General features: G+C 39.9%; 3 protein-coding genes across 3 annotated transcripts; all 3 read left to right on the top strand.

Moving 5' to 3' along the window:
* Window positions 1-7285: 7285 nt before the first annotated feature.
* LOC144291142 (putative adhesion G protein-coupled receptor E4P) lies at window positions 7286-49830 on the top strand. Its single transcript, XM_077860861.1, has 13 exons — window positions 7286-7316; window positions 16430-16497; window positions 19690-19864; window positions 23419-23532; window positions 25547-25740; window positions 29372-29530; window positions 32251-32445; window positions 40151-40383; window positions 42265-42331; window positions 43130-43221; window positions 44807-44987; window positions 47163-47258; window positions 49774-49830. The coding sequence occupies exons 1-13, from the start codon at window positions 7286-7288 to the stop codon at window positions 49828-49830; spliced, it is 1662 nt and encodes a 553-aa protein (XP_077716987.1).
* Window positions 49831-61513: 11683 nt separating this feature from the next.
* LOC144291141 (adhesion G protein-coupled receptor E3-like) lies at window positions 61514-78127 on the top strand. Its single transcript, XM_077860860.1, has 6 exons — window positions 61514-61525; window positions 66631-66805; window positions 70392-70505; window positions 72489-72682; window positions 74788-74946; window positions 77921-78127. The coding sequence occupies exons 1-6, from the start codon at window positions 61514-61516 to the stop codon at window positions 78125-78127; spliced, it is 861 nt and encodes a 286-aa protein (XP_077716986.1).
* Window positions 78128-80347: 2220 nt separating this feature from the next.
* Window positions 80348-88960, top strand: LOC144291140 (putative adhesion G protein-coupled receptor E4P). The gene is made up of 6 exons (XM_077860859.1): window positions 80348-80353; window positions 80633-80868; window positions 82788-82854; window positions 84535-84626; window positions 85965-86145; window positions 88895-88960. The coding sequence occupies exons 1-6, from the start codon at window positions 80348-80350 to the stop codon at window positions 88958-88960; spliced, it is 648 nt and encodes a 215-aa protein (XP_077716985.1).
* Window positions 88961-115902: the final 26942 nt, after the last annotated feature.

Below are 115902 nucleotides of genomic sequence, written 5' to 3'. Positions count from 1 at the left end.
GTTAGGATTCTCTCATGTTCTGTCTCCCTCTCTGATATTTCCCACTCATTTCTTTTTCAAAGTAATTGGATTCTAGGAGTGATTTCCAACACTAGAATTAATAAATGCATGACTAACTTTGTTACCAGATGGTGTTTTAAAAAGAACCATTCTCTTACACCATACAGAAAGATAAACTCAAAATGGATGAAAGATCAAAATGTGAGACAAGATTCCATCAAAATCCTAGAGGAGAACACAGGCAACACCCTTTTTGAACTTGGCCACAGCAACCTCTTGCAAGATACATCCACGAAGGCAAAAGAAACAAAAGCAAAAATGAACTATTGGGACTTCATCAAGATAAGAAGCTTTTGCACAGCAAAGGATACAGTCAACAAAACTAAAAGACAACCTACAGAATGGGAGAAGATATTTGCAAATAACCTATCAGATAAAGGAGTAGTATCCAAGATCTATAAAGAACTTATTAAACTCAACAGCAAAGCAACAAACAATCCAATCATGAAATGGGCAACAGACATGAAGAGAAATCTCACAGAGGAAGACATAGACATGGCCAGCAAGCATGAGAAAATGCTCCGCATCACTTGCCATCAGGGAAATACAATTCAAAACCACAATGAGATCCCACCTCACATCAGTGAGAATGGGGAAAATTAACAAGGCAGGAAACCACAAATGTTGGAGAGGATGTGGAGAAAGGGGAACCCTCCTGCACTGTTGGTGGGAATGTGAACTGGTGCAGCCACTCTGGAAAACTGTGTGGAGGTTCCTCAAACAGTTAAAAATAGATCTGCCCTACGACCCAGAAATTGCACTGCGGGGGATTTACCCCAAAGATACAAATGCAATGAAATGCCGGGACACCTGCACCCCAATGTTTATAGCAGCAATGTCCACAATAGCCAAACTGTGGAAGGAGCCTCGGTGTCCATTGAAAGATGAATGGATAAAGAAGATGTGGTTTATGTATACAATGGAATATTCCTCAGCCATTAGAAATGACAAATATCCACCATTTTCTTCGATGTGGATGGAACTGGAGGGTATTATGCTGAGTGAAATAAGTCAATTGGAGAAGGACAAACATTATATGGTCTCATTCATTTGGGGGATATAAAAAATAGTGACAGGGAATAAAAGGGAAAGGAGAAAAAATGAGTGGGAAATATCAGAAAGGGAGACAGAACATGAGAAATCTCTGTGAGAAACCAACTAGGGGTGGTGGAAGGGGAGGTGGGCAGGGGGTGGGGGTGACTGGGTGATGCGCAATGAGGGGGGCACTTGATGGGATGAGCACTGGGTGTTATTCTATATGTTGGCAAATTGAACACCAATAAAAATAATTTTATAAAAAAATAAAATAAAAACAATAAAATAAAAACAATTTTACTTGATAACAGCAGGAAGCATAGAAATAGCATCTGAGAGTCACCATGATTCATTTGAAGAGATTTCATGTGCAGTTTTTAGGTGGTGGCCCAAAGACTGTCCTTTTCTGCTTAATCCATTCAAGTGTCTCCTCCACATGGCAGTGATACAACCAGAGTGTATGATTTACTCCACTTGCTGGCCTTAAAATTTTGTGATTCCTCTTGAACAGTAAAAGTTTTGGGAGGTTCACATGGTTTCCAAAGGCATGCCTGTGGTGCTCTTTTTATGTCATGCAACATCAAATTCACACAGATTAAACTTACATGAAATGCAACCTTCCAGGGCAGTTGACAAATTCTTGTGCTTAAGCTCCACAAATATTGCTGCTGTTTTCAAGTCCAAGACAGTTGCAAGAAGAGGATAAATCAGCCAAATGTTCTAGGTGCTGTGGGTTTGGACTCTCTAGTCAATATTTTTCCTCCCTCCCAACATGAAGTCCATTTTCTTCCTCCTTTCTGCCTCTCTCAACCTTTTGCTTTCTTTAAGAACTAGCCTCTACCTCCTTCAAGAACCTTTTCTTCTTCTAGCCCTCAGAAATCCATTTCCCTTGCCATCCATATGATTTGACTTACCCTATATTTTGTGTGCTGTTGCACACATGATGTATGTGTTTCCTTGCCCAGATTATAAGCTTCTGGAAGGCAAGAATGATAAATATTATAATGATAAATTAACAAGGTGATAAGTGAAATGTTCCTTGCCTCCACTTAGCGCATTACTTCTCAAGCTCTTCACTGTTGACATTTTGGGCTAGAAAATAACTGGTTGTGGGCAGGCTATGCTGTTCATTGTAGGATATTGAGCAGCATCACTGGCCTCTACCAATGAGATGCCAGTAACTGCCTTTATCCCAAACAACCATCACAACCATAAAAAAATGCCTCCAGGCATTGCCATCTGGGTATAAAAACGATCCCATTGAGAATTACTGGTCTAGACATTAGTTTATAGTGAACAGGTAATTCCTGAAGAAATCATTTGTGGTCAACCAGCTGTTTCAGGAAATGAATAATGGACCAGAGACCTGAATGTGTTTGCTAGACATCTAATCTTTACTCGGAGGTGGCGGTTTTATGGGGAACTTCTCTTGTGTTGTCTGCCCAGCTTTTCTTTTCTGGGAACTTCCCAGCCCCTGTGGCAGAGCCATTGACCCAAACCCACTTCTGCTTCTATGCAACATGCACTTTTGCTTAGAAGGGACCATGTTTGGGTTAGTGTTCCAGAGGAGAGAAAATAAAACAAAAGGTGTCTAACCTGGAGCTCTTAAGATTTTCTTTTATTGCATCACAGAATACTTTGAGATTCTGATTTTGAAAAAGTGACTTCTCCCTGCAAAAACACATATAGGCATCACATCAATCAGGGATGCTTTTAGTTGCAAGTAATAGAAACTTAACTGACCTATCTTTCTGCTCCAAATGTGGCCTGATAATCAGTAGCATAGTGTCATCCAAATCACTTAGAAATTTGGTACAAATGCAGAATCTTTGGCTCTATCCCAGATCTAGTGAATTGGGCTTTTCATTGTAACAAGGTCTCCATGAAAGTCTATGCAAGTTAAAGTTTGAGAAACTTGAGTCTATAGCTCTGCATCATCAGCACTGCCTGCCAGCTTGTTACAAATGCAAACCTCAGCTGTCACCTGGGAATTGCCATCAGACTCAGAACCTCTGCAGTGGAGAACCTAGAAATTCATGGCTTAACAAACTCTACATGAGGTTGAGAAACACCATCCTACTCAAAGCAAGGTCCTGGAACTAGCAACAAAGCACTGACTGACTTGTTAGAGATTCAGCATTGCAGCCTTCACTCTAGGCGTACTGAAGCAACCCTGCATCGTAAGAAGACTCTCAATAGATATAGATGTTCAAATGACATGGAATCCAAGTTGAGATCTGGTGAAGCAATTGATGAGATCATCAAAGGTACAATCTCCATCCCTTTCCATCTCATCAAAAATGAGAATGTTCTTTACAGACAGCTGAGAATCTTCTGGTATCTTATCTATAGTAAAGGAGTGAAGAGGGAGCTACTGCAGTGGACACTTTACTGGTCCCTCCATATCTGCTCTCATGTATGTCATCAATATGACATCCAGGGGTGGGCCCTGATTACCCCACCATCCAGTTTTCCCAGAACTAAAGAGTTTCCCTGGATGTGGAAATGATGGTACTAAAACTGGACAGCCCATGGCAAACTGAGATGGTGGGTCAACTTAACTCACTTCAATATGGAGGTCAGATTATGTTCTTCCTCTTTTCAAAATCTTAGTTCCCATAACCACAATCCAGAGTCCTCCTGGCGCATCTCCACAAATCAGAGATAAGGGTACTTTCACCCTTACTTCTGGGGGTTCACCTCCTACTCTTTTCCTTCTAGCTTCCTTCTACTTCTCTCTCCAGCTGAACAGCTCTTCTGACTCCTCCTCAAACAAAACAGACCCACTTCTGTGTCAGGAGTGGCAGGGATCTTGTTGTTCCCTCCCAGAGTGCTCTTTACCCCTAATGTCTCATGACTCCCAATCACTGTAAGTCTCTCTCCACACATCACTTTACAGTGAAGCTGTTCCCAATCTCTATCACCTTTCCCTGCCTTAGCATACTCCATAGTACTCAGCATTGTTGCACAGACATTTACTTATTATTTGGTTTACTTCTTGTGTTACTCACTGGAGTTTCCATGCAGCGAGGGCAGGGGGTTTGGTCTGTTTTATTCACCTCCCTATTCTCAGTGCTTAGAATAATATCCAGCATATAGTAAGTGCTCAATAAATACTCCTGGTTTATGATGAACTTGCTGATTGGCCCTTCATGTTCCCGGTTTAGGTCTTATGCTCTCACTATATCTGTCTTGGTCATCATTTCTCACCCCCACATCTCATTATATTTATGCTATATTTATGAGTATGCACAGATATATACTCAATAGAAAAGACAGAACACTTGCCTACACCTACAACTAGAAATCAGAATTGCTAGTGTGTCAGCTTCCTTTCATGATCCTTTTGCCTTTGGCATAGAAGGGGCTCCCCACATGCCACATAATATTGTCTCTACTGGTCATTGCCAGTTGCAGCAGTATGGCCACCCAGAAGGGGTCCATTCATTGACTTTTCCTCTAACCACTCAGATTTTCTGTCCTAAGCATTTTAACTAAGAGACTAGAATGGACCTGGCAGATGTTCAAGAAAAATACTACTCTAACGGCTAGGAAAAAAGTCATTCAAGGAAACTTGCTTGAGAACAGTAATGCAGGATTTATTCAATAGAGGGATCATCTCAATGGGTGTAAGGACCAGTCCAATAGGGTCTTGAAGACTGGGAGGAAATTGGACTCAGTTCTGATACCAGCAGTGACAACTGGAGATTTACATCCAACAAGAAGGGTGGGAGTCAGGGGGTGTAAAATCAACAAGAGGAAACATCAGGGCCAGGGGATTTCTTACTGAAAGCAGCTAGTATGGTAAGATATGGAAGGTGGAGAGATACCAGGAATGGGGGATTTTGCTAAACTGATTTAGCAAGATTTTTTATCAAACTGGATTCTACAAGGACAGAGACGAAAGCCCAAGGTTGTTGACCTAGTCCAGCCAAGTCCAAGAAGAGAATCTTTGTCAAAGGTCCCATTGGAATGGCCATGAAGATCCTGTTCACCAAGTGGAGAAAGTCATTCTACAGAGTGAAGAGGACAGACTGAACCACATTGTAGGAAAAAGGAACAATAATTATGTGATTCTATAGCACAGAAGCTAATGGCTAGAGCTGAGAACCCACGTGTGGAGTCCCAGGTCCACCAGGCTTGGGCAAGTGGCTCAAACCTTCCCAACCTACCACTCCTACTACAATATATGGAATCTCTAGGTTCTTGCTGCTCCTCTTGGAATAGCACAGTGTTCCACCAATATTAGTGTGAACTTCAAATTTACTACCTAGGAGATAGACAAGATGTTTATCTCTACCTCAAAGTATGACATTGACTTCATTTAGCTTATTGAGAGAATCACTCATTCTCCAACAAGAAGTAGAGGCTGGCAGCAGGGTGTCTGTAATGGAGATATGGGCTGGCAAGCAGATGAGATCAGACAGGGGGAAGTTCCAAGAAGTGAGTGGCTAGAGTCCAAGGAACTGAGAATTAGGACAGTTAGTATTTCTATGTCTGCTTGCAACAGACGGGGCAGGGCAAGGGAGAGGATAAGAACACCTGTTTCAAAGTAATTTCTGCATGGCATAAATACCATGAAAAGTGGGAAGAAAAGCAACTTCACCTCACAAATCAAATCCTACAAGTCTGAGATGTGGAACTGAAATGTTCCTATATTACTACTTGATACCTCATTCTTTCATTTACCTACACGGAGGGGCACACGCTTATTAATATTCAATATCTAGTTCTGTGGGTTTGATTCAACTTACTTTTTCTCCTCTCCAGCAGGCTTTCCTGATCAACAAATAAAATTGTATATATTGACGGCGTACAACGTGATGTCTGGATAGACACAGACACTGTGCAATAACCACACTCAAGCTGATTAACACATCCATCCCCTCCCACAGTTACCATCTCTTAGCTTTGATGAGAATACTGAAGCTGCACTGTCAGCATGTTTCAGATATAGAAGCTCATGTTGTTAGCTCTAGTCCCCACACTGTAAAGCAGACCCCCCCCAAATTCATTCATCTTACACAACTGAAACCTTACATCCTTTGACCAGTATCTCCCCAATTCTCCCTGCCCCCAGGTCCTGGCAGTCATCATCCTAGCCTCTGCTGCTATGTACTCAGCTTTCTTAGATTCCACCTAGAACTGAGATCATGCCATGTGTGTCCTTCTGTGTTTGGCTTATTTCACTTAGTATTGCATCATCCAGATTGATCCCATGTTGTTGCCAATGACAACGTTTCCTTCTTCTTTAAGGCTGAATAAAATATGTGGGTATATATTTCTGGCACAATTCTTTACCCATTCAGGCTTTGATAGACAGGTTGTTTCCATATCTTGGCTATTGTCAAGATACAATGGAATATTACTCAGCCATTAGAAATGACAAATACCCACCATTTGCTTCGATGTGGATGGAACTGGAGGGTATTATGCTGAGTGAATAAGTCAATTGGAGAAGGACAAACATTATATGGTCTCATTCATTTGGGGAATATAAAAAATAGTGAAAGGGAATAAAGGGGAATGGAGAAAAAATGAGTGGGAAATATCAGAGAGGGAGACAGAACATGAGAGACTCCTAACTCTGGGAAATGAACAAGGGGTGGTGAGAAGGGAGGTGGGCGGGGGGCAGGGGTGACTGGGTGACAGGCACTGAGGGAGGCATTTGATGGGATGAGCACTGGGTGTTATGCTATATGTTGGCAAATTGAACTCCAATATAAATAAATAAATAAATAAATAAATAAATAAATTCCACATATGAGTGAAAATATAAAATAAAATAATAAAATAAAATAAAGAAAAAAAGAGAGTGCTGCAACGCACATGGGAGTGCAGATGTGTTTTTAAATGTTGCCAAGCATGCAGGGTTCGCAGGGTGGTTGCTGGCTTGGCTGATTAGTGCCCCAAAGTCAGGGATGTCCTCCTTCCTTGGTCCTTATTTCTGTGTCCAACAAGTGACTAAGTGACCAGAGAATTCTGCGGTAAGCATGATGTGGATGCAAATGGCATCTAGAGGTTTGTATTCATGATGTTGCCTTTAATTTGATTTGCCTCTACTTAACTGTAGAAATAACACCAACAGATTGTGGTCCTCTTGAAACCTCCAAGACTTCTTGAGAAATAGGAAATAAGACTCTACAGTTCCCTCTCTATTATCAGTTATCAGTTAGAAGGTAGAGGGGCTATGGCGAAGAGGACAAACTTTCTTCTGTGTGGTGAGTGTTAAATATCTTATTTTCTTTGGTTCTAGAACATTTAAACTGTTCAGTTGAGCTGGTGGAGGGCTGGCCTGAGGACATCTCCTGAGATGGGGCATGTCTGGATTTCTAAGTGTGTCTTAAAATTGATATGGCCAATATTTCAATGATTTTATTTGCCACTTATTTTCAGATACAATGTCTAATGTCCTTGAGAGTAAAAGCAACATTGAAAGTAGTGCTTCTCAACTTGGGGCAGTTTAGTGCCCCCACAGGGGACCCTCGATAATATTTGCAGAGAGTTCCGGTGGTCTTGCCTCAGGGTGAGGGTGTGCTTGGCATTTAGTGGGTGGTGGCCAGGGGTGCCACCCAACACTCTCCAGTGCACAGGCCAGCCCCTGTATGAGGAAGTATCAAGGCCAAAAAGTCAATAGTGCTAAGGCTGAATAATCCTACCTTAAAGGAAGCCATGAAAATTTAGGGAAAAAAATGTAATGGCACGAGCTAAAACAACAAAAATGTACACCAAATTGGAAAACAAATCAAAACCAAAAAACCTCATGGAGAGATTCATCAGCAGAAAACTCAAAGTCTCCATCCACCAATGGTTTTAACCATTGGTGTAGTTGATTTTTTTTTCTTAAGTTCCAGTGTAGAGTATCTTCCTTCTCTGGACTTGTCAGCATGTATATATACCCATCTGAAGTTGACAGAGGACTTGGTATTTGGGGAGATCTTGGCTCCAGTCCACGAGGCTCCTCAGTGCGTCCTGAGTCATGTAAGCTGAGTCTGAAGAGAAGTGAACTCTTCATGTCTTGTTGTATCTCTTCCAAATGGACAGTGAGGGGATCTTACCATGCAAGTTCTCTCCTCTCCCTGTGGCACAAAATAGGACACTTTCTGGTCTCTGGGACTGTTGGTGTAGTAAATGTAGTGTTAGTAAAAGGTGCAAGATCTCAGAAACTAAGGTTGTGAAGGAGCACTTAAGGAATAAGGTGAGTGGCAATGTAGCCTAGTGAGAGGTTGGGCTTTGCTGCTTCCCTGTTGTGTTCTCTTGGGCAAATTCTTGAACCACCATGCACCCTCAGGCTCCTGTGCTATAAAATGGGGGTGAGAAGAGGCTCTGTTCCTTGAGAATGTCAGGGGGAATCCATGAGATGGTCATACCTGGAAGGTGCTCATCAGTGCTTACTCAATACTAGGTATCACTATTGGTAATAGTGGTTCCCTGTCCACCTTCTCTGCTATAGCTGTTGGCATCAAAACCACTAGTTTTAAACTTAATGTTTAAAAATGTTATTGGTGGGAATAGCACTGGTTGTTATGCTATATGTTTGCAAATTGTACTCCAATAAAAAAATTAAAAAATAAAAATAAAAATGTTATTGGGACATAATTGGTACATGACATTATGTAAGTTTGAGATGTACACCATGTTGATTTGGTACATTTATATATGGCAGAATGATGGCCACCTTCACTTTAGCTGGCATCTCACGGTTTCACATAAGTACCATTTCTTGTGTGTCATGGGAATGGATGAGATCTAGTCTGTTGGAAGCCTTGAGGTTTCTTCTACCATGCTGTGTCTATCATCACTATGCTGTGCACTTGACCTCCAGGACTTACTTGTTTACTAGCTGCAAGTTAGAGCCTTCAAACATCTCCCCAGGCCCACCCCTGTCCCCCCCAGCAACTGGTAGCCACCATTCTACTGTCTGTTTTTTTGAGGTCAGCTTCAGAATTATCATGGAATGGGATGGGTATGAAACAGGATTCAATTCTGAGAATTCCAGTCTCAGATTCAAGAGAGGACACTTTGCTTCTTCAGCTTCCATTGAGCCTCAGCCTCACTGAGAGTCCACATGTTCCACCTTCCCCTCTGCTCACCTGTTTTCTCTTCTCCTCTTTCCCCTTTCCCCTTCCCCCTTTCCCCTTTCCCCTTCTCTAAGCCAGAGTTACAGGGCAAGGTGAGCAGGGAGAAAAGCATTAGGCAGTGGTCAATCTGTTCCAGTTCCTTTTGGGGAAGGCACTCTAGTTCTGCAGGAACCTGAGAGCTACCATGGTCCAGCTACCATGAGTAGCTCAGTGAGGCCTCAGCCTCACTGAGAGTCCACATGTTCCACCTTCCCCTCTGCTCACCTGTTTTCTCTTCTCCTCTTTCCCCTTCCCCCTTTCCCCTTTCCCCTTCTCTAAGCCAGAGTTACAGGGCAAGGTGAGCAGGGAGAAAAGCATTAGGCAGTGGTCAATCTGTTCCAGTTCCTTTTGGGGAAGGCACTCTAGTTCTGCAGGAACCTGAGAGCTACCATGGTCCAGCTACCCCTTAGGAGCATGGATTGACCCCTACCTGCTGGGCTGTGGAGTTGATACTGATTCACAATCCTCCTTTTTGGGAGGTTCCCAGGTATGATCTGAAACGGACCCCATTATTCCAGGGCAGGGAGATACCGAAGGAGGAGACAGGTACTCTAGGTTGGGGGATGGCAGTTTTAATAAGCAAAGGGAGCTTGCATACACGGTTTGTCTTGGGCAATAGCAATATAAATGGATCCCCACACCATGTACCAAATCTTGTAAGTTTATATATAGAGAGGTGGGCCTTAACTGGGTTCAGTCATGCATACACCGCATCACTATCTCAAGGCAACGTCCTTGGAACAGCCTCTGGGAGCAAGAATGGCAATGGAACCTTCTTTGTAACAACAGGGTTGAGAAGCCCCCGAGTGCCTGGGTCCAGTTCATGGTCAATTGGCAGTCAAGTCTTTTCAATGACTTCTCAGAAGTTGGACTGACTTGGAAAGAGGAACACCGTCTGGGTCCTAATGGTTTCATCAGAACAACCAGGATGACTCATACAAGAAGATGGGGTTTTAACTGTTAGGGCAACCAACCTCTTTGCTCTGTCTTCAAAATAATCAAGGGTCACCGTGTTTAAAAATCATGAGTGTCACCAAAAAAGGCAGGATTCCTGTATCGATGGGGCTGGTGGTGGTGATGGTGGTGGTGGTGATGCTTCTGATATTTTTCTCAAATGGTATTTTTGAACACTTTCATGGCTTCTGTTCCCCAGTATCATTTTGTATTCTCTGAAAATACACAATAGTACTTCCTAAGTCACTAGGTAAGTACCCATGTTTACTCTAGGAAAAGTTAGAAAATGCAGATGAGCAAATTGAAAACTACCTAGAAATGAGCACTCTTCACACCCAGGTCTATGTCTCCTCATACGTTCTCTCCAGCATGTATGAGTACACATTTCTTTTGTGTTCTTCTTTTCAAATTGGCCTCCAGCTACACCAGCATAAACCTGATGTAAGTGCTTAGCAGCTTTGGAAGAAGAGTTCATTTGAGTAAGTTTCTAGCATTTGTTAGTTTTATAAAATTGGATAGAAACTTAATGAAATGATTCTGAACGTTGTTAGGATCAGGGAACTGAATCTCTTTAAATGGTCAAACTATTACTCCTGGTATGAGAGCTGTCTGTGTTAAGGATAATTTACTCCTATTTAACATGCTGCCATCTTTGTAGTCAAGACACTAAGTTCTATGTTGTAAATCAAGATCTGTTTTTGGGAGAAACAGGCAGGTGGCCGAGTCATGTACAGAAGCTCCCTGAAGGACTCAAGGAAGATTCCTGAAATGTTAATACCTTCCTTTTATTTTTCTCAGGGCTTCCCTGCTTGATCATCTTTGTGACAAAACACAGTTCATCGGACAGAGGTATGTTGGCACTTGAAACCAAAGGCAATCCTCTTTTTAAGTCACTGCCCAGTATATTTGGATATACTGTGGACTGGATGCAACAGGCCACAGTTCATCAGGATGTGGGTTTGCCCCCATGGCCTCAACAGACAATTGCAAAGCCTGGCATCATTTCTAAGAGCTCTGCAACTCTTAGTGAATTAGGACGAGCTACACTGATTGCCATTTTTGTAGGTCCAGAGTGGCCAAATACTGACAATTTTGTGCAGTTCCTCAACTATTTATTCTACAACTTTTGCACTGTGTTCAAATGGATGACTATGCCCAGTTTCATACAAAGGTGGAATGAGAAAGCAGGCTTCTGTTTTGCCTGACACTTTCAAAAGATCCACCATGCCCTTCAATACAACCCCACTTTTTTCATGGTATCTTTCCTTTGCTTCCAGTAGACTCCAGAAGCATCCTTAATCTCTTCCTGTCTTTCCCACGGTCCCCCAAGTCCAGTCGTCTTCCTCCTTAAATATCCTTTAAGCAGGGTCCCCATTCTTTTCAAGTGGGCCAGTGCTGTCCAATCGAAACAGAATGCAAACCCAATACATACACTTGATTCTTTTTAGCAGCCCCGGTTAAAAAGATCTTACCACTCACTAGTTGGGCTGGGCATACTCTTTCCAGACTGGAGGGATTGAAAACTATCATGTCTTCATTTGCTGCTGCCACCTGCAAATGCAGAGTGTCCCAGATGCCAGTCACTGGCAGCCAAGCTTGCCTCCATCTCCACAACCTTTCCTTTCACCTTACAACGATGAATATTAAAGATTCCAAAGTGCCTCTTATTTCTTGTGACAAAATCAACTGCTTCTCAAGATGCCTGGAGGTAGAAATGATCATCCCTTCAGATCATAGTTTCTGGAGCCAGACTGCCTGGGTGTGAATCCTGGCCTGATCACTTACTACCTGTGGGACAGTAGACAAACCAATCTCTTTGCGCTTCATTTCCTAATCTATATAATGGAGATAATCATAGTACCCATCTCATGGAGTTGTTCTAAAGTCAGTAGTATGATATGGAAAGGGCTGAAATAGTCCTGATACAAAGCAAGTGTCCTATAAGGGTTGGAGAAGATTTCTCCCATCCTTTCTAGGTGAACCACCCAACTACCCAAATGAGGTCTTGCTTCTCTTGGTCCAGACACACAATAAAAAAAAAACCTTATGTTGGCCCATTTCTTCCCTCTTTCCCACCTTACCCTTCTTCCTTCTTTCATGGGAACTTTTCATATTACATAGTTTCAAACTTACGGAAAATGGAAAAATATTTTCAGATCTTCCTTCCCTCTGCTTATTCACCAAATGCTTTATCATATAAGTATTATATATAATGAACATTATATATATAAACATATTTATACATTCATTTGTGTATATAATACATACACATGGGACATACACACATTTTTATACTCTATGTATGATATATAATATAGTAATTTCATACATGCCTTGTGTATATGTATATATAGGATACACAAACATAATTTTTTTCTAAACTACTTGAGAAGAAGCTGCAGGCATCGTACTCCTGCACTCCTTAATACTTCAGTATGCATTCTTTTTGAAGAATATTTTATTTAAATTCAATTTACCAACATATATTACAACACCCAGTGCTCATCCCATCAAGTGCCCTCCTTAGTGCCTGTCACCCAGTCACCCCATCCCCCCACCTTCCTCCCTTCAGTATGCATTCTAAGAACAAGGACATATTCTCAAATAATCGCAGACCAGTGAACAAAATCAATGCAACTGACCCATTTGTCACGGGGCCTTTACTTAGCCTAATCTGTGGTCACATTGTTCCACTCAGTCTAAAGGAGGACAAGGAGGATTGGAGAGATTTCAGAAATCAACTGAGGTCCCAGCTTAATAAGTTCTACAGCATTAAGAGTACTTCATTTCCCCACAGTGTAAAGGTTAGTGGGAAGGGACAAGCAATTATAATGTATTAAGACTACAATGTCATCACTTTAGTTTGAGCTGCAAACACTTATAGGTAGGAGCCAAAACAGGAAGAATGTGGATTTTGGACAGGATAATGTCTCCTAATAAAACATGGCATGATGGTTTTCTTTAGTCAACTTTTTATTTGGACATTTTAAATCTATAGAAACATTGCAACAATAGTAAAAATGATCACCTTACACTCTTCACCTGGATTCATCGATTGCTAACATACTGCCACATTTCCTTCAGGTTTCCTAGCTACCTATCTATACCCACAAATATCTATTAGCAAAAATAATTATAGGTAGCTTTCAGTGAAAATCAATAAAAGGAAACCTCACTAACATGGGGTCTGGAGGTTTAACAGGGGGAGCTCTCCTGTCCTACCACTTGTGGTCAATTGCAATTGCAACAGGAAGAAATGGACCTTGCAAGCCAATACTACTTCATTCCATCAGCAGGAGGAAGAAAGTCTCCTCAGCCCTGCTTCCCTCCTCCCACCCCAACAGACTAGCCAATGAGAGATAGTCACAGTCAGTGAGATACAGCCACAGCTCAGCCAATGAGGGACAGTCACAGCTCAGCCAACGAGAAGCCACTATACTTCAGACTCCCAGTTTACTCCAATGGACTTTTTGTGTAGAACAGTCCTGCGCAGCTTGCTCTAGAGAAGAGACATCTCCTCCCTTCATGTTCCTTGGATAGCCAGCATGCCTCTGGTTTTTGCATCAGCCACGCGTCCCAGGTTACAATTTTCTTCCATCCCAAATAAATCGGTTTTTCCAGTAAAGTAACTGGCAGGGTGTTTTTTTAAGGTTAATATATCTACAATATCGATATATCTTCTACTTAGTTATTCTTTTAATATTTTAATTATTTATTCATGAGAGACACACAGAGAGAGGCAGAGACATAGGAAGAAGGAAAAGCAGGCTCCTTGCAAGGAGTCAATGTGGGTCTTGATCCTGGACCCCAGGATCACAACCAGAGCCAAAGGCAGATGCTCAACCGCTGAGCCACCCAGGTGTCCCCCTTCTACTTAGTTACATATAACACTGAGATTATACAATGGTTTTAAATAACTATTCATATACATATCTATATATATTTATTTTTTCTGAATCCATTGGAAAATAAATTACAGATATCATGCCCCTAAATCTTTTAGCAAAGGTCTAGTAAGAACAAGGGTATGCTCTTACATTGCACAAGGCCAATTTAGGAAATTTGTGTTGATACATTCTATTATTTAAGTCCATAGTCAAATTTTTTCAATTGTTCCAGTAATACTTTTTTTTTTTCAAATTTAGAATTTATTCTGTAACCACTTAGGCATGGTATTTACTTACTATGTTTCTTACATCTCCTTTAGTCTAGAATAGTTACTTTCAGCCATTCTTTTTCATTCAGACATAGATATTTTTGAGTCGAGGCAGTTATATCAGACCCAGTACCTCTGAGATTTCCCCATTATTAGGTCTGCTTAGGCATGTGGGGCAGGAAAAGGATGAATGTGATGTTACATCTTTCCTTGTATACCAAATTGGAGGTAGCAGATGGCAGAAAAGGTTAGTTGTTTGTCCAATATCAATAACAGAAAATCCATTGACTTAACCAGCTTATTAACTGACTCCAAGAAACTTAAGGTACATCTAGGAAGAGTCATAGAAGTTATAGTCTTAGAAGTCATAGAAGTCATAAAAGTTTAAAAAAAAAAACACTACTGAGTAATGTCAATTGCTGACATTTTAAGACACAGGACTTCAAGTGGGCTTAGATTTATTAAATATTGAATAAAATAACAGAACCCAAACAGCTGCCTTCTTCTTCCCTCTCTCTGTCTCTCTCTTCCTCTTTCCAGATGCATGTATGAGCAACCCCTGCCATGATTCTGCTGCCTGTGTGTTCAAGAAACGAAAATACTACTGTTCTTGCACAGAAGGATATATCTCAACCACAGGGGAAAAAACCTTCACAGACTGGAACGTCAAATGTATAGGTGATCCTGGGCTTGTAGAAAAGTGGTATTACTGCAAGAGTGTCCAAATCTTGGAAGAGAAGGTAGTCATAGGCTTCTCGGAGGGGAAGAACTTTAGTGTCCTGCCTGAAGGTTATGTCCATTATCTCTGTAGCAACATTCATATGAGAGATGGCTAAGAATTGAGGTCTGGGAGAAATTGACTTGTGTTACATCTCAACTCTAATTAAGTAGCTGTGCAACTTAGAGAAATTGCTTCAATCCTTAGTCTCAAGTATGTAACCTATAAAATAGGAGTAATCATCATACCTTCCTCAGATGAGGGAACCCAGGTCAGAGGAATGTGTGTTTGTTCAAAGGAGTCAATCCCAAAATTAATGAAATACACAGTTTAAAAAATAAGTTCTCCTTTGCATCCAGTGTTATGCTGGACACTTTACATATTTAAACCATATACCAACCCCTCATGACATGAATGTCTCTTTTAAGTTGAAAGTCAGCAGAATTCTACTGTAAGCGGTTATCTAGTAAATATTTCAGGCTTTGCAGGCCATATGGTCTCTTATGTAACTGTTCAACTCTGTCTTTCTAATGTCAAAGCAGCCATAGGCATGAATGGATGTGGCTGTGTGACAATAAAACTTTATTTACAAAAACAGGCAGTGGGCTAGCCCAGGGCCACAGTTTACAACCTTGGCTTAAGTATCGAGAATACTTGCTATCCCCCAAATTCCCTAATATTTACAGTAGGAAATAGTCATACTTATTTGAAAAGGAAAATGATTTATTTTGTTAGATGTGAGTTTATGTATAACTTCACATATTTTCTAGTGGAATGTTTTCTAAAAGAAATCTGACAGAAGCCACTTATGTGAGCCACACAAGTAATTTAAAATTTTTTATTAGCTTCATTCAAAAAGTAGAAGCAGGAAATTAATTTTAATAATATACTTTAATTCAACATATGCAAAGTATTATTCAAGTTGTAATCAATATTAATGAGACCATTTATATGCTTTTGTTCATATTGGTTTTGGTCTCCAGAAAGCATTTTATGATTACAGTACATTTCAGTTCAGACTAGTCATGCCTCAGGTGGCTGGTAGTACCTGTTTTGAACAATGGACTACTTTGACCTGACTCTCACTTGTTGTGACATCCTAAAAAACTTCAGGTCTTTCCATTTGGGAATCCACAATGAGATGGAAGTCAAATTTTTAATTTACAATAATTTTATCTCAAAAATTTATACATATCTCTTCCTTATTTTCTAATATATATTATTATCAGTTTGATTCTTGTTTCTTTATAATAGCTATTCCCCCTCCCCTTTCTGGATCCTGCTAAGGCTATGGAGACAAACCTGTCCTAATTAAAGTAGACATGGTACCTTCTTTCCTCTGATGAACCTATGATGTTAACCCAACTTATCTCTTTTCTGTCCTAGAAATCAAACAGGAGACCTGCTCTAACTTCTACAATAGTGATCCAACTTTCAAACACTGTCAGAATCAGGTAAGGTTTGCCACTTCATGGGTTTGCACTCTACTTGCACAAGGTGTACAGTGGGGATCATCTTCAGGATACAGTTGAGTGACATAGGGTGGGATACCTCACCATAGTGTGCAAGTGTATTTGGTATATATTCCCGTGTAACAAGGGACCTCAAAACTAAGTGGTTTAAACAATATTTATTATCTCCAAATTACTATGGGTTAGGAAACCAGAGAAGACTTTGTTGGATGTGTTGATGCAAGGTCTCTAGCAAGGCTGTCATCAAGGTGTGAGGATGTAGAATAAGCAGAAAACTCATCCATGTTGGCAGGAAAGAAAAGCCATGGAGCTGTTTTGGTGAGCATTCTGGCAGCATCTCAAACAGTTAAAAATATAATTACCATATTATGCAGCATTCCATTGCTAGGTATAGCAGAAAATTAAAAATACAGGTCAACACAAAAACTTGTATACCAGTGTTCACAGTAGCATTAACAAGAGCCAGAAATTGGAAATGACTGACTTGCTCATTAAAACCTAAGTGGACAAAAGAAACGTGTCCCATCCATATGATGGACTGCTGCTGAGCCATAAAAAGGATTGAAGCACTGACACATGCTACAACATGGATGGACCTTGAAAACATGATGCTCAGTGAAAGAAGCCAGACACATAAGGCCATAGAGAGTGTGATTTTATTTACATGAACTGTCCAGATAGGCAAATCCAGAGACACAGAATGTAGACTAATGGTTTCCAGAGACTGGGGAGTAGGTGGATGAAGGGATTGAGGGTGACTGCTCAGGATTGCAGATTTTAGAGGAAGGTGTGGAAATTGCTCTAAAATTGATTGTGAAAAAAACAAAGTAAAATAAAATTGATTGTGGTGATGGTTGTACAAATTTGTGAATACACTAAAAGCCACTGAATTATACATTCTAAATGGGTGAATTATAGTTCCATGAAATTGTTCAAGAAAAAAAGACGTTGGCTGGATTGGTCAGTGTGCATAGTTGATCCTCCAATATAATTATTCAAAGACTTTGAGTGCCTAAGAAAAATGTAAAAACAAAAAAACAAAAAAAAAAAAAACCAAAAACAAAAAAAGAAAAATGTAAAAACCATATGTTCTGAACTCTTTTGTGTTTAATGAGGGATCCTGAAGCCCAAAGAGATTTCAGTGACTTTTCCAAGGTCACACAGTGAGTTGGTGCCAAAGCTGTGTTTTGCTGACCAGTTAAAGTATGTATTTGGGGGTTATCTGTAAAAACTATTAGACAGCCATCCCAAGCTCATTAAAAGGAAAAATAACAAATACTCCTTTTCTTCTTCTCTCTTAGTTAAATTTGAGTGGTTCTCAGGACAACAGCAGACAAATCTGCACCAGTTTCTCAAAGCTGTCCCATGGCTGTGGAAAGGGAAACACTGCTCTATCCCTGAAGGTCTGAGTGCCTTTCCTTTGGCTCTAGGTGCTGGCGGATGCTTTCTCCACCACCACCCCTCTTTCAAGTAGACTTTGTTTTTTAGAGCACTTTTAGGTTCATAGCAAAGTTGACCAGAAATACAGACTTCCCATATATCCCCGTCTCCCGACCCCCACCCCCGCACAGGCACAGCCTCCCTGGCTATCTTGCACCAGATGGTACTTTTGTGAACCTGCAATGTCATGTCAATGTCACCCAAAGGCCAGAGTGACATTAAGGCATCAGTCTTTTTTTTTTTTTTTACAGATTTTATTTATTTATTCATAAGAGACACATAGAGAGAGAGACAGAGACATAGGCAGAGGAAGAAGCAGGCTCCCTGCAAGAAGCCAAATGTGGGACTCGATCCTGGACCCCGGGATCATGCCCTGAGCCGAAGTCTCATACTCAACCGCTGAGCACCCAGGCTTCCCAGGCATCCCAGACATCACTCTTGATGTTGTCCATTCTGTGCATTTTGCCAAAAGTATAATGACATGTATCCACCATTATAGTATCAAAAAGAATAGTTTCACTGCCCCAAAACTGCTCTAAAACACTCATCTCTGAATTTTAAAAAATCTCTTTTACTAACAATTTTATATATCCAGGGAGTGCATCATGATATTTTGACCTACATAATGAAATGATAACTACAGATAGCTAATTAACATACCCATTTCATCACATTTACCTGTGTGTGTGTGTGCGCACGCATGTCTGTGTGTGTGTGTGTGTGTGTGGTAAGAGCACCTGAAATTTCTTGGCAAATGTACAGTATATTATATAGTGTTCTTAACTAGAGTCATCATGCTGTACATGATGTGTCAAGACTTATTCATCCTACATAACCACAACTTTTTAATCTTTGACCAATATAGACAGATTCTTAAGCAAATCAAAACCAAAAACTACTATGATAAGCAAAAGTATTGAAAGACATGCTGAGGAACTGAGTGTACTGAGACTTCTCATCTTAGGATATGAAGTGTGTGAAGATTCTCAGAATTGGGCTCAACTAGGGTTTGCCAACTCAGGGGAATCCCATTTCACAGAGGTCCTTTAGAGTCTGTGCATACTGGGGTATGAAATGTTCCCAGTAAGGCTTTGAGCGCCCTCAAACCTCTGTCAATGAGAGGAAATACTCCTCTTTTATGCTTCATGTCAAACTGAATTTTCAGTTATTACATGGCAAAATATTGGGGAAAGGCAAGGAAAATCAAAATCTTCTCCCAACTCCCAACCCAGAAAAATACACCACAAAAGTCTAAGAGAAGTAAAACAGTTTTATTATAGAATAAGTTTATATATACATATTTTTTGAAGTTTGATTTGCCAACATATAGTATAACACCCAGTGCTCATCCTGTCAGGTGCCCCTTCAGTGCCCATCACCCAATCACCTCATTCCCCACTCACCTCCCCTTCCACTACCCCTTGTTCGTTTTGTAGAGTTCGGAGTCTTTCATGTTTTGTCACCTTCCCCAATTTTTCCCACTCATTTTCCCTCCTTTCCCCTATAATACCTTTCACTATTTTTTATATTCCTCATGTGAATGAAACCATATAATTTGGAATAAATATTAAACTAACATGCTTTTGCTTTTACAGTCCCAGATCCTGGGCCTGGGGCTATTGGTAGATTTACTTGACCAAAACACAAGCTTGTTTGATTTGTTTGAATTGTTTGATTAAAAGACTTTGACCTCTCAAAGCCTCCTGTTCATCTAACAAGCCTTATTTCTAACAGGAAATCGGGGATTCCTACCTTAATTTCACAAACCTCACTTCCCAATTAACCGCTGGAAAACCCAAAGAGAAAGCAGTGCTAGTGACATTATACCTGCAGAATATGGAGAAGGCTGTCCTTGCAGCTGCAGTCAGAAATACAAAAGAAAGACAGAATGTGGAAGGGCCTTTTATGGGTAAGGAATCACAACTCTGGTAAGCACAGCTCCTCTTCCATGTTGTCAGTCTCGGTTCTAGGGTGTTTGTGTACCATCTCACACAATCCTCCTAGCAATGCTGGAGTGTAGGTGTGATTATCTCTATTTTATAATAAGGATGGTGAGGCCCAGAAAAGTGAATGAATTTCTGGCCTCCTCAATGGTGGAAGAGCCAGGAATTAGACTTTACACTAGGTCTGGGTACATATTTTTCTTTCAACCAGTACACAATCAATGTGCACTGCCTGGTACAATTTTAGATTTCATGAATTTATTTTCCTCTACATTGACCTACTGTCAACAGTTTGGAGGTAGACAATTTCATTAGGTACTACAAAGAGAAAGAAAATGAATAGTATGTGGCTTTAATTTTGGATTTGAGATATCTATTTCTTATGAATATTCCACAAAATACAGCTCAGCAAGAAGAAAGTACACACCATCTATAATCCTGGAGATTCAGAGAAAGGTATTCTAGCTTAGAGTACTAGTTAACGATTGTTGCAAAGCAAGAGATCACAAGCAGCACATCTGTAATTCATAGTTTCCATGGGTCCAGGAGTCAGGACATGGCTTAGCTGAGGCCTCTGATTTAAAGCATCTCCCAAGACTGAATGAAAAGATTTGCTGGGGCTGAAGTCTCACCTGAAAGCTTGAACAAGGGAGAATTTGTTTCTAAGCTCCCATGGTTGTTGGCAGGATTCCTTGCCTTGTGGGGTGTTTGAGTGAGGGCCTTGATTTCTTGCTGGATGGAGTTTGGAGGCCTCCCTCTGTGCCTTGCCATTCTGTAGGGAAGCTTGTTTGATCAAAGTCCTCAAGACAGTGTCTGTTAGCAAGATGGGAGTTACTATCTTACGTAATATAATCATGACCATGACACCTCACCATCACCTTTGTCATATTCTATTGCTTATAGAAGCAAGTTGTAGGGCCAACCCATAGTTAAAAGGAAGAACTTACCCCAAGGCATGATTACCCCAAGACCAGGATGAGGGTCATGGAGTACCATCTTAGTCTCTCTACCATGCTCAGTGAATTGATTCTTGGCATTGGACACTCATTAGAATGAATGGGACATTTAAAAAATACTTATAGAAGGGCCACTTGGGGATGAGGCCTGCACATCAGTGATTTTAAATGTCCCCAAGTGATTCTAATGGACTCTGGGTGAGAAGTATTCTGTACTGGTTAAGAGCCAGACCTTGTCAACAGACCTGAGTTTCAAAGAACAATTTGTCTCTTGGCATAAGTTAGCCTTGGGTTAGTATCCTTATCTCATTGAGTCTCTGTTTCCAGATCTACAAACTTTATGTATAGAAATTATATATAATATATACATATGAATTACATGGAATACATATTATAAGTTATATCTACTTTTTTATATGTGTGTACATAGTATACATATGTAATATATATCATATATACATATATATACATATAATCCCCATTTATTTATATATACATGTACATTTTATAAAATACATAAGTTATATATACTCCTATATGTGTGTATATAGTATACATATATAATACATGTTATACATACTAGTATATATACATATAACCCACACATATATACAAATAAAGATATCCTAACTTCCTCTTTTTAAAAAAATAAATTCAAAAAAATGAATTCAGAAATATTCCATTCATATGATCTTTGTGTGTGTGTGTGTGTGTGTGTGTGTGTGTGTGTAAAATATGATTTTCCTATTTTAAAGATACCATGTTGCCAAGAATGTGATTTTAATTCTGGATGTTAATGACAGGACGGTTTATTTTTGATACAGAAGTCTGCAGATGCTAGTATTTCCATTCTACACAGGTATATATTTTAAGTCCTTTGTGGTCCCTGCTGGTTCCAGGTTCAGACACCAGAGAGCATAGAGGAACTTCTGTTACCTGCACCTGGGTGTGGAGATTCTATCCTCTATCAGGGCTTGACCTGACATTAATCAACATGTACATAAAGGAGGCATTAATACACTCTTTCCCTTTTCTCACTAAAAAATACCTAACTCTGGGATACGAACAAGGTGTAGTAGAAGGAGAGGTGGGCAGGGGATGGGGTGACTGGGTGATGGGCATTGAGGGGGACACTTGACGGGATGAGCACTGGGTATTATACTATATGTTGGGAAATTGAACTCCAATAAAAGAATATACAAAAAATGTGATGAAACATAAAACAATTTTAAAAAGAAAGTAAAAAATAAATACCAAGGTAGCTAAACCAGAGTGCATATTATCTGCAATCCACGAAGCTAAGGGACCCTGTCTGTCTCAATCACAGTTATGCCTTGGCTCATCATACATGGCCAAAGAATGCACACTAGTGATTTCCTTTAATATTTGGTAACTCCTTAAGGCTATCAGTGTTATTATCCCAATCTTGTAGATGAGGAAATTGAAGCTAGGAAAGATTAAGCCACTGACCCAAGGTCACTCATAGCACATCATACATAGTAAGGTGGTGGCTCCAAGGTGAATCCCAAACATCACAGTTCTTGTCAACATCACTTTCAATGTGTTGCCTCCCTTGTTGATTTGGAGATGTTCTTTCTGCTCTGCCTTCCCTCCTAGCCTGTAAATCAGTGCTGGGTTAAAAAGCAAAGGCAACACTTGACATCCACTTGGAGGGCTATTACCAAAAATAACAAGCATTGGTGAGGATGTGGAGAAATGGGAGCCCTTATGCACTGCTGCTGGGAATGTAAAATGGTGCAACTATGTGGAATTTGTTCCTCAAAAAGAATATACAAAAAAAACTAAACATAGAATTATTTCATGACTCAGCAATTCCTCTTCTGGATCTGTACTCCAAAGAGTTGAAGGCAGGAACTCAAAGAGATATTCATACATCCATGTTCACAGCAGCATTGTTCATAGCAGCCAACAGGTGGAAGCAATTCAAGTAAACATTCACAGATGACTAGATAAGTAAAATGTAATGTATCCAGACAATGCAATACTATTCAGCCTTAAAGGAAGGATATTCTGACACTCGCTATAGCACAGAGGACCCTTGAGAACATTGTGCTCAGGGAAATAAGCAGACGCAAAGAACAAACATTCCATATCCCACTGATAGGAGATCCCTAAAAGAGTCCCATCCATGGAGACAGGAAGTAGATAGTGGGAGGCAGGTGTGCATGAGGGGGTTTAATGGGAACAGAGTTCCAGTTTAGGAAGATAAGAAAGTTATGGAGAGGGATGGTGAAGATGTGACTGTGCTTAACACCACTGAACTGTATGCTTAACTGGGGTTAAAATGGTAAATTTCATGTTATGTGTATTTATCACAATAAAGACAAAGAAAAGAGTAAATGTACCCGGTTAATTCCTAGTTCACTTTTTGAATTTTATTAAATGCCCACAGGATTTGGCCATTTCTTTCCCACACTAATCAAGAGTAAGCAGTCCCTAGAGTGTATGGGCTTTTCTTTTTGGTGTCCATTGCAGATGATTATCATATTGTAGCAGGTGGATAAGGAAATGTTGCTGTTAACCAATCATTCTCTGTTTTTTAGACATTGAAACACGAAGGGTTGAGAAATGCAGCCTGATGAAGACATTCAGGCTGAAGGCAGGAAACCAGACCATGGACATTCTCTGCACCACCATTCAGAAGGAAAGCTTGGGAGGTATAGTATATTGAGGTCCTAGAACTTAGACATCAGCCCAAGAATATTCCCAATGGAATTCCATGTTGCTCCTATAAAACAGTTCCCAGAGGCCCTTTATCATACATGAGGAAGTTCTGTGGATGATGTTTCTAAAGCCTAGGTCTGGGAAATTTACACTGGGCTCTTACAGCCAGAAAAAAAAGAAAGATGAAAAGAATCCAATTTCCTATACACAATTGTGTTTACATTGGATGTGTTGGAGTGGGACTGAAGTTGAGATTTCTTAATGACTTCCCATGTGTGCTCCTTGCTTAAGTCACCTCCACCCTCTAGGGTGCTCTAGGCTGGTTTCCTTAAATGGATGTCTTTCCCCTGCACATGAACAGTGAATGGTTCCCCATTTCCTAGAGAAGATACCTAGGAATAAACCTAACCAAAGAGGTAAATGATCTATACCCTCAAAACTAAAGAACACTTCTGAAAGTAATTGAGGAAAACACAAAGAGATGGAAAAATATTCCATGCTCATGGATTGGAAGAATTAATATTGTGAAAATGTCAATGCTACGCAGGGAAATTTACACATTTAATGCAGTCCCTATCAAAATACCATGGACTTTCTTCAGAGAGTTGGAACAAATCATCTTAAAATTTGTGTGGAATCAGAAAAGACCCTGAATAGCCAGGAGAATATTAAAAAAGAAAGCCATAACTGGGAGTATCACAATGCCAGATTTCAGGTTGTACTACAAAGCTGTGGTCATCAAGACAGTGTGGTACTGGCACAAAAACAGACACATAGATCAATGGAACAGAATAGAGAATAGAGATTCTATTCTTAAGAATAGAAGTGGACCCTCAACTTTATGGTCAACTAATATTCGACAAAGCAGGAAAGACTATTCACTGTCTTTTTAACTTCTGAATACTTCTGTTTATTTTTATCCATTTCTTTTTAAATTTAAGTTTTAATATTTTTAATTTTTTACTTGAGATATAATAGACATAAAACATTATATTAGTTTCAAGTATATGACATATATGATTCCTTTTTTGTCTAACTCATTTTTAAAACTGTGTACAGTCTATTATTAATCATTTTTAAGATTTTTCTTTTACTACTTTCCATATGTCTTTTCCCTCCTGCAAAATTACCTCCTACCCATCTTTTTCTCCCTCCTTCACTTCCTTGCTCTCTCCTTCATCTCTTCCCTTCCTCTCTCCTTTCTATCTTTCCTTCATTTTTCTCCTATCATCCTTCTTTCCCATCTTTCATTTTCCTTCCTTCCCTCCATCCACTGAGTCATCCACTCACTGTCCACATATCACCCAGCTTTCCTTCTTTCCGTTCTTCCATCCATCCATTCACACATCCATCTATCCATCCACCCTTCCATCTGTCCATCCACTATTCCATCCTTCCTTCCCTCCGTCCATTTATCCGTTCTTCACTAAATCCATCCATTCTTCCTTTCCTGTACCCACACATTCACCCATCTCTAACCTGCCTGCCTTCTTGCCTTCCTTCCTCTATCCCTTTAGCCTTCCATCAGATTCATTGATCTGCTTTGCAATTTTTGAGGAATAAAATAATGACTTCACCTTCCAAGCTTGAACTGAAAGTTCTTTATTATCTTTAATCTTTTCCTTAACTGTAAAATACCAAAGAAAATTTTCCCTATCAAGAGTGGTAGCATCTGACTCTAAAAAAAATAAATAAAAAATAAATAAAAAATAAAAAATAAAGTGGTAGCAAGGATGAAATTATTATTTAAATTTTAAAATACATTTAAAATTAAAAGAGTATTACTTAATGTGAATGACTCACCACATTGTCCCATAGTAAAGGCTCAATAGATGGTAATTGAAATTATTTTTTTCAGTGGTCTGACATCCTATCTAAAAATTAAAGCTACCATAGACAATTTGTTAAATCTTTGATGTTGCCTTCAAATGAGCATCACTGAACCTAGGTGGGGTTTCTTCTTTTTTTGTTTGTTTTTTTTTGGGGGGGGGGTTCTTCTTTATCCAGGTGCTGTCGCATTTATATCTTACGCTTCCATTGGTTTCATCATCAATGAGAGCTTTGTGTCTGAGGAAAACCTAATGACGAAGGAAAAGTTGCATAATTTCTACCTGAACTCCAAGGTAGTGAGTGGTACAATGGGATCCAGAAAGAACACCTCGCTCTCCACGTCCATTAATTTCACATTTCAGCATGAAAAGGTGCGTGAGAACCAGGTGACTCCATTACATCTACAGGGATTTTGTAACTAACTGGGAATGTTTCCATGCTGATGAATTTACAGGTTGGAAGTTTATAAAAAATGAGATAGATTCTCACTCATCTGGGGGACATGGTGTTAGAAAGTCTAAAATGAACCCAGAGTGAGAAAACTGGGCTACCCCTGAGCTCTACTGAGTAGATAACCTCAGAATCAACCCCTCAACTGTCCCCCAAGCCTCTGGACAGCTCCAACTTGTCAGACTGGTCCACATAAAACCAGTCAGATTTTAAGAAGGCACCAATCCAGACCAGCATATAAGATGAGTGATAGTCATTTGGGGTTTTTGAAGTGCTCTCAAGTGCTGTAACACGGTGTCAGACCAGGCAATTTCAATAGGAAAGTTTTCTGGGTTTTAGAACTTGCCAAAATTAAAAATGATTCTGTCTTCTTCAAGGGGGTTGTTTGCTGTGTAAGTAATTTCCTCAGAACTAGGCAACTTAAAGTGATATGCAAGTATTACTCACTTGCTTTCTGTGGGTCAGGAATGTGGGAGGGGCTTAGCTGGGTGGCTCTGGCTCAAGGATTCTTCTAAGTTTGTCATCAAGATGTTGGCTGGGTTGTGTCACCTGAAGGGTTCACTGAGGCTAAAGGGTTTGTTTTCAGGATGCTTCCCCCATCTGGCTGTTGGCAGGAAGCTTCTGTTTCTTGCTATGTGGGGTTCTCTGAGAGCTGCTTCAGTGTTCTCACAGCATGGCAGCTGGCTTCCATGAGTGCTCCAAGAGAGACTGCACCTAAGGGAGTGGAATTAGGCTTGACATTTTGAAGGGAGTGCCAAAGAATTGTCAGGATACAAAATCAATGCCCAGAAGTCAGTGACATTTCTATACACTAACAATGAGACTGAAGAAAGAGAAATTAAGGAGTCAATCCCATTTAGAATTGGTGGACATTTTTTAAACCACTACAGGAAGAGATGGAGCTGAGCGGTCTGGGTTCACGTCCCATCTCCTTTCCCATTCACTACTTAGGGAAGTTACTCCATCTTCTGTGATGAGCTTAGCCCAGAAGCTGAGGTTCTGTTACTTCTAGTAGCAATGTGCCTTGTTGGTTCATGGGAGAGATGAGTCCATGTGTATAAAGTCCTTAAAATAGTGCCTGGCATCAGCAAATGGTGCTGGGAAAACTGGATATGTGTGTGCTGAAGAGTAAAGTTAGACCCTTAAACCATATACAACATGAACACTAGATGGAACAGACATAAATGTAAGACATAAAACTATAAATCTTTTATAAGGCAACATAGTGGGAAAGTTTCATTACCTTGACATAGAAAGGGTTTCCTAGATATGACACCAAAAAACAGCCAACAAAAGTAGAAATAGACAAATGGATTACATCAAACTAAAAACTATGCATCAAAGGACACAGTCAATGGAGTGAAAAAGTAACCCATGGAATGGAAGAAAATACCTGATAATGAATTAGTACCCAGAATACATAAAGAAGGTCTACAATTCAACAACAGCAACAAAATAACTTGATTTTTTAAAAAGAGCAAAGGATCTGAATAGACATTTCTGAAAAGATGATATACAGATGGCCAAGCAGCACATGAAAAGATGCTGGACATCACTAATCATTAGGCATATGTAAATCAAAACCACAATGACATATCACCTCACATCCATTAGTATGGCTATTTTAAAAACCAATTAAATAGAGTGAGGATATAGAGGAATTGGAACCACTATGCACTGTTGATAGGAATATAAAATGGTGCAACCACTATGGAAAGTAGTATGGTGATTCCTCAAAAACTTGAACCTTGTATTACCATATGAAATAATATGGAATACTATTTAACTTTAAAAAGAAATGAGGACTGTTACTATGTAAGTGATGAATCACCAAATTCTAAACCTGAAACCAGTGTTACCATATATATTAAATAACTAGAAGTTAAATAAAAACTTGAAAAAATTGGGATCCCTGGGTGGCGCAGCGGTTTGGCGCCTGCCTTTGGCCCAGGGTGCGATCCTGGAGACCCGGGATCGAATCCCACATCAGGCTCCTGGTGCATGGAGCCTGCTTCTCCCTCTGCCTGTGTCTCTGTCTCTCTCTCTCTCTCTCTCTCTCTGTGACTATCATAAATAAAAAAAAAAGAGTCTCTTAAAAAAAAAAACTTGAAAAATGAACAAATACAATTTTGATATGTACTACAACATGGATAAACCTCCATGGTTCAGTATGCTGAACAGGACAGTATGCTGAAGTGAAATACACCAAACAAAAAAAGACAAACGCTGTAATCTTCCTTTTCGTATGAGGTCCTCAGAGTTGTCGAGTTCATAGAAACAGTTAATAGGTGTTTGCCTAAAGCTGTAGGGAGAGTATGAGGAGTTACTTTTAATGGGTATAGAGTTTCAGTTTTACAAAATGACAAAGTTCTGGAGATGAGTTACACAAGAATATGAATATACTTAACACTACAGTGCTGTCCACTCAAAAATGGTTAGGATGGTAAATTTTATGTTATGCAATTTTTACCTTAAAAAAAACTTTCTTAAAAAATTTGACACCATCATATAAACATTCCCAAGCATTAGATACCATTACTATCTAGGCTCAACCTTTGTTGATTTTTTTTTTTAAATGTAACTCTGTGGGAATTTCAGGACACTAGGTGGTGAGCACTTATAATATTTTTTTCTGCCATTTCTTTCCTGTCAAAGATGTTGCCAAGCAATATTCAGAAACCACTTCCCCCTTACCCAGCTCTTGGCTGAACATAGGAGATTAGATAGATAGATAGATAGATAGATAGATAGATAATAGATTACCCTTGGACCTGGATTAAGGAAATACAAAGACTTTTGTCTCCATTATGTAATCAAACTTTGGGCATGATTGAGTAACTATGTGAAAACATCCTGGCCCCATTTATAGCTCCCACTGGGGCCCATTATACTTAAGTTATTCATTGTAGCAGCTTCAATGGGCAAGTCCTCTTATGCATCAAATGAAAGAACAGTGAGAAACACTTTTGTGCACGTACCATATTTTGAGTTTTGTGTGTTACTTAACAAGTCTGTGTCTCTATCCTCCAACATGTGCACCTGGGAGAGTAACAGTATCTACACCATAAACTGCTGTGGAGGTTGAGTGATTCCATGCTGGATCTATAGATTGGTACCTGCATACATAGATAGGTGTCAGTGTTGTCTGTGTCAGTGATGAGGACAATTGCAATGGAGATAAGGACTATTTGTTGGGAATTCAACAGATGGATTCTCCTCTCCAGGAAATCATGTTGCCCTGACCTCAAAAATGATCTCCTTTTCTTACTTACCTTACAAATGACAGTGGCAGTCAGGTAGGATGGTTAAGATTTATGGCTCTGAAGGCAGAAATCCAGAATTGGAATTCCATCTCCTTGTTTATCACCACAAGACAACTATCAGTTTCCTCCTATGGAAAAGGAGTATATGAATACCTGCCTCACAAACGGTTTTGTAAGCAGCCAATGAGATAGTAGATATGAAATGCCTAGTATGTTTTGGAGTACGAACAACAATCAGTAAATTTTAGTTATTCCATGACCGGACTAAGGCAATGTGGTTATTCTCCAGATAAAGAGAGAAAATGAGCAGCCCCTCTGTGTCTACTGGCAAGGGTCCTCATGGTCTAATGAAGGCTGTCAAGTCATTTCCTCAGATGAAAATCAAACTGTTTGCAGCTGCAGCCACCTCTCCAGCTTTGCCATTCTCATGGCATCCACCAAATTAAAGGTAATCTCTACTTCTGTAAATAAACTGACCTTTCGGGGATCCCTGGGTGGCGCAGCGGTTTGGCGCCTGCCTTTGGCCCAGGGCGCGATCCTGGAGACCTGGGATCGAATCCCACGTCGGGCTTCCGGTGCATGGAGCCTGCTTCTCCCTCTGCCTATGTCTCTGCCCCTCTCTCTTTCTCTCTCTGTGACTATCATAAATAAATAAAAAATTTAAAAAAAAATTTAAACTGACCTTTCATTGAAGTGGAACATTATCAAGTTCCATAAAAAAGAGGATTGATTGAATGAATGCATTCTGATATTGAATGGAGAGAGATTTTAAAGCAACCCCTCTACTCGTGAAAGGCTGTCAATATTTTCAGTGGAAAACACTAGAATGTTGACCTGGAAGTGCAAGCTATTAAGTGCTTCTCACAGTTTCCTGTTCCTAAGAATCACAACAGATGCTTATTTTAAAATTCATTTTCTTGATTCCATCCCTGAGAGATTTGGATTCTGGAAACCTAGAATGGGGGTCAGGGATGTGCATTTTACAAGAGGATTAGTTCCTTAGACAAATATTTGGTGAGCATCTAGGACTGCCAGGCAGAGTCAAAGTGTGTAGAAGACAGCCCCTGTCTTTGTGAACAGGGACATAGTAAGAAATGGATGTCATAATAAGTGAATTGTGTTGTATGTTGGAAATTTCTCTCTCTGATATGCAAAAATGATAACAGGGACTACTACTCTGTGCTCTCTCAACACCCAGGGAAAGAATGTCAAACATCCCCTTTACATTGATCATACATTGAACTGATAATTTTGGAACCTAGTAGGTTAAAGAAAATATACTAGTAAATTATGTTCATGTTTCTTTTTTACATTTTTTTAAAGATTTTATTTATTTATTCATGAGAGACTGAGAGAGAGAGAGAGAGGCAGAGACATAGGCAGAGGGAGAAGCAGGCTCTATGCAGGGAGCCTGACATGGGACTCAATCCCAGTTCTCCAGGATCACGCCCTGGGCTAAAGGCAGCGCTAAACTGCTGAGCTTCCCCGGCTGCCCTCTTTTTTACATTTTTTTTAAATTTTTATTTATTTATGATAGTCACACAGAGAGAGAGAGAGAGAGAGAGAGAGGCAGAGACACAGGCAGAGGGAGAAGCAGGCTCCATGCACCGGGAGCCCAACGTGGGATTCCATCCCAGGTCTCCAGGATCGCGCCCTGGGCCAAAGGCAGGCGCCAAACCGCTGCGCCACCCAGAGATCCCTTTTTTACATTTTTAATGAGGCTACTAGAATATGTAAAATTACCTCATAGGGTGTATCTTTTTTGAAAAAAACAACTTTATTGAGACATCCTTGACATATAAAAATTGTATTTATAGTTAAGGTGAACAACTTGATGTTTATGTGTATGCACTGTGACAAGACCATCACAGTCAAGCTAAATAACTTACCCGTCACCTCTACATGGATGCCATTTCATGTGTGCATGTGATGGGAATTAAGATTTCAAGCAAATTTCAAGCATACATTACAGCATTGTTAACTCTTGCCACCACACTACACATTAGATCCCCAGAACTCATTCAGCTTATATAACTGAAGCTTAGTGCCCCCTGGTCACATCTCCTCATTTTCCCTATGCCCAGTCCCTGGCAACGATTATTCTACTCTCTGCTTCTGTGAGTTTGACTATTTTAGATTTTGCTTATAAGTGAGATCATGCAGTATTGGTCTTCCAGTGTCTGGCTTGTTTCACTTACCTGATGTCCTCAGGGTTCCTCCACATTGTCACAAATGGCAAGATTTCCTTCTTTTTTTTAATTTTTTTTTATTTATTTATGATAGTCACACAGAGAGAGAGAGAGAGAGGCAGAGACACAGGCAGAGGGAGAAGCAGGCTCCATGCACCGGGAGCCCGACGTGGGATTTGATCCCGGGTCTCCAGGATCGCGCCCTGGGCCAAAGGCAGGCGCCAAACCGCTGCGCCACCCAGGGATCCCGATTTCCTTCTTTTTTTTTAAGGCTGGGTCTATTCCATTGAATGAATACACCTCATTGTCTTTATTCATCTGTTCATCGGTGGATATTTAGGTTGTTTTCATCTTAACTTTTGTGAATGATGCTCATAAGATATTTCCATGGGACAGTGCCAGCTTGGTGGTTCCAGGTTTCCAACATCCCTGTGTAGAAAATGCTATCTTTGACTCTATTAAATTGCTAGGACTGCCATAACAAAGTGTCACAGACTGGGTGGCTTAAACAACAGAAATTTAGTATCACAGATCTAGAATCTGAAAGTCCAAGTGCAAGGTGTTGGCAGGATTGCTTTTTTCTGAGTCCTCTCTCTTTGGCCTGTAGATGGCCTCCATCTCCCTGTGTCCTCATGTGGTCCTCATCCTCTACCTTTTTCCAAATTTCAAATAAGGACACCAGTCCTATTGGATCAGAGCCCCCCTAATTATGTCATACTACTCAGCTCTTTAAAGACCTTGTCTACAAATACAGTCATATACTGAGGTCCTGGGGATTAGGACTTCCACATATGAATTTGGAGGCAGGGGACACAATTCTGCCTGTAATACTGCCTCCATTTTAAATATGGGGACTTCAGATCTCAGAGAGTTGAAGTCACTTGTTTGGGGGACTGAACTGGGATGCCCATCTGACTCTCCATCAGGCACATAATGACAGTGCTGGAAACTACAATGGATTCCTTCTTTGCTGACTCAGGTGGATCCCGTGCTGACCATGATCACCTATGTGGGGTTGAGCCTGTCTCTGCTGTGCCTCTTCCTGGCAGCCCTCACCTTCCTCCTTTGCCGACCCATCCAGAACGCCAGCACCTCCCTCCACCTGCAGCTCTCCATCTGCCTCTTCCTGGCCCACCTGCTTTTCCTCTCAGGCATCAACTGGACAGAACCCAAGGTAGGAGAATCAGCTGAAACTCACTTTTATGTAAACATTTCCACTGACATTGCCACTATGATCCTGAAGCCCAAGTAGGTAGATGTAGGAAGAGGGATGGAATACAAAAATTTGGGTAGACAGTCCACTTCCCCCCATTGTCATCAGTTGCCCATTTTAGCACTGTCTATTGACAATGGAGTCTCTGGGAACAAGTGTTAGAAAGGAGCTTCCTGGCTATGAAATGGTGGAAATCACATATCTAGTCAAACTAATTTTTTTTAACATGGCAAACCTGAAGATCAACAGAGGAATTAACTTGGCTGAAATCACATAATAGTTTTTTTGAGGTGTTAGATAGGAACCTCAGAGTCCTGCACTAAATCCAGTACACACAGATATAGCCCATTTTTCAGCAGAACTTCCTGTGAAAATGAAAATGTTCTATATTTGAACTCTTCAAAATGGTAGCCACTGGTAGGTGTCTAGTATGACTGAGAAACTTTAAAATTTTGATTTTAATTAATTTTGAAAATTAATATTATTAATTTTATATTAATTATAAATTAATAATTTCTATTCTATATTAAATAGAATATTCTATATTCTATTTAATTAATATTAATTAATATTAAAATTAATATAGAACATGAAAATGTTCTATATTTGAACTCTTCAAAATGGTAGCCACTGGTAGGTGTCTAGTATGACTGAGAAACTTTAAAAATTTGATTTTAATTAATTTTTTACATTTTTAATTAAATTCAATTTGTCAACATATAGTATAACACCCAGTGCTCTTTCCATCAAGTGCCCTCCGCAGTGCCTGTCACCCAGCTACCCCATCCCCCCAATCCCTTCCACAACTTTTTGTTTGTTTCCCATAGTTAGGAGTCTCTCATGGGGAAAAAAAAGGAGTCTCTCATGGTTTGTCTTCCTCTCTGATTTTTCCCACTCAATTCTCCTCCTTTCCCTTATAATCCTTATAATCTTATACTCCATGTATGAGTGAAACCATGTGATGATTGTCCTTCTCTGATTGGCTTATTTCACTCAGCATAATACCCTCCAGTTCCAACCATGTCGATGTAAATGGTATTCATCTTTTCTGATGGCTGAGTAATATTCCATTGTATATATACCACATCTTCTTTATCAATTCATCTATTGAAGGACATCTTGGTTCCTTCCACAGTTTGGCTATTGTGGACATTGCTGCTATGAACATTGGGGTGCAGATGTCCCAGTGTTTCACTACATCAGTATCTTTGGGTAAATATCCAGGAGTGCAATTGCTGGTCATAGGGTAGCTCTATTTTTAACTTCTTGAGGAACCTCCACACTGTTTTCCAGAGCGACTGTACCAGTTTGCATTCCCACCAACAGTGCAAGAGGGTTCTCCTTTTTCCACATCCTCTCCAACATTTGTGGTTTCCAGTCTTGTTAAGTTTCATCATTTTCACTGGTGTGAGGTGGTATCTCATTGTGGGGTTTTTTATGTATATTTTTTATTGGGGTTCAATTTGCCAACATATAGTATAACACCCACTGCTCATCCCATCAAATGCCCTCCTCAGTGCCTGTCAACCAACACCATTTATTGAAGAGATTGTCCTTTTTCCAGGGGATATTCTTTCCTGCTTTGTGGAATATTAGTTGACCATAGAGTTGAGGGTCCACTTCTGGGTTCTCTATTCTGTTCCACTGATCTCTGTGTCTGTTTTTGTGCCAGTACCATGCTGTCTTGATGATCATAGCTTTGTAATACAGCTTGAAATCTGGCATTGTGATGCCCCCAGCATTGGTTTTCTTTTTCAATATTCCTCTGGCTATTCAGGGTCTTTTCTGATTCCATACAAATCTTAAGATTATTTGTTCCAACTCTGTGAAGAAAGTAGATGGTATTTTGATAGGAATTTCATTGAACATGTAAATTGCTTTATGAGTGTTGAACCATCCTTGCATCCTGGGGATAAATCCCACTTGTTCATGGTGAATAATCCTGTTAATGTACTGTTTGATCCTATTGGCTAGTATGTTGGTGAGAATTTTTGTATCCATGTTCATCAGGGATATTAGTCTATAATTCTCCTTTTTGGTGGGGTCTTTGGTTTTGGGATCAAATGGCCTCATAAATGAGTTTGGAAGTACTCTGTCCCTTTCTATCCTTCAGAACAGCTTTAGTAGAATCGGTATTATTTCTTCTTTAAACCTTTGATAGAATTCACCTGGGAAGCCATCTGGCCCTGGACTTTTGTGTCTTGGGAGGTTTTTGATGACTGCTTCAATTTCCTTGCTGGTTACTGGCCTGTTCAGGTTCTCTATTTCTTCCTGTTCCAGTTTTGGTAATTTGTGAGTTTCCAGAAATGCATCCATTTCTTCTAGACTGCCTAATTTGTTGGCATATAGTTGCTCATAATACGTTTTTTAAATCGTTTGTATTTACTTGGTATTAGATGTGATCTTTCCTCTTTTGTTCATGATTTTATGAATTTGAGTCTTTTTTTCTTTTTAATAAAGCTGGCTAGGGGTTTCTCTATTTTATTAATTCTTTCAAAGAAACAGATCCTGGTTTTGTTGACCTACAGTTCTTCTGATCTCTATTTCATTGAGTTCATTCTATTTTGTTGAGTTCTTCTTTAATCTTTATTATCTCTCTTCTTCTACTTGGTTTAGATTTATTTGCTGTTCTTTCTTAAATTCCTTTTTTTATAAATTTATTTTTTATTGGTGTTCAATTTGCCAACATATAGAATAAAACCCAGTGCTCATCCCGTCAAGTGCCCACCTCAGTGCCCGTCACCCAGTCACCCCCACCCCCCGCCCACCTCCCCTTCCACCACCCCTAGTTCATTTCCCAGAATTAGGAGTCTTTCAGGGATCCCTGGGTAGCGCAGCGGTTTGGCGCCTGCCTTTGGCCCAGGGCGTGATCCTGGAGACTCGGGATCGAATCCCACATCAGGCTCCCGGTGCATGGAGCCTGCTTCTCCCTCTGCCTATGTCTCTGCCTCTCTCTCTCTCTCTGTGACTATCATAAATAAATTTTAAAAAATTTTAAAAAATTAGTCTTTCATGTTCTGTATCCCTTTCTGAAATTCCTTTAGCTGCGAGGTTAGCTTATGTATTTGAGTTTTTTTCCAAATTTTTAAGGGAAAAAATACATCGCTTGTATTGTGATGTATTTCCCTCTAGAGACCACTTTTGCTGTATCCCAAAGATTCTGAATGGTTGTATTTCATTTTCATTAGTTTCCATGAATCTTTTTAATTCTTCTCTAATTTCCTGGTTGACCCATTCATTTTTTAGTAGGATGCTCTTTAACCACCATGTGTTTGAGTTTCTTCCAAATTTCTTCTTGTGATCGCGTTCTAGTTTCAAAGCATTGTGGTCTGAAAACATGCTGGGCATGATCCCAATCTTCTGGTATCAGTTGAGACCTGATTTGTGGCCGGTATGTGGTCTATTCTGGAGAAAGTTCCATGTGCACTTGAGAAGAATATGTTTTCACTTGCTTTCAGATAGAATGTCCTGTATATATCTGTTAATCTATTTGGTCCGGTGTATCATTCAAGGCCCTTGTTTCTTTGGTCATGTTCTGTTTAGAATATCTGTCATTTGCTGAGAGTGCCCTCTTGAAGTCTCCTACTGTTAGTGTATTATTATCTAAGTATCTCTTTACTTTGGTTATTAATTGATTGATATACTTGGTGGCTCCCACATTAGGGGCATAAATATTCATAACCATTAGGTCTTCTTGTTATATAGATCCTTTAAGTATGATATAGTGTCCCCTTTCATCTCTTACTACAGTCTTTTGTATAAACTCTAATTTATCCAATATGAGGATTGTTACCCAGCTTTCTTTTGAGGACCATTTGAGTGGTAAATGGTTCTCTACCCTTTCATTTTCAGGCTGGAAGTGTCCTCAGGTCTAAAATGAGTCTTTTGTAGACAGCATATAGATGGGTCTTGCTTTTTTTTTATCCAGTCCAATACCCTGCATCTTTTGATGGGATTATTTAGCCCATTCACGTTCAGAGTAACTACTGAAAGACATGAATTTAGTGTCATTGTATTATCTATACAGTCCCTGTTTTGTGTATTGTTTCTTTGGGCTTCCTCTTTCTTTTACAGGGTCCCCCTTAATATTTCTTGCAGAGCTGGTTTGGTGGTTACATATTCTTTCAGTTTCTGCCTATCCTGGAAGCTCTTTATCTCTCCTTCTATTCTGAATGACAGCCTTGCTGGATAAAGTATTCTTGGCTGCATATTCATCTCATTTAGTACCCTGTATATATCCTGCCAGCCCTTTCTGGCCTGCCAGATCTCTGTGGAGAGGTCTGCTGTTAATCTTATATTTTTCTCAATATAAGTTAAGAATCTCTTTTCTTGAACTGCTTTAAGAATTTTCTCTTGGGCAGCCCAAGTGGCTCAGCAGTTTAGCTCCACCTTCAGCCCAGGGCCTGATCCTGGAGACCTGGGATGGAATCCAATGTCAGGTTCCCTGCATGGAACCTGCTTCTCCCTCTGCCTGTGTCTCTGCCTCTCTCTCTCTCTCTCTCTCTCTCATGAATAAATAAAATCTTTTTTAAAAAAGAATTTTCTCTTTATCTTTGAATTTGTAAGTTTCACTATTAAATGTTGAGATGTTAAATGGTTTTTATTGATTTTGGGGGGTGGGGGGTTCTCTCTATCTATTGGATCTGAATGTCTGTTTCCTTCCCCAGATTAGGGAAGTTCTCAGCTATGATTCTTCAGATATATTTTGTGATCCTCTCTCTCTCTTAGCCTCTTCTGGAATCCCAGTTAGATGTAATTCTTCCTTCTCAAGCTATCATTTATTTCCCTAGGCCTTTCCTCATGGGCTCTTAATTGTTTTTCTCTTTTTTCCTCCACTTCCTTCCTTTCCATCAATTTGTCTTTTATGTCACTCACTCTCTCTTCCACCTCATTAACCCTAGCAGTTAGAGCATCCAGTTTGGATTGTGTCTCATTTAAAGTATTTTTTATTTTGGCCTGATTAGATCTCAATTCTGCAGTAATGAAGTCTCTAGAGTCCTTTACATTTTTTTCCAGAGCCACCAGTAACTTTATAATTGTACTTCTGAATTGAATTTCTGACATTGTATTTAAATCCACATTCAGTAACTCTGTGGCAGAGTATTGCCTCCAGTTCTTTCTTTTGTGGTGATTCCTTTTAGTCATTTTGCCCAGTGCAGAGTGGCTGTATGAGCAAGCTGAGTCAAAAATATCAACCACGACCTAAGTAAAATACACACTAGATGATTCTGAAGAGGTTGGAGACCAGAAAATAAAAGAAAAAGAAGAACAGAACAAAAGAAAACAAAAGGACCACTAAAGTGAAAAACCAATTTTAAAACAAAATAGTAAAAATAAAAAACCAAAAACGAAGAAGAAAAAGAAAGGAAAGGGGGGGGGAGTATGGTGGTGGTGAGGAAGTGATAGTGGAGAGAGAATATAGTCTCCCTGAGGGTACCTAGAGGGTGACCCTCTTGGTTCTGAGTGCATTTTGTTCTGTATGTTAGAATATTCTCAACCTCAAATTTATATAAACTATCAATACTTGTATTAAGACCCAACATTGACCACAAAAACATAAACAAGATAAAAGAGGGGGGCAGAATGGGAAGGAAGAGAGAACATAGTCTCATAGAATAAATCAACACAGTGTTCTACTTGGTTCTGGGTGTATTTTGGTTGTATGTTAGAAGATACTAAATTCCACCATTGTAAAACAAAATGACACAGAAAAAGCAAAAAACAAAAACCCACATCTTGTATATCTACCAAAATTAAATTAAATACATTGAAGGGAATCCAGAATTGAAGGGAATCCAGAAGTGAAAAATATATCTAAGACATGTAATTGTAGAAATATAAAAGTCAAAAAGGAAAAAACTTAAAAATGAAGAGTTGGTAAAATACTATAGTTAGGCAGGAAAAGAGAAAAAATGTTGGAAATTTTTAACCTGATACAAAAATGAGTCGTAATGAAAAAAGAAAAGAAAAGATCCTCTAGTTCTATATATGATTTTTCCTCAGTCCTGGAGCTTTCCAGTGCTGCTTTTCCCTTGTTCTTCTAGCAGTTCTTCTGGGGGTGGGGTCTGCTGCACTGATCCTCGGGTGTCTGTGCCTGAGCAGAAATGCCCTGTCCCTTGCCAGTTGCTGGACTCAGTATGAGCTGTTTATCCTATGAGGCCTCTTTGTTCCCTAGAGGCCCCACGTCTCCCAGGTAAAAGGTGAAAACAAGAAGAAAAAATGGCGGTGGACAGATTTCCAGCTCTGGAGTCGAACTCCCTGCTTGACTAACCTGTCTCCCAGTCCACACTGGTCTAGATGCTCCTGGGGGCAGGCACAGGTGCACTGATCTGCACAGCCTGCAGAGCACCCAGCAGCAGGAGAGTTTTTGCTTTCCTGTGCCCTTCCCGCTTCCACCTGTCCCAAGAGGAATGGAGGATAGCCAGCTTTGTCCACTTCAGCACCCTGGGATCCAGGGCCCTGTGTCGCTGGACCCGCATTCCAAGGGACTGCTTCTCCCAAAGAAAATGAAGGACAGCTGCCTCCATCCAGTGCCAGGCTCTAGGTAAAGGGAGCTCTGGGGCCAGCCAGCATAATCAGCTGGCTTATGCCCTGAAGGGTTGTGGTGCTCCAGCCCTTTACCAAGACCAGACCATGTTTTTCCGTGAGCTTTCTACTGGGTGCCCCTCCTCTTACAGTGTCTTGGGGAATCTTGATGCTTCACTGCCCCTCCTGCAACTCTGCCCTATTTCTCTACTAAGCACTTTTCTATCAGAGAAAACTGAGGCCCAGATTCTTAAAGTTCCTGCTTGTTCAGGGCTGGGCTTTCATGCCCTGGAGGCTTTTGTGGCTCCCCTTTCAACTGGCTTGTCACAGTTCCCCTCTTCCACTTGATTTTTTTTTTCGCCTTCCTACCTTGTTAGAAGCAAAAAGTAGTCTCTCTGTAGCATGCCAGCTGCTCTCTCTTTATGTCTCAGGACGAATTTGTAGGTGTTCAGGGTGTTTTGAAAGTTACCTAGGTAAGACCAGACGAGATGAGGACCCCTACTCTTCTGCCATCTTGCCTCCTATCTAATTTTAATGAATTTCAATATAAATAGCCCCATGAGTGTTTCCTAACTGCAAGGTAGACTATGAGCTCTCTAGACCTCAAGCTCAAGGTCTCCCAGAACAAGTAGAGAGAGCAAATTCTCCCTTCTTCCATTAATGTTTTATTTAAGCCCTCAAGTGGATTGGTTGATGCCTACCTACCCTTACTGGTGAAGGTGATCTTCAGGTCTACTGACTCAAATTCTAATGTCTTCCTGAAACACCCACACAGACACACCCAGAAATAATGTTTTACCTGTTATCTGGGCATTAGTTAGCTCAGCTGAGTCGACACATAAAGATAAACAGCACACCCACACAAAGGGCAAGGGCCATGGACTATTCATCTACCAACTTTAATCTGTCATGGATCTGAGGAATCTTCCTATGACATTCATTCCTGGGCATTTCTGGCCTGCTCCATACATGGGATAAGCATGGGGCCACTGAAAGCTCCTCAAAAATATGTTGCCCCCAGGCAAAATATTACAGGTGTTAGAATTGAAAATGCAGGCCACACCCAAGTATTGCTAAGTGCTGAGGACATAATCGGGTACAGGGGTATAAACCACATTCTTAACTCTTGTCTCCCCTCCAGGTGCTGTGCTCCATCATTGCAGGGGTGCTGCACTACCTCTACTTGGCCGCCTTCACCTGGATGCTCCTTGAAGGGCTACATCTCTTCCTCACGGTTAGGAATCTCAAGGTGGCCAACTACACCAGTGCAGGCAAATTCAAGAAGTTCATGTACCCTTTTGGCTATGGGATTCCAGCTCTGGTTGTGGCTGTGTCTGCAGTAATAGGACCCCAAAATTATGGAACACACACACAGTAAGCATGATGTATGCCTTGATGGTGGAAGTGGTGTCTATGGCTGATACATGATCAGAAATCAAAAGCATTTCAGTCCATTTCCCATTGTAAATTATTCCTCAAACCAGTCTCTTTATAAGCCAGAATTCTATTTTCTCTTAGAAATCCCTAGAGAAATGGTTCTCAGCATCTTTGGGGGCTGGATCCTTTTGAGACTTTAAAATCCAGGGCCTATTTCCCCAAAGAGGGAAATGTACTTTTCAGAAAAATGTACTTACACATTAAATTTTGACTATAACTTCAGGATATTAGGGACAAAAAGTACATTCAAGAAATTCAAGGATGTTGGCAAATCAAACTCCAATAAAAAATATCCAAAAGGAAAAAGAAATTCAAGGATGGAAAAGCCCACCCGTAGCCTTTGTGTTCTGTAATATTCTGAAAGAGTAGGCTGAAGAGGTTGAGATTCATCCCCAAAATGTAAAGAGTAACAACAATAGCAACAAATCTGGAAGGCTTGTGATGCCTCAGAGATAGCCTATATTTCATCTCATTCTCCCTGTGATCCTGTGGGGTCAGCACTGTTCATCACCTCATACACAGGATATCTGGGGCTTCGTGCTTCTAAGAAACTTTCTCAAGGTTGGAACTATAGAGAGTGTAACTAATAATTCCTCACTAAAGGATTGTTGCCTCACTAAGGAAGTTTACAAAGCTCTGCAAAGTTAGCTGAAGATGTTAGTATTTTGGCAATGAGGCTGCTGTTGGGAGTAGGCATGCATGTGTTAAAACAACATGATAAAGGTGATTCTCTTGAAGGAAAAAAGATGCCCTGTCTCCATCTTGAACCAAACAGCCTACCAGAATGATTCTGGAGATATTATGGTAGCATAGATCAAGGTTGGCAAAAGTTCTATAGGGCTAAAGGGTAAGTATTTTGTCTCTGCAGGTATCCAGTCCTTGTGGCAAATAATGAATATGGCTCTTGTGGTAGGAGAGCAGCCAATATGTAGACCATATTAAATGGATGGGTGTGACTGTGTTTCAATAAAACTTTATTTACAGAAACAAGGGGTGGACTGGATTTGGCCTGTGGGTCATCATTTGTAACATTTGGAATAAAACATAAGCACAGGAGCTTTTCTGCTCACTGAATATTGGCAATTGCCTGTTATATGTACTAGTTTTATGCTTCCAAGTCTCTGTTTAGAATAATTAGACTATTTTTGCCAACATAAGCCACGATGTAATAAAAAGGACTTGGGCAACAGAGTACTTGGTACATGGAATATAGTTGCTTAGTGTTGGTAGGTTTTTTGCTATACTCAACAACATTATCTCATTTGATCTTTCCTATGAGATCTATATGAGGAAAACTGCAAAAGTGTGATGAAAGAAATCAAAGAAGATTCAAATAAATGGAGATATGGTTATTGTTCATGAGGAGGAAGATTCAGTATTGTCAAGGAGTCAGTCAGTTCTTCCCCAATTGATCTATAGATTCAATACATTCACAATGACAATCCCAGAAAATTATTTTGTAGATATTGATAAGCGGATTCTAATGTTTATATAGAGAAGCAAAAGACCCTGAAGAGCTAACACAATATTGGATGAGAGGAACAGTCAGAGGACTGATCCAACCTGACTTCAAGAGTTGGCAATATGGCCACTGTCACCATTTAATCTTTTGATACTTGTGTTTGCCCCCACTTACAAAGGAAACTGAGCTTAGAGTGTATAGCTTGTGTCAGATGAGAACCCATGTCTTATTCCATCTAAAATCCGGGTTCTGAACTAAATCGTTCCTGGCATTGGTTGAATCTTGCTCAGGAGTCTGAATTCAAGCTCTCTGCCCTCCAAGAAATAGGCAGCTCACGTGTAACCTTCTCTCAACAGCTGCTGGCTCAAGCTCGATAGAGCGTTCATCTGGAGTTTCATGGGACCAGTGGCTGTCATTATCTTGGTGAGTGACTAGTGATAGTTATTTATGGGAGTGCCCGCCCTGGGCTGGCCAAGCATAGAGTGTGATTCTTTCTGTGAAAGTAGAAATGATGTGAAGCTAAGAAAATATAGCCTAATGTGATGAACTCCTCTTCCTGGAAATGCTCTCTTCATCTGTCTTTCCCTGCTTCCCCCTGGTTCACTTGTTGCTTTGATGGAACATAACCCTCTACTGGGAATTCTTCTAAAAATCCCACGTTTCTTCATTCAGCAAATATTTAACAAGTATCTACTCTGCACAGAGTGACATGTTCTCCTGTTCATCAGGAACTTCCTGATCACATCCATTGTCCCGGTATAGATATTAATAGTACTCTTTCACTTTCAAGGTGACTTGGTGTGAATGATAACTATATAGTCACCCTAATCAAGCACCAAGTGCCACAGGTACAAAGACATACAATGTGCTGTATAAAATAGCATAGCAGGGATTCCCTGGGTTTAGCAGGAAGCAGTTTAGCACTGCCTTCAGCCCCGGGCGTGATCCTGGGGTCCGGGGATAGAGTCCTACATCAGGCTCCCTGCATGGAGCCTGCTTCTCCCTCTGCCTGTGTCTCTGCCTCTGTGTGTGTGTGTGTGTGTGTGTGTGTCTCATGAATAAATAAATAAAATCTTAAAAAAAAAGATCAGAGCATATATGCATAGCATTCTATGAAGCCCGTATCTTTTGGAAAAAGATTCTTAGGTCTACCTCAAATTGAGTTGCCTGCCATGGCCTCAAAATAAAATTCCAATTCAGGTTTTCATTCTGTGTCCGCAGATAAACTTGTTGCTGTACTTCCAAATTCTGTGGATTTTGAGAAGCAAGCTTTCCTCCCTCAATCATGAAGTTTCTACCATTCAGGATACCAGGTAAGAAAGTCCCAGAATCAGTGGTATCCACAGATTTCTCCTACAGGACTACTTTTCTTTCTACCTAGGAAAGAAAAACCCATACAAAAATCTGATACAACATTTCCTAGGACTGGATAAAGGGTATGTGAGGTACAACTTCTAGAGGTAAAAACTATAATCTTAGGTAGCTTCATGTACTCCTTGATCTCTTTATTCAACAAATATTTATTGGGTGTCTCCTTTGTGTAACATAATCATCATATGAAATTCATGCCAAGAGAATCAATGTTATCCTGCCTCCCCCACCTTGTAAATCCACCTACTTCTAGGGACTCTGTTATCCTTTATTGGAGATGTTCATTTCTTACTGGTGCTGATCTAAATGATTGAAATTAATGATAAGAGCAACTGACGTTAACTAGGGACTTGGTAGATGTTGGAAATTTACCAATATTCTTTCACTGAATGCTCATAACTCCAATCTATGTGGTGGATATGAGTACCAGCCCCCATTGATAAGATGAACAACTGCTTATTTTACCCAACAGTGGGCTAGAACCTTGCATTGGTGAGTCATGTATACAGAACTTAAAGGATATCTGTCCAACTTCAAATCCCGGCTTCGATCTCATCTGCCTATCAGACTAACCTAACATTTCTAAGCCTTAGTGTTTTCCATCCTGAAGGGTCAGAGCATCACCTTTCTAGGCACTTCCTCATCCCTCTATACATGTTGGATGTGAGTAAGCTCATGTCCCTGTGTGTGTGTGTGCGCGCACACACACACACACACACACACACACATCATCTCTTCCAGACAGTTGCCTTCAACCACCACATTCCATTTTATAAAATACAATTTTCCTTTGAAGGACCCAACAGCATGTTATGGTCTGAAGTCCTGACATTGTCCTCAATACACATTTTCTTTTTTTAAAGTTTGTATTTATTTGTTCATGAGAGACAGAGAGAGAGGGGGGCAGAGACATAGACAGAGGGAGAAGTAGGCTCCATGCAGAGAGCCCTATGCAGGACTCAATCCTGGGACTCCAGGATCACACCCTGAGCCGAGGAAGACACTTAACCACTAAGCCACCCAGGCGTCCCCTCAATACACATTTTCAAAGCTAATTCCATGAAGGCATTTTTCACATAACTTCCAATAGATCTAGGTTAAAGATTGCAAGAAAAAATATTCCAAAAAGTAGGAGAAAGCATTATTCCCAGAAGCAGCCTTTGGAAACCTGGGCTCTCCCTCATCTTCGAGCTGTATGGCTTTCTGTAAGTGACTTAAGCACATGAGGTTGATGTGAATATTAAAACAAGTAACTTATGGAACGCATTTAGCACAGTGCTCAACACATAGTGATCAATGATAGTTCTTTTTTTATTAATTTTTATTTATTTATGATAGTCACACAGAGAGAGAGAGAGAGGCAGAGACAGAGGCAGAGGGAGAAGCAGGCTCCATGCACCGGGAGCCCAATGTGGGATTCGATCCCGGGTCTCCAGGATCGCGCCCTGGGCCAAAGACAGGCGTTAAACTGCTGCGCCACCCAGGGATCCCTCAATGATGGTTCTTATTGCTCTTTTTCCTTTGCAGAGTCATGACACTTAAAGCCATTGCTCAGCTATTTATCCTGGGCTGTTCTTGGGGCCTTGGATTTTTTACATTTGAAGAGCTGGGGAAGGTGATCAGATTAGTCATGGCATACACATTCACCATCATCAATGTCCTGCAAGGCATTTTGCTCTTTGTGGTACACTGCCTCCTTAATCGCCAGGTAAGCCTAATTATTTTGTCTCTTGCCAGCCAAGACAAAAAGTCTTACTGAATGGTTGGTCCCATTCTCACCCTTATCTGAGGTGTATTTGGTGCTGCCTTCCTTCTGGGAAGAGGGTTTAGGTGATGCTTCAGTATGACATGTGCTCTGAGCTGCCCTAGCTCCTAACTAGCCTTCGCATTCCAACCTATCTCTTAAGAGTGTGCTTCTGTCTGCTGCAGATGATATCAAAATACCATAGACTGTATGGCTTGGGCAACAGAGATTTCTCTTATAATTCTAGAGGGTGGAAATCTGAGGTCAGTGTGACTGTGCTATTAGGTTCTGGTGAGAGCTCTATCATTTTTTGCAGAGGGCCACTTTCTTGCTCTGGCCTTACATGGAAGAGAGAGATTTTATGCTTCTCCTTTTTGGGACATTAATCTTTTTGGATCAAGGATGTACCCTTATGACCTCATTTAATATTAATTTTCTATAAAGGGCATCATATCTCCAAATACAGTCACACTGGGAGGTTAGGGCTTTCACATGTGAATTTTGAGGAGACATAGTTCAGTCCATAGCAGAGCATGTATCAGTCAGGATAAGGGAGATTATGCTGCAGTAACAAATAGCCACCACCCCCTGATTTCTGTGGTTTATAAAAATAAAGGTTATTTCTTGCCCAATCTACATATCCATGGCTTGATCTACATTGTTTTCACTCTGGGATATAGGCTAAAGGGCAGCCCTTATTTAGATATTGGTATTCTCGTGTGACTGGTATTCTCATGGCAAAGGGAAAGGAGATCCTGATAAGTGTAGCTTAATTATCTTTCTTTCATTGGCCAGAGCAGATTACTTGGCCATACCTAAGTTCACTAGAAAGACACATAATCTCTTATAGTGAAGTGCACTTTAAGGAGGGGCACTGAAATATTTGGCTGAATATGCCAAAAACAGAGTCTTCAGCTCTAATGACAGGTTTTCCACTGAGTATGTTGCCCTGTGACCTTGGGTAGCCTTCCTACCCTCTCTGAGCCTCAAACTTCTCACCTGTGTAAATGACAACACCTGCTTCACGGGGTTGAGAATTAGATGAACTAATGCAATATAAATCTCCTAGCACAGTCCTTGGCACACATTAAGTTCTTCGGAGGGTCATCATTATATTTTTATTTCTCTTAAAAGATTGGAAACAGTTTTCCCAGCTTCCCCCCCCCCCGCCACTTTTAAAAAAAGTTTTTATTTATTTATTCATGAGAGACACACAGAGAGAGTAGCAGAGACACAGGCAGAGGGAGAAGCAGGCTCCATGCAGAAAGCCCAATGTGGGACTCCATCCCAGGTCTCCAGGATCAGGCTCTGGGATGAAGGAGGTGCTAAACCGCTGAGCCACCCGGGCTGCCCACTTTTTTCCCCTTTACTATTGGTCAGAACTACCAGCAATGAAGATGTTGGTGACAAAAATGCCATCATAACACTTCATTAATTTCTCTTTCATCTTCTAGGGCCTTCTTAATGCTTGGTACTCCTCACACCTAGAATAAAGCACAACTTAAGTGTCTTAGTGAAATAATGTTGAATATGAAATATTTAAATATCTTCTTAAAACATGTTAAGTAGGTCTCAGGAAGGAATTCATGAAATCTAAGGATTGGTTCAGCATAGTGGTTAGTGTCAGGGCTCTGGAGTGAGAATGAAGAGGTATTGAATGCTGGCTGTAGGATATGAGACAAGTCCATTTATTTCCAACAGCTTCAGCTTCTTTATCTTTAATTGGGGATAACAGAAGAGCCTTCCTCATTTGGCTTATGTCAGGCTGAAATGATATATTGTGTATAAAGTGTATTGAAGATCGCTAGTGTTCAATAAATGGTGACCTTTATCATTATAATCCCCACCACCACCACCATCATCTTCATTGTCATCAGAGTCATCATCATGACCATCAGGCATTCCATGATCACTATCACTTTCACTATTCTCCTCCCTCATTGTCAGGATCATCACCTGACATTTAGTAAATACCTTTTGTATAATGAGGATCTTGAATTTTAGAATGAATCAACAAGAGGATAGCCAAGAGTGTACAGAAAATCAATGAGAAGGTAGTCATGGGGCTTCACATGTATGTCTTTTTAACCTTCTCCCTAACCAAGCTCCTAATGTGATACAAACCTCTGTATTCCTCAGGTGCAAATGGAATATAAGAAATGGTTTAGAGGGATGTGCAAATGGGCTGAAACTGAGAGCACTGAGGTAACTCACTCTGGGACCCAAATCAAAATGGTAAGACCAGCTTCTCTGCAATGCTGTATAATTGCTGAACCCAACATCTTGTACTGCCAGGAGCTTCCTGGTCCCTTGATCTGAAAGAAAAGAGAAATTGCATTACTTCCTCCATTACTCTGGTGGTTTTTGGTTTTTGAGACCAAAACCAGTAGAATTCTTTTCCCTTATTTCTTCCTTTCTTTTCTTTTCTCCTTTCTCTCTTTTCTCTCCTCTCCTCTCCTTTTCTCTTCTCTCTTCCCCTCTGCTCTCCGCTCTTCTTCCTTCCTCTCTCTCTCTCTCTCTCTCTCTCTCTCCTCAGTCTTTCCACAAATATCCAAATAATATTTATCAAAATTTAAACATAACAACATTCATTTAACAAATATTTACTAATTATCCCATATATGCCAGTCACTGTTTTAGGTTCTGGGGAAACACCAGAAGATGCATTGACAAAAATTCTTGCCCTCAAGAACTGTTGTTATATAGTAAAGGATGGCAAGCCATAATATGGATTATTCAATATTTCACAAAGTGATGAGGGGTATTGAAAAATACAGAGCTGTGAAGAGAAATCAGGACACATGATGTGGAGGGAGTTTGATTTCCAGGAAGGGGGTCATGGTGACAGCCTTTCACTGTCTATTACCACCTTCTATTTTAATTCTCTGCATGACGTGCCTCTCTGTATGATATTTCTTTTAGTCTGGAAAACATGAAAGTGTTTACCTTTGGTCAATCTCTGCCCCCTGTAGGTTCAGTGATGTGGTTACTATCATTTTCCTTCTACCTAGAGTATGCCTAGCCCACAAAGGATGTTCATTTAATTTGCTGAGTGTCTAAGGTCCTTGTTTATAGATGAGGACACAGAGTGGGAAAGTCCACAGGGTTTGCTCAAAGCTACTCATCTGGGCACAGGGATTCACTCCAGATCATCAACAACTTTAGGACCACTTCCTGGGATGTGTACTTTCACACAGAGGACAACTGGCTGCTGATAGTGTCCTAACAGCATATGCCAGTGGCTCAACCCTTGGCTGAAATCACCAGCAGTCAAAGGTTGTGTCTACCTGGACTGTGTAAAAGAACTGTCCCAGCACATGTGGTCTCCAAACACATGTTGCATAGTGGAATCCATAGCATGGATTCTGGAGTTCACCAGATTTGAGTTGGAATCTGGATTCTTTCAGGCTCTACCTGGTAGATGCTAGGCAAGTGGCTTAACCTCTCTGAGCCTCAATTCATTCATCATTGAAATGTCTGATGGACTGAGGAACAAAACAGTGTACATGGAAGCTTTTTGTTCTACTCTGAACCATGACAGCACTACTTTTATTAACACCAAATTATCAAGAGTCAATTATACATGGGATCCCTGGGTGGCACAGCGGTTTAGCGCCTGCCTTTGGCCCAGGGCGTGATCCTGGAGACCCGGGATCAAATCCCACATCGGGCTCCCGGTGCATGGAGCCTGCTTCTCCCTCTGCCTGTGTCTCTGCCTCTCTCTCTCTCTCTGTGTGTGTGTGTGTGTGTGACTATCATAAAAAAAAAAATTAAGAGTCAATTATACAGAAGGCCCCAAACAGTAATCCTATCCTCTTATCTTTGGACAATATGTTATATTCTACAAAGCACATATTCAGGATATCTGGGTTGGCTCAGTCAGTGAAGCATCCCACTCTTGATTTTGGCTCAGGTCATGATCTCAGGATCATAAGATTGAGCCCTGCTTTGGGCTCCATGGTAGGCATGGAGTGTGATTGAGATTCTTTCTCTCCCTCTTTCTCTTCGCTTTTCCCAATTCAATCACAACTCTCTCTAAAAAAATTAAATAAGTAAAAATAAAAGTAAAAAATAAAAAGATATTCAACTTTACAATCGTTATTGATCCTCTGTAGCATTTAGTGATATGTCACTGTGTGAAGGGAGGCAAGATTGCTGAGGGCAAGTCCTAACTCCACTACTTCCAGGCTGCATGAGTTTTTTTTAAAAAGATTTATTTATTTATTCATGATAGACAGAGAAAGAGAGACAGAGACAGAGACACAGGCGGAGGGAGAAGCAGGCTCCATGCTGGGAGCCGATGCGGGACTCGATCCCGGGACTTCAGGAATGTGCCCTGGGCCAAAGGCAGGCGCCAAACCACTGAGCTACCCAGGGATCCCCCAGTTTCTACTAGCCTCTTATTGTCTCTCCTTCAGGACTTCGTCTGTAAGATGAGGATGGTAATAGTATCTATCTCATCATGAGAAGTAAGCAAGGTCATATGTGTTAGGAACTCAGAGTCCTGCCTGGCACAGGGTAAACAAACACACTATAAAAGTTTTTGAAAGGTCAGATAAATAAAAAGGTCATCATAGATGGCATTTGGGGTGGGGAGAAGGTTATAAAGTCAGATATTAGGACATCTTTATATATACATATATATTAGGACGTCTTTACTGAGCTTAGGATCTTAGAGAAATTCTGGTTTGTCATTTCCTGAGGTGTTAATTTCTCCTCAGATTGTTCTACCTATTATCTCCCCAAATAGGTGGAACTACGGATGTCATCAGAAGTCTTTCCTAGGAGAGACCTTGCTTCTGTGTAACTACAGCCAGAGACTACTGTCTGTGCTATTTGACAAAGAATGGAAACCTGAGCTGGTCCTGGACAGCACCTCCTGTGGTACACACGGATCAGAAAATGCCATCATCTGTATCTTCCTCCTGAAAACAGTTCTAAGACCTTTATTTTTTTCTTTTTTTTAAATTGTTTTATTGGAGTTCAATTTGCCAACATATAGCATAACACCAGTGCTCATCCCGCCAAGTGCCCCCCTCATTGCCCATCACCCAGTCACCCCAACCCCCTGCCCAATTCCCCTTCCACTCCCCCTTGTTCATTTCCCAGAGTTAGGTGTCTCTCGTGTTTTGTCACCCTCACTGATATTTTCACTCATTTTCTCTCCTTTCCCTTTATTCCCTTTCACTAATTTTTATATTCCCCAAATGAATGAGACCATATAATGTTTGTCTCTTTCCGATTGACTTATTTCACTCAGCATAATACCCTTCAGGTCCTTCCATGTCGAAGCAAATAGTGGGTATTTGTCGTCTCTAATGGCTGAGTAATATTCCATTGTATACATAGACCACATCTTCTTTATCCATCCATCTTTCGATAGACACCGAGGCTCATTCCACACACCTTTCTTTATTTTGGCTTCTGTCTCAAGAGATAGAAGGGGTCACTGGGAGACCTTTGAGACCCTTGCTCAGTATTGTATATCATGTGCCATTAAGTACTCAAGGAATGATTTTTAGTAATGAAGGAAAGTGCATTTTCTTCTTCCAGCTATTGCTACCTTGCCCAAGATTTATTGGCCAACATCTGGATTCACCTGACAGGTTTTTCTCTCTGGGCAATCGGTTGCATTTTATGCTCCTGAAGATTTTGCATCATTCAACATTTTCAGAATTCAATAATTCCCATATGAATAAATATTAAAAAGAGTGTTGCTCTCTTACAATGCAAAATTCCTCCACCATCCTGCTTAGGAGCATGTTGTCACCAGAAAGGTCTTGTAGTCAAAACACCTGCATTGTCTTCTTTGCTTGATGATTTTCAAACCTACTTGTTTCTTGGGTTGATTTTGTTTATATAATATCATTTCAAACCTATCCTGTGGGAATACTCCCAGACCAACAGCATGAGGGGTCACAGCAGTTGTATCTTTCTTTTTTTGTTTGTTTTAATATTTCTAATTTCTTTTTCAAAGTTATTGGATTCTAGGAGTGATTTCCAGCACTAGAATTAATAAATGCATGGCTAATTTTGTTACCAGATGGTGTTTTAAAAACAATTTTACTTGATAACAGCAGGAAGCATAGAAATAGCATCTGAGAGTCGCCATGATTCATTTGAAGAGATTTCATGTGCAGTTTTTAGGTGGTGGACCAAAGACTGTCCTTTTCTGCTTAACCTGTTCAAGTGTCTCCTCCACATGGCAGTGATACAACCAGAGTGTATGTTTTACTCCACTTGCTGGCCTTAAAATTTTGTGATTCCTCTTGAACACTCAAAATTTTGGGAGGTTCACATGGTTTCCAAAGGCATGCCTGTGGTGCTCTTTTTATGTCATGCAACATCAAATTTGCACAAATTAAACTTACACGAAATGCAACCTTCCTGGGATGTTGACAAATCCTTGCACTGAAGCCCCACAAATTTTCTGCTGTTTTCGTGTCCAAGACAGCTGCAAGAAGAGGATAAACCAGCCAAATGTTCTAGGTGCTGTGGGTTTGGACCTCTTTAGTCAAAATTTTTCCTCCCTCCTAAAATGAAATCAATTTTTTTCCTCTTTTCTACCTCTTTCAACCCTTTGCTTCTTTAAGTACTAGCCTCTACCTCCTTCAAGAGCTTTTTCTTCTTCTAGCCCTCACAAATCCATCTCCCATCCTTGGTCTATTACCATCCATATGACTTGACTTACCATATATTTTGTGTGCTATTGCACACAATATGTGTTTGCTTTAAATTATGCCCACCTAGATTATAAGCTTCTGGAAGGCAAGAATGATAAATGTTTTAATGATAAATGTTTAACAAGATGATAAGTGAAATCTTCCTTGCCTCCACTTAGAGCAATACTTCTCAAGGTCTTCACTGTTGACATTTTGGGCTGGAAAATATTGGTTGTGGGCAAGCTATGTTGTGCATTGCATGATGTTGAGTAGCATCACTGGCCTCTACCAGCTAGATACCAGTTACCACCCCCATCCCAAATGATCATCACAACAATCAAAAATGCCTGCAGACATTTTTACTGAAGGCTCACCTACGTCTAAAACTAGAGGCCTGCATTGCTAGTGTTTCAAATTTCTTCCCTGATCCTTTTGCCTTTGTCATATGAGAGCTCCACACATGCCACGTAACTTTGTCCCTAAGGCCATTGCCAATGGAAACAGTATGACTGCCTAGGAGGAATCCATTCATTGACTTGATCTCTAACCATTCAGATTTTCAGTCTTAAGCATTTGAACTAAGAGACCTGAATGGACCTGCAGGTGTTTAAGAAAAAATGATATTCTGACTCCTAGAAAAAAAGTCATTTAAGAACACTTGTTAAGAACAAAAATTCAGGCTTTATTCAAGAAGGGAACATCACAATGGATATAGGGACCAATCCAATAGGGTCTTGGAGTCAGGAAGAGATTGGACTCCATTCCAATTACATCAATGCAACTAGAGATTTCTTTCCAAGATGCAGAGTGGGGATTAAGGGCTTAAAATCAAAACAGGTAAGACCCAGGCCATGGGAATTCTTCCTGAAGGCAAGCCAGTGTGGTAAGATATGGAAGGTGGTCAGATACCTAGGGTGGGAGATTTTTGCTACCCTGATTTAGCAGGATTTTTGCTCAAACTGGATTATACAAGGACAGAGATGAAAGCCCAAGGTTGAATCTAGTCCAGCAGAGTCCAAGATGAGTCTTTGTCAGAGGTCCCATTAAAATGGCCATGAGGATCCTGTTCACCAAGTGGAGAAAGTCAGTCTACAGAGTGAAGAGGACACACTGAACTACACTGTAGGAAAAAGGAGCAATAATTATGTGATTCTATAGCATAGAGGCTAATGGCTAGAGCTGAGGGTTAAGAAGGGCCCAAGTGTGGAGTCCCAGGTCCACCAGGCTTGGGCAAGTGGCTCAAACCTTCCCAACCTACCTCTCCTACCACAATGTATGGAATCTCTAGGTTCTTGCTGCCCCTCTAAATAGCATAGTTTTCCATCAATATTGATGTGAATTTCAAATTTACTACCTAGGAGATAGACAAGATGTTTATCTCTACCTCAAAGTATGACATTGACTTCATTTAGCTTATTGGGAAAATCATCCATTCTCCAACTAGAAGTAGAGGCTGGCAGTAGGGCGTCTGTAATGGGGATCTGAGCTGGCAGGCAGATGAGGTCAGACAGGGGAAGTTCCAAGAAGTGAGTGGCTAGAGTCCAAGGAACTGAGAATTAGGACAGTTAGTATTTCTATGTCTGCTTGCAACAGGCAGGGGCAGGGCAAGGGAGAGGATAAGAAAACCAGTTTCGAGATGCCTGGGTGGCTCAGGGTTGGGCATGGGCCTTTGGCTAGAAGCCATGATCCTGGAGTTCTGGGATGGAGTCACACATCGGGCTCCCTGCTGGGAGCCTGCTTCTCCCTCTGCCTGTATCTCTGCCTCTCTCTGTTTATCTCTTGTGAATAAATAAAATATGTTAAAAAAAAGAAAGAAACCCTGTTTCAAAGTAATTTCTGCATGGCAGAAATATCATGAAAAGTGGGAAGAAAAGCAACTTCACCTCACAGATCAAATCCTACAAGTCTGAAATGTGGAACTGAAATGTTCCTATATTACTATTTGATAACTCATTCTTTCATTTACCTACACGGAGGGGCACGTGCTAATTAATATTCAATATCTAGTTCTGTGGGTTTGATTCAACTTATTTTTCTCCCCTCCAGCAGGCTTTTCTGAGGTATGATCGACAAATAAAATTTGTATATATTGACAGTGTACAACATGATGTCTGGATAGACACTGACACTGTGCAATAACCACACTCAAGCTGATTAACACACCCATCCTCCCACAGTAACCATCTCTTAGCTTTGATGAGAATACTGAAGCTGCACTGTCAGCATGTTTCAGATATAGAAGCCCATGTTGTTAGCTCTAGTCCCCATGCTGTACAGCAGACTCCCCCAATTCATTCATGTTACACAACTGAAACCCTACATCCTTTGACCAGTATCTCCCCAATTCTCCCTGAGCCCAGGTCCTGGCAGTCATTGCCCTAGCCTCTGCTGCTATATGTACTCATCTTTCTTAGATTCCACCTAGAAGTGAGATCATGCCGTGTGTGTCCTTCTGTGTCTGGATTATTTCACTTAGTATTGCATCACCCAGATTGATCCCATGTTGTTGCAAGTGACAACGTTTCATTCTTCTTTAAGGCTGAATAACATACGTGGGTATATATTTCTGGCACATCTTCTTTATCCATTCAGGCTTTGATAGACAGGTTGTTTCCATATCTTGGCTATTGTCAAGAATGCTGCAATGCACATGGGAGTGCAGATATGTTTTTAAATGTTGCCAAGCATTCAGGGTTTGCAGGGTGGTTGCTGGCTTGGCTGATTAGTGCCCCAAAGTCAGGGATGTCCTCCTTCCTTGGTCTTTATTTCTGTGTCCAACGAGTGACTAAGTGACCAGAGAATTCTGCGGTAAGCATGATATGGATGCAAATGGCATCTAGAGGTTTGTATTCATGTTGTTGCCTTACTTTGACTTTGACTTGACGTGTAGAAATTACACTAACAGATTGTGATCCTCTTGAAACCCCTGATGCTTCTTGAGAAATAGGAAACAAGACTCTACAGTTCCCTCTCTGTTATCAGTTATCAGTTAGAAGGTAGAGGAGCTATGGCGAAGAGGACAAACTTTCTTCTGTGTGGTGAGTGTTAAATATCTTATTTTCTTTGGTTCTAGAACATGTAAACTGTTCAGTTGAGCTGGTGGAGGGCTGGCCTGAGGACATCTCCTGAGATGGGGCATGTCTGGATTTCTAAGTGTGTCTTAAAATTGATATGGCCAATATTTCAATGACTTTATTTGCCACTTATTTTCAGATACAATGTCTAATGTCCTTGAAAGTAAAACCAGCATTGAAAGTAGTGCTTCTCAACTTGGGGCAGTTTAGTGCCCCCACAGGGGACCCTTGGTAATATTTGCAGAGAGTTCCGGTGGTCTTGCCTCAGGGTGAGGGTGTGCCTGGCATTTAGTGGGTGGTGGCCAGGGGTGCCACCCAACACTCTCCAGTGCACAGGCCAGCCCCTGTATGAGGAAGTATCAAGGCCAAAAAGTCAATAGTGCTAAGGCTGAATAATCCTACCTTAAAGGAAGCTATGAAAATTTAGAAAAAAAATGTAATGGCATGAGCTAAAACAACAACAACAACGTACACCAAATTGGAAAACAAATCAAAACCAAAAAATCTCATGGAGAGATTCATCAGCAGAAAACTCAAAGTCTCCATCCACCAATGGTTTTAACCATTGGTGTAGTTGATTTTTGTTTAAGTTCCAGTGTAGAGTATCTCCCTTCTCTGGACTTGTCAGCATGTATATATAGACATCCGAAGTTGACAGAGGACTTGGTATTTGGGGAGATCTTGGCTCCAGTCCACGAGGCTCCTCAGGGCGTCCTGAGTCATGTAAGCAGAGTCTGAAGAGAAGTGAACTCTCTGTGTCTTGTTGAAAGAATCTCTTCCAAATGGACAGTGAGGGGATCTTACCATGCAAGTTCTCTCCTCTCCCTGTGGCACACAACAGGACACTTTCTGGTCCCCGGGACTGTTGGTGTAGTAAATGTAGTGTTAGTAAAAGGTGCAAGATCTCAGAAACTAAGGTTGTGAAGGAGCACTTAAGGAATAAGGTGAGTAGCAATTTAGTCCAGTGAGAGGTTGGGCTTTGCTGCTTCCCCGTTGTGTTCTCCTGGGCAAATTCTTGAACCACCATCACCCTCAGATTCCTGTGCTGTAAAATGGGGATGAGAAGAGGCTCTGTTCCTTGAGAATGTCAGGGAGAATCCATGAGATGGTCGTACCTGGAAGGTGCTCATCAGTGCTTACTCAATACTGGGTATCACTGTTGGTAATAGTGGTTCCCTGTCCACCTTCTCTGCTATAGCTGTTGGCATCAAAACCACTAGTTTTAAATTTAATGTTTAAAAATGTTATTGGGACATAATTGGTACATGACATTATGTAAGTTTGAGGTGTACACCATATTGATTTGGTACATTTATATATGGCAGAATGATGGCCACCTTCACTTTAGCTGACATCTTATGGTATCACATAGGTACCATTTGTTGTGTTTCATGGGAACGGATGAAATCTAGTCTGTCGGCAGCCTTGAGGTTTCTCCTACTGTGCTGTTGTCTATCATCACTATGCTGTGCACTTGATCTTCAGGACTTACCTGTTTATTAGTTCCAAGTTAGTGCCCTTAAACATCATCTCCCCAGGCCCACTCCTGTCCCCCCAGCAACTGGTACCACCATTCTACTGTCTGTTTTTATGAGGTCAGCTTCAACAGAGAGGTATAATTACAGGGACATTTTGCTTCTTCAGCTTCCATTGATCCTCAGCCTCACTGATGAGTCCACATGTTCCAACTTCACCTCTGCTCTCCTGTTTTCTCTACTCCTCTTTCTCCTTCCCCCTGGTAAAATCTGAGGCAGAGTTACAGGGCAAGGTGAGCAGGGAGGAAAGTGTTAGGCAGTGGTCAATCTGTTCCAGTTCCTTTTGGGGAAGGCACTCTAGTTCTGCAGGAACCACACTGACCATCTGGATCCAGCTACCTCTCAGAAGCATGGAGTTGGCACCTACCTGCTGGGCTGTGGAGTTGATACTGGTTCACAACCCTCCTTTTTGGGAGATTCCTAGGTATGATCTGAAATGGACCCCATTATTCCAGGGCAGGGAGATACTGGAAGAGATAGGTCACTCTAGGTTGGGGGGGCGTGGCAGTTTTAATAAGCAAAGGGAACTTGCATACAAGTTTGTCTTGGGCAACAGCAATATAAATGGATCCTTACACCATGTGCTAAATCTTGTAAGTTTATATAGAGAGGTGGGCCTTAACTGGGTTCAGTCATGCATACACCGCATCACTATCTCCAGGCAATGTCCTTGAAGCAGACTCGAGAGTAGGAAAGGCAATGGAACCCTCTCTACAATGACCGGAATGAGTAGCCTCTGAGTGCCTGGGTCCAGTTCATGGTCAACTGGCAGTCAAGTCTTTTGTTTTTCAGGTTTAAAAAAGGGTTTAATTAAATACAAGGAAGAGGCCAGGCAGGAGGGTGGGGGTCACCTGAAAGCACAAGTCCTGAGAGCCCCTACCCCTACCCCCTCCCAATGCCACAGCTCAGTGGCTGCAACCAGGTCCCAGTGACCTCGAGATCCTTGGGGGAGGAGCGGAACGGGTCTCTCCAGGACCCTGGATGCTGAACAGGGGCCAGGGACGCGTCCTCAGCCTCCTGGGCCCTCAGACCCACGGTCCTCCTCCTGTGAGAGGCACCAGCCAGGGATGGGGGCAGTCAAATCTTTTCAATGACTTCCTCAGCAGTTGGGCTGACTTGGAAAAGAGGAACACCGTCTGGGTCCTAATGGTTTCATCAGAACAACCAGGATGACTCATACAAGAAGATGGGGTTTTAACTGCTAGGGCAACCAAACTCTTTGCTCTGTCTTCAAAATAATCAAAGGTCACCATGATTAAAAATCATGAGTGTCACCAAAAAAGGCTGGATTCCTGTATTTATGGGGCTGGTGGTTGTGGTGATGCTTCTGATATTTTTCTCAAATGCTGGTATTTTTTAACACTTTCATGGCTTCTGTTCCCCAGTATCATTTTGTATTCTCCGCAAAGACACAATAGTACTTCCTAAATCACTAGGCAAGTAATCCATGTTTACTCTAGGAAAAGTTAGAAAATGCAGATGAGCAAATTAAAAACTACCTAGAAATGAGCACTCTTCACACCCAGGTCTATGTCCCTTCATACTTTCTCTCCAGCATGTATGAGTACACATTTCTTTTGTGTTCTTCTTTTCAAATCGGCCTCCAGCCACACCAGCATAAACCTGATGTAAGTGCTTAGCAGCTTTGGAAGAAGAGTTCATTTGAGTAAATTTCTAGCATTTGTTAGTTTTATAAAATTGGTTAGAAACTTAATGAAATGATTCTGAACGTTGTTAGGATCAGGGAACTGAACTCCTATTTAACATCTTTGTAGTCAAGACACTAAGTTCTATGTTGTAAATCAAACTCTGCCTTTGGGAGAAACAGGCAGGTAGCCCAGTCATGTTCAGAAGCTCCCTGAAAGACTCAAGGAAGATTCCTGAAATGTTAATACCTTCCTTTTATTTTCCTCAGGGCTTCCCTGCTTGATCATCTTTGTGACAAAACACAGTTCATCGGGCAGAGGTATGTTGGCACTTGAAACCAAGAGCAAGCCTCTTTTTAAGTCACTGTCCGGTATATACGGATACTGGATGCAACAGGGTACAGTCCATCAGGATGTGGGTTTGCCCCCATGGCCTCAACAGACAATTGCAAAGCCTGGCATCATTTCTAAGAGCTCTGCAACTCTTAGTGAATTAGGACGAGCTACACTGATTGCCATTTTTGTAGGTCCAGAGTGGCCAAATACTGACAATTTTGTGCAGTTCCTCAATTATTATTCTACAACTTTTGCACTGTGTCCAGATGGACGACTATGCCCAGTTTCATACAAAGGTAGAATTAGAAAGCAGGCTTCTGTTTTGCCTGACACTTTCAAAAGATCCACCATGCCCTTCAATACAATCCCACTTTTTTCCTGGTATCTTTCCTTTGCTTCCAGTAGACTCCAGAAGCATCCTTAATCTCTTCCTGTCTTTCCCACGGTTCCCCAAGTCCAGTCGTCTTCCTCCTTACATTATCCTTTAAGCAGGGTCCCCATTCTTTTCAAGTGGGCCAGTGCTGTCCAATCGAAACAAAATGCAAACCCAATACATACACTTGATTCTTTTTAGCAGCCCCAGTTAAAAAGATCTTACCACTCACTAGTTGGGTTGGGCATACTCTTTCCAGACTGGAGGGATTGAAAACTATCACGTCTTCATTTGCTGCTGCCACCCGCAAATGCAGAGTGTTCCAGATGCCAGAGATTGGCAGCCAAGCTTGCCTCCATCTCCACAACCTTTCCTTTCACCTTACATTGATGAATATTAAAGATTCCAAAGTGCCTCTTATTTCTTGTGACAAAATCAACTGCTTCTCAAGATGCCTGGAGGTAGAAATGATCATCCCTTCAGATCATAGTTTCTGGAGCCAGACTGCCTGGGTGTGAATCCTGGCCTGATCACTTACTACCTATGGGACAGTAGACAAGCCAATCTCTTTGCGCTTCATTTCCTAATCTATATAATGGAGATAATCATAGTACCCATCTCATGGAGTTGTTCTAAAGTCAGTAGTATGATATGGAAAGGGCTGAAATAGTCCTGGCACAAAGCAAGTGCCCTATAAGGGTTGGAGATGATTTCTCCCATCCTTTCTAGGTGAACCACACTCAACTACCCAAATGAGGTCTTGCTTCTTTTGGTCCAGACACACAATAAAAAAATAAATCTAATGTTGATCCATTTCTTCCCTCCTTCTCTCTCTCCCTACTCTTCTTTGATGGAAACTTTTCATTTTATATAGTTTCAAATTAATAGAAAAATTGGAAGAATATTTTCAGATCTTCCCTCCCTCCCTTGATTCATGAAATGTTTATCATATAAGTATTATATATAATAAACATTATATATAGACACATATAGATATCCGTTCAGTTGTGTATATAATACATATACATGGAACATACATTTGTATACTCTGTGTATGATATATATAGTATAGTAATTTCATACATGACATGTATATATATATATATACATATATATATAATACACAAACACATAATCTTTTTTCTAAATGACTCGAGAAGAAGCTGCACACATCATACTCCTGCACTCCTTAAGACCTCAATATGCATTCTAAGAACAAGGACATGTTCTAAAATAATCACAGAGCAGTTAACAAAATCAATGCAACTGACCTATTAGTCAGAGAGACCTTACTTAGCCCAATCTGTGGTCACATTGTTCCACTCTCAGTTTAAAGGAGGACAAGGAGGCTTGGAGAGATTTCAGAAATCAACTGAGGTCCCAGTTAAGTAAGTGGTACAGCAGTAAGGTTACTTCATTCCCCCACAGTGTAAAGGTTAGTGAGAAGAGACAAGGAATTATAATGTATTAAGATTACAATGTCATCACTTTAGTTTGAGCTGCAAACACTAAAGCGCATCTAGTGACTAGGTAGGAGCCAAAACAGGAAGAATGTGGATTTTGGACAGGATAATGTCTCCTAATAAAACATAGCACGATGGTTTTCTTTAGTCAACTTTTTATTTTGGATATTTTAAATCTATAGAAACATTGCAACAATAGTAAAAATGATCACCTTATATCTTCACCTGGATTCATCAATTGCTAACATACTGCCACATTTCCTTCAGGTTTCCTAGCTACCTATCTATACCCACAAATATCTATTAGCAAAAGTAATTATAGGTAGCTCTCAGTGAAAATTAATAAATGGAAACCTCACTAATACGAGGTCTGTAGGGGAGCTCTCCTGTCCTACCACTTGTGGTTAATTGTAAATCCAACAAGAAGAGATGGACTTTGCAAACCAATACTACTTCACTCCATCAGCAGGAGGAAGAAAGTCTCTTCAGCCCTGTTTCCCTCCTCCCACCCCAACTAACTAGCCAACGAGAGATAGTCACAGTCAGTGAGAGACAGCCACAGGCCAGTCAGTGAGAAATAGCCACAGCTCAACCAAAGAAAGACGGTCACAGCTCAGACAATGAGAAGCCACTATACTTCAAGTTCCCAGTCTACTCCAATGGACTTTTTGTGTAGAACATCCCTGCCTAACTTCCTCTTTGCTGTATAAAAGAGCTATCTCCTTCCTCCTTCATGTCATTGGACCTTGAACTTTCCTCTGGTGTTTGCTTCAGATATGGTTGCAATTCTCCTCCATCCCAAATAAACCCATTTTTGCCAATAAAATAATTGGTTCTTTTAGTTTTAAGGTTCACATATCTGTATACAATAGATATATCTTCCACTTAGTTATATGTCACTTGATATTATATAGTCATTTTAAAAAATGATTCATGTACATTTCTATATTTTTTTCTGAATCCATTGGAAAATAAATTGCAGGTATCATGCCCCTAAATCCCTTAGCATTGATCTAGTAAGAACGACGTATTCTTACATGTCATTTTAAGAAATTTGCCTCTGATACAATTATATTATTAAAGTACATAGTCAAATTTTTCTATTGCTCCCATAATGCTTTTTTTTCAAATTTAGGATTTATTTAATAATAACTTAGGCATTATATATAGTTATTATGTTTCTTTAATCTCCTTTAGTCTAGAACAGTTATTTTCAGCCTTTCTTTTTCTTTTTCTTTTATGATATTGACATTTTTGTCCAGTTGAGGCAGTTATATTAGAGCAGTGGGTCAACTGAGTTTTTCTGAGATTTCCCCATTATTAGGTCTGCTTAGGCATGTGGGGCAGGAAAAGGACGTATGTAATGTTGTATATTTCTTTGTATCAAATTGTAGGTAGCGGATGGCAGAGGAGGTAAGTTGTCTGTCTAATATCAATAACAGAATTCCACTGATTTAACCAGCTTATTAACTGATTCCAAAACTTAAAAGTGCATCTAGTGACAGTACTAGAAGAAAGACTCTTACTTTTTTTATTTTTTGTATATATTTTATTGGAGTTCAATTTGCCAACATATAGTATAACACCCAGTGCTCATCCCGTCCAGTGCCCCCCTCAGTGCCCGTCACCCAGTCACCCCATCCCTCCACCCACCTCCCCTTCCACTACCCCTTGTTCATTTCCCAGAGTTAGGAGTAAAGTCTTTTGCTGACATTTTAAGACATAAGACTTCAAATGGAATTAGATTGATTAAATATTGAATACAATAACAGAGAACCCACAGAGCTGCCTTCTCTCTCTCTTTTTCTCTCTACAGATCCATGTACAAGCAACCCCTGCCCTCATTTTGCTTCCTGTGTCTATGACAATGAAAAATACTACTGTTCTTACCCTGAATATGTCTCAACCACAGGAAAAGAAGCACTCACAGACAAGAAAGTCACACACAAAGGTGATGCTGGGCCTGTAATAAAAGTGGCATTACTGCAAGAATATGCAAATCTTGGAAGTGAAGCTAGCCATAGGCTTCTCACAGGGAAAGAACTTCAGTATCCTGCCTGAAGGTCTTGTTCCTTTTCTCTGTAGCCTCATTATGTGAGAGATGGCTAAGAATTCGAGGTCCAGGTGAAATTGACTTGTGTTCCATCTCAACTCTAATTAAGTAGCTGTGCAATTTTAGGGAAAATGCTTCGATTCTCAGTCTCGAGTGTATAACCTGTAAAATAGAAGTAATCATCATACCTTTTGCAGATGAGGGAATTAGAAAATATTTTTGTTTAAAGGAGTCAATCTCAAAATTAATGATATACCCAGTTTAAAAAATAAGTCCTCTTCTGCATCCAAAGTCATGCAGAATACTTCACACATTTACACCATTTACCACCACCCCATAACATGGATATCTCCTTTAAGTTGAAAGTCAGCAAAATTTTACTATAAAGGGTCATCTAGTAAATATTTCACACTTTTCAGGCCATGTGGTCTCTGTTGCAACTATTCAACCCCATCTTTCTAATGTCAAAGCAGCCATATACATGAATAGATGTGGCTGTGTGCCAATAAAACTTTATTTACAAAAAAAAGAAAACAGTCAGTGGGCCAGCCCAAAGCCATAGTTTGCAAACTTAGCTTAAGTAATAAGAATATTTGCTGTCTCTCCAAATTCCCTAATATATACAGTAGGAAATAGTCATATTTATTTGAAAAGGAAAATGGTTTGTTTTGCTGGGTTTGAATTTAAGTATATCTCCACATATTTTCTAGTGGAATGTTTTCTAAGAGAAATCTGACAGAAGCCACTTATGTGAGCTACACAAGTAATTTTAAATTTTCTAGTAGCTTCATTCAAAAAGTAAAAACAGGAAATTAATTTTAATAACCTACTGAACTCAACATATGCAAAGTATTATCATTCAAACTGTAATTTATATAAAAATCATTAATGAGACCATTTGTATGCTTTTGTTCACATTGTCTTTGGTCTCCAGAAGGCATTATGCTTACAGTACTTTTCAGTTCAGACTAGCCATAGCCTCAGGTGGCTGGTGGTTCCTGTTTTGGACAATGGGCTTCTTAGACCTGACTGCATTTGTTGTGACCTTGGAAAAAAAAAAAGTCCAACTCTTTCAATTTGAGAATCAAGAATGAGATGGAAGTTGAATAATAATAATTTTTCTCTCAGATTTATACATATATCTTCCTTATTTTTTAATGTATACTATTTTCAGTTTGATTATTATTTCTTTACAATAAGTATTTTCCACCCTTTCTGGATCCTGCCAAGACTATGGAGACAAACCTGTCCTAATTAAAGTAGACATGGTACCTTCTTTCCTCTGCTGAATCTATATTCTTTTATTTTCTAGAAATCAAACAAGAGACTTGTTCTAACTTGAATAATAGTGAGCCAACTTTCCAAGACTGTCAGAAGCAGGTAAGGTTTACCAAGGTTTGCATTCTGCTTGCACAAGGTGTACAGAAGCAGACCATCCTCAGAATACAGTGAGTGACATAGGGTGGGATAGCTCACCATAGTGTGCAAGTATATTTGATATATATTCTTGTGTAACAAGTGACCCCAAAACATAGTGGCTTAAACAATATTTATTATCTCCAAATTACTATGGGTTAGGAATCCAGGGAGTCCTTTGCTGGATGTGTTGATGCAGGGTCTCTAGCAAAGCTGTCATCAAGGTGTGAGGATGTGAAGTAAGCAGCAAACTCATTCATGTGGAAGGGAAAGAAAAGCCATGGAGCTTCTTTGGTGAACACTCTGGCAGTATCTCAGTTAAACATAGAATTACCATATTATGCAGCATTCCACTGCTAGGTATATACTCCCAGAAAATTGAAAATACAGGTCAACACAAAAGCTTGTACCAGTGTTCACAGTAGCATTATTCACAAAAGCCAGAAACTGGAAATGACTGACTTGCTTAGTAACTCATAAGTGGACAAAAGAAATGTAGCTGTTGCTGAGCCATAAAAAGGATTGAAGCATTGACACATGCTACAACATGGATGGACCTTGAAAACATGATGCTCAGTGAAAGAAGCCAGACACATAAGGTCACAGAGAGTGTGATTCCATTTACATGAACTGTCCAGATAGGCAAATTGAGAGACACAGAATGTGAACTAGTGATTGCCAGGGATTGGGGGATAGGATGGAGGGATTGAGGGTGACTGCCCAGGATTGCAGATTTTAGGGGAGGGTGGAAATTGCTCTAAAATTGATTGTGGTGATGGTTGTACAAATTTGTGAATACACTAAAAGCCATTGAATTATACATTCTAAATGGTTGAGTCCTGTGGGTTAATTATAGCTCCATGAAATTGTTCAAGAAAAAAGACTGGATTGGTCAGTGTACATAGTTGGTCCTCCAATATAATTATTCAAAGACTTTGACTGCCTAAGGAAAACATAAAGACCATATGTTTTGAACTCCTTTTTGTTTAATGAGGGATCCTGGGGCCCAGAGAGATTTCAGTGACTTTGCCACGGTCACACAGTGAGTTGGTGCCAAAGCTGTGTTTTGCTGGCCAGTTTTAAACTATGTGTTTCGGGCTTATGTATAAAAACTATTAGACAGCCATCACAAGCTGATTAAAAGGAAAAATAACAAATACTCCTTTTCTTCTTCTCTCTTAGTTAAATTTGAGTGGTTCTCAGGACAACAGCAGACAAATCTGTACCAGTTTCTCAAAGCTGTCCCATGGCTGTGGAAAGGGAAACACTGCTCTATCCCTGAAGGTCTGAGTGCCTTTCCTTTGGCTCTAGGTGCTGGTGGATGCTTTCTCCACCACCACCCCTCTTTTAAGTAGACTTTGTTTTTTAGAGCACTTTTAGGTTCATAGCAAAGTTGACCAGAAATACAGATTTCCCATATATCCCCGTCTCCCGACCCCCACCCCCGCACAGGCACAGCCTCCCTGGCTATCTTGCACCAGATGGTACTTTTGTGAACCTGCAATGTCATGTCAATGTCACCCAAAGGCCAGAGTGACATTAAGGCATCAGTCTTTTTTTTTTTTACAGATTTTATTTATTTATTCATAAGAGACACATAGAGAGACAGAGACATAGGCAGAGGAAGAAGCAGGCTCCCTGCAAGAAGCCAAATGTGGGACTCGATCCTGGACCCCGGGATCATGCCCTGAGCCGAAGTCTCATACTCAACCACTGAGCACCCAGGCTTCCCAGGCATCCCAGACATCACTCTTGATGTTGTCCATTCTGTGCATTTTGCCAAAAGTATAATGACATGTATCCACCATTATAGTATCAAAAAGAATAGTTTCACTGCCCCAAAACTGCTCTAAAACACTCATCTCTGAATTTTAAAAAATCTCTTTTACTAACAATTTTATATATCCAGGGAGTGCATCATGATATTTTGACCTACATAATGAAATGATAACTACAGATAGCTAATTAACATACCCATTTCATCACATTTACCTGTGTGTGTGTGCGCGCACGCGTGTCTGTGTGTGTGTGTGTGTGTGTGTGGTAAGAGCACCTGAAATTTCTTGGCAAATGTACAGTATATTATATAGTGTTCTTAACTAGAGTCATCATGCTGTACATGATGTGTCAAGACTTATTCATCCTACATAACCACAACTTTTTAATCTTTGACCAATATAGATGGATTCTTAAGCAAATCAAAACCAAAAACTACTATGATAAGCAAAAGTATTGAAAGACATGCTGAGGAAATGAGTGTACTGAGACTTCTCATCTTAGGATATGAAGTGTGTGAAGATTCTCAGAATTGGGCTCAACTAGGGTTTGCCAACTCAGGGGAATCCCATTTCACAGAGGTCCTTTAGAGTCTGTGCATACTGGGGTATGAAATGTTCCCAGTAAGGCTTTGAGCGCCCTCAAACCTCTGTCAATGAGAGGAAATACTCCTCTTTTATGCTTCATGTCAAACTGAATTTTCAGTTATTACATGGCAAAATATTGGGGAAAGGCAAGGAAAATCAAAATCTTCTCCCAACTCCCAACCCAGAAAAATACACCACAAAAGTCTAAGAGAAGTAAAACAGTTTTATTATAGAATAAGTTTATATATACATATTTTTTGAAGTTTGATTTGCCAACATATAGTATAACACCCAGTGCTCATCCTGTCAGGTGCCCCTTCAGTGCCCATCACCCAATCACCTCATTCCCCGCTGACCTCCCCTTCCACTACCCCTTGTTCATTTTGTAGAGTTCGGAGTCTTTCATGTTTTGTCACCTTCTCAAATTTTTCCCACTCATTTTCCCTCCTTCCCCTATAATACCTTTCACTATTTTTTATATTCCCCATGTGAATGAAACCATATACTTTGGAATAAATATTAAACTAACATGCTTTTGCTTTTACAGTCCCAGATCCTGGGCCTGGGGCTATTGGTAGATTTACTTGACCAAAACACAAGCTTGTTTGATTTGTTTGAATTGTTTGATTAAAAGACTTTGACCTCTCAAAGCCTCCTGTTCATCTAACAAGCCTTATTTCTAACAGGAAATCGGGGATTCCTACCTTAATTTCACAAACCTCACTTCCCAATTAACCACTGGAAAACCCAAAGAGAAAGCAGTGCTAGTGACATTATACCTGCAGAATATGGAGAAGGCTGTCCTTGCAGCTGCAGTCAGAAATACAAAAGAAAGACAGAATGTGGAAGGGCCTTTTATGGGTAAGGAATCACAACTCTGGTAAGCACAGCTCCTCTTCCATGTTGTCAGTCTCGGTTCTAGGGTGTTTGTGTATCATCTCACACAATCCTCCTAGCAATGCTGGAGTGTAGGTGTGATTATCTCTATTTTATAATAAGGATGGTGAGGCCCAGAAAAGTGAATGAATTTCTGGCCTCCTCAATGGTGGAAGAGCCAGGAATTAGACTTTACACTAGGTCTGGGTACATATTTTTCTTTCAACCAGTACACAAATAATCAATGTGCACTGCCTGGTACAATTTTAGATTTCATGAATTTATTTTCCTCTACATTGACCTACTGTCAACAGTTTGGAGGTAGACAATTTCATTAGGTACTACAAAGAGAAAGAAAATGAATAGTATGTGGCTTTAATTTTGGATTTGAGATATCTATTTCTTATGAATATTCCACGAAATACAGCTCAGCAAGAAGAAAGTACACACCATCTATAATCCTGGAGATTCAGAGAAAGGTATTCTAGCTTAGAGTACTAGTTAATGATTGTTGCAAAGCAAGAGATCACAAGCAGCACATCTGTAATTCATAGTTTCCATGGGTCCAGGAGTCAGGACATGGCTTAGCTGAGGCCTCTGATTCAAAGCATCTCCCAAGACTGAATGAAAAGATTTACTGGGGCTGAAGTCTCACCTGAAGGCTTGAACAAGGGAGAATTTGTTTCTAAGCTCCCATGGTGTTGGCAAGATTCCTTGCCTTGTGGGGTGTTTGAGTGAGGGCCTTGATTTCTTGCTGGATGGAGTTTGGAGGCCTCCCTCAGTGCCTTGCCATTCTGTAGGGAAGCTTGTTTGATCAAAGTCCTCAAGAAAGTGTCTGTTAGCAAGATGGGAGTTACTATCTTACGTAATATAATCATGACCATGACACCTCACCATCACCTTTGTCATATTCTATTGCTTATAGAAGCAAGTTGTAGGGCCAACCCATAGTTAAAAGGAAGAACTTACCCCAAGGCATGATTACCCCAAGACCAGGATGAGGGTCATGGAGTACCATCTTAGTCTCTCTACCATGCTCAGTGAATTGATTCTTGGCATTGGACACTCATTAGAATGAATGGGACATTTAAAAAATACTTATAGAAGGGCCACTTGGGGATGAGGCCTGCACATCAGTGATTTTAAATGTCCCCAAGTGATTCTAATGGACTCTGGGTGAGAAGTATTCTGTACTGGTTAAGAGCCAGACCTTGTCAACAGACCTGAATTTCAAAGAACAATTTGTCTCTTGGCATAAGTTAGCCTTGGGTTAGTATCCTTATCTCATTGAGTCTCTGTTTTCAGATCTACAAACTTTATGTATAGAAATTATATATAATATATACATATGAATTACATGGAATACATATTATAAGTTATATCTACTTTTTTATATGTGTGTACATGTATACATATGTAATATATATCATATATACATATATATACATATAATCCCCATTTATTTATATATACATGTACATTTTATAAAATACATAAGTTATATATACTCCTATATGTGTGTATATAGTATACATATATAATACATGTTATACATACTAGTATATATACATATAACCCACACATATATACAAATAAAGATATCCTAATTTCCTCTTTTTAAAAAAATAAATTCAAAAAAATAAAAATAAAAATAAAAATAAATTCAAAAAAATGAATTCAGAAATATTCCATTCATATGATCTTTGTGTGTGTGTGTGTGTGTGTGTATGTGTGTAAAATATGATTTTCCTATTTTAAAGATACCATGTTGCCAAGAATGTGATTTTAATTCTGGATGTTAATGACAGGACGGTTTATTTTTGATACAGAAGTCTGCAGATGCTAGTATTTCCATTCTACACAGGTATATATTTTAAGTCCTTTGTGGTCCCTGCTGGTTCCAGGTTCAGACACCAGAGAGCATAGAGGAACTTCTGTTACCTGCACCTGGGTGTGGAGATTCTATCCTCTATCAGGGCTTGACCTGACATTAATCAACATGTACATAAAGGAGGCATTAATACACTCTTTCCCTTTTCTCACTAAAAAATACCTAACTCTGGGATACGAACAAGGTGTAGTAGAAGGAGAGGTGGGCAGGGGATGGGGTGACTGGGTGATGGGCATTGAGGGGGACACTTGATGGGATGAGCACTGGGTATTATACTATATGTTGGGAAATTGAACTCCAATAAAAGAATATACAAAAAATGTGATGAAACATAAAACAATTTTAAAAAGAAAGTAAAAAATAAATACCCAACGTAGCTAAACCAGAGTGCATATTATCTGCAATCCACGAAGCTAAGGGACCCTGTCTGTCTCAATCACAGTTATGCCTTGGCTCATCATACATGGCCAAAGAATGCACACTAGTGATTTCCTTTAATATTTGGTAACTCCTTAAGGCTATCAGTGTTATTATCCCAATCTTGTAGATGAGGAAATTGAAGCTAGGAAAGATTAAGCCACTGACCCAAGGTCACTCATAGCACATCATACATAGTAAGGTGGTGGTTCCAAGGTGAATCCCAAACATCACAGTTCTTGTCAACATCACTTTCAATGTGTTGCCTCCCTTGTTGATTTGGATGTGGTTCTTTCTGCTTTGCCTTCCCTTCTAGTCTGTAAATCAGTGCTGGGTTGAAAAGCAAAGGGCAACACTTGACATCCACTTGGAGGGCTATTACCAAAAATAACAAGCATTGGTGAGGATGTGGAGAAATGGGAGCCCTTATGCACTGCTGCTGGGAATGTAAAATGGTGCAACTATGTGGAATTTGTTCCTCAAAAAGAATATACAAAAAAAACTAAACATAGAATTATTTCATGACTCAGCAATTCCTCTTCTGGGTCTGTACTCCAAAGAGTTGAAGGCAGGAACTCAAAGAGATATTCATACATCCATGTTCACAGCAGCATTGTTCATAGCAGCCAACAGGTGGAAGCAATTCAAGTAAACATTCACAGATGATTAGATAAGTAAAATGTAATGTATCCAGACAATGCAATACTATTCAGCCTTAAAGGAAGGATATTCTGACACTCGCTATAGCACAGAGGACCCTTGAGAACATTGTGCTCAGGGAAATAAGCAGACACAAAGAACAAACATTCCATATCCCACTGATAGGAGATCCCTAAAGGAGTCCCATCCATGGAGACAGGAAGTAGATATGGGAGGCAGGTGTGCATGAGGGGGTTTAATGGGAACAGAGTTCCAGTTTAGGAAGATAAGAAAGTTATGGAGAGGGATGGTGAAGATGTGACTGTGCTTAACACCACTGAACTGTATGCTTAACTGGGGTTAAAATGGTAAATTTCATATCATATGTATATATCATAATAATGATAAAGAAAAGAGTGAAGGTGTCTGGTTCATTTCCAGTTCACTTTATGAATTTAACTAAATGCCCACAGGATTTGGCCATTTCTTTCCCACACTAATCAAGAGTAAGCAGTCCCTAGAGTGTATGGGCTTTTCTTTTTGGTGTCCAGTGCAGGTAATTATCACATTGAGGAAGGTAGGCAAGGGGATGTTGCTGTTAACCAATCATTCTCTGTTTTTTAGACATTGAAACACGAAGGGTTGAGAAATGCAGCCTGATGAAGACATTCAGGCTGAAGGCAGGAAACCAGACCATGGACATTCTCTGCACCACCATTCAGAAGGAAAGCTTGGGAGGTATAGTATATTGAGGTCCTAGAACTTAGACATCAGCCCAAGAATATTCCCAATGGAATTCCATGTTGCTCCTATAAAACAGTTCCCAGAGGCCCTTTATCATACATGAGGAGGTTCTGTGGATGATGTTTCTAAAGCCTAGGTCTGGGAAATTTACACTGGGCTCTTACAGCCAGAAAAAAAAGAAAGATGAAAAGAATCCAATTTCCTATACACAATTGTGTTTACATTGGATGTGTTGGAGTGGGACTGAAGTTGAGATTTCTTAATGACTTCCCATGTGTGCTCCTTGCTTAAGTCACCTCCACCCTCTAGGGTGCTCTAGGCTGGTTTCCTTAAATGGATGTCTTTCCCCTGCACATGAACAGTGAATGGTTCCCCATTTCCTAGAGAAGATACCTAGGAATAAACCTAACCAAAGAGGTAAATGATCTATACCCTCAAAACTAAAGAACACTTCTGAAAGTAATTGAGGAAAACACAAAGAGATGGAAAAATATTCCATGCTCATGGATTGGAAGAATTAATATTGTGAAAATGTCAATGCTACGCAGGGAAATTTACACATTTAATGCAGTCCCTATCAAAATACCATGGACTTTCTTCAGAGAGTTGGAACAAATCATCTTAAAATTTGTGTGGAATCAGAAAAGACCCCGAATAGCCAGGAGAATATTAAAAAAGAAAGCCATAACTGGGAGTATCACAATGCCAGATTTCAGGTTGTACTACAAAGCTGTGGTCATCAAGACAGTGTGGTACTGGCACAAAAACACATAGATTAATGGAACAGAATAGAGAATCCAGAAGTGGACCCTCAACTTTGTGGTCAACTAATATTCGACTAAGCAGGAAAGACTATTCACTGTCTTTTTAACTTCTGAATACTTCTGTTTATTTTTATCCATTTCTTTTTAAATTTAAGTTTTAATATTTTTAATTTTTTACTTGAGATATAATAGACATAAAACATTATATTAGTTTCAAGTATATGACATATATGATTCCTTTTTTGTCTAACTCATTTTTAAAACTGTGTACAGTCTATTATTAATCATTTTTAAGATTTTTCTTTTACTACTTTCCATATGTCTTTTCCCTCCTGCAAAATTACCTCCTACCCATCTTTTTCTCCCTCCTTCACTTCCTTGCTCTCTCCTTCATCTCTTCCCTTCCTCTCTCCTTTCTATCTTTCCTTCATTTTTCTCCTATCATCCTTCTTTCCCATCTTTCATTTTCCTTCCTTCCCTCCATCCACTGAGTCATCCACTCACTGTCCACATATCACCCAGCTTTCCTTCTTTCCGTTCTTCCATCCATCCATTCACACATCCATCTATCCATCCACCCTTCCATCTGTCCATCCACTATTCCATCCTTCCTTCCCTCCGTCCATTTATCCGTTCTTCACTAAATCCATCCATTCTTCCTTTCCTGTACCCACACATTCACCCATCTCTAACCTGCCTGCCTTCTTGCCTTCCTTCCTCTATCCCTTTAGCCTTCCATCAGATTCATTGATCTGCTTTGCAATTTTTGAGGAATAAAATAATGACTTCACCTTCCAAGCTTGAACTGAAAGTTCTTTATTATCTTTAATCTTTTCCTTAACTATAAAATACCAAAGAAAATTTTCCCTATTAAGAGTGGTAGCATCTGACTCTAAATAAATAAATAAAAAATAAAAAATAAAGTGGTAGCAAGGATGAAATTATTATTTAAATTTTAAAATATATTTAAAATTAAAAGAGTATTACTTAATGTGAATGACTCACCACATTGTCCCATAGTAAAGGCTCAATAGATGGTAATTGAAATTATTTTTTTCAGTGGTCTGACATCCTATCTAAAAATTAAAGCTACCATAGACAATTTGTTAAATCTTTGATGTTGCCTTCAAATGAGCATCACTGAACCTAGGTGGGGTTTCTTCTTTTTTTGTTTGTTTGTTTTTTTTTTGGGGGGGGGTTCTTCTTTATCCAGGTGCTGTCGCATTTATATCTTATGCTTCCATTGGTTCCATCATCAATGAGAGCTTTGTGTCTGAGGAAAACCTAATGACAAAGGAAAAGCTGCATAATTTCTACCTGAACTCTAAAGTAGTGAGTGGTACAGTGGGATCCAGAAAGAACACTTCGCTCTCCATGTCCATTAATTTCACATTTCAGCATGAAAAGGTGCGTGAGAACCAGGTGACTCCATTACATCTGCAGGGATTTTGTAACTAACTGGGAATGTTTCCATGCTGATGAATTTACAGGTTGGAAGTTTATAAAAAATGAGATAGATTCTCACTCATCTGGGGGACATGGTGTTAGAAAGTCTAAAATGAACCCAGAGTGAGAAACTGGGCTACCCCTGAGCTCTACTGAGTAGATAACCTCAGAATCAACCCCTCAACTGTCCCCCAATCCAGACCAGCATATAAAATGAGTGATAGTCATTAGGGGGTTTTGAAATGCTTCTCAAGTGCTATAACACGGTATCAGACCAGGTACATTTCAACAAAAAAGTTATCTGGGTTTTAGAACTTGCCAAAATTAAAAATGATTCTGTCTTCTTCAAGGGGGTTGTTTGCTGTGTAAGTAATTTCCTCAGAACTAGGCAACTTAAAGTGATATGCATGTATTACTCACTTGCTTTCTGTGGGTCAGGAATGTGGGAGGGGCTTAGCTGGGTGGCTCTGGCTCAAGGTTTCTTCTAAGTTTGTCATCAAGATGTTGGCTGGGACGTGTCACCTGAAGGGTTCATTGAGGGTAAAGGGTTTGTTTTCAGGGTGCTTCCTCCATCTGGCTGTTGGCAGGAAGCCTCTGTTTCTTGCTATGTGGGGCTCTCTGAGAGCTGCTTCAGTGTTCTCACAGCATGGCAGCTGGCTTCCATGAGTGCTCCAAGAGAGACTGCACCTAAGGGAGTGGAATTAGGCTTGACATTTTGAAGGGAGTGCCAAAGAATTGGTGGACATTTTTTAAACCACTACAGGAAGAGATGGAGCTGAGCGGTCTGTGTTCAAGTCCCATCTCCTTTCCTACTCACCACTAGGCAAGTTACTCAGCCTTCTGTGATGAGCTCAGCCCAGGAGCCAAGATTCTGCTACTGCTAGTAGCAACGTGCCTTGTTGGTTAATGGGAGAGATAAGTCAATGTGTATAAAGTCCTTAAAATAGTGCCTGGCATCAGCAAATGGTGCTGGGAAAACTGGATATGTGTGTGCCGAGGAGTAAAGTTAGACCCTTACACCATATACAACATGAACACTAGATGGAACAGACAAAAACATAAGACCTAAACTATAAACCTTCTAGAAGAAAGCAGTGGAAGTTTCATTACTTTGACATAGAAAGATTTTCCTAGATATGACACCAAAAAACAGGCAACCAAAGTAGAAATAGACAAATGGATTATATAAAACTAAAAACTTCTGTGCATCAAAGGACACAGTAAATGGAGTGAAAAGGTAACCCATGGAATGGTAAAAAAATGCCTGATAAGGGATTAGTACCCAGAACACATAAAGAACATCTGCCATTGAACAACAGCAACAAAATAACTTGATTTTTAAAAAAGAGCAAAGGATCTGAACAGACATTTCTGAAAAGATGATATACATATGGCCAAGAATCACATGAAAAGATGTTGGAAGTCACTAGCCATTAAGCATCAAATGAAAGAACAGTGAGAAACACTTTTATGCACATACCATATTTTGAGTTTTGTGTGTTACTTAACATGTCTGTGTCTCTATCCTCCAACATGTGCACCTCGGAGAGTAGCAGTATCTACACCATAAGCTGCTGTGGAGGTTGTTATTCCATGCTGGATCTATAGATTGGTACCTGCATACATACATAGATGTCAGTGTTGTCTGTGTCAGTGATGAGGACAATTGCAATGGAGATAAGATAAGGACTATTTGTTGGGAATTCAACAGATGGATTCTCCTCTCCAGGAAATCATATTGCCCTGACCTCAAAAATGATCTCCTTTTCTTGCTTACCTTATAAATGACAGTGGCAGTCAGGTAGGATGGTTAAGATTTATGGCTCTGAAGGCAGAAATCCAGAATTGGAGTTCCATCTCCTCGTTTATCACCACAGGACAACTATCAGTTTCCTCCTATGGAAAAGGAGTATATGAATACCTGCCTCACAAAGGGTTTTGTAAGCAGCCAATGAGATAGTAGATATGAAATCAACTATGTATGTTGTATGTTTTGGAGTACGAACAACAATCAGTAAATTTTAGTTATTCCATGACCGGACTAAGGCAATGTGGTTATTCTCCAGATAAAGAGAGAAAATGAGCAGCCCCTCTGTGTCTACTGGCAAGGGTCATCATGGTCTAATGAAGGCTGTCAAGTCATTTCCTCAGATGAAAATCAAACTGTTTGCAGCTGCAGCCACCTCTCCAGCTTTGCCATTCTCATGGCATCCACCAAATTACAGGTAATATCTACTTCTGTAAATAAATTGACCTTTCATTGAAGTGGAACATTACCGAGTTCCATAAAAAAGAGGATTGATTGAATGATTGCATTCTGATATTGAATGGAGAGAGATTTTAAAGCAAGCCCTCTACTTGTGAAAGGCTGTTGAAATTTTCTGTGGAAATCAAGAGAATGTTGACCTGGAAATGCAAGCCGCTAAGTACTTCTCAGTTTCCTGTTCCTAAGTATCACAAGAGATGCTTATTTTAAAATGCATTTTCTTGACTCCATCCCTGAAGGATTTGGATTTGAAAACCCAGACTGGGGGGTCAGGGATGTGCATTTTACAAGGGGATTCGTTCCTTAGACAAATATTTGTTGAGCATCTAGGACTGCCAGGCAGATTTGAAGTGTATAGAAGATAGCCACCGCCTTTGTGAACAGGGACATAGTAAATAATGGATGTCAGAATAAGTGAATTGTGTTGTATGTTAGAAATTTCTCTCCCTAATATGCAAAAATGATAACAGGGACTACAACTCTGTGCTCCCTCAACACCCAGGGAAAGAATGTCAAACATCCCCTTTACATTGATCATACATTGAACAGATAATATTTGGAACCTAGCAGGTTAAAGAAAATATACTAGTAAATTATGTTATGTTTCTTTTTCATATTTTTAATAGGGCTAATGGAATATGTAAAATTACCTCATAGGATGTATCTTTTTTTTGAAAAAAAAAAAACAACTTTATTTAGGCATTCTTTTTTTTTTTAGATTTTATTTATTTATTTATTTATTTATTTATTTATTTATTTAAATTCAATTTGCCAACCTATACTATAACACCCAGTGCTCATCCCATCAAGTGCCCTTCTTAGTGCTCATCGCCTAGTTACCCCATCCCTCCACCCACTTCTTCATCTGCAACCCTTTGTTTGTTTCCCAGAGTTAGGAATATCTCATGATTTGTCTCCCTCTTTAATTTTTCCCACTCAGTTTCCCTCCTTTCCCTTATAATCCCTTTCACTATTTCTTATATTCCACATATGAGTGACAGAAACATAAATCAATGGAACAGAATAGAGAACCAAGAAATCCCTCAACTCTATGATCAACTAATATTTGACAAAGCAGGAAAGAATATCTACTGGAAAAAGAACAATCTCTTTAATAAATGGTGTTGGCAATGAGGAGGGCACTTGATGGAATGAGCACTGGGTGTTATGCTATATGTTGGCAAATTGAACTCCAATAAAAAATAAAAATAAATAAATAAATGTAAAATAAATAAATATTTAAAAATAAATAAATAGTGTCGGGAAAGTTGGACAGCCACATGCAGAAGAATGAAACTGGACGATTCTCTTACACCATACACAAAGATAAATTCAAATGGTTGAAAGATCTAAATGTGAGACAAGATTCCATTAAAATCCTAGAAGAAAACACAGGCAACAACCTTTTTGAATTTGGCTGCAGCAACTTCTTGCAAGATACATCTAGGAAGGCAAGGGAGACATTCTTGACATTAAAAAAATTAGATATATATTTAAACTGAGGGGAGCACTTGATGGGATGAGCACTGGGTGTTATTCTATATGTTGGCAAATTGAACACCAATAAAAAATAAATTTATATATATTTAAGATGAACAACTTGATGTTTTGGTATATGTGTATGCATTTTGACAAGACCATCACAGTCAAGCTAAATAACTTACCCGTCACCTCTACATGGATGCCATTTCATGTGTGCATGTGATGGGAATTAAGATTTCAAGCAAATTTCAAGCATACATTACAGCATTGTTAACTCTTGCCACCACACTACACATTAGATCCCCAGAACTCATTCAGCTTGTATAACTGAAGCTTAGTGCCCCCTGGTCACATCTCCTCATTTTCCCCTCTACCCAGTCCCTGGCAACAATTATTCTACTCTCTGCTTCTGTGAGTTTGACTATTTTAGATTCTGCATATAAGTGAGATCATGCAGTATTGGTCTTCCAGTGTCTGGCTTGTTTCACTTATCTGATGTCCCTAGGGTTCCTCCACATTGTCACAAATGGCAAGATTTCTTCTTTTTTTAAGGCTGGGTCTATTCTATTGAATGTATACACCTCATTGTCTTTACTCCTCTGTCCATCGATGGATATTTAGGTTGTTTCCATATCTTGACTCTTGTGAATGATGCTCATATGATATTTCCATGGGACAGTGCCAGCTTGGTGGTTTCAGGTTTCCAACAGCCCTGTGTAGAAAATGCTATCTTTGACTCTATTGGATTGCTAGGACTGCCATAACAAAGTGTCACAGACTGGGTGACTTAAACAACAGAAATTTAGTATCACAGATCTAGAATCTGAAAGTCCAAGTGCAAGATGTTGGCAGGATTGCTTTTTTCTGAGTCCTCTCTCCTTGGCCTGTAGATGGCCTTCATCTCCCTCTGTCCTCATATGGTCCTCACTCTCTGTTTCCAAATTTTAAGAATTTATTTACTCATGAGAGACACACACAGAGAGAAAGAGAGAGGCAGAGACACAGGCAGAGGGAGAAGCAGGCTCTATGCAGGTAGCCTGATGTGGGACTCAATCCCAGTTCTCCAGGATCAGGCCCTGGGCTGGAAGTGGTGCTAAACCACTGAGCCACGGGGGAGGCCCAATGTTTCCAAATTTTGAATAAGGACACCAGTCCTGTTGGATCAAGACCACCCTAATTATGTCATACAACTCAGCTCTTTAAAGACCCTGTCTCTAAATACAGTCATATACTGAGGTCCTGGGGATTAGGACTTCCACATATGAATTTGGAGGCAGGGGACACAATTCAGCCTGTAATACTGCCTCCATTTTAAATATGGGGACATCAGATCTCAGAGAGTTAAAGTCACTTGTTTGGGGGACTTAACTGGGATGCCCATCTGACTCTCCATCAGGCACATAATAACAGTGCTGGAAACTACAATGGATTCCTTCTTTGCTGGCTCATAGGTGGATCCCGTGCTGACCATGATCACCTATGTGGGGTTGAGCCTGTCTCTGCTGTGCCTCTTCCTGGCAGCCCTCACCTTCCTCCTTTGCCGACCCATCCAGAACACCAGCACCTCCCTCCACCTGCAACTCTCCATCTGCCTCTTCCTGGCCCATCTGCTCTTCCTCACAGGCATCAACCAGACAAAGCCCAAGGTAGGAGAATGAGTGAAACTCACTTTCTGTGAACAATTCTAGTGGCTTTGCCACTATGCACCTAAAGCCCAAGTAGGGGTAACTGGATGTAGGAAGAAAGAAGAAAGGTCCAAAAATTTGAGTGGATAGTCCACCTTCCCATTGCCAAGAGCTGCTCATGTTAATGCTGTCAAAAGTGGGTCTCTGGGAACAAGTGTTAGAAGGGAGTTCCATGGCTATGAAATGGTGAAAATGGATGTGCCTGGGTGGTTCACTAAGCATCCGAGTCTTGGTTTTGGCTCAGGTCATGATCTCAGGGTCATGTGAACATGTGCCTCATCTGGCTCAACACTCAGCAGGGAGTCTAATTCTCCTCTCCTATTTCCTCCTCTCCTCCTCCTCTCTCTCTCTCTCTCTCTCTCTCTCTCTCTCAAATAAGTATTTAAGAAATGGTGAAAATCACATATCTACTCAAACTAATTTAACTTAGCAAAGTTGAAGCTCAAGCAGAGGAAGTAACTTGGCTGAAATCATATAATAGGTTTTGTGAGGTTTTATTTTTTTAAGATTTTATTTATTTATTCATGAGAGACAGACAGAGAGAGAGGCAGAGACAGAAGCAGACTCCATGCAGGGAGCTCGATGTGGGACTCAATCTCGGGACTCCAGGATCACACCCTGGGCTGAAGGCAAGTGCTAAAACCTCTGAGCCACCCAAGGATCCCCGGTTTTGTGAGATTTTAGATAATAACCTAAGTGTCCTTCATTTAATCCAAGGCACACAGATCTACACCAGCATTTTCCAGCAGAACTTCCTGTGAGGATGAAAGTGTTCTGTATCTGAACTCTTCAGATTATGGTAGACATTGGCCATTATGCTTTTAAGCACTTGACATGTGGCTGGTGTAACTAAGGAAGTGACTCTTAAATTGTGTTTAATTTTAATGAATTTTAATGTAGATAGCCCCATGACTGTCTCCTAGCCACAAGTTAGACTGAGCAGATCTGTAGATATCAAGCTTATCTAGCAGATTAAGAAGGACGCTGAGGTGTTTATTTTGTGATTAATTGTGATTTATTTTGTGATAATATAGTTCATCTAAAGCCATTGGGTCATCTTTCAGCACTTTGCTAAATGAAAACTTTTAACATAGGATAGTGATCTTTCTCAAATAGTGTCATATTCATGAGCAAAATTAATCTAAACTAAAGGTCTAAAATTGTTTCCCAGGCCTAACTGGTCAGCAGTTGTTTTTTGTTGAGTCTGCTTGATGGTTTTTAATTTAAAAAAGAGTTGCCAGCATCTGGGTTCTTACCTCAAATAATTGAAGGCAAGTTCTAAAGAGACATTTGCACACCCATGTTCATAGTATTGTTCACAATAGCCAAAGGTAGAAACAACCCAAGTGTCTTGACAGATGATGGGGTAAACCAAATGCAGTATATACATAGGATGGAATATTATTTAGCCTTAAAAAGTAAGGACCTCCTGATACCTGCTACAACATGGGTGAACTTGAGGACATGTGCTTAATGAAATAAGCTAATAACAAAAGGACACATCCTGTCTGATTCCACTCATAGAAGATCTCTAGAACAGTCATACACACCCACAGAGACAAAGATTAGATAGTGAGAACCAGGGGCGTATGAGGAGGTGGAAAGTGAGTGTTTCAATGGGAAAGATTTCTGTTTTGCAGAATGAAAAGAGTTCTGGAGATGGATAGTGGGAATGGCTGCATAACAGCATGAATGTACTTAACACAGGCATCAACTGAACTGAGAACCATCCACTCAAAAATTGTTAGCATGGTAAATTTTGTGTTATGTACTGTGTGTATTTTACCACAAATTTTTTTAAAAGCTGACAGCATTTAAAAACAGATTTTGTACAACAATTCAGATTTCCAGGTGTGTGTGTGTGAGTGTGTTATTTTTTAAGATTTTATTTATTTATTCATGAGAGACATAGAGAGAGAGAGAGGCAGAGACACAAGAAGAGGGAGAAGCAGGCTCCCCACAAGGAGCCTGATGTGGGACTCGATCCCGGACTCCAGGATCATGCCAAAGGCAGACGCTCAATGGCTGAGCCACCCAGGCATCCCATGTCTGTGTGTGTGTGTGTGTGTGTGTGCACGCACGTGCACACACACGCACACGTTTTATTTTATTTTTTTTTTTCGCACACGTTTTAAAGAAAAGAAGCACTGGCAATATTCGGTTCACATTCTTACATGGAAACCACTGCTAGAGATGAAGGTAACTGCTGCTTCTCAGAAGGGTCACATGGCACAGTTTCAACTCCTGCATATTCCTGAATGTTTGCCTGCTTGACAGATACGTGCTGCCTGCCTGGCCCTCCGCAGGTATTTGAGTTTGCCATGATGAACCGACTCAGAGAAGTATGGGAACTCATTCTAAGTAGCTTGCTCTGCACAACGATGTTCCATTTACCTTGCATTCCCTTTGCTCCAAGGAATAGTGGGTATTGTTCTCTGTGCACCTCTCAAATTCTCCCAACTTTTGTCTCCCCTCCAGGTGTTGTGTTCCATCATCGCTGGGACGCTGCACTACCTGTACCTGGCCTCCTTCACCTGGATGCTCTTTGAAGGGCTGCAGCTTTTCCTAACTGTCAGGAACCTCAGGGTGGCCAACTACATCAGTGCAGGGAAGTTCAAGAGGAGGTTCATATACCCTTTTGGCTATGGGATCCCAGCTGTGATTGTAGCTGTGTCTGCAGGTGTTGGACACAGCAATTATGGAACACATACTCAGTAAGCACAGTGTCTATGTCATGAGGAAGTAATAATATATGTATGAGTTCCCATGTATTAAACATCTGCTTTCTGAGCTGTTGTAGGCTCTGTGGGGACCCCAGGAAACAAAGCAGACAACAAGCAAATAGATATATGATATAATGTTAAGCTATGACGGCTACCACCACAGAAAGCAAAGTAGAGAAATGAGAATATATGTGAGGTGATATTTTAAATAGTGTGGTCAGGGGGATCGCTGAGAGGTAAATGCTCTATATCATATGTATCTGATTTTTTAAATGTCTTACTGTGTTAATCTCCTGTTGCTGCACTAACAAATGAGACCAAAATGGGTGGCTCAGAACAACACAATTTTATTATCTTAGAGTTCTGTAGGTCAGAAGTCCAACATGAGTCTCATTGAGCTAAAATCAAGGTATCAGCAAGTACATTCCTTCTTGGGACCATTCCAGGTGTAGCCCATATTCCTCAGCTTATGTCCCCTTTCCTCTGTCTTCAGAGCTGGCAACATTACACCTCTCTGAACATCCTTCACATCTCCTTCTGACTCTTCTGTCTCTCCTTTACACTTCTAAGAATACTTGTGATTATATGGGATCCACTCGGGTAATCCAGGATAATCTCCCCATGCCAAGATCCTTGCATTCAATTATATGTGCAAAGTCCCTTTTGCTTTGTAAAGTAGCAATTAACAAATTCTGCGCATTAGGACTTGGGCATATTTAGAGTGGTGAGAGGCTCATGTTATTCTGTCTATCACACTTATACATTGACCTTCTTTTGTAATTTGTTCTAACTTGCAAAATTAAATTTAGTAACAAGTGGGCAATAGTGGGTTTAGGGTGAATATAATTTTTGGAATAGAAACAATGTACACAATATAATATTCCTCAGCCATTAGAAACAACAAATACCCACCATTTGCTTCGACGTGGATGGAACTGGAGGGTATTATGCTGAGTGAAATAAGTCAATCGGAGAAGGACAAACATTATATGGTCTCATTCATTTGGGGAATATAAAAAATAGTGAAAAGGAATAAAGGGGAAAGGAGAAAAATGAGTGGGAAATATCAGAGAGGGAGACAGAACATAAGAGACTCCTAACTCTGGGAAACGAACAAGGGGTGGTGGAAAGGGAGGTGGGCGGGGGGTGGGGGTGACTGGGTGACAGGCACTGAGGGGGGCACTTGATGAGATGAGCACTGGGTGTTATGTTATATGTTGTCAAATTGAACTCCAATAAAAAAGAAACAATGTACAAAAAAGTATCCGTTGATCTAAGCAGTAAACAACTTACTTTAGAAATGCAACTTGAGGAAAGGGTACTGTCTTTTATGGATGAAAATCAGAGTTGAAACTAATATTTTTGTTACTAAAAGCCAAATACGTGTTTATCCTGTTATTGGTCTATTGCAATGATTTTCAGCTAGGGGTGATTTTTTTTCCTCCACACGGGACATTCAGCAGTGTCTGAAGACCTTTTTGATTGTCACAACTTGAGGGAGGGGTGGCCAGACATGCTGCTAAATGTTTTGTGATGCACAGGCCAACCCTACCATGAAGAACCATGGGCCCCAAATGTCAGCAGTGCCAAGACAGAAGAATTCTGGTCTATTCAAAGTCACCGCTCTGAGTTTGTAATTGAATTCTGATAGTGGAAGGACATGGTGGCGTTCAGTAGGTCTCCTATGCTTAACTGAATGGTCTGGACAACTATGCCAGAATGTAGCTCTTCCGTGAATAGTAACCATTGTTCATTTTTTTCTCCATGACTGTCATTGTTATATTATTTACTTCTCCCTGACCAGTTCCTGTGCCCATTTTTCTTCCTGTTTCAGTTTAGAGGCAGTTTTTTTTAAAATGCATTTGCTTCTTTTTATGAAGATCTGGAAAGTTGTTTATTCTGTTTTTCAGCTGCTGGCTCAGCTTCCATGGAAAATTCATTTGGAGCTTCATGGGACCTGTTTTTGTTATTGCTTTGGTGGGTTTATAATTTTTGTTGTTACTTTGAATATATAAAATACCATGTTTAGCTGATATGACAAGGGGATAATTGGATAAATACCTATGTAAATTTTCTTTAGAGTCCTTGGACTTAGAACAAACATGCCAAGAGACTATGGACACTTTTTTTTGTGGAAACAGTCACATCTGAGCTGAAATTAAGACATTATATGTTACCTTGTTGGCATCAGTGATGATTTGGCTTTCTGAAAAAAATTGGCCAAGGTCAATCAGCTTTTTAAAATTATAATAAGAATATTTAGCATGAGCTGTATCTTCAAAGTAAAATTTTAGGTGTACGATGCTGTATTGTCAACCATAGACATGATGTCATACAGCTGAGTTCTAGAGCATAATCAGCTTGCATGAATAGAATATTATACCTCCTGAATTATGACTCCTTATATCACTTCTCCACCACTCCGCTCTGATACCACCATCCTACTCTCTGCTTCTATGTCTTTGACTATTTTAGATACCTCATGCAATCATGAGGTGATTGGAATGGTGATTGGTATGATGGAATCATACCATATTGGTCCTTCTGTGACTGGCTTACTTCACTTAGCATAATGTCCTAAAGGTTCATCCATGTGGTCATATATTGTAAGGTTTCCTTCTTTTTTAAGGCTGAGTAATATTCTACTGTGCCTATCCATCTATTTATCCAACTAGCTATCTCTATCACATCTTCTTTATCCATTCTGCTAATGGACACCTAGGTTGTTTAAACATCTTGGCTATTGTGAACAATGCTGCAATAAATATGGGAGTGGATATCTCTTCAAGATTTGGGTTTCAGTTCTTTAGGATAAGCACCCAGAAGTGAGACTGCTGGATCATATGTCAGTTATATTCTTAATATTTTGAAGAAGCAAAAAAAAAATTTTGAAGAAGCTCCATACTGTTGTCTTCAGCAGCTGCACCAATTTACATGCCCACCAACAGCGCACAAGGGTTCCAATTTCTCCACAGGTTTACCAACATTTTATCATTCTCATTTTCAAATAACTTAAAATTCACAAGAAGTTGCAAAAATAATACAGAGAGTCCCAGGTAGCCCTCACTCAGCTTTCCCCAAAGATAATGTTTTACATAATCATAGCAAAATATCAAAACCAGGAAAATGACATTGGTATAGTCACATCAACTAGACTACAGACCTTATTTGGATTTCATTTCTGAACTGATAAAATATATTTGCAAACAAAATCTGATTGTCAATCTTGGGGGGGTTTAATGGTTGTATAAAACATTTAATACATAATTTTTTAATTTTATTATGCAAAAGGCATGCCAATGGGTGGGGAAAAAAACACCTTAGTAAATACAAGCACCAAAATGGAAATAGTGCTTATCTCTGTGTATTGAGTTTCTTCTCTGGAATTTCAGATAAGTTCTGTTTGTTTTTCTGCATTTTCCTAATTTTGGATAATGACCATATATTGCTTCTCTGATCAGAAAAAAAGAAAGCTAATTTTTAAAAATCAGGGCATATATCCAGTGAGTTTCAGGAATCTGAAACATATTTTACAAGTTTCAAGAATAAATTCCTATGTTATTTCCTATTTAATTTAAATATTGGGTTAAATTGTTAAATAAATTGGGTTAAATTGTTAAATAAAACCTTAAATTGTCCTTCATGTCCCTTCCACAGATCAATTTGTCCTTCTATCTGACCACCCTGTACATTTTAAAAGACCAGCTTAGCTCCCTCAATAACGAAGTATCCAGGATGCACAACACAAGGTATGTGGGTACAGAGTCAGAAAATGCAAAAGAGATTGGGTTTTTTTCCTCCAGACTATTTCACTGTATAAAGTGAGTGCAGTGATTCTAAATTGGGGGCAATTTTCTAAAGACATTTTTGGTTATCACAACATGGGATGGGCGATGAAGAGGGGAAAGTTGTTACTGGCATCTAGATATCAGAGGCCAGGAATGTTGTTAAACATCCTACAACACACAGTACAGCCCCTGCCACAGAGATGATCCAACCCAAAAGTCGGTAGTGCTAAGGTTGAGAAACTCTGAGTTAGGAGAATAATTTAGCCTTTGTGGTTTTCTCCATTTTTTATGATTTAGGAAACTTATATGGTCCAGGTGAAAAGCACAGTTTATCCAGTATATGAACCTCTAAGGATTTCTAAAGAAGTCATCTTCAGTACTTAATATTATGAACTATATATTGTAATTAATATTATTGTATAAACTTACTGTTTTATGCAGGTGTTATTTAGGTACAGAGTAAGAATAATAGATCAAGAGACAGCTCCCATTGAAAAGATAATTTGTTATACTCACAGACCTCGAGAGGAAGGGCATGTTGTGCCAGGAGAGGAAGGATGTCCTGGGGAAAAACGCCAGAGTTGACTAGGAGCCAGAGAGAAAGGAGAAATTGTAGGCAAGTGCTTTTATTGTGGTGCCTGTGGGAAGAAGGTGAAGCGGGGTAAACAGTTTAGGATCGGATAGCTTGAAAAATTAGTGGGCTCCCAGGCATAGGGGCTGTCCCCAGTTGTTTAGTATCTGGCCTTGGGGTGATTAAGGCAGGTGGATAGTGGCCTGGAATGTGAGAGCCCCACAAAGGAGGTGGTTGAGGGTGTGGGCTCTGGATTGATTGGTTTGCATTCGAAAGGCATGTTCTAAGAATTGGCTAACACCAGGAGGAGGAGGCACTCCATATTCAGCAAGGTTCCACCTGTCGGAGCAACAGAATACAGAAAATAAAAAACATAGTTAATACATTTATAGCATATAATTATAATAAATGCCATTATATTAATATCATGAATGCTAGAATATATCCTATTTCAATATACCAAACATAAATATATATGTTTTGTATTATGTAATGTATTACTTTCTATAAATAATGACATGAGATATATAACACTTCACAATATATTATCCTAGCATTACATATCAGTGAATCTCTATAACACTCCTGCCAGAGGTAATCATGTTGAACAGGTTGACATTCTAAGTAGTCCCAAGCCCTGCAGCAAGAGTGAGAGATGGTAGAGAAAGCGTTGCCATGAGCTATGGAGCTGAGATGAATAGCATCGTTCTGCATCTTTGTTTTGGCAGGATGCTGACGTTCAAAGCCATTGCTCAGCTTTTCATTTTGGGCTGTTCTTGGAGCATTGGCTTCTTTCTGGTGGAAGGAGTCCTGGACCCCATCAGGTCCATAGTGGCCTATTCCTTCACCATCATCAATGTCTTACAGGGCGTCTACATCTACTTGGTCTACTGCCTTCTCAATCACAAGGTAAACCAGTCTGCCCTCCACACATTCCCCTGCCTGTTGGTGTCTCATGTTTTACTGCTATTTTTTGTCTCTTGGATTTCTCCAGTGCTTGAGTAATGGTTGTGTATGTGTGTGTGCAGGGGGCTCTTTCTTCCACATCTTAACATTTGTCCCAGGGATCACCTTTCCAAGATTTGTCTCTCTTGCTTCTAGTCATTTGAACTTGCACTGGATAGAGCCAAACAAGGTCCACAATGAGACCCTGAGAATCTTACAATGAGAAAAAAAACACACATGCACAAATGGGGAAGGGATAGTAAATGCTGAGAAAATCTTGCTTAGGAATTGATTTAGGAAAAATCTCCAACTATGAAAACAAGTCTGGATTGTTACATTTGAAAACTGAATTTGTAAATTGTAAATGTGGGCTAATTCTTAGAAAGAAAAAAAGAATCAAATGTCCCTTTGGAGGGACATTATTTTAGGCATTATGGCATGAGAGCTATGATAAAATGATTTTTATGTGATGCCCAACTTTTATAAACTGCAGTGCAAAGCACAAATATCTTGGGATTTGCTAATTTTACAAGGATCTCTGAATCTTTTAATATTCTAATCATTTTCTTGGGTATGTCTGCCTTGTTATGATTCTTTTTTAGAGTTTCACTTCTTAAATTATCTGGTCTAATTTGCCAGATTTTTATTTGTATATAGTAAGGACTGACAAACTTTTCTCAAAGTGTCAAATAGTAAATAGTTTTGGCTGTTAAAGAAATATTCTTGCTGTGGCAGCTATTCACTTGTGCTCTAGTAGCATGAAACTGCCCATAGACAATATGCCACTGAATGGGCAATGGCTGCATGCCCAAAAAACTTTATTTACAAAAACAAGTAGTGGATTGCATTGGGCCTGGGGGAATAGGTTACTGATTCTTGGTCTACTGTGTTTTGAAAATTCTCTGACATCACAGTCATTGATTTCATGAGCTTGCGTATTTTTACAAGATTTTCAATTTCATTTTGCAATCATTTGCATTGGGACTTACTGATTGGATCTTTACTGTCTGGTAGAATTATGGATGTGGAGAAGTACAATAAGCACTACATATAATGCAATTAAATTTTTTTTATTTTTAAGTCATCTCTCTACCCTGTGTGGGGCTCAAATTCACAGCCCTGAGACCAAGAGTCACATGCTCTACTGACTGAGCTGCCAGGCATCCCACATGTAATGCAATTAATGGTCAATCATTAAATGTGACTAGTTAACAAAATGAAGTAAATCTTTATCAATCATTCCATTGCAATTTAAATTTAAAATACAATAAAAAATTTTAATAAAACTGATTCTTTAGAAACCAGTAAAAATAAGACAGCAGGCAAAGGTACACAAATACAACTATTACAAAACTTACCAAACTTCAGTGTATTTTAAAATGCCAGCACTGAAAAAAAAGTTTTTAATTTTTATTTATTTATGATAGTCACACAGAGAGAGAGAGAGAGGCAGAGACATAGGCAGAGGGAGAAGCAGGCTCCCTGCACCGGGAGCCCGATGTGGGATTCGATCCCGGGTCTCCAGGATTGCGCCCTGGGCCAAAGGCAGGCGCTAAACCGCTGCGCCACCCAGGGATCACCTGAGAATGCCAACACTGGATGTTCAGTTACGCTATCTGGTACCACTAGATTTGGTCTTCACTTTTGGAAGGCTACAGGAATATTATACTATATTTATTTTTATCACTTCCTAGGATTGATTACATTAATTTTGTAAGACCCAAAAGATAAAAAATTCTCTCTCCTACCAGCCAACTTTATTTTTTTAATTCCAGTATAATTTTTTAAATAATAAATTTATTTTTATTGGTGTTCAATTTGCCAATATACAGAATAACACCCAGTGCTCATCCCGTCAAGTGCCCACCCCAGTGCCCGTCACCCATTCACCCCCACCCCCCGCCCTCCACCCCTTCCACCACCCCTAGTTCGTTTCCCAGGGTTAGGGGTCTTCATTTTCTGTCTCCCTTTCTGATATTTCCTACCCATTTCTTCTCCCTTCCCTTATATTCCCTTTCACTATTATTTATATTCCCCAAATGAATGAGACCATATAATGTTTGTCCTTCTCCAATTGACTTATTTCATTCAGCATAACACCCTCCAGTATGTTAGTTTCAGGTGTGTGATGTAGTGAGTCAACAATTCTGTACATTACTCAGTGATCATCATGATATGTGGACTCTTAATCCCCTTCACCTATTTCACCCATCCCCCCCACCCACGTCCCCTTTGGCAACCACCAGTGTGTTCCTTGTAGTTAAGCATCTGTTTCTTTTCTGTCTCTTTTTTCATTGTTTGTTCATTTGTTTTGTGTATTGCAGTCCATATGTGAGTAAAATCATATGGTATTTGTCTTTCTCTGACTTATTTCACTTAGCATTATACCATCTAGGTCCATCCATATTGTTGCAAATAGCAAGGTTTCATTCTTTTTTATGGCTGAGTAATATTTCATCACACACACACACACACACACACACACACTACTTCTTCTTTGTCCATTCATCGATTGATGGACACTTGGGATGCTTCCATAATTTTCCTACCAGCCAAGCTTAAAGGATAATCTAATGATGGGTTTATGATGAGGACAAGACTCAGCATCACCTTCTGAGTTGATTCAAACTCAAACTCTTAGCTTAGTAATCTATGGGACCTTATAAATTCATGATTTTTACATACAATTTTAACTTTCCCTTAAATAACTTAGTCTCAGACCTATCCATATGGCATCTACAAGAGACCCATTGTAGACCCAAAGACATCTCCAGATTGAAAGTGAATGGGTGGAGAACCATTCAAATGGACTTCTAAAGAAAGCTGGGATAGCAATCCTTATATCAGAAAATTAGATTTTAAACCAAAGACTGTAGTAAGAGATGAAGATTAACATTATATTATACTTAAAGTGTTTATCCAATAAGATCTAATAATTGTAAATATTTATGCTCCTACTTAGGAGCAGCCAATTACATAAAACAATTAATAACCAAACCAAAGAAACACATTGATAAAAATACAGTAATAGTAGAGGACTTTAACACTGCACTCACAGCAATGGACAGATTATCTAAGCAGAAGATCAAGGAAACAGAGGCTTTGAATGAGACACTGGACCAGATGGACTTCACAGATATATACAGAGCATTCTACCCTGAAACAACAGAATACACAGTCTTCTCGAGTGCACATAAAACATTCTCCAGAATAAATCACATACTGGTCACAAATCATGTCTCAACCAGTACCAAAAGATTGGGGTCATTATCTGCATAATATCAGACCACAATGCTTTGAAACTAGAACTCAACATCACAAGAGGAAATTTGGAAGGAGCTCAAATACTTGGAAGTTAAAGAGCATCCTACTAAAGAATGAATGGGTCAACCAGGAAATTAGAGAAGAATTTTAAAAATTCATGGAAACAAATGAAAATGAAAACACAACTGTTCAAAATGTTTGGGATGCAGCAAAGGCAGTCCTAAGAGGGAAGTATATAGCATTACAGGCCTTTCTCAAGAAACTAGAAAAGTCTCAAATACCAAGCTAAACCTTACACCTAAAGGAGCTGAAGAAAGAACAGAAAATAAGCCTAAACCAAGCAGCAGAAGAGAAACAATAAAGATTGGAGCAGAAATCAATGAAATAGAAATCAAAAGAACAGAACAGATCAATGAAACTGGAAGGAGGTTCTTGGAAAGAATTAATAAGATCCATAAACCCTAGCCAGACTTATCAAAAAGAAAAGAGAAAGGACCCAAATAAATGCAATCATAAACAAAAGAGGAAATATCACAACCAACACCAAAGAAATGCAAACAATTCTGAGAACATATTATAAGCAAATATATGCCAATAAATTTGATAATCTGGAAGAAATGGATATATTCCTAGAAACATATAAACTATCAAAACTGAAACAGGAAGACATAGAAAACCTGAACAGACTCATAGCCAACAAGGACATTGAAGCAGTCATCAAAAACTTCCCAACAAACAAGAGTCCAGGACCAGATGTTTTCCCAGGGGAATTCTACAATACGTTTAAAGAAGAAAAAATACCTATTTTTCTGAAACTGTTTCAAAAAATAGAAATGGAAAGAAAACACAAATAACCCAGTCAAGAAACGGGCAGAAGACGTGAACAGACATTTCTCCAAAGACATACAATAGCAAACTGACACATGAAAAAATGCTTCACATCACTTGGCATCAAGGAAATACAAATTAAAACCACTATGAGATACCATCTCACACCAGTCAGAAGGGCTAAAATTAACAAGTCAGGAAACAATAAATGTTGGCAAGGATGTGGAAAAAAGAGAATCCTCTTACACTGTTGGTGGTAACACAAGCTGGTACAGCCACTCTGGAAGACAGTATAGAGAGGTTCCTCAAGAAGTTAAAAATAGAGCTACCCTATGATCCAGCAATTGCGCTACTAGATATTTACCCCAAATATACAAATGTAATGATTACTCAGCCATTAGAAACGGCAAATATCCACCATTTGCTTCAACGTGAGTGGAACTGAGGGTTTTATGCTGAGTGAAGTCAATTGGAGAAGGACCAATATATGGTTTCATTCATACAGGAAATATAAAAAATAGTGAAAGAGATTATAGGGGAAAGGAGAGAAAATGAGTGGGAAATATCAGAGAGTACCCTCTCAGAACATGAGAGACTCCTAACTCTGGGAAACGAACAAGAGATAGTGGAAGGGGAGGTGGGTGGGGGGACGGGGTGACTGGGTGATGGGCACTGAGGAGGGCACTTGATGGGATTAGCACTGGGCATTATACTATATGTTGGCAAATTGAACTCCAATAAAAAAAATACTAAATAAATTAATTAAATAAATTTTTTAAAAGACCAGTTAAAAAAAAAAAGAATAAAACACAAATGTAATGATTCGAAGAGGCACCTGCACCCCAATGTTGATAGCAGTAATGTCCACAATAGCCAAATATGGAAGAGCCCAGATGTCCATCAACAGAAGAATAAATATGGAGATATATATATATATATATACATACACAATGGAATATTACCCAGCCATCCCAAAGGATGAATACTTACCATTTCCATCAACATGGATGGAATTGGAGGGTATTGTGCTGAGTGAAACAAGTCAATAAGAGACACCTATCATATGGTTTCCCTCATATGTGGAATATAAGAAACAGCACAGTGGACCAAGGGGAAGGGAGGGAAAACTGAGTGGGAAGTCATCAGAAGGGGAAAAAAAACCATAAAACACTCTTAACTCTAGGAAACAAACTGAGGGTTGCTGGGGAGAGAGGAGCTGGGTCAGGGGGTGGGGCAACTGGGTGATAGGCATTAAGTAGGGCATGTGATATGATTAGCACTGGATATTGTACTCAACTGATAAATTATTGAACTCTACATCTGAAAGTAATGATGTGCTATATGTTGGCTAATTGAATTTAATTTTAAAAATAGTTAATAACCTCAATTGTAAAAAAAAAAAAAAAACTATTAAAAAAACAGTAAAACTTAGTCCCCAAATTTTTGTTTGTTCAGCTTCATGTAATCTAATATCCTGCCATTATATATATTAATCTGGTCTGATAGCTTTTTTAATTTATTTGAATTCAATTAGAAATAAATACCTTATAGTACATTGTAAACCAGCAAGATCATGTGTTATAGTTACTAGAATATTCTAGAGTTTTTTTTTGTTTTTTTTTTTTTTTTTATTTATGATAGTTACAGAGAGAGAGAGAGAGGCAGAGACACAGGCAGAGGGAGAAGCAGGCTCCATGCACCGGGAGCCCGATGTGGGATTCGATCCTGGGTCTCCAGGATCGCGCCCTGGGCCAAAGGCAGGCGCCAAACCGCTGCGCCACCCAGGGATCCCTTCTAGAGGTTTTATATCTCAAGAAGCAAGGGAAGAATTCTTCTCAGTTTTTCTAAGACAGCTAATACACCGTTTAGCCAAACCTCTGGAGCGAAGCATCTCCGTTCTTGTTACAGTTCCTTGTTTTGGGTCAGCTGTCCAATTTGCCCATTTTACTTATTATTTTCCCTTCCCTCCTTACATGGAAAAAAGTATGTGGTCATATTTAAACAGACATACTCAAAGAAAAATAACATCACATGTCAACACAGTCTTCTTTCCTAGGTGAATACATTTGCATATTTTCATATTTTTATATTAACTTTTCTTTTTCCCAGAAGCAGCATGGCTTTATAGAAGTTTACAGATTTGGCAGTGTTACAAATATCTCTAGTACGTTCCCTCTCCATGCTCTGGCTATCCAGGGAGCTCCGTGTAGCCTGCTCCTTTATTCTTTCCATTACTCCCTTGACATTTTGGAAGAATCCTTGTTCCTTGGACACCAGGTGTTCCAGACCCATCTAAAATGTCTTTCTTTAAGACATGGCATTGGGGATGCCTGGGTGGCTCAGCAGTTGAGCATCTGCCTTTGGCTCAGGGCATGATCCCGGCATTGAGTCCCACATCAGGCTCCCTGCATGGAGGCTGCTTCTCCCTCTGCCTATGTCTCTGCTTCTCTCTCTGTGTGTCTCTCATGAATAAATAAATAAAATCTTGGACAGCCCTGGTGGCTCAGCAGTTTAGCACTGCCTTCAGCCCAGGGTGTGATCCTGAAGACCCAGGATCGAGTCCCATGTCGGGCTCCCTGCATGGGGCCTGCTTCTCCCTCTGCCTGTGTCTCTGCCTCTCTCTCTCTCTTTGTGTCTGTCATGAATAAATAAATAAAATCTTTAAAATAAAAATAAATAAATAAATAAATAAATAAATAAAATCTTTAAAAAAAAAAAAAAAGATATGGCATTGACCACTCCCAAAGGAGCCTGGTGTATCAGATGAGTCCGTGTATCATTTGGCTGTCACCAGATGATATACAGAGATTGAGATATTTGGTTTGTGCTGACATTTGCAATTCAATTCCAACAAGACTAAATCCTTTCATAATTTAGCACTCTTTCCCATGAAACATTCAGCCTACTTCCTCTTTAGTAAATGTGCTTACACATCCTGCAAGACCTGCCAAGTCAGCTCTCTCCCGAGGTTTTGTGCCAGTGTTTCCTGTTTCTGGGGGCAGAGAGCTCAACAGTATGAGCTTCAGTTGTAAACCTCAAGAGTACAGAGACATTTGAGCCATTTTTCTCTCTGTAATAGTGCACAGCTATAAGACTTGTACAATTTACATGTAAGAGACAATTTTCTTTTTTTAATTTTTATTTATTCATAAGAGACAGAGAGAGAGGCAGAGACATAGGCAGAGGGAGAAGTAGGCTCCCTACAGAGAGCCTGATGCCGGACTTGATCCCAGGATCCCAAGATCATGACCTGAGTCAAAGGCAGACACTCAACCACTGAGTCACCCAGGTACCCTTAAAAGACCATTTTCAAGAAAAAAGTATATTCTAAAACTTCTGTATAGTCTTTGTATGACCATTCTCTTACACCATACACAAAGATAAACTCAAAATGGTTGAAGGATAATGTGAGACAAGAATCCATCAAAATCCTAGAGGATAACACAGGCAACAACCTTTTTTAATTTGGCCACAGCAACTTCTTGCAAAATACATCTATGAAAGCAAGGGGAACAAAAGTAAAAATGTACTATTGGGTCTTAATCAGGATCAAAAGCTTCTGCACATCAAAAAAAACAGTCCACAAAACTAAAATACAACCTACAGAATGGGAGAAGATATTTGCAAACGACATATCAGATAAAGGGCTAGTATCCAAGATCTATAAAGAATTTATCAAACTTAACACCCAAGAAACAAACAATCCAATCATGAAATGGGCAGAAGACATGAACAGAAATTTCTCCAAAGAAGATATACACATAGCCAAGAAACACATGAGAGAATGCTTCACATCACTTGCCATCAGGGAAATACGAATCAAAACCACAATGAGATACCACCTCACACCAGTGAGAATGGCGCAAATTCACAAGACAGGAAACAACAAATGTTGGAGAGGATGTGGAGAAAGGGGAACCCTCTTGCACTGTTGGTGGGAATGCAAACTGATACAGTCACTCTGGAAAACTGTGTGGAGGTTCCTCAAGAAGTTAAAAATAGAGCTACCCTGTGACCCAGCAATTGCACTACTGGGTATTTACCCCAAAGATACTGATGTAGTGAAATGCCTGGACACATGCACCCCAATGTTCATAGCACAATAGCTCAACTGTGGAAGGAACCATGATGTCCTTTGACAGATGAATGGATAAAGAAGATGTGATATATATATATACTGTATATATATATACAATTAAATATTACTCAGCCATCAGAAAAGATGAATACCTACCATTTGCTTCAATGTGGATGGAACTGGAAGGTATTATGCTGAGTGAAATAAGTCAATTGGAGAAAGACAATCATCACATGGTTTCACTCATACATAAAATATAAGAAATAGTGAAAGGGATTATAAGGGAAAGGAGGGAACTGAGTGGGAAAAATTAGAGAGGGAGAGAAACCATGAGAGACTGCTAACTCTGGGAAACAAAGTGTTGCTGAAGGGGTGGGAGGTGGCTGGGTGATGGACACTGTGGAGAGCACTTGATGGGATGAGCACTGGGTGTTATACTATATGTTGGCAAATTGAATTTAATTTTTAATAACTTTATTTTTTATTGGTGTTCAATTTGTCAACATACAGAATAACACAGTGCTCATCCCATCAAGTGCCCTCCTCAGTGCCCACCACCCAGTCACCCCCCACCCCCCGCCCACCTCCCCTTCCACCACCCCTAGTTCGTTTCCCAGAGTTAGGAGACTTTCAAGTTCTGCCTCCCTTTCTGATATTTCCCACTTATTTTTTCTCCTTTCCCGTTTATTCCCTTTCACTATTTTTTATATTCCCCAAATGAATGAGACCATATAATGTTTGTCCTTCTCTGATTGACTTATTTCACTCAGCATAATACCCTCCAGTTCCATCCATGTCGAAGCAAATGGTGGGTATTTGTCGTTTCTAATGGCTGAGTAATATTCCATTGTATACATAAACCACATCTTCTTTATTTTTTTTAATGTAAAAATAAAAGAACAAAGCCACTCTAGGGACAAAACTAATGCCTAATGATATGCTGGATGGTCAAAGCTAACATTTAGCAATTAGGGACATCTGACTGGGAATCAAACTTGAGTGCTCTGCTTTTTAGGGAATATTGTGGGGGAACAATATCCCCTAAATATCACAAAAGCTCTCATACTTTGTATTTCTTTTCACTATTTGCATTGCACGTTCATGAGGTATCATTTAGAATAATAACCATTTAGATATAGTCCTTAATGCACCATTTAAAATTATTTTCATGTTATAAACTTTATTTTTTTAATTTATTTTTTATTGGTGTTCAATTTACTAACATACAGAATAACCCCCCGTGCCCGTCACCCATTCACTCCCACCCCCCGCCCTTCTCCCCTTCCACCACCCCTAGTTCGTTTCCCAGAGTTAGCAGTCTTTACGTTCTGTCTCCCTTTCTGATATTTCCCACACATTTCTTCTCCCTTCCCTTATATTCCCTTTCACTATTATTTATATTCCCCAAATGAATGAGAACATATAATGTTTGTCCTTCACCGACTGACTAAACTTTAAATTAAGTTTTAAGTTTTATTACCTGAAGAGTGATATATAAATGTTGTTTGATACATAAATGTGATATACATATATGATTCATAAATATGATTCAAAATTAATTAAAATTTCATGAATTCCCAACACTACAATAAAGACATAAAATCATAGTTAACATCATTACTATCCATCTATTATCACTTATTCAATCAATTCATGGATACCTATTTGGAATGGTGCATGCAGCATACTTCTTCAAAAGAGATAGGAACTGCAATGATCATTGATGTACAAGTATCTGTCTGAGTCCCTGTGTTCAAATCTTTCAGATGTAGCTAGGAGTGGAATTGATGGATCATGTGGTATTTCTATTTGCATGTTAGAGGAACCACAGTGGTGTTCCACAATGGCAGCACCATTTTCCATTCTTACCAGCAATGTACAGAGGTTCCAAATTTTCCTCATCCTCACCAACACTAGTTATCATTTAAAAAAAATCATATGGCCATCCTAGTAGGTATGAAGTGGTATCCCTCACAATGAATTGCCATTCAGCCATAAAAAAGGAATGAAGTTCTGATACACTCTACAGCAAGGATGGATCTTGAAAACATTACACTTAGTGAAATGAGCCAAAGTTAATGGGCAAATATTGTGTGATTCCACTTAAATGAAATACCTACAATAGCCAAATTCATAGGAACAGAATGTAGATTAGAGGTTACCAGGGGCTGGGAAGTGGAGATGGGAATGTATCGTTTAATGGTCATAGGGATGATATGAAAGTTTTAGAAATGGGTAGTACTGATGGTTGCACAATGTCATGAATATAATTAACACCACTGAATTGTATACCAAAAAATGGTTACAATGGCAAATTTATGTTATATATGCTCCACCACAATGAAAATCATTTTAAAAAAAGAGTTGGGATCCCTGGGTGGCGCAGCAGTTTGGTGCCTGCCTTTGGCCCAGGGCGCGATCCTGGAGACCCAGGATCGAATCCCACGTCAGGCTCCCGGTGCATGGAGCCTGCTTCTCCCTCTGCCTATGTCTCTGCCTCTCTCTCTCTCTCTCTGTGTGACTATCATAAATAAATAAAAATTAAAAAAATATTTTAAAAAAATAAAAATTTAAAAAAAGAGTTAATGATATAAATGCACCTCACAAAACATTAACGGGAGGGTCACTATGGCCAATGACTAAGGTTGCAGGTCATTTGAAAAACTGGCAGGAGAGGGGAGGCATGAATTCACGCCTTCCTGAGCCTATTTTGTGGCACTCATCTCTTGTTCATAGTTTCTCTGAAATCATGCCCATTTTTGTGTGCTCACATGCTCAGGTACGAGAAGAATACAGGAATTGGTTCAAGAAGATGAAGAAAAGGACAGAAACTAACAACTATGACTTGTTTGGCTCAGTCACCCACACCAGAATGGTAGGATTTCCTCTTCTCCCATTCCATGCTTTTCCCCATGTTTGACCCTTCGTGATTTCATCCATTTGAGAATCCTGATCTTTGGGAGTAGTCTTCATGAATGAATACCATCAGCCAAGGGTGGAATCTTTGTAGAATTATTTGTACAAAACTCTCCTAACATAATTCACACTACTGTGAACTTCTTTGAAGGCAAAAACATGGAACTTCTCTGTTGTTCCAAAGATCTAGAGCTAGTCTAGTTCACAAAAGCAGACACTCCAGAGCCATAAGCAACAGAAACATGAAGGGAAAAGTTTCTTGTTTAAGTAAAACCTCTTCACAAGTTCAGAATGGTTACTAACCTTGATTGACTACATTAGGGTTGATCTGTTAAGTTTTCTTAAAAGGAGAAGAGAATGGGTCTCAAGACAGCAGCAGTAGAAGGGACATAAAAGAAATACTGTTTGCTTCTCCTCAATATTTTATTATGAAAAATCTCAGACATAGAAAAGTTTTAATAATTTTACAATGAACATCCATATATGCACTACCTATAGTCTATAATTAACATTTTCATACAGTGGCTTTATTTCATATCTGCCCATCTATCCATCCCCAATCACTGCATGACCTTTTCTTATTTTTTATATGATCACATTTTAATCATTCAGTTTGTAGCTTTCAACAAGCCAAATCTGTTGCTTTTGTTCTTTGAGGTGAATCATCCAAGAACACGTAAATCAATCGGCAAAAAATTTTTTGGTCTATTATAGCTGTTCTGAATCCTAGGAGTCATCTCCGAATGAAATGAGTTAACACTAGTAAAGCATTTAGAACAATGCTGGTAGGTAGTAAGAGCCATATCAGTATTTGTTAGATAAAAGTTTAATGAATAGTGCAATCCCCACAGTGGAGATCATGGGCATTGAATATGTGTGCTCCCTTCAGTATTCCTGCTCATGGATTTATATCAGAAGCTGGGGACACTAGGTTGCCTGAAACCCATGGTTGGAAGTTTGTTTCTTTTTTTATATAATAAATTTATTTTTTATTGGTATTCAATTTACCAACATACAGAATAACACCCAGTGCTCATCCTGTCAAGTGCCCCCCTCAGTGCCCGTCACCCAGTCACCCCCATCCCCCGCCCTTCTCCCCTTCCACCACCCCTAGTTCATTTCCCAGAGTTAGTAGTCTTTATGTTCTGTCTCCCTTTCTGATATTTCCCACACATTTCTTCTCCCTTCCTTTATATTCCCTTTCACCATTATTTATATTCCCCAAATGAATGAGAACATATAATGTTTGTCCTTCTCTGATTGACTTACTTCACTCAGCATAATACCCTCCATTTCCTTTTCATGATAAACAGCTTTCTCTTTTGTCCCAGAGTCCTTCAAAGCTAAGCCAGGCATTTCTTCCTCTTTGCTACTTTGAACCTTTAGAAAGGCCGGTGAGAATTGAATGAGGAGCTTGATTGAAAGGTGTAAATCAAAAGCTCAGAATTAATGCATCATTTATATACATAAGCTGTAACAATAATCTGAGAATGGTGTGTTTTAGTGGAAAAAGCAGACTAGAGGAAGCAGGATACGGAGAAAGGGAGAAATAGAGCATGCGGACCTTCTGTTGGGAGTGAGAAATGAAGGGATCTCATCAACCCGTAGAAGGTGTTGAGTGTGGACCCATTATAGTTTCAGCTCAGCAACCTTCTCTTTAGCTGACCGTGAGTAGGTGTTTTCACTCTGTGGTCCTCAGCTCCTGTCCGTTGAGGATGCTAAAACCATGTGATCATTCAACAAATATGCATGGACAGCCTGCTCTGTGCCAGTCACTGTCTACGCATTGAGAACATGATGGTAAAGAATAGATGCTGTTCCGACCTTAAGAGAATTCAGTCAGCGAAAAGATGGGGACTGAATAATCACAATCACAATGGCAATGACTCACCCAGTTCTCATTCTGGCAGATTACTTGAAACCTCCAGCAGATAATCTTTTGATACAATAGCTTATATGGCTCCTTGATTTTAATCTGGAAAGTACCTGTTCTTTTACTTATAATTGGCATATCATTAATACATTTTCTTTCCCTTCTGTCAATTTCCCAAATGGAGGTGGAAAAGACAGTGGGCTTTCCCGGGAAAAGCAGCAACTTATCTTCATGGCATAACGTAACCCACACTCCAGACTCATCATCTTGCTTTCCTGAGAGTAAAAAAGAAGAAGAGTAAAGCGACTTATTAAAATGTGTTTGGGTAACTCTTCCATCATACCGTGGACATGTGAATGGAAATTATGTTTTTATTCCATAACAGGGTTTGGAGAGCTTCCTTCAAGATCTTGACTCCTACTCTCTCCTATACTTGATACATATGTACCCAATTTGCTATGAAAGCAAACTGTTTTCTTTCTGTCTTTCTTCCTCCCTTTCTCCCCCTCCTACGCTCCACACTCCCTCCTTCCTTCCTTCCTTCCGCCTTCCTTCAGTTTATATTGGGGCATGGCACTCTCTGAACCAATTTTCCCACTATGCCTGCCTGGTTTACATGAGTCTCATCTCATTGGTGTATTTCCATATTCCATACTATTGTTTTCAAACTAGATGGTCTGATCATTTGAGAGAAGGCTGGGTCATTGATGCTGGAGACTCAAGAGAAAGACACAGGGCAGAGAATTTAAAGAATGAACTGCTAGTTTGAACATATAAAGTTTGTGCTGATTTGCACAGTGTTTGAATAACTGTGGAATACTCGATACTGATATTATTGCTACTCCTAGCAACTGGTTGCTCCACTTGCTCTTCCATTTTATTCACATAATATGAGGATTTGAAGTTATCTATAAAATTTACATATCTGTGGCATGTTATTAAGGTAATTAAAATGAATTTTTCATTATTTGAAATAATGTGGTTTTTTAAACATAATTTATAACAGGAACTGAATGATTTACAGTTTTTCTCTTGCAGCAAAAATATGGGTGACAATTTCTTATGTGGTCCAGACTGGATGTACTCTGTCTTCATGTTCTCGGCTCTAACTACAATCTAAATTTGTGTTCTATTATCAAAGCCTCAAGAAATTGGGGAGTGGGGTGGGAAGGAGGGAGAGAAAGAGATTGTTAACCTTGCCTGTCTTACAGTGCTAAAAAGCTAAATACCAGTTTTGGAAAATCCTCTTGTAAGTTATCATCATGGTTGGAGTGATAATACTGATGATGATAAAGTTTGGTGTGATGTCTTTGGGTGGTTCCAAACAGCACTGATGAGATTCATTCACTCACTCACTCACTCATTACTGAAAGAAATACTCAGTTTGTTATGTTTCCCTATTTCTCCACATACAATGTTGAGGAAGATGGAAGAACATTTAATAAAATGTACCAAACTGTAAAAATCGGCATATTATTTCAACATTCTTATGGATATGGATGACTTCTTTAAAAAGACAATAGTGAGCACTGGGTGTTATACTATATATTGGCAAATTGAATTTAAATTTTTTTAAATGTAAAAATAAATAAATAAAAATAAAAAGACAATCTTGGGGGGAACAGTTTTAGTTTCACAGAAAAGTTGAGAGGAAGGTACTTGTGCCCCCTAACCCCACACATGCACAGAACCCCTCCCCACTATCAAGATCTCCCACCAGATGGTACATTTGCTAAAATCAATGAACCTACACAGACACAGTATCATCATCCAAAGTCCATAGTGGACGTTAGGGTTCACTCCTGATGTTGTACCTTCTATGGGTTTGGACAAATCGGTAATGACATGTATCCACCACTATGGTATCATACAGAGTAGTTTCATTGTCATAAAAATCCTCTGTGCTCCATATCTTTATCCTCCTCACAACCCCTGGCACCACTGATCCTTTTCCTGTCTCTATAGTTTCATCTTTTCAGAATGTCACAGAGTTGGAATCATACAGTTTATAGCCTTTCACACATCAAATATCATTCTCAATGGGGAAGCACTAGGAGCCTTTCCCCTAAGATCAGGAACAAGACAGGGATGTCCACTCTCACCACTGCTGTTCAACATAGTACTGGAAGTCCTAGCCTCAGCAATCAGACAACAAAAAGACATTAAAGGCATTCAAATTGGCAAAGAAGAAGTCAAACTCTCCCTCTTCGCCGATGACATGATACTCTACACAGACTGGGTCTTTTCACTCAGTCATAAGTACTTAAGGTTCCTCCATGTCTTTTCATGGTTTACTGGCTCATTCCTTTTTAGTGCTGAATAACATTCCCTTGTCTGGATGTCCCACAGTTTATTTGTCTATCACCTACTGAAGGACATATTGGTTGCTTCCAATTTTTAGCAATTATGAAGAAAGCTCCTATAAACATCCTTGTTTAGGTTTTCACATAGAGATAAATTTTTTTTTGAGATAAATTTTTATGTCCACTTTTGTGACTGCACAATATTTTTCAAGGTGAAATTTTCTCAGGGTAAGACCACCTAAGACTGGGATCATCAAACTATGGCTGATGGTCCAAGTCCAGCTCATCACCTGCGATTTTTAAAGACCAACCATAAGCTATGGGTGGTTTTTACATTTTTAGTTCATTGACAAAATCAAAAAGAGAACAACATTTTGTGACATTGAGAAATAAATTCAAATTTCAGTGTCCACAAAGAAAGTTTTACTGGCATGCAGCCATGCCCGTTCATGTACATATTGTCAGTGGCTCCTTTTGTCTACAACAGATTTGAATAGTCACAACAAAGACAGTTATAGCCCACAAAGATGAAAATACTTACTATCTTATTTACTTTTTTTTATATGGATATAGTTGACACACACTTTATATTTTTATATGAGTATAGTTGACACACCATTTTTTTGTATTTTTTATTGGAGTTTGATTTGCCAAAATATAGCATAACACCCAGTGCTCATCATGTCGAGTGCCCCCCTCAGTGCCTGTCACCCAGTCATCCCAACCCCCCACCCACCTCCCCTTCCACTACCCCTTGTTCATTTCCCAGAGTTAGGTGTCTCTCATGTTTTGTCATCCTCTCTAATTTTTCCCATTTTCTCTCCTTTCCCCTATAATCCCTTTCACTATTTTTTATATTCCTTGTATGAATGAAGCCATATAATGATTGTCCTTCTCCAATTGACTTACTTCACTCAGCATAAGATCTTCCAGTTCCATCCATGTCAAGGCAAATGGTGGGTATTTGTAATACTCCATTGTATATATATATACCACATCTTCTTTATCCATTCATCTTTCAATGGACACTGAGGCTCCTTCCAGTCTGGCTATTGTGGACATTGCTGCTATAAACATTGGGGTGCAGGTGTCTCAGTCTTTCACTGTGTCTGTATCTTTGGAGGTAAATCTCCAGTAGTGCAACTGCTGGGTCATAGGGTAACTCTATTTTTAACTCTTTGAGGAACCTCCACACATTTTCCAGAGTGACTGTACCAGTTCACATTCCTACCAACAGTGCAAGAGGGTTCCCCTTTCTCCATATCCTCTCCAGCATTTGTTGTTTCCTGCCTCGTTAATTTTCCCCATTATCACTGATGTGAGATGGTATCTCATTTTGGTTCTGATTTATATTTCCCTGATGGCAAGTGATGCGGAGCATTTTCTCATTCTCCTACATGTGGCTGTCCAATTTTCTCAACACGATTTGTTGAAGAGACTGTCCTTTTTCCAGTGGGTAGTCTTTCCTGCTTTGTTGAAAATTAGTTGACTCTAGAGTTGAGGGTCCAGTTCTGGGTTCTCTATCTGTTCCATTGACCTATGTATCTGTTTTAGTGCCAATACCATACTGTCTTGATTATTACAGCTTTGTAATAAAGCTTGAAGTCAGGTATTGTGATGCCACCAGGTTGGGTTTTCTTTTTCAACATTCCTCTGGCTATTCAGGGTCTTCTGTGGTTGCATACAAATTTTAGGATTCTTTGTTCCAGCCTTGTGAAAAATGTTGATGGTATTTTGATAGGGATTACACTGAATGTGTAAATTGCTCTGGGTAGTATAGACATTTTAACAATGTTTATTCTTCCAATCCATGAGTATGGAATGTGTTTCCACTTCTACACATCTTCCTCAATTTCTTTCATAAGTGTTCCATAGTTTTTAGAGTACAGATTCTTTACCTCTTTGGTTAGGTTTATTTCTAGATATCTTACGGGTTTTGGTGCAACTATAGATGGGATTGATTCCTTAATTTCTTTCTTTCTTCTGTCTCACTGTTAGTGTATAGAAATGCAGCTGATTTCTGTGCATTGATTTTATATCCTGCCACATTGCTGAAGTCCTGTATGAGTTCTAGCAACTGGAGGGGCAAAGTCTTTTGGGTTTTCCACATACAGTATCATGTCATCTGCAAAGAGTGAGAGTTTAGCTTCTTTGCCAACTTGGATGCCTTTTATTTCTTTTTGTTGTCTGATTGCTAAGGTTAGGACTTCTAGGACTATGTTGAACAACAGTGGTGAGAGTGGGCATCCTTATCATGTTCCTGACCTTAGGGGAAAAGCTCTCAGTTTTTCCCCATTGAGAATGATATTCACTGTGGGCTTTTCATAGATGACTTTTGTGATATTGAGGTATGTTCTCTCAATATCCCTACACTGTGGAGAGGGTTTTTTTAAGATTTAATTTATTTATTCATGAGAGACACAGAGAGAGAGGTAGAGACATAGGCAGAGAGAGAAGCAGGCTCCCTGCAGGGAGCTGATGCAGGACTTGATCCCAGGATCTCGGAATCGTGACCTGAGCCAAAGGCAGATGCTCAACCTCTGAGCCACCCAGGCATCCCTGTTCTTTTGATTTCTATTTCATTGACTTCTGCTCTAATCTTTATTATCTCCCTTCAGCTGAATTTAGGTTTTATTTGCTGTTCTTTCTACAGCTCCTTTCAGTATAACATTAGGTTGTTTTGAGCTATTTTTATGTCCATTTTTATTTCATTTTTAATCCTTTGTTCTCCAAGAATGTGTTAACTCCCAAAAAACAAATAATATGCAGAAGACATGAACAGACATTTCTCCAAAGATATCCAGATGCCCCACAAACACATGAAATGATGCTCATCACCACTCATCATCAGGAAAATAAAAATCAAAACCCAGTGCTCATCCCGTCAAGAGACCCCACCCTCAGTGCCCGTTACCCAGCCACCCCATCCCCCTGCCCACCTCCCCTTCCTCTATCCCTTGTTCACTTCCCAGTGGAGCCTCTCACATTCCACCACCCTCTCTGATTTTTCCCATTCATTTTCTCTCCTTTCCCCTATAATCCCTTTCACTATTTTCTATATTCCCCATATGAGTGAAACCATACAAATGTTTGTCCCTCTCCCATTGACTTACTTCACTCAGCATAATACTCTCCAGTTTCATCCACATCAAAGCAAATGGTGGGTATTCATTGTTTCTAATGGCTGAGTAATATTACATTGGGTGTTATACTATATATTGGCAAATCGAACTCCAATAAAAAAAACATACAAAAAATCAAAACCACATGATATTACTTCACACCAGTCAGAATGGCTAAAACCAAAACACAAGATATAACAAGTGTTAGTGAGGACATGGAGAAATAGGAATCCTCCTACACCTTGGTGGGAATTCAAACTGGTGCAGTCAATCTGGAAAACAGTATGGAATTTCCTCAAAGTTTAAAATAGAGCTACCCTATGATCCAGTAATCACACTACTGAAAATACAGAAACATAAATTCAAAGAGAGACATGCATCCCTATGTTTATAACAGTATTATTTACAATAGCCAAATTATGGAAGCACCCCAAGTGTCCACTGATAGGTGAATGGATAAAGAAGATGTGGTGTATATATACAATGGAATATTATTCATTCATAAAAAATAATGAAATCTTGCCATTTGCAACAACACAGATAGAGTATAGAGAGTATTATGCTAAGCAAAATAAGTCCGAGAAAGACAAAAACCATATGATTTCACTTATGTGGAATTTAAGAAATCAAACAAAGGAGCAAAGCGGGGGAAAAAAGAGAGGATGGCAAACCAAGAAACAGACTCTTAACTATAGAGAACAACTAGATGGGGGATGGGGGGTGAAATAAGTCAAGGAGATTAAGAGTACATTTATCATGATGAGCACTGAGTAAAGTATAGAACTGTTGAATCAGTGTATTGTACACCTGAAACTGATAGAATACTGTGTGTTAACTGTACTGGAAATAAAATACTACAAAGCTGTGGTCATCAAGACAGTGTGGTACTGGCACAAAAACAGACACATAGATCAGTGGAACAGAATAGAGAATCCAGAAGTGGACCCTGAACTTTATGGTCAAGTAATATTTGATAAAGGAGGAAAGACTATCCATTGGAAGAAAGACAGTCTCTTCAATAAATGGTGCTGGGAAAATTGGACATCCACATGCAGAAGAATGAAACTAGACCACTCTCTTTCACCATACACAAAGATAAACTCAAAATGGATGAAAGATCTAAATGTGAGACAAGATTCCATCAAAATCCTAGAGAAGAACACAGGCAACACCCTTTTTGAACTCGGCCATAGTAACTTCTTGCAAGATACATCCACGAAGGCAAAAGAAACAAAAGCAAAAATGAACTATTGGGACTTCATCAAGATAAGAAGCTTTTGCACAGCAAAGGATACAGTCAACAAAACTCAAAGACAACCTACAGAATGGGAGAAGATATTTGCAAATGACATATCAGATAAAGGGCTAGTTTCCAAGATCTATAAAGAACTTATTAAACTCAACACCAAAGAAACAAACAATCCAATCATGAAATGGGCAAAAGACATGAACAGAAATCTCACAGAAGAAGACATAGACATGGCCAACATGCACATGAGAAAATGCTCTGCATCACTTGCCATCAGGGAAATACAAATCAAAACCACAATGAGATACCACCTCACACCAGTGAGAATGGGAAAAATTAACAAGGCAGGAAACAACAAATGTTGGAGAGGATGTGGAGAAAAGGGAACCCTCTTACACTGTTGGTGGGAATGTGAACTGGTGCAGCCACTGTGGAAAACTGTGTGGAGGTTCCTCAAACAGTTAAAAATATACCTGCCCTACGACCCAGCAATTGCACTGTTGGGGATTTACCCCAAAGATACAAATGCAATGAAACGCTGGGACACCTGCACCCCGATGTTTCTAGCAGCAATGGCCACGATAGCCAAACTGTGGAAGGAGCCTCGGTGTCCAACGAAAGATGAATGGATAAAGAAGATGTGGTTTATGTATACAATGGAATATTACTCAGCTATTAGAAATGACAAATACCCACCATTTGCTTCAACGTGGATGGAACTGGAGGGTATTATGCTGAGTGAAGTAAGTCAGTCGGAGAAGGACAAACATTATATGTTCTCATTCATTTGGGGAATATAAATAATAGTGAAAGGGAAAATAAGGGAAGGGAGAAGAAATGTGTGGGAAATATCAGAAAGGGAGACAGAACATAAAGACTGCTAACTCTGGGAAACGAACTAGGGGTGGTAGAAGGGGAGGAGGGCGGGGGGTGGGAGTGAATGGGTGACGGGCACTGGGTGTTATTCTGTATGTTAGTAAATTGAACACCAATAAAAAAAAAATAAAAAATAAAAAATAAAAATAAAAAAAAAAATAAATAAATAAAAAAAATAAAAAAAAAAAAAAGAAATAAAATACTTATTTTAAAACAAGTGTTTTGTTTAACTTACACACATTTGTGAACTTTCCGGTTTTTCTCCCATTATTGATTTCTAGTTTTATACCATTATGATTGGAAAAGACACCCTGGGTGATTTCAATACTTTTGAGTTTGCTGAGACTTGATTTGCAGTCTAGCATATGATCTGTCCTGAAGAATGTTTCATGTGCTCTTGAGAAGAATGTGTATTCTTCTGTTGGATGGCATGCTCAGTATACATCTCTTATATAGTTCCCTTTAATACTCCTGTCCTTTATCCTTTATACTGGAGTTAAATGGGTAACACACTACCATATTAGAGTATTAGAGTATTTTGAATGTAACTACATCCTCACCCTTATCAGGGTTTATATATTTTCACATTTTTGTGTTACCAATTAGTGTCCTTTTGGTTCCCCTTGAAGAATTCCTTTCAGCGCTTCTTGTAAGGCAGGTTTCGTGGTGATGAATTTCATCAGTTTTTATTTGTCTGGGAGAGTCTTTATCACCACTTCATTTCTGAAGGGTAATTTTGGCAGGTAGAGTATTCCTGGTTGGCATTTTCTCTTTCTTTTTGCACTTTGAACATACTGTCCCACTATCTCCTGGTCTTGTAAGGTTTCTGCTGAGAAATCCCTTGGAGGTATAAATCTTCTTTTCTCTTGCTGTGACTAAGATTCTCTCTTTATCTTTGATTTTTGACAGTCTTATAATGACATGTCTTGGAGAAGGTCTTTGGAGGTTTAGGCTCTTTGGTGACGTATGCCTTTCATGAGCTTGGGGATCCAATCCCTCCCTAGATTTGGGAAATTCTCCTTTTTTTCTTGTTTCTTTAAATAAGTGTTTACTTTCTTTGTCTCTCTTCTCTTTCTGGGGCTCCAGTAATTCACAAATTGGTTCTTTTGATGGTATCCAATAAATCATGTTGGCTTTCTTCACTCTTTTTCACTCCTTTCTCTTTGTTCTACTTTGACTGGATAATTTCAAAGTTCCTGTCATGTGTCTTATAGATTCTCTCTTCTGCTTGGACCATTCTGCTGTTGATAATCTTTAACACATTTTTCATCCCATTCATTGAATTCTTAAGCTCCAGAATATCTATTTGGTTCTTTTTTATGATTTCCCCTTTTTAAAACGATTTTATTTATTTATTTGAGAGAGAGATCACAAGCAGGAGGGAGGGGCAGAGGGAGAAGCAGACTCCCTGCTGAGTGGGGAGCCCAATGTGAGACTCAATCCAAGGACCCTGGTATCATGACCTGAGTTGAAGGCAGTCACTTAACCAACTGAGCCACCCAGGTGCCCTCTTTTTATGATTCCTATCTCTTTGTAAAACTTGGGTTGACATTGTTTTTCTGATTTCACCGAATTGTCTTTCTGTTTTCTTATATCTCATTGATACTATCTTGAGTTGCTATTTTGAATTCTTTCTTTTTCTTTTAATTTTTTATTGGTGTTCAATTTACTAACATACAGAATAACCTCCAGTGCCCGTCACCCATTCACTCCCACCCCCCGCCCTCCTCCCCTTCTACCACCCCTTCTACCACCCCTTCTACCACCCCCCTTCTACCAAAGAGTTAGCAGTCTTTACGTTCTGTCTCCCTTTCTGATATTTCCCACACATTTCTTCTCCCTTCCCTTATATTCCCTTTCACTATTATTTATATTCCCCAAATGAATGAGAACATATAATGTTTGTCCTTCTCCGACTGACTTACTTCACTCAGCATAATACCCTCCAGTTCCATCCACGTTGAAGCAAATGGTGGGTATTTGTCATTTCTAATGGCTGAGTAATATTCCATTGTATACATAAACCACATCTTCTTTATCCACTCATCTTTCGTTGGACACCGAGGCTCCTTCCACAGTTTGGCTATCGTGGCCATTGCTGCTATAAACATGAACTCGGCCACAGTAACTTCTTGCAAGATACATCCACGAAGGCAAAAGAAACAAAAGCAAAAATGAACTATTGGGACTTCATCAAGATAAGAAGCTTTTGCACAGCAAAGGATACAGTCAACAAAACTAAAAGACAACCTACAGAATGGGAGAAGATATTTGCAAATGACATATCAGATAAAGGGCTAGTTTCTAAGATCTATAAAGAACTTATTAAACTCAACACCAAAGAAACAAACAATCCAATCATGAAATGGGCAAAAGACATGAAGAGAAATCTCACAGAGGAAGACATAGACATGGCCAACATGCATATGAGAAAATGCTCTGCATCACTTGCCATCAGGGAAATACAAATCAAAACCACAATGAGATACCACCTCACACCAGTGAGAATGGGGCAAATTAACAAGGCAGGAAACAACAAATGTTGGAGGGGATGCGGAGAAAAGGGAACCCTCTTACACTGTTGGTGGGAATGTGAACTGGTGTAGCCACTCTGGAAAACTGTGTGGAGGTTCCTCAAAGAGTTAAAAATAGACCTGCCCTACGACCCAGCAATTGCACTATTGGGGATTTACCCCAAACATACAGATGCAGTGAAACGCCGGGACACCTGCACCCCGATGTTTGAATTCTTTCTCAAGTAAATCCTAGATCTATTTTTGTGTTTGGTTACTGGAATATTATTAATATTATTCTTATGCTTTGGTGGAGTCATGTTTCCTTGTTGTTTTCGTGTTCTTTGAAGTTTTTCCTTGCTGTCTTTGCATGTGAAGTATGGTTGCCTGTTCTAGTTTTTACTAAGTGCCTTCAGGGAGAAATACCTTCTTCTGTCAACCCAGCTAGAGATTCTGAGGCTTTCTTTCTCAGATCTGTGGTTATACCAGCTCCATAATTCTTGCTCCTTCTTGTGGCAGAATTATTACATTTGTGTGCCTTCTCTCTATCTTGCAAGATACTAGACCAAGTGTTTGGGTAAAGGCTCTCTCATACATGGGTGATTGTCTAAGTCAGTGTTTTCTAAGGGCTCCTCGACTATGGCTAAAAGAAGCTGCACTAGGTTCAAGAAACACAGCAGGACCCTCAGCTGGGGCCACAGTATGTCTGCCGTTACCCAATGCAAAGGTGGGTAAGAGTCCTCCCAGGTCTCCTGACATAGTGCTGGAACCGACAACTCCTACAAGGTACTTTTGTTCATGAATGGATGCTGGATTTGTGTTGGTGGTGGGGGAGGGGTACAGGGAGGGCAGAAAAAGCAAGAGTGTCTTATGCTGCCATGATGCTGACATGTGGCCATTTATTTCTTAAAATACTCTTTCTGCCCCTTTCTTCCTCTGAGACTCTAGTGATCAGTAGATTGTTTCCTTTTTATATAGATTTTTATTTATTTATTCATGAGAGACACAGAGAGAGAGAGAGAGAGAGAGAGAGAGAGAGAGAGGCAGAGACATAGGCAGAGGAAGAAGCAGGCTCCGTGCAGGGAGCCCAGAGTGGGACTCAATCCTGGGACTGCGGGATCACGCCCTGAGCTGAAGGCAGACGCTCCACCACCGAGCCACCCAGGTGTCCCAATTGTTTCTTTTTTTAATGGTGTCCATTAAGTCCTGAAGGCTTCCTGAATTATACATCCTTTTTGCCTCTTGCTCCTCTGATTGAATATTTCGAGTGATCCGACATCAAGTTCAGTGATTCTGCTTTATGCAGTCTGCTGTTGACAATCACTAAAATTATTTGGTCACTGTTTCTCCAGATCCAAAATTTCTGTTTGGCTCTTTATGGTTTCTCTTTGTTGAGCCTTGTACTGTTTTCCTGATTTCATTCAATTGTGCTTTCTTCTAGCTCTCTGAGTATCTTTAAAACAATTACTGTGAATTCTTTAAAGGGAATCTCAGGTATTTCCACTTTTGGGGGGTCAGTTATTAGAGATTTAATGTGTTCCTTCGTGGGGGCCATGTTTCCCTGATTCTTTTTGAAGAATCAAAGGCTCCCTGGAGCATTGTATAGGTGTCTGCACATTTGAAGGAACGATAACCTCTTCTAGACTTGATAGATCAACTTCAATAAGGGAAGACGTTCAAGTACAGGGGTGTGTGTTGGCTCTGGATCAGGAGCTCAGAACACAGGGGCAGGCACATGATGTCTCATCAGCTCAGGCTGCTGAGATCCATAGCATCAATAACCATGTGGTCCTTGGCAAGTACTGCAGGGGGTTCAAGGTGACTCTAAGGGCTGTTGGGGACCTCGGTTAGGGCCCAGGGCAAGGAGTAGTTGTGGGGCAGAGCCACTGGCATGTATGCACTCAGCTGCAAGATCTAGTTGCAGGGGTCTGTGTAATGCCCAGGGGTGGTTGAAGACACACATGAAGTGGTGGAGGGCTGAGCCAGCTGCAGATGCACCAGTATCTGTGGGGGTTCTGGCTGTCAGCCTACACTCTTGAGGCTGTAGTGCCTTTCCATGGGTAGATACATGGCACTGGAGGTGTAAAAACAAAGTGGGGCTGGGGGCATGTACATAAATAGATGGAAGGACTAGTTGCAGATAAGCATAAGGATATAGATAGCGACAAGAGACAGAGACAAAGGTGAGCTTACAAGTAGCTAAGGGAGTCCTGGTTGTCTACGTGCTCTCCTGCAACATCCCTACTGGTACATAGCAGTAAATTCAGGTGGTATTAGTCAACCTGGGGGTAAACAGTTATACAGCTTGAGGCACTAGTTGCAGGTGAGCCCAGTGGTGCAAGTTAATGACTAGAGATAGGACTGAACTGGGGCCACAAGCAGCTGTGGGGGTCTGGCTATTGGCATGCACTTCTGTGACTACAGGATATCACCATGGGCATGCAAATGGCAGTAGAGGCCTGTGACAAGAGTCAAGCCAGCAGCATTCAAATGCACCGCTGGGAGGAGGGCGGGGGGTGGGAGTGAATGGGTGACGGGCACTGGGTGTTATTCTGTATGTTAGTAAATTGAACACCAATAAAAAAAAAAAAAGGATAAAAAAAAAAAAAAAAAAAAAAAAAAAAAACAAATGCACCGCTGGAGGAGCTAGCCCCAAGCACTTGCATGGAAGGGGGTCAGCTGCAGGTATCAGCCAGCTGTCACATGCACAGGCATTTTCAGAGGCTTGAGTTGTCTGCCAACATGCATCCCATCCTCCAGCAGGTACATAGAGGAGAATATGGGAGGTATTCTGATGGCATCCAAGAATATGAATATCTTTGGGTTTTCGGATACCATGCTGGCCGTTTTGTCTCTTCAGCGGGGAGAGCTGCTGGGGTCCTCTGCACAGCAGTTCACTTGGAACCAGTGTGGCTCTTGCTGTGTGACTGTTACTGATCCTCTGTTCTTTTTTTTCTAGCCTTCTCTATACATCTAAGGTTTGCTATGTCTGACTGAAGTGAAACAGAAGTAGGACCCTTGTGTGGTACCCCAAAAGCCCAGAGAAACTGGTTGCTCACACGGCTCTCCCTTTTCCAATGAGGGAAATTCTTTCTAGGTAGCTCCCCAGTGGCACTGAGCAGTGCCCGACTGGAAGACAGGATGATGCAAGCAAAATTAAAATGTCTTTCCTTCCCTTTTTGTGCACTTATTCTCAAGGGGTTTTCCCCCATGGTGTTGCTGACGTTTCTTACGTGGACATCTGAGCTTTCTCGTAGCTGCTTTTGTTTATGGATAGGTTTCTGACTATTGATCTTTGTGGGGGAACCAAGGGGGTCTCTATTTTACCATCTTGGTGTTGCCACTTCAAGGGTCTTAAGAATGCTAAATGAGGGGCGCCTGAGTGGCTCAATGGTTGAGCGTCTGCCTTTGACTCAGGTTGTGATCCCAGGGTCCTGGGATTGAGTCCTGCATCGGGCTCCCCACAGGAAGCCTGCTTCTCCCTCTGCCTGTGTCTCTGCCTCTCCCTGTGTGTCTCTCATGAATAAATAAAAAGAAGGGCAGCCTGGGTGGCTCAGCAGTTTAGCGCCTGCCTTTGGCCCAGTGCATGATCCCAGAGTCCTAGGACCGAGTCCCACATTGGGTTCTCTGCATGGAGCCTACTTCTCCCTCTGCCTGTGTCTCTGCCTCGTGTGTGTGTGTGTGTGTGTGTGTGTGTGATGAATAAATAAATAAAATCTTTAAATAAATAAATAAATAAATAAATAAATATCTTTTTTAAAAAAAGAATGCTGAGTCAAAGGAAACCACAGATAGGAAAAGAAATCAGAAAGATGTGAACAAGTAAGGAGTACCAATTAAACACAGAAATTATTAAAGCACCCACATACCAAATAAAAATTGTGGAATTGTAAGTACAAAAGCCAAACTGATGAAAATTCACGAGATGGATTTGCCAGCACGTTTGAGCAGGCAGGAAAAAGGATCTGTGAACTTGAAATTAGAACAATTGGAAATTGGGATCCCCAGGTGGCGCAGCGGTTTGGCGCCTGCCTTTGGCCCGGGGCGTGATCCTGGAGACCCGGGATCGAATCCCATATCGGGCTCCCGGTGCATGGAGCCTGCTTCTCCCTCTGCCTGTGTCTCTGCCTCTCTGTCTCTCTCTGTGTGACTATCATGAATAAATAAAAAAAAAAAAAAAAAAAAGAACAATTGGAAATTATCTCATCTGAGGAGCAGAAAGAAAAAGCCGTGCACAGAGGGAAATGTAATGCTATAAATGCTTATATTCAGGAAGAGGACAGATCTCAAATCAGTACAATGATCTCCCATTTTATGATACTGGAAAAAGAGCAAACTGAAACCAAAGTTAGACATGGGAAACAGATACAAAGATTAGATTCGAGGTAGATGAGAGAGAATGGTAAGAAATACAGAGAATCAGTGGAGGTAAAAGTCAGTTCTTGGAAAAGATCGACAAAATAATTTTTAAGACTGTATTTATTCATGAGAGACACAGAGAGAAAGAAGCAGAGGGAGATGCAGGCTCCCAGTGAAGATCCTGATGTGGGACTCGATCCCAGGACCCAGGGATCATGACCTGAGCCAAAGGCAAATGCTCAACCACTGAGCCACCCAGGCATCCCAAAATCAATAAAATTGACAATCCTTTAGCTAAATCTACTAAGAAAATAAAAGATCAGATGCAAATAACAAAAATCATAAATGAAAATGGGGACATTATTGCCAACCTTACAAGAAACACAAAGGATTATTAGAGAATATTCTGACCAAATAAATGCCTCCAAAGCACACAATCTATATGAGATGGGAAAATTTCAAGAAAGAGTTTCAAAACGGCCTCCAGAAGAAAAGTAGAAAATTTGAACACACCTACTTAAAAGTAAAGGGGTTAAATCAGTAATCTAAAATCTCCCAACAATGCAAAGTCCAGCACAAGGTGTATCATTGGCAAATTTTTAAAAAGATTTTATTTATTTATTCATGAGAGAGAGAGAGAGAGAAGAGGCAGAGACACAGGCAGAGGGAGAAGCAGGCTCCATGGAGCCTGATGTGGGATTCAATCCCGGGACTCCAGGATCATGCCCTGGGCCAAAGGCAGGCACTAAACTGCTGAGCCACCCAGGGATCCCTTGTCATTGACAAATTAAAGAAGATTTAACATCAACACTTCTCAAACTTTTCCAAAATATGGCAGGAGGAAAATGTCTCTTAAATCATTCTATGAGGCCAATATTCAATATCAAAGCCAGAAAAGAACTACAGTAAACTACAGACCACTATCCCTTATGAATATATACAAATGAAAAATCATCAAAATAGTGGCAAACAAAATCCAATAGCATATTATAAAGAAAACAAGTACTACAAACAGTCTTCTGCCAATATTTTTTAAATTTATTTTGAGACAGTGTGTTTGTGCGAGTGGGAGAGGGGCAAAGGGAGAGGAGAGAGTCCCAAACAGACTCCACACTGAGCATGGAGCCTGACAAAGGGCTCGATCCCACAACCCCAAGGTCATGACCTGAGCCAAAATCAAGAGTCAGACATCCAACCTACCAAGCCACCCAGGCACCTCTCTGCCCATCCATTTTATACACAACTTAGGTGAAATTTGCTGTTGTAAAACACAAACTATAAATATTCACTAAAGAAAATTTAGAGCCCTGAATAGTCCTCTATCAATTAGAAAATTGAATGCATAGTCAAAACTTTCCAAAAAAAAAAAAAAAAAGAAAATCCCAGTCTCAATTGGTTTTACTGTTGAACTCTACCTTGATGTACATATGCATTATAACATTCCAACAATCAAGCTCATGATATTATTTATCACCTACCTAGTTACCATTTTTTTTCTTGGTGTGAACTCTTAATTTGTACTCTCAGCAAATTTCAAGTATACAATACTCTTAACTATATTCACCATGTTGTCCATTAGATTCCCATGACCTATTCATCTTACATAACTGAAAACATATACACTTTGACAAGCATGTCCCCATTCCCTCCTCCTCACAGCTCCTGACAATCACCATCTAATCTCTGCTTCTATGAGTTTGACATTTTTTATTCCAGATATAAATGAGATAATGCAGTATTGATCTTTCTGTGTCTGGCTTATTTCACTTATCATAATGTCCTCCAGGTTCATCCATGCTGTCGTAAGTGGCAGGGTTTCCTTATTTTAAAAGCTGAATAACATTGTACATATATGCCACATTTTCTTTATCCTTTTATTTATTGATGGACATTAAGTTTTTGTCCTTATCTTTGGTATTGTGAAGAATGATGCAATGAATGCAGTACAGATATCTCTTCATGATAGTATCATTTCCTTGGGATCATATGGTAGTTCTATTTTTAATTTTTTAAAGATTTATTTAATTTTTTTAAGATTTATAAAGGTTAGGTAGGCAGAGGGAAAGGATATTAAGCAGACTCCCTCTAAGCACAGAGCTTGACACAGGGCTCAATCTTAGGACCTTGAGATCATGACCTGAGCCAAAACCAAGAGTTGGACACTTAACCAACTAACCCACTCTGGCACCCCTTATTTCTAATTTTTTGAGGAATCTCCATGCTGTTGTCTGTAATGGCTATACCATCTTATACTTCCGTTAACAATGTATAAGTATTCCTTTTCCTGCACATTTTTACCAGTATCTTTTATCTTTTGACTTTTTGAAGAGTCATTCTAGC

The sequence above is a fragment of the Canis aureus genome, chromosome 19, assembly GCF_053574225.1.
Source record: "Canis aureus isolate CA01 chromosome 19, VMU_Caureus_v.1.0, whole genome shotgun sequence".
NCBI classification, from domain to species: Eukaryota; Metazoa; Chordata; class Mammalia; order Carnivora; family Canidae; genus Canis; species Canis aureus.
The sequence above is the reverse complement of the archived record's forward strand: the minus strand, read 5'-3'. Positions and strand labels throughout refer to the sequence as shown.

What these genes read in the sequence shown, in the direction of transcription:
- LOC144291142 (XM_077860861.1), top strand. Translation starts at nt 7,286, where the DNA reads ATGGCGAAGAGGACAAACTTTCTTCTGTGTG. An exon ending in CAGTGGCTGTCATTATCTTG is followed by an intron (nt 42,332 to 43,129) that starts GTGAGTGACTAG and finishes CTGTGTCCGCAG; the next exon opens with ATAAACTTGTTGCTGTACTT. An exon ending in CTGGGACCCAAATCAAAATG is followed by an intron (nt 47,259 to 49,773) that starts GTAAGACCAGCT and finishes CTCCCCAAATAG; the next exon opens with GTGGAACTACGGATGTCATC.
- LOC144291140 (XM_077860859.1), top strand. An exon ending in AATTATGGAACACATACTCA is followed by an intron (nt 80,869 to 82,787) that starts GTAAGCACAGTG and finishes TCTGTTTTTCAG; the next exon opens with CTGCTGGCTCAGCTTCCATG. An exon ending in TCCAGGATGCACAACACAAG is followed by an intron (nt 84,627 to 85,964) that starts GTATGTGGGTAC and finishes TTGTTTTGGCAG; the next exon opens with GATGCTGACGTTCAAAGCCA.
- LOC144291141 (XM_077860860.1), top strand. An exon ending in TGTGGAAGGGCCTTTTATGG is followed by an intron (nt 66,806 to 70,391) that starts GTAAGGAATCAC and finishes TCTGTTTTTTAG; the next exon opens with ACATTGAAACACGAAGGGTT. An exon ending in TGGCATCCACCAAATTACAG is followed by an intron (nt 74,947 to 77,920) that starts GTAATATCTACT and finishes GCTGGCTCATAG; the next exon opens with GTGGATCCCGTGCTGACCAT.